The sequence below is a fragment of the Lutra lutra genome, chromosome 10 (genome assembly GCF_902655055.1).
Source record: "Lutra lutra chromosome 10, mLutLut1.2, whole genome shotgun sequence".
NCBI lineage: Eukaryota > Metazoa > Chordata > Mammalia > Carnivora > Mustelidae > Lutra > Lutra lutra.
The window spans coordinates 91654846-91776741 of NC_062287.1; the positions used below are offsets into that span (position 1 = coordinate 91654846).

The window sequence follows — 121896 nt, forward strand, 5'->3', positions numbered from 1 at the left end:
CCCCTCACGATTTGGGATCTCTTCTGATTTGGCTAAAGCATATTTTCCTGGGGTTGTTGCCACCCTTTTAGTATTTTACTTACTCCTTCATATACTCTTATTTGGACAAAATGACAAGGCGGAAAAATTCACCACAAAAAAAAGAACAAGAAGCAGTACCAAAGGCTATGGACCTAATCAATACAGACATTGGTAATATGTCAGATCTGGAGTTCAGAATGACGATTCTCAAGGTTCTAGCCGGGCTCGAAAAAGGCATGGAAGATATTAGAGAAACCCTCTCAGGAGATATAAAAGCCCTTTCTGGAGAAATAAAAGAACTAAAATCTAACCAAGTTGAAATCAAAAAAGCTATTAATGAGGTGCAATAAAAAATGAAGGCTCTCACTGCTAGGATAACTGAGGCAGAAGAAAGAATTAGCGATATAGAAGACCAAATGACAGAGATTAAAGAAGCTGAGCAAAAGAGGGACAAACAGCTACTGGACCACGAGGGGAGAACTCGAGAGAAAAGTGACACCATAAGACGAAACAACATTAGAATAATTGGGATTCCAGAAGAAGAGGAAACAGAGAGGGGAGCAGAAGGTATATTGAAGAGAGTTATTGGAGAGAATTTCCCCAATATGGCAAAGGGAACAAGCATCAAAATCCAAGAGATTCAGAGAACCCCCCTCAAAATCAATAAGAATAGGTCCACATCCCGTCACCTAATAGTAAAAGTGACAAGTCTTAGTGACAAAGAAAAGATCCTGAAAGCAGCCCGGGAAAAGAAGTCTGTAACGTACAATGGTAAAAATATTAGATTGGCAGCAGACTTATCCACAGAGACCTGGCAGGCCAGAAAGAACTGGCATGATATATTCAGAGAACTAAACGAGAAAAACATGCAGCCAAGAATACTATATCCAGCTAGGCTATCATTGAAAATAGGAGGAGAGATTAAAAGCTTCCAGGACAAACAAAAACTGAAAGAATTTGCAAACACCAAACCAGCTCTACAGGAAATATTGAAAGGGGTCCTCTAAGCAAAGAGAGACCCTAAAAGTAGTAGATCAGAAAGAAACAGAGACAATATACAGTAACAGTCACCTTACAGGCAATACAATGGCACTAAATTCATATCTCTCAATACTTACCCTGAATGTTAATGGGCTAAATGCCCCAATCAAAAGACACAGGATATCAGAATGGATAAAAAAACAAAACCCATCTATATGTTGCCTACAAGAAACTCATCTTAAACCCGAAGACACCTCCAGGTTTAAAGTGAGGGGGTGGAAAAGAATTTACCATGCTAATGGACATCAGAAGAAAGCAGGAGTGGCAATCCTTATATCAGATCAATTAGATTTTAAGCCAAAGACTATAATAAGAGATGAGGAAGGGCACTATATCATACTCAAAGGTTCTGTCCAACAAGAAGACCTAATGACTTTAAATATCTATGTCCCTAGCATGGGAGCAGGCAACTATATAAACCAATTAATAACAAAATCAAAGAAACACATCGACAATAATACAATAATAGTAGGGGACTTTAACACTCCCCTCACTGAAATGGACAGATCATCCAAACAAAATATCAACAAGGAAATAAAGGCCTTAAATGACACACTGGACCAGATGGACATCACAGATATATTCAGAACATTTCATCCCAAAGCAACAGAATACACGTTCTTCTCTAGTGCACATGGAACATTCTCCAGAATAGATCACATTCTTGGTCCTAAATCAGATCTCAACTGGTATCAAAAGATTGGGATCATTCCCTGCATATTTTCAGACCACAATGCTCTGAAGCTAGAACTCAATCACAAGAGGAAAGTTGGAAAGAACCCAAATACATGGAGGCTAAACAGCATCCTTCTAAAGAATGAATGGGTCAACCAGGAAATTAAAGAATTGAAAAAATGTATGGAAACAAATGATAATGAAAACACAACAGTTCAGAATCTGTGGGACACAACAAAGGCAGTCCTGAGAGGAAAATATATAGCAGTACAAGCCTTTCTCAAGAAACAAGAAAGGTCTCAGGTACACAACCTAACCCTAAACCTAAAAGAGCTCAAGAAAGAACAAGAAAGAAAGCCTAAACCCAGCAGGAGAAGAGAAATCATAAAGATCAGAGCAGAAATCGATGAAATAGAAATCAAAAAAACGATAGAACAAATCAACAAAACTAGGAGCTGGTTCTTTGAAAGAATTAACAAGATTGATAAAACCCTGGCCAAACTTATCAAAAAGAAAAGAGAAAGGACCCAAATAAATAAAATCATGACTGAAAGAGGAGAGATCACAACGAACACCAAAGAAATACAGACAATTATAAGAACATACTATGACCAACTCTACACCAACAAATTTGACAATCTGGAAGAAATGGATGCATTCCTAGAGACATATAAACTATCACAACTGAACCAGGAAGAAATAGAATGCCTAAACAGACCCATAACCAGTAAGGAGATTGAAACAGTCATCAAAAATCTCCAAAAAAACAAAAGCCCAGGGCCAGATGGCTTCCCGGGGGAATTCTACCAAACATTTAAAGAAGAACTAATTCCTATTCTCCTGAAACTGTTCCAAAACATAGAAATGGAGGAAAACTTCCAAACTCATTTTATGAGGCCAGCATCACCTTGATCCCAAAACCAGACAAGGATCCCATCAAAAAAGAGAACTACAGATGAATATCCTTGATGAACACAGATGCGAAAATTCTCACTAAAATACTAGCCAATAGGATTCAACAGTACATTAAAAGTATTATTCACCACGACCAAGTGGGATTTATTCCAGAGATATAAGGTTGGTTCAACATCCGCAAATCAATCAATGTGATACAACACATTAATAAAAGAAAGAACAATAACCATATGATACTCTCCATAGATGCTGAAAAAGCATTTGACAAAGTACAGCATCCCTTCCTGATCAAAACTCTTCAAAGTGTAGGGATAGATGGCACATACCCCAATATTATCAAAGCCACCTATGAAAAACCCACTGCAAATATCATTCTCAATGGAGAAAAACTGAAAGCTTTTCCGCTAAGGTCAGGAACACGACAGGGATGTCTGTTATCACCACTGCTATTCAACATAGTACTAGAAGTCCTAGCCTCAGCAATCAGACGACAAAAGGAAATTAAAGGCATCCAAATTGGCAAAGAAGAAGTCAAACTATCACTCTTCGCAGATGATATGATACTATATGTGGAAAACCCAAAAGACTCCACTCCAAAACTGCTAGAACTTGTACAGGAATTCAGTAAAGTGTCAGGATATAAAATCAATGCACAGAAATCAGTTGCATTTCTCTACACCAACAATAAGACAGAAGAAAGAGAAATTAAGGAGTCCATCCCATTTACAATTGCACCCGAAACTATAAGATACCTAGGAATAAACCTAACCAAAGAGACTAAGAATCTATACACAGAAAACTATAAAGTACTCATGAAAGAAATTGAGGAAGACACAAAGAAATGGAAAAATGGTCCATGCTCCTGGATTGGAAGAACAAATATTGTGAAAATGTTTATGCTACCTAAAGCAATCTACACATTTAATGCAATTCCTATCAAAATACCATCCATTTTTTTCAAAGAAATGGAACAAATAATCCTAAAATTTATATGGAACCAGAAAAGACCTCGAATAGCCAAAGGAATATTGAAAAAGAAAGCCAAAGTTGGTGGCATCACAATTCCGGACTTCAAGCTCTATTACAAAGCTGTCATCATCAAGACAGCATGGTACTGGCACAAAAACAGACACAGAGATCAATGGAACAGAATAGAGAGCCCAGAAATAGACCCTCAACTCTATGGTCAACTCATCTTGGACAAATCAGGAAAGAATGTCCAATGGAAAAAAGACAGCCTCTTCAATAAATGGTGTTGCGAAAATTGGACAGCCACATGCAGAAAAATGAAATTGGATCATTTCCTTACACCACACACGAAAATAGATTCAAAATGGATGAAGGATCTCAATGTGAGAAAGGAATCCATCAAAATCCTTGAGGAGAACACAGGCAGCAACCTCTTCGACCTCAGCCACAGCAACATCTTCCTAGGAACATCGCCAAAGGCAAGGGAAGCAAGGGCAAAAATGAACTATTGGGATTTTATCAAGATCAAAAGCTTTTGCACAGCAAAGGAAACGGTTAACTAAACCGAAAGACAACTGACGGAATGGGAGAAGATATTTGCAAATGACATATCAGATAATGGGCTAGTGTCCAAAATCTATAAAGAACTTAGCAAACTCAACACCCAAAGCACAAACAATCCAATCAAGAAATGAGCAGAAGACATGAACAGACATTTCTGCAAAGAAGACATCCAGATGGCCAACAGACACAGGAAAAAGTGCTCCATATCACTCGGCATGAGAGAAATACAAATCAAAACCACCATGAGATATCACCTCACACCAGTCAGAATGGCTAAAATTAACAAGTCAGGAAATGACAGATGCTGGCGAGGATGCAGAGAAAGGGGAACCCTCCTACACTGTTGGTGGGAATGCAAGCTGGTGCAACCACTCTGGAAAACAGCATGGAGGTTCCTGAAAATGTTGAAAATAGAACTACCCTATGACCCAGCAATTGCACTGCTGGGTATTTACCCTAAAGATACAAACGTAGTGATCCGAAGGGGCACATGCACCCGAATGTTTATAGCAACAATGTCTACAATAGCCACACTATGGAAAGAACCTAGATGTCCATCAACAGACGAGTGGATAAAGAAGAAGTGGTTTATATACACAATGGAATACTATGCAGCCATCAAAAGAAATGAAATCTTGCCATTTGCAATGACGTGGATGGAACTAGAGGGTATCATGCTTAGCGAAATAAGTCAATTGGAGAAACACAACTATCATATGATCTCCCTGATATGAGGGAGAGGAGATGCAACATGGGGGGTTAAGGGGGTAGGAGAAGAGTAAATGAAACAAGATGGGATTGGGAGGGAGACAAACCATAAGTGACTCTTAATCTCACAAAACAAACTGAGGGTTGATGGGGGGAGGGGTGTTGGGAGGGGGGGTAGTGTTATGGATATTGGGGAGGGTATGTGCTATGGTGAGTGCTGTGAAGTGTGTAAACCTGGCGATTCGCAGACCTGTACCCCTGGGGATAAAAATATATATTTATAAAAAATAAAATTAAAAAAAAAAAAAAAAACTGGGAACTCTGGAAGCCAGCTGGGTTCAGGGGATACTCATGCCCTCTCTGTGGACCACTGGGGATTAGAGAGAGGTTGTGCTACTTCCAAAATATCTTCTTCCTTTACTTTTTTTTTTTTAAATTTAAGTCTAATACTACGTACAATAAAGATCACCTTTTCTGGTTAAAAAAATAAAAAGACTAAACAATTCAAATATCTAGTTGCTTTGACTAGTTCAGTTATTGTCAATGTCAATAATTCTGTAGGAACAATGACCTAAAATGTCTACAGAATAGACAATGTGTGTCTTTTGTTTGTTTGTTTGTTTGTTTGTTTTATAATGATGAACCAAGCAACCTGTACTGGATAGATTGGCAAAGAAATTTAAGAACTGAAGGATTACAAAGAAGAAAGGAGAAGGACCTGGAGGTGGAAATGATGGTCATGAATGATTGTATTAGACCTAACCAAGCCTGCTGTCTGAGAAGAGGAGCTTGTGGTCAAAATAATGTCTTTGGGGGAATAGAATTTACAGATCAAAAACAATTTGAAGGTGGTTGACTGAAGCAAATTAAGTGAAAAGGTCCTTAGGAGTCAGGATATCAAGAAAACGGAGAGGCCAAATACTGAAGGGATTATCATCCATACAGACTTGACATCAATCAAAATTATATAAACTTTAGTCAAATAGAATCAGCAAATGCCAAGGTTCTTGATAAATTGCAAAGACTGAAATCTAGAAAACATGTGAACATAACTAGGTAAGTGGGTGGAGAGCTTAATTTTTCAAAATGGCCTGTATCTGAAGAAAGTAGATTTGTATGATTTGTTTTTAACAGGTCAGGATAGAGGACTCAAGGCCAGAAACAGTAACAGAAAACCATCTCGATATACTAGGAAGTAGGTGAGCTCTCGGCGGGGGAGGGGAAATGATTGAGGAAAATAAGTTTAAGATTCTTTAATGGATCCAATCCCATTTGCTTTTTATACCAACGAAGTCTACAACTTCACCTTCAGGTTTTTGCCAACATAGACATTGAATATGTAATCATTCCAACTGTGTCATGTTTTCATATGATTAGCTGTATTTATAATGTTTACAGTATTTGTAAGGCTTACTCTGATGAATTACATATATATTTTTTTATCACCCAGTTCAAATGTAACTTACTCTGACCTTCTTCTCCACTGTCCTCACTATCCATCCACCAGCAGATCAGATGGTTCTTGCCCATGTACTTCCATAGCTTTTAGGCATAGCTTCATTAACACACTTTCCCATTCTATAACAGATATTTTTAATGTGTTTACTCTCCCACTAGACAGTGAGCAACTTAAAGGCAAGTTTCATACTCTATTGATCTTTGTATTATTTCTAGCCCCAGCTTAGGGAATGATAGGGGGTAAATGGTAATAAATTGCTGAAATAAATTGAATTTTAAAAATATCTTATTCCCTAAGCAGCCACTTTCATCTACCATGTCAAAAACATTGAATCCTTTGTCCTCTAGCAATGGTGTATTCCATATGCCCAAGAGATTTAAAAGCATACAGCAGAGAGCTGAAATGAAAAGACTCATTACAGTACTGCTTTAGAGCTACTAGGTCATATTTTGCAACCATACTATGCCACCAATATAATTAGAAGATATTGAACTTTGATTAGTTAGAGAAGCCAGCCACCCTTTGTCATTGTTGAGTTTTTTTTTTTACTGTAATAGCCTCATGAGATAGACATCTCATTTCTGTGACAGACACAAGGGTCACCAGTGGTGTAATTTTATTTCCCTGTACTTGAATGCAGCCCAGAATAGTATTCAACATTTAATACATTCCTAACTTTCATTAGTAACTTCAGTCAAATACAAATTAATCCAGTTTCCCATTTTAAAATTAGAATCTCTTAGTGTTGGAAAGAGGGATACTTCATCACTACTTATATGATGTTTGCACACCTCCTCTGTAATCCTGTCACCTGTGTTCAGTCTTGTGGCCAAACATCTTGAATGAGGAAGAAGTCTCTGCATCCTATGACAACTCATTTCACATTTTTTTTACTTTAACTTGCCTATATAGGATGAAGAAAATACATTACCTAACAATTTTATGTCTATCAATTGTATTATATGACATAGTCCTTGTATTATATGACATAATCATTTTTATAATATTGGGAAACAATTATTATGTTGACCATGAGACTTTATACAGCTGGGTTATTTCTGCCCAGTTTTCTCACCTATTTCCTTGTTATATTATTTGTGTTCATGTCATTATCTTAACTTTCTCTCTGTTCAATGTGTTTATAATTCTTAAAAAGAGGGAGGCCCCCAGAACTGATTCTAATACCCCATTTTTATGTCTGTGTGAGGAAGGAAAACTGAAGCTTCACTCTTGTGCTGTAGATGCTTATACTTTCTTATGTACAAACTAACTGTTGTTGTTGTTGTTGTTTTTTCTGGTGGTGGGTGATGTTGCAACAAATTTTTAGAATTGACATCTCAGTTTGATATTAACAATACTAAGAGTAAATTGTAAAGGGGATACACTTAAGTAAATCCATTCCCATCACTACTATTGGACCACCATTGCCGGCATTTACAGAAAATGAAACCAAATTGCAGCAGTAGGTTACCTTACCACTATAATTTTTAATGCTTATTTAAATTATTGTCTATTATATCCATTTAATTAAATGTAGTTCACAAATGGTATGTTTCAGCAGCAGCACTTATTTCCTGCATCTAAGTACTCACCACAATGTACTGCAACTTCTGTGTGCGTGTCTCTCTCCCAAACTAGAGTTTATATGTTCCATGGCTAGAGCTCGTCTTATTTGGCTCTATTCCCATCACCTAGCATATTGTCATTTGTTGAATAGATGACGATTTTTTTATACAATCACTGATTTTTATACTACTGTATTCATGTAATATGAAATATAGATATGAAGGGCATAATTTCACTTAGTAACACATAGAAAAATGCTGCCAAGTGGAAAAAGGACTAAGCATTTTCTACAATTACACCAATAAAAGCTAGACCAATAAGGAAAATTATACAGAATATATTCTAATTTTATTATTATAACTTGGCAAAGGATTTTTAATAATTCTCAGCTACATAAAATTCCCAGATAATCTAGCCATGTTGTTGGTTGCATTTATACTTATAAAAATCTGCCATTACTTTTTTTTTTAAATAAAATCTGTCATTACTTTATTATCCCAAGTTACTCTCCCCTATTAGAGGCTAAAACAACCCAACATACATCTATGTAGTGGCACAAATGTTGAGGAACATTATGATAAATAGAGCCCATAATCGAGGCAATGATAGGTGGTTGTTTGAATTTCCTTTTTTCTTAAGAATAGCTAACACTTATTTAGCACTTATCTTATGCTAAGTACTATTCTAAATGCTTTTCTTGAATTATTTCAATTAATCCGTGTACTCATCCTATGAAATAGTTCAAAGTATAAGTCCATTTCACAGATGAGAAACTTAAAGCCAGGATTAAGACTCAGGGATTCTGACTCTAGAACTATTGATACATCCATCTCCCTATAAAGTATCATCTGAACATCTACTTTCAATAATTTATAAAACAGTTCTACCTATTGTTTTAATTTAGGATATTTATAATAAGCAAGTTGAACATTTTAAGAACTCATACAACCCAATAGCAAAACAAAATCTAATTTTAAATGGGCAAGAAAACTGAATAGATGTATTTCCAAAGAAATATGGTTACCAGGAACATGAAAATATGCTCAACATCACCAGTCATAAGGGGAATGCCGATCAAAACACAATGAGATATCACCTCGTCCCTGTAAGAATGGTGACGTGGTGAAGGGAAGGGAACCTTCATGTACTGTTAGTGGAAATTTAAATTGGGTGCAGCCACTATGGAAAATAATATGGAGGTTACTCCAAATACCAAAAATAGAACTATGATATGTTCCAATAATCCCACTTCTAGGTGTGTGTGTGTGTATATATATATATATATACATATATATATATGTATATATATATATATATATGAAAATAAATCAATATCTCATTTGTACTCCTATGTTCGTTACAGTATCATTTACAATTTTTAATAGCTAAGACATGGAAATAGCTTAAGTGCCCACTGAAGGATGAATGAATAAAGAAAAAACAGTATCTACATAGAAGATGGTGGAGAAGTAGCAGGCTGAGACTACATCAGGTAGTAGGAGATCAGCTAGATAGCTTATCAAACCATTGCAAACACCTGCAAATCCAACGGGAGACTGAAGAGAAGAAGAACAGCAATTCTAGAAACAGAAAATCGACCACTTTCTGAAAGGTAGGACTGGCAGAGAAGTGAATCCAAAGCGACGGGAAGATAGACTGCAGGCGGAGGGGCCAGCTCCCAGCAAACAGCGAAGCAATGGAGCACAAAATTAGGACTTTTAAAAGTCTGCTCCACTGAGGGATATCGCACCAGAGGCTAAACCAGGGTGAAGGCCACGGGGGCCAGCATGGCCCTAGGTACCGCAGGGTCACAGAAGGATCGGGGGTGTCTGAGTGTTGCAGAGATCGCAGGTATTAGAGCTGGGAAGCTGGCTACAGAGACAAAGCCAAGGAGTGAGCTCTCAGGTCAGGGTTACCTTGAACCTGTCGCAGGCTGGTTGATCTCAGAGCGCGGCCAGAGGCCAGGGAGATGGGAGTGATAGGGCTCTTTTCTCTGAGGGCGCACTGTGGAGTGGGGCCCCAAGCTCTCGGGTCCTCTGGGGTGGAGACTGGGAGGCCACCATTTTCATTCCTGTCCTCTGGAACTCTACAAAAAGTGTTCAGGGAACAAAAGCTCTAGAAAGCAAACCCAAGCAGATTATTTAGCCCAGCCCCTGGGAAGGGTGGTGCAATTCCGCCTTGGGCAAAGACACTTGAGAATCACTACAACAGGCCCCTCCCCCAGAGATCAACAAGAAATCCAGCCAAGATGAAGTTCACCTACCAAGGAGAGCAGCAGAATTCCAGTGGAGGAGAAAGAAAAGCACGGAACTCATGTCTTTCTCCTCATGATTCTTTAGTCTTGCAGTTAATTTAATTTTTTTAATTTAATTTTTTTTCTTCTGCTAAATTTTTTTTAACTTTTACCCTTTTCTTTTTTAATGTTTTTTAACTAGTTTATCTAATATATATATTTTTTTTTCTTTTCTATATTTTTTCTTTCTTTTCTTTTGTAAATTTTTTAAGTTTTTTTCTGAACTTCTTTTGATCCCCTTTCTCCCTCCCACGACTTGGGGTCTCTTCTGATTTGGTTAAGTGCATTTTCCTGGGGTCTTTGCCACCCTTTAAGTATTTTATTTGCTCCTTCATATACTCTTATTTGGACAAAATGACAAGGCAGAAAAACTCACCACAAAAAAAAAAAAAAAAGAACAAGAGGCAGTACCAAAGGCTAGGGACCTAATCAATAAAGACATTGGTAATATGTCAGATATAGAGTTCAGAATGACAATTCTCAAGGTTCTAGCCAGGCTCAAAAAAGGCATGGAAGATATAAGAGAAACCCTCTCCGGAGAGATAAAAGCCCTTTCTGGAGAAATAAAAGAACTAAAATCAAACCAAGTTGAAATCAAAAAAGCTATTCATGAGGTGCAATTAAAAATGGAGGCTCTTACTGCAAGGATAAATGAGGCAGAAGAAAGAATGAGTGATATAGAAGACCAAATGACAAAGAATAAAGAAGCTGAGCAAAAAGGGACAAACAGCTACTGGACCACAAAGGGAGAATTCAAGAGATAAGTGACACCATAAGATGACACAACATTAGATTAATTGGGATTCCAGAAAAAGAAGAAAGAGAGAGGGGAGCAGTAGGTATATTGGAGAGAATTATTGTAAAGAATTTCCCTAATATGGCAAAGGGAACAAGCATCAAAATCCAGGAGGTGTAGAGAACCCCCCTCAAAATCAACAGAATAGGTCCACACCCCATCACCTAATAGTAAAATTTACAAGTCTTAGCAACAAAGAGAAAATCCTGAAAGCAGCCTTGGAAAAGAAGTCTGTAACATACAAGGGTAAAAACATTAGATTCGTAGCAGACTTATCCACAGAGACCTGGCAGGCCAGAAAGAACTGGCATGATATATTCAGAGCACTAAACGAGAAAAACATGCAACCAAGAATGCTATATCCAGCTAAGCTATCATTGAAAATAGGAGGAGAGATTAAAAGCTTCCAGGACAAACAAAAACTGAAAGAATTTGCAAACACCAAACCAGCTCTACAGGAAATATTGAAAGGGGTCCTCTAAGCAAAGAGAGACCCTAAAAGTAGTAGATCAGAAAGAAACAGAGACAATATACAGTAACAGTCACCTTACAGGCAATACAATGGCACTAAATTCATATCTCTCAATACTTACCCTGAATGTTAATGGGCTAAATGCCCCAATCAAAAGACACAGGATATCAGAATGGATAAAAAAACAAAACCCATCTATATGTTGCCTACAAGAAACTCATCTTAAACCCGAAGACACCTCCAGGTTTAAAGTGAGGGGGTGGAAAAGAATTTACCATGCTAATGGACATCAGAAGAAAGCAGGAGTGGCAATCCTTATATCAGATCAATTAGATTTTAAGCCAAAGACTATAATAAGAGATGAGGAAGGACACTATATCATACTCAAAGGTTCTGTCCAACAAGAAGACCTAATGACTTTAAATATCTATGTCCCTAGCATGGGAGCAGGCAACTATATAAACCAATTAATAACAAAATCAAAGAAACACATCGACAATAATACAATAATAGTAGGGGACTTTAACACTCCCCTCACTGAAATGGACAGATCATCCAAACAAAATATCAACAAGGAAATAAAGGCCTTAAATGACACACTGGACCAGATGGACATCACAGATATATTCAGAACATTTCATCCCAAAGCAACAGAATACACGTTCTTCTCTAGTGCACATGGAACATTCTCCAGAATAGATCACATTCTTGGTCCTAAATCAGATCTCAACTGGTATCAAAAGATTGGGATCATTCCCTGCATATTTTCAGACCACAATGCTCTGAAGCTAGAACTCAATCACAAGAGGAAAGTTGGAAAGAACCCAAATACATGGAGGCTAAACAGCATCCTTCTAAAGAATGAATGGGTCAACCAGGAAATTAAAGAAGAATTGAACAAATTCATGGAAACAAATGATAACGAAAACACAACAGTTCAAAATCTGTGGGACAAAGCAAAGGCAATCCTGAGAGGAAAATATATAGCAGTACAAGCCTTTCTCAAGAAACAAGAAAGGTCTCAAATACACAACCTAACCCTACACCTAAAGTAACTGGAGAAAGAACAAGAAAGAAAGCCTAAACCCAGCAGGAGAAGAGAAATCATAAAGATCAGAGCAGAAATCAATGAAATAGAAACCAAAAAAACAATAGAACAAATCAATGAAACTAGGAGCTAGTTCTTTGAAAGAATTAATAAGATTGTTAAACCCCTGGCCAGACTTATCAAAAAGAAAAGAGAGAGGACCCACATAAATAAAATCATGAATGAAAGAGGAGAGATCACAACTAACACCAAAGAAATACAAACAATTATAAGAACATACTATGAGCAACTCTACACAAACAAATTTGACAATCTGGAAGAAATGGATGCATTCCTAGAGACATATAAACTATCACAACTGAACCAGGAAGAAATAGAAAACCTGAACAGACCCATAACCAGTAAGGAGATTGAAACAGTCATCAAAAATCTCCAAACAAACAAAAGCCCCGGGCCTGACAGCTTCTCAGGGGAATTCTGCCAAACATTTAAAGAAGAACTAATTTCTATTCTCCTGAAACTGTTCCAAAAAATAGAAATGGAAGGAAAACTTCCAAACTCATTTTATGAGGCCAGCATCACCTTGATCCCAAAACCAGACAAGGATCCCATCAAAAAAGAGAACTACAGACCAATATCCTTGATGAACACAGATGCAAAAATTCTCACCAAAATACTAGCCAATAGGATTCAACAGTACATTAAAAGTATTATTCACCATGACCAAGTGGGATTTATTCCAGGGCTGCAAGGTTGGTTCAACAGCTGCAAATCAATCAATGTGATACAACACATTAATAAAAGAAAGAACAAGAATCTTATTATAAATCTCTCAATAGTTGCTGAAAAAGCATTTGACAAAGTACAGCATCCCTTCCTGATCAAAACTCTTCAAAGTGTGGGGATAGAGGGCACATACCTCAATATTATCAAAGCCATCTTTGAAAAACCCACTGCAAATATCATTCTCAATGGAGAAAAACTGAAAGCTTTTCCTCTAAGGTCAGGAACACAGCAGGGATGTCCATTATCACCACGGCTATTCAACATAGTACTAGAAGTCCTAGCCTCAGCATGGCATCCAAATCAGCAAAGAAGAAGTCAAACTATCACTCTTCGCAGATGATATGATACTATATGTGGAAAACCCAAAAGACTCCACTCCAAAACTGCTAAAACTTGTACAGGAATTCAGTAAAGTGTCAGGATATAAAATCTATGCACAGAAATCAGTTGAATTTCTCTACACCAACAAGACAGAAGAATGAGAAATTAAGAAGTCAATCCCATTTACAATTGCACCCGAAACTATAAGATACCTAGGAATAAACCTAACCAAAGAGACTAAGAATCTATACACAGAAAACTATAAAGTACTCATGAAAGAAATTGAGGAAGACACAAAGAAATGGAAAAATGGTCCATGCTCCTGGATTGGAAGAACAAATATTGTGAAAATGTTTATGCTACCTAAAGCAATCTACACATTTAATGCAATTCCTATCAAAATACCATCCATTTTTTTCAAAGAAATGGAACAAATAATCCTAAAATTTATATGGAACCAGAAAAGACCTCGAATAGCCAAAGGAATATTGAAAAAGAAAGCCAAAGTTGGTGGCATCACAATTCCGGACTTCAAGCTCTATTACAAAGCTGTCATCATCAAGACAGCATGGTACTGGCACAAAAACAGACACAGAGATCAATGGAACAGAATAAAGAGCCCAGAAATAGACCCTCAACTCTATGGTCAACTCATCTTGGACAAATCAGGAAAGAATGTCCAATGGAAAAAAGACAGCCTCTTCAATAAATGGTGTTGGGAAAATTGGACAGCCACATGCAGAAAAATGAATTTGGACCATTTCCTTACAGCACACATGACAATAGACTCAAAATAGATGAAGGACCTCAATGTGAGAAAGGAATCCATCAAAATCCTTGAGGAGAACACAGGCAGCAACCTCTTCGACCTCAGCCACAGCAACATCTTCCTAGGAACATCACCAAAGGCAAGGGAAGCAAGGGCAAAAATGAACTATTGGGATTTTATCAAGATCAAAAGCTTTTGCACAGCAAAGGAAACGGTTAACAAAACTGAAAGACAACTGACAGAATGGGAGAAGATATTTGCAAATGACATATCAGATAATGGGCTAGTGTCCAAAATCTATAAAGAACTTAGCAAACTCAACACACAAAGCACAAACAATCCAATCAAGAAATGGGCAGAAGACATGAACAGACATTTCTGCAAAGAAGACATCCAGATGGCCAACAGACACATGAAAAAGTGCTCCATTTTACTCAGCATCAGGGAAATACAAATCAAAACCACAATGAGATATCACCTCACACCAGTCAGAATGGCTAAAATTAACAAGTCAGGAAATGACAGATGCTGGCGAGGATGTAGAAAAAGAGGAACCCTTTGGTGGGTTTTCAAGCTGTTGGTGGGAATTCAAGCTGGTGCAACCACTCTGGAAAACAGCATGGAGGTTCCTCAAAAAGTTGAAAATAGAACTACTCTATGACCCAGCAATTGCACTACTGGGTATTTACCCTAAAGATACAAACGTAGTGATCCAAAGGGGCACGTGCACCCGAATGTTTATAGCAGCAATGTCTTCAATAGCCAAACTATGGAGAGAACCTAGATGTCCATCAACAGATGAATGGATAAAGAATATGTGGTATATATATACAATGGAATACTATGCAGCCATCAAAAGAAATGAAATCTTGCCATTTGAGACAACGTGGATGGAACTAGAGGGTATCATGCTTAGCGAAATAAGTCAATTGGAGAAAGACAACTATCATATGATCTCCCTGATATGAGGAAATGAAGATGCAACATGGGGGGTTAGGGGGCTAGGAGAAGAATAAATGAAACAAGATGGTATCAGGAAGGAGACAAACCATAAGTGACTCTTAATCTCACAAAACAAACTGAGGGTTGATGGGGGAGGGAGGGAGGGAGAGGGGGGTGGGGTTATGGACATTGGGGAGGGTATGTGCTATGGTGAGTGCTGTGAAGTGTGTAAACCTGGCAATTCACAGACCTGTACCCCAGGGATAAAAATACATTATATGTTTATAAAAAAATAAAAAATAAAAAAATAAAGATAAAAAAAAGAAAATACAGTATCTACATAAACAATGGAATATTATTTGGCCAGAAAAAAATGAAATCATGTCTTTTGCTACAACATGATGGACCTTGAGGACATGTGCTAAGTAAAATAAATTATAGAAAGACAAATATTATTTGATTTTACTTATGTGGAATCAAGTACACACAAACACACACACACTCATAGATACAGGTAATAGATTGGTGACTGTCAAAGACAGAAGGATGCGAGGTGGGTGAAATGGGTGAAGGGCGTCAGAAGATAGAGACTTATACAGTTATAAAATAAGTAAGTCATTAGGATGTAATGTACAACATGATTACTATAGTTAATAATACTGTATGGCACATTTGAAAGTTACAAAGAGAGTAAGTCTTCAAAGTTCTCATCACAAGAAATAGTTCCATAACTGTGTATGGTGACATACGTTATGCAGACTTACTACACTTATCATTATGCAATATACACAAATATTGAGTTGTTATGTTATATACCTGAAATTATTTATGTCAAGTGTACCTCAACAAATAAGCAAACAAACAATGAATGCTCTCTAATTCCAAAGTAGGATTTCTTAATCTCGGCTCTATTAACATTTGGGGTGGAAAAATTTTTTTGTAGGATACTGTCCCATGTGTTATAGAATGTCTAACACCATCCCTGGCCTGTCCACTAGATGCCAAAATCATCCTCCCCCTACTTGTGAGAATGTCTCTAAGACATTGCCAAGTGTCCCTTAGGGGCAAAAATCACTGTCCAAAAGTAAAGAAAAATGATCTGACTTTAAAGTCTCCTTATTTTTATCATATTTTTCTTTATAAAAGGATTTCTCATGTGCTATATAGATAAGTAACATAATAAAGAAACAACCTTTGAAATGAGGGAGAGAACCTGATTAGAAGGAGTTGCTTCTTGTGGACACATTGATAGATCTCATTTCTCTTTTATTTTTCTTATGACACAAAATGATTTTTTAGGTCTGCCCCAACCCTGCATCCATGGCCCACATACTAGTCCCACTCTCCTCCTCTATCCTAAAATACCTGCACAATACTTCTATTTTTTTAAATCTAATCTGTCTCTATACTTTGATTGGTAGAGACGGATTACAATGGAAGCAACAAGATTGGTCAGAAACATCCTACTATCTTCAAACTTTCTCCAATACCTTCCCCAAACTTAGCTGCATGAAAATCAAATTTAAGTTCAAGAAGTAAATACCATGAAAAAAAAAAAAAAAAAAGAAGAAGCAAATGCCATCAGACTGTCATCAAATACCATCAGTACTGCGGCTGCTGCTGCTTTTATTCATGTTTTTAAATTAAGTTTTGGGTTGAATTTAATCATGTGTCTTATGTCATTTTTCATAAAATAGTAACTCCTTTCAGGGAAAATTAGGGCTATATTACTCCAAATACTACATTTAAAAAATATTCATCCCAGTTTATAATATATGTACATTTCCTACTCCATTTGTATGTTTTATAAGGTTAGTACTGAATTTTAACATAAAGATAGGACTTTATTGCTGATTGCACAATCATCTGAATACAAATTATAATTTTCAAGGACATTAATATTGAGGCATATCCTTTCTATCTTAACTCAAAGGGGACAGTAAGAAGGTCCTACAACATCTTCATCTGTGAGGTTACAGTCACTCTTTTCCTCCATCATTTCAAATTTGGCTAAATACATCTCCCACCCACCCCTCTATCTATGTTATTCTCAATTTGCAGCCAAATGCAAATGAGTACATCCAGTAAAGACTTAGGTCCTTTTCTTTCAACTAGAAACAGTGACCTCAGGAAGAGAACATGTGTATTCTCATCTTTCTGTCAGCTGTCTACCTCAACTGGACAAACAAGGCAAAAGTAATGTAGCCTGCTTTTCTCACAGAATGCAAGAAAGAACTAACTTTCCCAAAGTAAGTTGTAATTTGATGTTGAAGTGCAATTTAGATACATGTACATTATGTCTTATTTCATAGAATTCTAAGCATATCGAAAAAAATGAATCAATATACTTTTCACCTGACCAATATATAAGTCTTAATTTCTTTTTAAAGTTACATGTTAATTCTGAAAGCAGATAAATAAATGGAGACTACATCATTTTTAGTCTTTGGAAAGAATTATAATTTTATTCTAAATTGTCTTCTCCTAATATATATTAAAAAGAAATACAGCCAGGAGAAAACTCCATTAATTTAGTTTCCATCTAATGAATTAAAAAATATACTTTTATTGATTTTTACTAATAATTACATTTTTATGTCACTGGTAATGACATTTTTGTATTGAATGAGACCTCATAGATTTTCACATAGCCATGTTTGTTCTTTCTCTGAACACAGTAACTTCTTTGAAAGTAATGATCTTAACTAGTGTGTTGTGTTTTATCCCATAAATCAATATGCATATAACAATATTGAACATTGCAAGCCTATATGAATCACTATGAATAGATAGTCTTACTTAATATTCAAAAGATCCTCTGCATAGGTGCTGTTCTTTAACAGATATGAAAACAGAGGCTTTGAGGTTTTATGTAACTTTCCAAAGTTGGCCAACAAGTAAAAACTGGATTCAGGATTTGAATCCTAGCCTATCTGACTCCCAAGCTCAGATTCTAATGACTCCACTTTATCTGATACACATGTGAGGAAAACATTCTAACGCCTTACTGCTCAGATGTCTGTAGACCAGCAGCATCAACATCACCTGGAAACTTGTTAGACAAACAAAATCTCAGGCCCCACCCCTTATCAGAATCTGCATTTTAACAACATCCTAGGTAATTCCTATGCAGGTTAAAATTTTAGAAATATTCATCTAGTGGATACTGGTGGGTTGTCTTGTTAGCAAGCATTCCATCCATTTCCAGAATGTCACAGTTTTGGTTCAGAAAACCACATAGTTCCAGCAAAGGTAACTTCATACCTAGCTACACAATCTACATTAAACTAAACTATCAATCCCTTCATAGTGAGCCTCAAAGTTTTGCTGGGAATGTTGGCACAAAGATTTAATTGTTCAAGGCTGGGTAAAGGACAGATAAATGAGTTTAGATACAGAGGCTGGAGAGACAGAGGACAGATTATTCAGGAAACAATAAGCCATGATATGTATTTGAGAATTTCTCCTAAAATGAATCCATTTTTAACTCTGTGTGTGTGTGTGTGTGTGTGTGTGTGTGTGTGTGTGTGTTTTGGGGGGTAGAGAGGTAGAATGGGTTGGATTGACATAATTAGATTTTGAAGACTACTTTGGCTATATTAATTAATTAATTAAAAGAACAAAGCCTTAAGACAGAGGCCAGTCACAATCTGTTTCTGCAGGACACTCCAGAGAGGCTCATAGTTTAGTCCAGGGTGATGAACAGGGAGAAAACAATAAACAAATTCTAACAATATTTAGGAGGTAGAATCAAAAGCCTAAGAAGTTGATGGGCTATAAATAATAAGGAAGGTATTAGGAAAAGCTTCAAAATATTTGGTGTGAACAACTGGGGCGATAACCTTCACTCACTCAATCTGAACGAATATTAGAGTAGGAGCAAAGTAGGGACAGGATGAAAAGTTTGGTTTTGGATGAATTGGACTCTCAGCTGGACATACAGTTCAAATCTGTGTTCATTTCTTGCTATGACTTTTTGTTCTTCATCACTACATATCCAGACTACATATCAATTGTTTAAAAAAGTGAACAATGCGAAGTCTCCTCCATTCTGAATCACCCTTTCCTTGAAGTTAGTTTTTAATATTTTTGAAGTTTTACTGATATGCAATGTAACTAATTAGGAAATTTAGGCACTTTTTAACTCCCTATATTAACCACTATCTCAGTGTGTGTAAAATTTCTAAAGGGAAAATGTAACCTATAATCAGATCTCTTATAGAAGAAAAGAATCTTGTAAGATTGACTTCTCTCCTGCTCCATTAATTGTTAATTATCGCTAATGAGAAGGAAGTAGGATTTGGTTCACATCTGATCAGCCCATAAATTAAAATCATCTAGAATGCTGGTCATGTGAGCATTGTCAGCTCTCTTCAGTATGTGGCCCACATTTTTTTTTTTTTTTAATTTCAGCTCCTTTAAGATAAGCTTCCAAATGCCGAAGTACTCAAGATATAATCTACCAAGTTCTGGGTTCCAAACCCTGGAGCATCAGAATTTGCTATAGTAAAATTTGAAGATTTGGGGCACCTGGGTGGCTCCGTGGGTTGGGGCCTATGCCTTCGGCTCAGGTCATGATCTCGGGATCCTGGGATCGAGTCTCACCTCAGGCTCTCTGCTTAGCGGGGAGCCTGCTTCCCCTTCTCTCTGCCTGTCTCTCTGCCTGCTTGTGATCTCTGTCAAATAAATACATAAATTTAAAAAAAAATTTTTTTTTTAAATTTTCCTGTGATTGGGCTTTAGAAGGATTTTTCAGTCTCTGAAAACCCTTCTACTGAAGAATCACTTCCAATGACCTCACATATGCTTGAAAATCTCCACAGAAGCCCAGGAATCTCTAAATACATCCATGGCGAAGACAGCACTTAATTTCCCATTATTCAGATGCTTTCCAGAGGACATGATATATCCGTTTATTTATGTTTAGCTTGTGTTTGTTTTTAAATAGTCAGCAACCTCGAGGAGACAATAAGGTAACAAAACTGTTCTGACAAATAATTCACAAATAAACAGCACAGTAATTAAATTTGCTCCAAATGCTTTCACTCCTCAGCAGATGCAGTCATTATTTCTGTTGTTTTGGTGGGGTTTTGTTTTGTTTTGTTTTGTTGTTTTGTTTTTGTTTTTGTTTTTGTTTTTTTTAGGGGGAAAAAGTAATTATGTCGTTGCCATAAAAATACTAGCAAACAAAGAGGGCAAAATTTGTTTCTGAGAGAATAAGTATTGTTTAAAAACGCATTAAAGTATGCAACTCCCAAGCTGATTTTTTGCTGTAGTAACGGAAAGGCCCTCTGTAAACTACAGATGAAGAAATAGCATGTAAAAGGATATATATATATATATATATATATATATATATATATATATATAAAACCATTTGGGATTGGCAAAGAAAATATCATATACTACTCCCATCCAAATAATTAGGCCTTTCAAGAGACTGATTTTTAGTTGTTGGTTTTTTTTAAGATTTTATTTATTTATTTGACAGATAGAGATCACAAGTAGGCAGAGAGGCAGGCAGAGAGAGAGAGAGGAGGAGGCAGGTTCCCTGCTGAGCAGAGAGCCCGATGTGGGGCTCCGTGTGGGGCTCCATGTGGGGCTCGATCCTAGGACACTGGGACCATGACCTGAGCCGAAGGCAAAGGCTTTAACCCACTGAGCCACCCAGGCGTCCCTGTTGTTTTTTTTTTTAAAGATTTTATTTATTTGACAGAGATCACAAGCAGGCAGAGAGGCAGGCAGAGAGAAAGGAAGGGAAGCAGGCTCCCTGCTGAGCAGAGAGCCCAATGCAGGGCTCGATCCCAGGACCCTGAGATCATGACCTGAGCTGAAGGCAGAGGCTTAACCCACTGAGCCACCCATGTGCCCCATGATTTTTAGTTTTTATATACGAAAGGAATAAGAGAATGTTAGACTAACTCTGCATACATACTGAATGTTCTGTCTGAATGCTGATATTTTCTGTTCTGGAATATAAATACAATGGTTAATCTGTTTTCTGAATTGGCTGACTCCCCTAATTATAAAAGAGAGAAAGAGAGAGAGAAATGGCGGGGGGGGGGGGGGGGTTGGAATGAATGGACTACAAGAGGAAATATTTGCATTCCAGAAATATTCTGACATTTTTTTATCTTCTAACAGGTGAAAAGGGAGAAAAATCCTTTAATAAACTCAGCTTTTTCTAATTATTATGGAGCAAGGTATTGGTTTTTAAAAAGTTGTCCTAAGCTTAAGGTACATTTTCCATCTTCAAGTTTAAAGCAATATTATAAACTAATCTTATAAACTAAAAAGATACAAGCATTTTTTTAAAAAATCTATTTTGAGTATTCAGGCTAATTTCAAGTCTGAAGCTATGTTCAGCAGAGTATAAGTCTTCAGTTTGATTTTTTGCTCATTTAACTTAAATTAAATTAGGAAAAAAGAGGAAGAGGAAAATAGTATTTATGCATTCCTCCTTAGGCTAAGCTTTTAATATCTGTTATATAACCCTCATAACATTCTTGGGTTATGGTGTTATTATCTCAGTTTAAAAAATGAAAAAAAAAAAAAAAAAAACCAACCTAAGTCTCAACGATCATCTCTCTCTATGGTCACACAGCTCCTAGGGGTTAAAGTGTAGAGCTGGATTTGAATCTAGAAATGTCTCATTTAAAGTTCTACCCATTTATTATTTTTGGGGGGGGATGTTTAGGCTAAGTTGGGGTCAAAGAAATTCTCACCAGTTAAAATGTATAAGAGCATACATAAATGAAGGGCATGAAACAAGGCTAAAAGTGTTGCTATTCAACAGTAACACCCAGCAGAATAAACATTCTTCCCCTAAGCTTCCAAAAACATTTTTCACAGTGTGTTATTGAACACACCATGAATATCGAAGTTTCATTGTGGTTGACCAACAACAACTAATGTTATAATTTAATTCCACAGCTATTTAAGAAGTAGCCATTTTTCTCCCAGTCCTATATTGGGAATAGCAAGGAGACAAACAAACAAAATTCAAAGCACAGTTCCTGACCCAGAGAAGCCAGTACCTAGCTAGAAGGAAAAAGATGCACAAACATGCAGAATATAATCTGTATGTATAAACGTGCAGAAAAAGATGTACAAACATGCAGGTAGCTAACATATTAACCAGAACACTACAGTGTGTAAGACAATTTGAAGTAAGTATAAGAAATTACTGGGTATCTTCATTGGACAACTATGTATTTTTCACCACACACATTTCCTAGTTCTGTGATTCCAATAATTCATTGCCTTTGAGCTATTTGCAAGTTATAGATAACACTTTATAGATAATTCATGGCAATGCAAAATGATTCTTATTTATACACATGAAAATAAATTTTGTCTGGGAAAGGTTCAATTGACATCTCTCTGTCACTGTGTTAGAACCCAGTTTGCCCTCCCTCATTTGTGCATTCATTTTAATATTCTTGATTAATAAATGTGTCTGTTCTTGGCATTCTCTTTTGAACTAGTTGTAACATCTTATTAGATACCTCATTAATAATGAGTTAAGTTCAGTCTTTATTGCATGTTCATTTTATCTCTGTACGAGAGTCATGATTTTACTTTTTCTTGAAAATTATTCTTTAACAAATGTGTTATAAACACTATTGGTTGGTGTCAAGAGAATGCAAAACAACAAGTGATTTTCTCAGGTGTATGGAAGAAAAGTGATAATATATATCCTCCTGTAGGCTGAATGTCTAAAAACATATTATTAAGATGAAAGACACTCTTCTCTATAAACAAATACATCAGTAATCTACCCATATGATTAAGTCAGGTCATACGTATTCTAATGATCTCTGCACCTGTGTATCAGTGAGAAGAGAATCAATATGTCTTTCTAATAAGCTAGATTTGAAAGAAAACACACATACAAGGACTATAAAAATATAAACTGGATTACTTTAATCATCAAAATATTATCCTTTCCATATTTTCAAATGAAATAGAAAAAGGACACTATATCATTCCATCAACCTATTAGTATTAATAAAGCTTAGCTTCCCAGGGAGACTTTTCATTAATACTTTCAAATTTCTCTTTGATTTGAGGAATAACACAAATATTTTCTCATCATTACCTTCTTCCTCTCTTCCTCAGAAGTTGCAAAGTTGATTTTTTTTCTCATGAGCCTTTGAAGAGAGCAGCCCTATCTCCCTTGAACATCAGATACAAAATGACTTGGCAACACCAGAAGGTTTCAACAGACAAAAGAAAATTTTCTTCTTTTACTTATTTATTTAATAACTGTTTCCAATACCTGTAGCAGTGTTTCCATTACTTTTTTCCTGAACAAACAATATCTTTGATAGTAGATAAAATCCCAACAAATTGACTTATTTTTGTCTTATGGAATTTGCATGTCTATCAAATACTGAGTGGCTACTTATGAGAGCAAGGACATTCTTCAAACTTGAAGTCATGGCTTACCACCATGTAGGAATTCAAGTACGCCATTGGTGCCATCAAAAATTATCATATATTTTGGCAGATGTTTCTGGAAGGCCTAACTAAATGCAACAGAGCAGAAAATAACACATGGTAAAAGAGGTAAGGTAAAGCAAAAATGCAGTCTACGTGAATGGGGACCTCCAGAGTTTTGTAGAAAATGAGTCCCACCATGAAGAAGAGAACAACCATGGCACCTGCTGTGCATCATCACATCTTCGTTATTTTAACAAAAGAAGACCAGGAAGATAAGTTGCTTACTTTTGTAAACATGTGCAAAGAGTGCAACTGATTCCCATGATCTAAATGTTTCTTTTGTTGGACCAATCAGCCAGTTTATAAATTGAAATGAGCCCTTTTCAGACAAACTGGTAAAGTAGATATATAAAGATAGATATAAATACATTTATAACATTTTTTAAAAGATTTTATTTATTTGAGAGAGAAAGATAGAGCATGCACATATAAGCAGGGAGAGGGGCAAAGCTAGAGGAAGAGAATATCAAGCAGACTCTCCACTGAGTGTGAAGCCATGGGGCTCTATCTCATAACCCCAAGATCACAAACTGAGCCAAAATCAAGAGTGGAAGTGGCAGGCAGAGGGAGAAGCAGGCTCCCCGCTGAGCAAGGAGCTCAACCCAGGACTCTAACACTTAACCGACTGAGCCACCCAGACATCCCCCCATAACATATTTTCAGCTTAAGCTCTACTAGTTGGCAAACTATGCCTGGGTACAAGACACCAAAAGATGCAGACACGCTGCAAAATATTTAGATTATTCATCTGCTTTAATAATTTTTCTCAAAGAACAAATATTACCCATGTGAGAGGGTCCTGTTTAATGAATTTAACTCAGAAAAGTCATTTAGGTATTGCAAACTGTGTATCCCTAGAAAAAGAAAGTCTGTCTCTTAATTCCAGAATAGTACTTGATTTCCATTGCTTTAACAACCCTCATTAGAAATTGTGTTTAAGTCATTTACAAGTGAAGCAGTTTTCAGTCTTAAAACATCAGCCTTCATGAAATTTGAAGAACAAAGAAACTAATATTGTAGAATCAAATCATTTGCATCATCTCTGTCACTAAAAGTTTAAATATTTTAATTAGTTATTAAGAGTCCAGATATCTGATGAAACCGAGGTCTCTTTTCATCTCTAACACTTAATAGGCATATCAGTTCAGGAAGTTCCCTTAACTCACCAACCCCGTTAATTGCTTCATCTATGAAAGAGGGACAGTAGCAGTAAATTTCTATTTACTGAGCCCTGCCTTAGTCAAAATTCCAGGGTCACTTCTTAAGCCTTTTCTAATTTGCATATTTTTAAAAATAGAAACTGTTTATACAAATGACCCCTACAAAACACTTTATCTCTATGGTGCAGCCTCAGAAGTAAAAAGTAATATTCATTTTTTTGTGTCTAAGATAACACATGGAGAAATGATCTGCAGTAAGATGAGAATTGTCAGAGTTTGACACACAGTGGTCACTAAATGAATTGCTGTAAAATAAAAGAATAAACATAGAGAAAGACTCAGAACACAGAAAATAATGGGCAGAACGTCTCCATGAAGAATGCAGTGAAGCCACCATACCCAACGGCTGTCAGAGTCCCTCAGCGTAACCACAGACAGGGCTAAGGGGAGAAAAGCTGACACAAACTATCAGGTGGTCATGAAGAAGTCCCTGGTCAACTTAGTGATTAATCTGAAGTCACCCTCTATCAAGATTTTTTTGCTGCAAGGCCTGAACAGACCCTCAGAACTGTTGCCACAACCACAGGAAATAGTCTTTCCAAAGAGGCACTGCTAAGAAAGGGCAACTCCATTGACAATTTTGCAACCCCCCAAACTACCTGAAAGTCCCAAGTGCTACCCAAGGCAACCTCCCTCACTTTTTCTAATTCTATCTTCTCATATTCTCAGGAATACTACAGAAATAACAGTGATAATAAAATGGCTTTTTTTTTTTAAGAAAACTATCATCAGAAACTTCTATTTTGCATTCTGATACAAACTTTAGGATAAAACTTTTGTTAAAACACACACACACACACACACACACACACACACACAAATATAAATAAAAACCTTCAACTAATTAAAGCCCATATCCTATTGAGAAAATGCTTGTAATATATTTAACATAATGTCTGGCACCAAGTAAACAATGGGAACAGATAGCTATAATTTCATCTCCTCCCCAAACCAATTGGTGATACATTGAAGAAACAGTTATACTACTTCTTCAAAGCCAGTTGAAAAAATATTCAAGACAGTGTAGACATTCCCATTACAGTAACTTAGGCTCACACCGAATCAATGCAAATGTCATTAATTTGTGTTCTGTTGGCCTCTTCTGGCTGAATGGATTGTTGCAATGGTGTGAGGCAAAGCAATTCACTTTGGTACACATTCAAAAGTCATGGATTACTTAAACATACAGTCATTAAAACAGATCCTAAAGGGAAAAACACAGACACTTGACATTAACATTACTATTCCAGTGAAAGCAAATAAATTTGGCCATGAGCATTGATTCCATATATTTTAGAGGATCATTAAGAAAGGTTCTTGTACCATTTAATACCATGTGGCAAAAACATAATGGAAAATAACAAAAAATAAATTAAGAATGAAAAATGACTTCCATAAATTAGTGAGATATTCAACCTAGCAGACATAGATCATAATAATATGCCTCTCAGGGATAAGCAAATAGACTTCTCATGATAAATTTAATTATAAAGGTCAAATAAAGATATACATTTAAAAAATTAAAATAGAGGAGCAGAGAAGGTGGGAAACAAATCTGACTTTATCACTTGTTTTTATTTCCTTTACTATTTTTAGAAAAATTAAAGACTTTGGCATCAGACTTGAATTTGACACCCATCCTACTAATCACTATGTGACCTTACTCACAATCTCAGATTTTTGGTTGGGTCATTTGTAATCTTTAAACATGGATAACTGGGGCGCCTGGGTGGCTCAGTGGGTTAAGCCGCTGCCTTCGGCTCAGGTCATGATCTCAGGGTCCTGGGATCGAGTCCCGCATCGGGCTCTCTGCTCAGCAGGGAGCCTGCTTCCCTCTCTCTCTCTCTCTCTCTCTGCCTGCCTTTCTGTCTACTTGTGATCTCTCTCTGTCAAATAAATAAATAAAATCTTTAAAAAAAAATAAAATAAACATGGATAACTATGCCAAGATGATTTTTATTAAGGGATCACAAATTAATGACAGTAGGTTCCTGCTATATTATCAGCAAATTTTAGCTCTTGCCTCTTCCCTTCTCTGTTTGCCTCCTCCCCCAAGGATCACTGACCTTCTAAAACACTTATCTAATGTGTACAGAAATCCTATCCTTGGTTCCACTAAGGTGATAACTGAGACCAGAAACTATTACAATCCCAATTATAAAAGTGCTTTATTCAAATCTGGAAAAGAACAAAAAGAAAATAATGACAGAATCATATAAAATGTGCAAACATAAAAGTTTTTAAAGAAAAGCCTTTGTTTTGAAAAACACAAAGAAATGGCAGGAAGTTTTGAGGGTCTAAATATTCTCATTCTCTTGTAGCCATTGCTTTTCCCACTAGTACCATAGAACTTTATACTCATTGACTTCCCATATTCATGTGACCCTGCTCAAATAAAAAGGCTCCAGTAATCAATGGTCTTTTGACCTTGAAACATAATACTTGTCTCTTAGACTACAGAGGATAGTGCAAATATGTATGTTATTCTTTCTCTCAAAATCTCAACAAATTAAACCTTATTATTATCCAATTTATGATTCCCAGGTACAATATCTGGAACCCCAAACAATTTTCAAATTTTTTTCAAAATTTCAGAAAAATTTCAATATCTAGTAGGAGTAAGGTTGATGGTAAATTATCCAGCCAATTTGAAGATGATAATGATTTTTAAATATGATACTAATGAATATACATATACACACACACATTCCCTTGAAGATTTTTCCCCCAAGGAAAGATTATCCAGAGTTTCTTTCATTTAAATATTAAAAGTTTATATATATTTTGAAATCTATTACTTCAGTATACTAGCTCATGTTTTTGTAAAAACAAAATTTTGACAATTATTTTTAAGGGCACTCAACTAATTTTTTTTATTATATATTTCAAATGGTTCCAGTGGTCTTTATAAATTTAATAAATAAACAACCCTTCTAAACATGTTTTTTAAAGATTTTATTTATTTATTTGACAGACAAAGAACGCAAGTAGGCAGAGAGGCAGGCAGAGAGAGAGAGAGAGAAGCAGGCTCTGCACTGAGCAGAGAGCCCAATGCGGGGCTCGATCCCAGGACTCTGGGATCATGACCTGAGCCAAAGGCAGAGGCTGTAACCCACTGAGCCACCCAGGTGCCGCACAACCCTTCTAAATATTTCAACGTTCTATCAAACTTTCTGAAAACTTATGTAAATGTCATGAATCCAAAAAAGTAATTTAACAAATATGGTGTCAAGTTGTCTTAAAATGTTCTAATACTATATTCAAAAGCAGCATACTTTTCACTTAAAAATTGCAATTTTTAGTCAATTATGTTATTTTTAATGAGATATCAATCATATGATATTTAAATATCTTTGGTTCAGTCTTGAGGACCATAGAACTTGACAAAAGGATTCATTCTTGTAGCACCACAACACTTAACAATATCATAGTAACATCTGACTAAATTCAAGATCACTTTCACAGCTTCATTTAACTATGAGTTCACACAACCATGGTTATTCTATTGACTATAATAACAATAATAAATGTTAACATAGTGATAACTATGTGTTAAGAGACACTGCTCTAAGACCATTACTCTTCCAATCATTTCTGCAGATTTGGCATTTGGGGATTAATATTATGTTCTACTCATAGATGAAAACACTGAAATCAAGGTGTTTAATAATTTATACAACAGTATATAGCTAATAAGAGGTGAGAATGGGATAGGAAACCCACCTGTCTACCTTCTGAGTGTGCTCTTTACAGAATAAATGGATATGGGAACCAAGGCCAAGAATTATTAATGGTGTTTCTGTCATACATAATGGCCCCCTCACAAAATTATTGGTTTACCATTTCTGTGACTTTGGACCTGATGGGTTAATAGTCTTGGTCTTATTGTCTGCTTTTTTGTGTGTTTGAAACTTTGCTACATGCTTTAGCTAGATTGAACAAAATCTTTATGAGAATGTTGAAAGCCACCCCCTTCTCTTCCCACAAACACAAGGAAGTGGTCTTCCATATTCTCTAAAGAAAGAGAAAAATTGACTGCCATTGCCTTGATATGACTATAATCAGCAAAACAGGTAATGTGGAGGCTCATTGCACAATTCAAACTTTCAAATTTACAACCAAGTTAGAAATTTGGTGAAAGATATTTGAAACTTGAAAGGTTAAATTGTTATGACTAGCAAAAAGACTCAGATTAACAATCAATATTTTAAAAGATTAAAGTTATTAAACTTGGGTTTGTGCTCCCTAGAGAATGAAAAAAAACTCACTCTTTTCAAAGGGTCAGTAGAAAGCAGCGGAAATAAAGTGTCATTTGTAATTAAAATGAGGGATTTGGATGTTGTTTGAGGATAAAAATGCAGTACCCATCTCTTCAAAATAACTTAATTACAGAGATCATACAGGGGATTAACTGAGTTTTCAGGACATTCTTTCAGAGAACAAAATGACAAGAATGAAATATTGCAGATGTGCAGATAGTAAAAATGTCCATGGAAACAAATTATCCATTGATAATCCAATTACCTGTTGCTTGCAGATCTCCAATCTGTTAATTATCTCCATTTATTTTGAATCTGCTTTCAGCCACTGGGATTCATTATGGTCCATTCAAGTCTCTGCCATAATTCAACACTTTTTACTCTTTTTTTTTTTTAACATAAAGAAAATGGTCTATCATTTCTTCACAACTTTGATTTGTAGTGTTTTCCATTCCTTCAAATTGTTTTGGATTAGTATTATTTTTCTTTAATATGAAAACATGGTCAATCTGAGTCTCAAATGGAACATCAGGTACTGAATGTATTAAGATAGTATTGGCATTATTTATAGAATTCTGTAACTGTATATGGGACTTTATAGAACACATAAAAACATAACCATCTCTCATCATGTTAGTATCCATTCTCATTCTAGTTCATATCACCCTGCTATTTCTCTACATCAGTAAGGCATCATTAAATATTCATGACGTGACACTGAAATAGTGCAAATAAAATGGAAAGAACTGAGTTGATTTCTCTTTTTTATTCACTCACACGATCTTTGCCATGATTATATTGGCTGTCATTTTTGCTACTCTCTCTCCTAGTCTAGCCAAAAAAGGCACCATGGGAATCTTGAAAACATTATTGCAGTAAGCCTAAGAGATCTATATGGCCAAAATAAATAGTGCCATGCTACTAAATGGAAATGATGTTGAAAGGAATATACTGTTCTCTGTAAATGAAGACAAAACTACTACATAAACCTTTAGTTCTTTTTCCCCTCACCAGATATGTTTTTTGGTGTGTCACCATTTTGCAATATGAATGTCCATGTTTCCTAGTTCTAATCCTCAAAAGGCAGATCTGGGGAATCTAACTTAACTAACACATCCAAACCTGGCCCAGTTAGTCAGGGTTCTGCCAGGAGATGTAAAGTACGAGGGGTTCATCTGGTATAAATGTGACAGCAAAACTCGATCCTCCAATAGAAGGCATCAAGTGCTCCAATAGAGAAGCATATAAAAAAGATACATAGGCCAAACATCTCCTTATAGTACACTGCCTTGGGGATTTTGTGCTTTTGCACATGCTCTTTCCTCTGTCAGTGATGCTACTGTCATCATGCATGGCCAACCTTCTTCATTTGCTCTTCAAGGGTGAAACCAAATACCGTCTCTCCTGGGACTTCTTCCCTCCTCTCTAGTTTCTGTGTTCACTTGGCAGTTTGTTCCATAAACAACCATCACAACAGTAAGGTCACATTTGTTATGAAAATCCCAACTAAGAGACGGAGATATCCAGAATGGATCCATAAGCAAAAGCTAACTGTCTGCTATCTACAAGTGAGAAACTAGAAATATAGAATACACGGAAATGTGAATGTGAATGGGTGGAAAAAGATGTAACGTGAAAAAAGGAAGCGTATGAAGGCTGAGCTGGGTGAACTTAGGAAGTTTACCTCACTGAGTGTCTGTGAAAGTAGGATGATGATGGTAACAACCCATTAAATTTTTGTGATGCTTAAATGCATAAACATGTAAAATGCTTAGATCAGACACATAGTTCTAAAAATGTGGTTGGAGGGGTGCCTGGGTAGCTCAGTGGGTTAAAGCCTCTGCCTTCGGCTCAGGTCATGATCTCAGGGTCCTGGGAACAAGCCCCTAATCAGGCTCTCTGCTCAGTGGAGAGCCTGCTCCCTGCCCCCACCCCCGCCTGCCTCTCTACCTACTTGTGATCTCTCTCTCTGTCAAATAAATAAATAAAATCTTTTTAAAAAAATTAAAAAAAAATAAAATGTAGTTGGATATTTTATTTTTGGCTTAGAAAGGTTATAAATGTTATCAGAAACTCTTGTATAAGGAGCTGTGGAAACACAAAGATGATGTGATTTTTGCCTGTAGTTCACTGAAGGAATTCAAAGGAGAGGTCAGTGTACACAAAACTTGGGAGAACACTGGGAATGTAATTAGTAAACAAAAGCGGGAATAAAAATTCAGGGTGTGAGTAAAACATGTTGGAAAGTAGATGGTATGTTTGGGGAACAGTAAGTGGTTTGTATAGCTAGAAGATAAAAAATACAGTGAAGGGGAGAATGGAGATTAGATTGGAAATGTAGCATGATCTCCTTGGCCTCATTGGGGTTCAGACCACTCTAGTATTAAGAGATTGAGATCTATCTGGCAGATATAGGAGTCTTGTCTCCTAATTTCTTGCACTTTAGCTATGTGATCCCTGGAAAATGATTTAAACTCTCTGTGCTTCAGTTTCTTCCGTTGTTGCAATGATTAAATTAGATAATGTGAAACATCAGAATATCTGTGGAATAAGTATGAAGCCATCACTTAGAAAGTTTCTACGTGTAAAAGCTGGAGAAAATCATCTAGCCTCTCAGACTTTCAGGTTCTTATATGTAAAAAAGAAAATATTACTCCATACAAAAACAATATTTGTAAACTATAATGTGTTCTAAGTACCAACAAAATTAATGTACCATTTTTTGAATACCTATTAAAGTGCTATCTGCTGTACAAAATAAATCAAAATATACATATGTTCAAAAATGTATATGTTCCTTATTTTTTTCACCTATTCTTTACAACAAGGTAACATAAATTTTATTAATTCTATTTTTATTAAGAAAGAAATTGAGGCCCAACATTTAATAAATTTTCATAAGCTCACACAAGAAATTTAAACATCTTGGTTGTTTCAAATTCCATACTCTGCTCCATTTTATGTTTTCAGATGATTGTTATTATGAACATCACTCATTTTCTATTTATATTCTGATTTTTGATTCTGTTAATATGTCTAATACTGGGAGAAAAGAATCGACTGAGCAATGATATTATAAGTAATGTTCTTAATCTAGAAATAGTTCTTTATCTGTAATTTACTCATGTCTCTGTTTAAACAAAACTAGAAAGGACAAACATTTTTGAATGCTAAATTCAGTAAGATTTAGATATATTTACTTCCTAAGGAAAATGCTTCAAGAATGCATTGAGAAATTCTCAAAGTAATAAATAACCCCCATGAAAATAAATTAGCATATGATTAGAAGCAAAATGTCCATCTCTACCTCTGGAATATCTATCAGACTATGGCACCTGAGCTTTTTATAGCCCCTTGGCAAGAACTGAGACATGTAACATATTATGTAAAATCTCCCATTCTGGACAACCTTGAATATACTGTAGTGACATAAAGCTACCAAATTTGGTCCAAAAAAAAAGGGACAAACTCACTATTATCTCAGGAGAACCACTGACTCTAAAGATCACACTGAAAATAATTTCTCTAATTTTCATTCATAATTACATTACCAGACTTTTTTTCTCTCATGTGTATTTTCAAAAAAATCTTCAGAAATACCTTCACAGTCTAAGAAAAGTCTATTTTTCCTAGTAGGAGACCCAATTATCGTTAGTTATTAGAAGATGACCTGCCATGGTATGTACAGACTGATTAAAGTGTGTACACTGTAAATTCTTTCTTTGTTAAAGATTTACTTATTTATGTGAGAAAGAGAGAGAGAGAGAGAATGCGGGGGGGAATCTTTCAAGCAGACTCCCTACTGAAGCATGGAGGCCACCAATCCTTAATCCATGAGATCATGACCTAAGCCATGAGATCAGGACCTGAGCTGAAACCCAGAGTCAGATGCTTAACTTACTGGGTCACCCAGGTGCCCTGACAATGTAAATTTATATGGGTTGTCTCCCCTAGTATGGGATTACCAGTGTTTCCAGGCGGCAATCTCAAAGGGTGTTTCAAGCATCTTACATTTAACCTAGGTATCAAAAGGAGACAAGCATCCTGAGAAGCAGTATAAAGCAGAACCAAAAAAGACCCCCTGGCCCACTAGAGCCCACCTCCACTGCATCCCTACATCCAGAGCCTATGTCTCTCCAATGCCACTATGCCAAAGAGAAAGGCTAAAGGGGATGCTAAAGGAGATAAAGTCAAGGTGAAGGATGAATCACAGATAAGATCTCCTTCAAAGCCAGAGCACAAGACTAAAAAACCTCGCAAAGAAGAGAGAGAAGATACCCAAAGGGAAGAAGAGAAACACGGTGCTGACAAGGATGGAAATAACCCTGAAAAAAGTGGAGATGCCAAAACAGACTAGACACAGAAAACTGAAGGTGCTGAAGAAGCCACATGAAGTGAGTGCATTTTTTATAACTGTGTACTTCTTGTGACTGAACATTTTGAAATACTATTTTTATCAAGTTTTTGAAAATGCAGAATTTTGCTTTACTTTTTTTTTAAAGATTTTTTTTTATTTATTTGACAGACAGAGATCACAAGTAGGCAGAGAGGCAGGCAGAGAGAGAGGGGAAAGCAGGCTCCCCGCCGAGTGGAGAGCCCGATGTGGGGCTCGATCCCAGGACCCCAAGATCATGACCTGAAGGCAGAGACTTAACCAACTGAGCCACCCAGGTGCCCCTGCTTTACTTTTTTTTAAAGCTATGTTGTTAGCACACAGAACAATTCATTGTTATTTGGAGGGGAAGGGCATATGTCACTAATAGAATATCTCACAACTGAACTGATATGGGGGAAAACAGTTACCCCTTCTAGTTTTGAGAAAATTCCTCTTGATGTTGACAGGCATTAGCCACCTTGGAACAAACTCCTTGTGGTGTGGAAAAGGGAAAATTCATTTTTTTTTAATGTCTTCTTTTCCCTCTCTGTCTTCAGCATAGACTTGACTCCCTTTAACCCAGAGACTTGTTGGAACCTGACCCCCAAAATGGTTCCCAGTATGTCAAGCAAACTGCCTTTGAGACGGATGCCTTCTAAGACTCCCTTTTTAGCTTGTGGGTCTTCAGATTGCTAATGCTGCCATTTTCATTTCATTTCCTGAAAGTCAGAGTCAACTTATGAAAAGTTGTTGAACAATATTCTAAGCATGAAAGGTCAACCCTCACTCCAAAATTTCCGTATTCATAACACAACATGAAGACTTCACTAGGATTTATAGTGGCTTTCTAATTTTAGTAGTCCATTGAAGAATGGACTTTGGAAGTTTTACACTGTTAATGATTGTCTCCTGGTATCCTACCTGAACTACCATGGTTGTTTATGAAAAGTATCTTTAATAAATCCGGATACAGTTTGGCTAAGGAAAAAAGCAAAGAAAACAGAATCCTTGGATTAAAAAGTACTATCCTATTTTCCCTTGGTTTACCAAGAGTACAAAAAAGAAAACCAAGCATCTCTGTAGTTTTTCACCAGGGTATTTAAGAACATCTCTTTATGATATGTTGAAAAGCACAAGCTTTGGAAATAGTGTTTTATTACCTACTTGGTATTTGATATTTGAAGTCTCAGGTTCTTAACTGAACTTTATTTTCCTCTTTGTCAAGCTTTGTTGGAGCTGTGGAAATATTACATAAGTTAATTAAAGTAATACCTTTGAAACAAAACTTTTTACTTTTATCATGTATCCCAAACTTATATCAATATGAAGAATATGGTGAGTATACTCTTTCTACAGGATGGTCAGTTTAAAGGATAGGCTACCCCATAAGGTTATTTTCCCTTGACTAGTGTTGTTAGATGATTTACTCAGTCAGTTGTCAGATGGTACTTTATGCCAAACAAAATAAAATAAAAATACAGTTAATGATGTTATCATTTATAATATAACAAATTATTATTACTGATCTTCCTACATCCACCTCCATTTATTCATACTAGTAAGTCCTTTACCTCGAGAAATGGTGAGATTGGGGCACCTGGGTGGCTCAGTGGGTTAAGCCTCTGCCTTCAGCTCAGGTCATGATCTCAGGGTTCCGGGATCGAGTCCTGAATCGGGCTCTCTGCTCAGTAGGGAGCCTCCCTCCTCCTCTCTCTCTCTCTCTCTCTCTATGTACTTGTGATCTCTCTCTCTGTCAAATAAATAAATAAAATCTTTAAAAAAAAATGGTGAAAGGATGAATACCCAACTTTTGTATCAACATGGACAGGACTGGAAGAGATTATGCTGAGTGAAATAAGTCAAGCAGAGAGAGTCAATTATTAAATAGTTTCACTTATTTGTGGAGCATAAGAAATAACACGGAGGACATGGGGAGATGGAGAGGAAAAGGGAGTTGAGGGAAATTGGAGGGAGAGATGAACCATGAGAGACCATATATGGACTCTCAAAAACAATCTGAGGGTTTCGAAGGGGCAGAGGGTGGGAGGTTGGGGGAGCCTGGTGGTGGGTATTTATGGAGGGTACAAATTGCATGGAGCACTGGGTGTGGTGCATAAACAATGAATTCTGTTACACTGAAAAGAAATTAAATTTTTAAAAATATTTTTAAAAAGGTGAGATTATTTTCTAATAATTGGTTAATATGCAATATTCATTGCAGGGGAAACTAATTGATGTATTTTCCTGATTTTCTTTTGTTCTGTGATGAGGATAGAATAGGCAGTTTACTAATATTTTAGCTTAAATTGGATATCAAATCAAATACCAATTTATAACTGAACTTTAGCTGTAGCCAAAGTATACTGTAAATCCAGGTCATGAACTATAGAATAAGACATCACCAATTAACAAATGTGGGAACCATTCAATTTAGGTAAATTGAGGTAATCAGATGCAGAATAAATTTTGTCTTTTTCTTCTTCTTTTCCAAAAGAAGTAACTGTACCTACTTCACTTGCACTTGCTCTTTGACTAATGTGTCACTGTGTATCACATTGTCTTTGTCTCTGTAATTCATAATATGAAAATTCATTTATAGCACAAAAATAATGGGCACATTTTACCTCTAATTAAGATTACTCATCAGTTCACACCCACCAAGAATTCTACTGTGCTTTTATTTCATCACTGCTTACATTAATGTACCTCGTTTAATCACAGTAATGCCAGGAATTATTCCATCATAACCAGAGATGTACTAATTTATTCTTCTCAAAAAAGAGAAATTTTAACATTGAAAATCTTGAAATTTATATGTGCATATGTTTAATAATATACATGTATAAAATTTATATATGCATATATTTAACAATACACATGTATAATAGTTTTTGCTATCATGCAATCTAAGAAGAGTGTTTGAAAGTATGTTTGCCTTCACTCTGAGAGGAAATTCATTTCTGCTTCAATATTCTATCAATATGGGCATAACATAAAGCCTGTGGATTTTGACACAGCCAATTACAAAAAAATTCTCTATTAAAAATTTCCTCATCCTAATCTCCCTCACCCCCTTATAAAGTGAAGAAATAATTTGTAAGTACATAGGCTACAAGTCTTGGTTCAAGAATTAGTAAAAAATAAACACGAGATTTCTCAATCTCTTCAGAAGATCATTTCCTAAATGGGTATCTTCTGAATGTGTGCTTATCAACTAAAGTGCTTCATGATTCAGACTAAAATCCTATGGTAATATTTGGAGAAAGACCATTGGAAAGTGTTGCCTGCTTTTAATCCAATTTAATTCACAATTGGGCTTCATTAGTATCCTACAGTGCTGGCTCCAAGTTCTGCTGTTTGTGAATTAGAGAAAATCACAATGAGCTTTCAACCTAAGTAGTAGTTCAGAGATTCTCTACCAACTCCAGGAAAGGTTAGCATAGAACCCTATAAGTCTACCATTAGTCTAAACACTGAGTTTTTCTTGTTGGAGTGTTTGGTGTATCATAGTCAAGGAATGTTTTATGCAAAAGAGATTTTAAAGATTATCTTGTACCTTCAAGCATATTAAAATCAAAATTGGGAGAGTATATATGTCTATGTGTGTGCATTTGCAGTTGTGTGTGGGTAATTGGATGAGTCATGCATTTTCAAACAGAACAAAATTCTATATGACAAACATAAACATAAAACCTATGTGTGACCTAGAAGTTTATAATAGAAATAAGGAATTTGGAGAGAGAAACAAAGGGTAGATAGGGTTTGAGATTAACCTTGAGGGTTGTACAGAAGTTGGACGGGCGATGAGAGGTATGGAAGGCAGGGTTCTGAAGATAACCCCTTAGCTATCCATTCTCTGTTGAATCTAATACTAGTCAAGGTACTTGTTATGAAAAGATTTTGCAGATGTAATTGAAGTCCCTCAAAAATGACTTTAAGCTACTGGAGATTATCTGAGTGGGCCTGACCCAATCAAGTAAACCCTTTACATGCATGATTTTATTTTGCTGAGGGCAGAAGTCAGAAAGATGTACTCCTGCTGTCTTTAAGGAACAACACAAATAGTTATGTTGTGAACTTCTGAGGGACAACCTCTAGAAGCTCAGAGAAGCCCCCTGCTAGCAGCCAGCAAGAAAATAGCCATATACCTGCAGGGGAATTTCATCTTTCAATAACCAGTATTACTAGAAGAGGATCCAGACCCTCAGATGAGAATCTCAGCTCAGCCAACATCTTGATTCACCCTGTGAGATCTAAACAGAGGATCCAGATAGCTGTGCCCAGGCCCCTGACATGGAAAACATTAGATAATAAATGTATTATCTGAAGTTGCTGAGTTTGTAGTAATTTTTTGCTACATCAATAGAAGCTAACACAACAAGGATACATGGAAATAGTCAGGAGATGAGAGGACTCTAGTACACACACACACACGTGTATGTATATTTACATGTATATATTTTAGATGTGTGTGTGTGTATATGTGTGCATATATATATGTGTGTGTATACACACACACATATATACATTTGCCTGGAGTGAGGGGATAATAGTGGTAAAGAAGAGTAGTTCATTTCAGTGTACAATGATAGCTTACTGAATGTCAGACTGAAGTTTAGACTGTCCCCTGGAGAATCAATGTAATATGGCAGTCTCAAGATGAAAACGGTCTACTTTATGCCAAGTATAACATACTGGAGGGTATAAGAGTGTGAAATAGGAGGGCTCTATGAGTCAAGCAGGAAGACGAGGGAAGAGGATAAGAGCAAATGAGTGAGAAAAAAACAGCTGTTAGAACAAGAGAGTCAGAACAAGACCGGTCAGGAATTAGAACACCTAATCATTTGTAGGGAAAGAAATTGTGGAATGAAAAGCTACGGGAATAAAGAACAAACTAACCTGAAATATAGGGAAGAGAAAAGTAACAGATTCTTTGTGAAAATATTCAGGTACTCTCTGATAAAAAGGTACTAATAAGAAAAGAATTTGATATTAGAAAGTACCTGGCTGGCTCAGGTGGTAAAGCATGCAGCTCTGGATCTCGGGGTCATGAGTTCAAGTCCTGCATTGGATGTAGAGCTTACTTAAAAGCAAAAAACAAACAAAATACTTACTCTTTAACAGACATTGTTTAAAAATATGAAAAGGAAACACTAGGCAAACATGCAGATAAAGAGACTCACGTTTATAAGAAAGTGGAAAGAAAATGCAGTAACTCCAAGAGAAAGGAGGAACTTAGCAAAGTACTTTAAAAGATGGAGTTAAAGTGGTAGGTTTAAACAATCTGAAAAGCTTTTCAATCCATGGTTAGTATGCACTAGGATTTATGAGGTTATCTTCATGTATGGGTGAGTAGAGCCATTAAACTACTGGTAAAAATTAGAATTTCATGTCAACTGACATTTTCCTTAAAATTTATTGAAAATGTATCAGATTCTTGAATTGTCAAGGGAGGAGAAGAAAATTAATACATTTTCTTTGTTAGACTATGGATCATCCAATTAGTAATTTTTTTTATACAATGGAGAACTATCTGGAATACAAGTAAGCTTATTGAATCCATGATAATAATTGAACATAAAATATCAGAGTAGGTAAAAAGAAGTTTGCTTATATTTAAAGAGAAACCAGTCTTAAAAGTTCACAACTAAAGCAAGTTCTTATTTGAAGTTATGTGAGGACTACAACTTTTCACAAGCTCAATAGGAAAGAAAACAGATTCAGTATTAGGAGGTGTTCATAGAGACTGTTCTTATCACTTTCACATGACTGATTCTTATAAATTCCAAGTGAAATGTTATTTTTATCTTTTTCTTGTTTCAAGTTTTTTTGTTTGTTTCTTTTGGGTTTTGGGTTTTTTGTTTTGTTTTTGTTTTGTTTGTTTTTTAATTCCAGTGTGGTTAACATACAGTGTTTCTATTAGTTTCAGGTGTATAATATAGTGATTCAACACTTCCATATGTTACTCAGTTCTCATCACAGTATATGTACTGTTAATCTCATTCACCCATCTACCACACACCTCCCCTCTGGCAACCATCTGCTTGTTCTCTATAGTTAAGAGTCTATTTTTTGGTTTATCTCTTTTTTTACTGTGTTCATTTGTTCTGTTTCTTAAATTCCACATATGAGTAAAATAATACTGTATTTGTCTTTCTCTGATATTTCCCTTAACGTTATACTCTTTTGATCTATCCATGTTGTTGCAAATGACAAGATTTCATTCTTTTTTATGGCTGAGTAATATTTCATGGTGTGAGTGTGTGTGTGTGTGTGTGTGTGTGTACACATCACATCTTTATCCATTCAACCATTCATCTATCTACAGACACTTGGACTGTTTCCATAGTTTAACTTTTGTAAATAATGTTGCAATAAACATAGGGGTGCATATATTCCTTTGAATTAGTGTTTTCATATTCTTTGACAGAGGAGGAAGGATTATACAATGGGAAAAAGACAGTCTTTTCAACAAATGGTGTTGGGAAAACCGGACAGCTGCATACAAAAAAAAATGAAACTGGACCACTTTCTTACACAAAAATAAACTCAAAATAGATTAAGGACTTAATGTGAAAGCTTAAACCATGAAAATCCTAGAAGAGAGCACAGGCAGTAATCTCTGTTGTAGCAACATCTTTTTCGATATGTCTCACAAGGTTAGAGAAAAAAAAAAAAGGAAAAATAAACTATTGGGATTATACCAAAATAAAAAGCTTTGGCACAACAAAGTAAACCAACAAAACTAAAAGACAACCTACTGAACAGGAGAAGATATAAGCAATTGACATAGCCAAAAACGGGTTAGTATCCAAAATATATAAAGAACTTCTGTAACTCAATACCAAAATCAAATAATCCAATTTAAAAAATGGGTGGAAGGGGCGCCTGGGTGGCTCAGTGGATTAAAGCCTCTGCCTTCGGCTCAGGTCATGATCTTAGGGTCCTGGGATCGAGCCCCGCATTGGGCTCTCCACTCAGCGGGGAGCCTGCTTCCCTTCCTCTCTCTCTCTACCTGCCTCTCTGCCTACTTGTGATCTCTGTCAAATAAATAAAATCTTTAAAAAAAAAATGGGTATAAGACATGAACAGCTATTTCTCCAAAGAAGACATACAGATGGTCACAGACACATGAAAAGAGGTGTTATTTATCTAATTAAAAAAATAAATTTGGAGAACTTAATTAACAAGTCATTAAATCCACAATGCTGGAAACTGGGGCATCTGAGTGTATAATCTTATCATTTCTGACTCCAAATCTGAATCTGCTGTTCACTTTTTTTTTTAATCTTACTCCCTCTTGGCATCTGTCCATTGGCATTCTTTGAACTGGATTTTTTAACAAGTGTCATATACATAGTTTGATTTAAGGAAATAAATCTTTCTTCCTAGCTGTCCAAAAGTCTTAGAAAACACAACCAGTTCAAAGGAAAATAAACTGTAATCATTAAAATTGAGTAGTATCTCAGATGTATGGCACTACTATCAATGTATATCATATACTGGGAAACATAGTTGAAAATGCATACACACAGACTTTTGAGCTACAAAAATCTAGGTTGATATATTATCTTCACCATTTACTGACTGTATTACATTAGGCACAGTATTTAACCTTTCTGGGGTTGAGATTTAAATATACATTGAGAACTTATTAACTTAAATTCATAATTCACATCATATAGAAAGCTTACAATAATCACTGATTTATATCAATCTGAAATATTATTTAAAAACAAGAGATTGGATGAGATAACTTCAAGTTCTTTTCTAATGTTACAGTTGTCTTTCTCTTTTAAGTGTGCACTCAATGATTACTAGTAAATATATAGACTACAAGCCATGTTTAGAACAGTTCCATCATTTTCTTGTGTCCATTTGCAGTCAATCTCCACTCCCACACCAGCCCCAAGCAACTACTGATCTACTTTCAGGGAGTATAGATGTTTTTTCCCTGAACATTTCACATATTTGGAATTATAGAATATGTAGTCTTTTGGTCTGGCTTCTTTCATCTAGCATAATTTTTTTGAGATTAACTCATCTGATAGCATATATTTCCACTTTTTAATTGTTGAATAGTATTCCTTTGCATAGGTTTATCTATCCACCATTTAATGAATATTTGGTTTTATTTTTAATAATTTGGGGGCTATTTTGGATAACATTGCTATAAGCATTCACATGCAGGAATTTGCATGCACTAATTTCTCTTGGGTAGATTCCCAGGATTGGAATTATTGGCCATAGAGTAAATTTGTTTTAACTTTTAGAAAAACTGTCAAACTGATTTCCAAAGTGATTGCATCATTTTACATTCCCACCTGCAATGTATATGGGTTACACTTTGTCCACATCCTCACCAGCAATTGTTATTGTCTTTTTATTATAAACATTCCAGTGAATGTGAAGTGTTATTTCATTATGATTTTCACTGCATTCCTTAATTATTAATGTTGAGCATTGATTCATGTGCTTATTTGCCACTTACATGTTTGATGAAGTTTCTAGTCAATTCTTTGCTCATTTTTAATCGGGTTGTGTGTCTTCTTATTATTGAGTTGTAAGAATATTTTATATATTCAGGATTCAAGTCATTTATCAGAGAGATGGTATATATTTTACTCCAAGCTGTGACTTTTAAAAAAAAAATTATGATTATTTTTGAAGCATCAAAGTTTTTTTTTTTTTTAAGATTTTATTTATTTATTTGACAGAGATCACAAGTAGGCAGAGAGGCAGGCAGAGAGAGAGAGAGAGAGAGGAGGAACAGGCTCCCCGCTGAGCAGAGAGCCCGATGTGGGGCTCAATCCCAGGACTCTGGGATCATGACCCGAGCCAAAGGCAGAGGCCTTAACCCACTGAGCCACCCAGGCGCCCCAAGCATCAAAGTCTTTAATGTTGATGAAGTCCAAAAATTCATATTACAAAATTGGATTGATCATGTTTTGGGTATTATATGTAAGAACTCTGCCTAATTCAAGGTCCTCAAGATTTCCTCTTATATTTTATTCTACAAGTCTTAGAGTGATGATCCTTACATTTATATATGTAATCCATTTTGTGTTTATTTTTGTCAATAGTGTGGAGTAATTGTCTAAATTCATCCTTTTGTATAAGGATATCCAAACTCTCATTTATTGAAAAGTATGTATTGTTCCCACTAAAATGACTTCATTGTCAAAAATCAATTAACCTTAAGTATAAAAGTTTATTTTATGCTGTTAATTCTTCCTTTGCTTTATATGACTCTCCGTAGGTAAACACCGTGTTGTCTTGATTACCATATTGATTATTATACCTTTATTTTAAGTTCTGATATTGAGAAGTATGTTATCCAATTTTGTTCTTAATCAAAATTTTTTTGGCTATTCTCCTTTGCATTTCTATACAAATTTTAAGATCAGTTTGTTAATTTCTGCAAAAAAATCTGTTGGACATTTGTAGCAAATGTATTGAATATATACATTAATTTGAAGAGAATTACAGCCCCGATAATATTTAATATTCAAATCCATGAAACTGGAATGCTTCTCCATTTATTTAGATCTTTAATTTCTTTCAGGAATGTTTCATAGACACCAGTGCATTTTGTTGTTGTTCTTTTTATTGTAAAACATTTCATTTTTTTAATTCTATTGTGAATAGAATAACTTTCTTAATTTCATTTTTGTGTGTTCATTGCTAATATATAGACACATACTGATTTTTTTTAATCCAGTGACCTTACTGAACTTGTTTATAAGACATAAAATAGAGAACACATGTGTGCATGTGTGTATTCCTTAAGATTTTCTAGATAGAGGATCACAATGTCAGAAATTACAGACAGTTTTACTTCTTCCTTCAAATAGGAATGATTTTTTTTCTCTTATTACACTGGCAACACAATATTGAAAAATAATGTCAAGGAGCAGACCTCTCTGCTTTGTCCTGATTTTAGAAGAAAATCATTCGTCTTTCACTATACATTTATCATTTTGCTATTTATTGTCTATATGTCTCACGATTCTCTTTTCCTTTTTCTTTTTGTATATGCTTGTTAAATAGGTAGTTTGTTGTGTCATTTTCAAATGTAGTCATTTTATTTATTTTTGTGGCTGTTCTAAGGATTAAAATATGCCTCTTAATATGCCACAAGTCATCGGATGTGGGAGGTCATGGGGAAAGATAGTGAATTTTAACTATGTTAATGTCACAAAAATATGTTCATTCATTCATCAAGCTGCTGTTGTTAAATCTCACCCATTCATCTCATTTTGGTAAGTGGAATAAACTAGTTTTCCTATGAGTGCACCTCTGTAGGGGCATGAAATTAAAATCAAAAGATGAGCAATTTCATGGTAGCTTAATGTTTGTTATGAATATAGTAATGTCCTCTCCTTTGTTCTCAGTGGAAAACTATCTGTCCCTCCCAAAACTGTATTACCAAAAGGAGAAACTGCCTTCAAATATATTCAGAGTCTAGTATGGTCCCAGAGCTGCAGGAGATCCCCTTGAGAACCATGAAGAATCTAAACCCACCAATGTCTCTGACACTGGCATCAGCTACTCTTTTGATGTCCCATGAAGGATAAATGGCAAAAACATCTTTTAAGATCTTTCTAAATACCAGGCCCTGAGATGGTAGCTGTAAATATGGTGGCATATCCTTGAGGCCAACAAAATTGTTATTATTCTACTACTGATATAAATTAGACTCCTTTGGTGGAGTATTTACCATGACTTCAGCACAAAAATAAGAACTTGTTACTTCATTTAGACTTAATATTACCTTAGTTGTTAACTATTCCTCAATTAACAGGGCCCCACTCTGGCCCTCCTCCTAATCCACTCTTACAAGGAAAAGAGTCAATAGACTCAGAAAGAATATGCCTGCCATAATCCTGAGGCATCCTCTAATACTGGATGCTAAAGTGAGTAAGTAAGTAAGTAAATAAATAAATAAATAAAGTAATAAAGTAATAAGCCCAAAATGGAGTCCCTTGTGCTAAGCCCTGTATCCCCAAAATGAGACTTAATTATAGTCTTAGCTCTTACAGAAATGGAATCTATCTTTCAACCTGGCCAATGTTCTGGCTGCCAGAGATCATGGAAACCCTTACCCTCCTTCCAATCCCACTTTCAGAGTACCCAAGTGCACGTTTCTGAGGTCTATTTCCTCCAGGTACATTATAAGCTTGGCACCTGCACATTTAGGCCAGGGGGTGATCAAGGGATAGCTAGCTGTTCAGGGGTTACAGATGGAACCTGGATGGGTCTTTCATGGTGAGCCAGTGACCTGGGAATGGGCAGAAAAGAAAAAAAATGAGCTCTGGCCTAGAGACTACAGACCAGACACCAGTGCTCTATGTTCAAAACTTTGAGGAATTCAAGAATTTTTAATTTAATTTTATTTTATCTTTTTTAGAAGATTTTCTTTTTTTTAATATTTTATTTATTTATTCAACAGACAGAGATCACAAGCAGGCAGAGAGGCAGGCAGAGAGAGAGAGAGGAGGAAGCAGGCTTCCTGCTGAGCAGAGAGCCCGATGTGGGCCTCAATCCCAGGACCCTGGGATCATGACCTGAGCTGAAAGCAGAGGCCTTAACCCACTGAACCACCCAGGCATCCCAAGAATTTTAAATTTTAAATTGGACTTTCAGGTCATTATGAAAATATTAAGGCAAGAGTAAGATTTTTTATTTAACAGCATGTTAATTTGCCTCCTACCTTTTAAACATTTAGATATAGGGTGTGATGGACTACATACATATTGATCTTAGCCCTATAATAATCTGGCATGGGATGGGGTATTAATTTCACCTTTGTGCAAGTGAGAAAATCTGAGACTCAAAGGAGTTGAATATTTTGGCTAAGGTTACAAAGTCAGAAAGAGAAACTATATCTGTCTGTTTCCAAAGGCTATGAAAAAAACATTACATTGTGCTTCCCTTATATTGTAATATCACATTTCTAATATTTGTGGAAACTTCAGCATCACTGGTTTCAAAGACTGCAGTGTTTTGGTGACACCATCCTACAATGATGGAGTCCAAAGAATATAAAATACAAGCTTAAGGAGAGCAAAAAATGCTATCTTTTTTGCTTATTCTGTATTTTTAGAACTCACAAGTAGGTACCTACAAGCATATAGTAGGCATTCAAGAAACCTGTGTTGAGGAATGAATGAATTCAATAATGTTGGTGTTTACAGTCACACTGGTGTGACCTCAAATATAATGTATGACTGTAATCCCCCCCCCCACAGATAACAGCTCAAGAATAAAGGAGCAATATAATGATTAGAAAATACTCTAATGGGCTATCCATTCTAGGTGTGAGCAAAGGACTTGCTTTCCACAAGGTGATTTATTTTTAAAAAGAAAAGAAAAGAAAGAAGTATAAAATAATGCCACCCGTTAATATAGGCTTTCATCTGGGAAAGGAAGAGGAATGTATTTTCTTCAGATCTGTCAAAGCAACCTATAAAACAAAAGAAAACAAAGCAAAAACAAAAACAAAAAGCCAAATGTCAATCATCAATCATTCTGCAATTAAATAGCATCTTCTCATGACATACATCCTGGGTGATTCAGCAAATGGCAAAATTATTGCCTCAATTGATTATGAATTATTCAGGTAAATGGTTCATAAACTGAGATTAAAGAGATGAAAAGGAGCCAGGGCTACAACTTGCCAAAGGGATATGATCTGCTCTGGGAGGTGTACTGCAAAGGCAGGCTCTTCCTTCAGAGGACAAGTACCTGAAGACAGAAGCTATGAACCATGTCAGGAAAATAAATTTGAATCCTGAAAAAGATCAGCATGTCTACGGATAAAAACCTCCACTCACACAGGGGGGTGAGCCATTGGAAGGGTCAAACTGAGGGCTGGCTCTATGGTTGGTACAAAATGGCTAGTGATAAATGACACCTGAGCTTGGCTCATTCCAGTACTGGTGGGGCTGATTTAATACAAAAAGTTACATCGGTTGTGAAATGAGACTTCACCAGAAGCACAGCATTAATAATCCTTTGTTTTTATGCAGGAGGATTGTATTATCTTTACTATGGGTTTAAAAATCTCCTCTAGGATTTCTGTTCCTTAAGTGTCTCTTGCTAACAGGAGCTTGGTTAAATTGCTTATAAGAACAGAGGAGAGAGGTTATAAATTGCAGACTTCCCAATTCCCAGAGCTACTCAAGAATCTTGTACAGTTGAGGGACATTAATATCTCATACAACCCTACTGCAGTCTTGGGGAAAACACACACACACACAAACCCTTCCTTCCACCCCACCACATTTTCTGCAGTATTATTCTATCTCAAATAAAAACATTTCACCCCTCATTTTCTTTATGACCTTGGTCATAAAGGATAGGCAGGATAATCTTTTATCACTATCCGTTTTAGCTCTAACCTTTGATATTTCTGGGCTTTTCTGGGACAGTAAATACTTCTTAATGACTCAGGAGTCTTCATATTCCTGTTTCTCTTCTGATAAGGGGTCTCAACTCCCTACAGGCACCTGTGTATGTGTAATGGACCTGTGTAATGGGACAACCAAGAAAACAGATAAGACAGTGACATATAGTTCCTGACAGTTCAACTAGTTTTGAACAGAATTATTGAAAGGCTAATGACAGGCTATTGTCTGGGACAGTATGCAAATGCAAAGTAGTAGGAGGCATTCTTGAGATCAAATCTCCCCTGCCTTTGCCATGGGATGGAGTCTTCAAGTCTCTAAACTGAAAAATTTATACGACTTGAACATGGGACTTAAACTTCAGAGAACCAGATGCTCCATATTGATGGTATTTACCAAAGTAGCTGCTGGCCAGTAGTTGTCCCAGGGGGAGGTAATGGTTAATTAAAATAAACAAGCTGGCCAGTTTCTGTGACAAGAAATAAAGAACTTGGAATAACCCAGAAAAAAATATATCTGAAGGCCATCAGCAATGTATTTACCAATTTTTAAACTTCCCTTCAGGCTTTTTCATGTTGACATAATCTCTTATTCATTCAACAAATATTTATTGAATGTCAACTTCATGTCACTTAATGTGCTAGGCACTTTGGAATCACGGAGAGAATCTAATTCCTGACCTCAGACAACTAATAGTCTAAAGGGGAAAGACCTCACTTTAGCTTAATTACCTCCATAAAGGTCAAATTCTGAGATACTGGACTTCTTAAGACTTCAGCATATAAATTATGGGCAAACACAATTCAGCCCATAAAACCAGGTGATGGTGTTCTGGCCAATGGAATATAGAGAAAAGTCATATTAACCCCTATACCACTGGTTCATTAAAATCTACCGTATAGGAAATAAAGGCTCTTTCTCCTTCCTGCCATCTTGAGCAAAAATAAACACAGTAATCATGGAAGCCACAAGCTGAAGTAACTAAAAGCACAAGAGAAAAATACTGGGATTCTTGATCCACCCTTGGAAGGAGATTAGTCAATCTGCCAGGATCATACACCCTGGACATTACACAAGCAAGAAATTAAAAAAAAAAAAAAGCTATGTTTAAGCCATTGTACACATTGAATATGTTCAGCAACTAGCTTTGTAAAATAAAATTGTCTTGGGTTGAGAAGATACAACATACATATATACATACAGAAATGCTTAAAACTGAGTTACTTATCTTCAAAATAATACTCAAAATATACATTTTCTTCTTTTAACCCAATGGGCTTATTTACTTTGATTTTTAAGTCATATCAGGGTTATAATTTTAAGCAAATTCTCTGAAAAAGAGGCCAACAGGGTCCTCAAAGTATTGAGAAAAAGTGTCCACAAATCTCATCTTAGGGATCCCTCGATCACCAACTAAATTGCTCAGCTGTCCTAAGCTCAAACCATAGCTCTAGCTACACCACATCTTTTAAGATAAATCTGTAAAACTTGAGTTACAGAGAAATGTTGATGAAATGTCTCTAATATTATTTTATAGACCTAACATTTTTGAAGGCTTAACTGGAACCAAACTCTAAATGACTTTAAAATATGGAAGATTTCAAGTTGTTCCCCCCTAATTTAAACTGGAATTATAGTGGAATATTATATTGAGTCATTTAATATCTGCATCTATGTGAAGTTAAGTAGGTCTAGAAAATATAGTCTGAAGAAATATTTCACCAAATTTTCTGACACTGTGACTCATATGAGTTTTGAAATTTGAATTTTAATACCAAAATTTTGAGATTATAAAAGACAGGCACTATTGATGAGTCACAGGATATTAGGTCTAGGCTATTCCAATTCAATTCAAAGAGCTGGCTTCTAAGTTCTAAATATCTGTTGATGTGTATACTAAATTGAATAGACAAGGAGTCTGAATTATACACATTTAGGGAGATACAATAATAGTATGTATTTTTTGATGTGTCATACTTATCACTTGTCACCTGTATTAGTGGAAATAGGAAAAACATCAAGCTATAAATCAAGCTGTAGGATGTTGATGTCTGGGATAAAATTATAACTTGTACCTTAGGATAAAGGCACAGGAAGAGAACAATGTAATTGCTTGAAGAACTTTATTAATAACCCAAGGCTCAAATGATCAGAACAACTTTGTTATTGCAATGTTCTATGACAAAAGGCATCTGGCCATCTATTTGCCAATTTCCATTTTGCCCAACAGTTAACTGGGTTCTACTGCTGAGTTGTTTCATTTTAATGGAATGTGTAGGACATTGCCAAATCACAAAAATAACTAATTAAAGAAGTCAAACTGGATATTAACTCCTTATAGTATATAGTTTTAAAATATTTTCTCACATTCCATAGGTTTGCCTTTTTGATGATGACTGTTTCCTTTACTGTGCAGAAACTTTTTAGTGTGATGTACTCCCACTTGTTTGACTTTTGTTGCCTGTGTTTTTGATGTCAAGTCCCAAAAAATTATTGCAAAAACCAATGTCAACAAAATCTATGTTTTCTTCTAGGAGTTCTACAGTTTCATGATATACATTTAATCCATTTTGAGTTGGTTGTGTGTATGGCATAAGATAAAGACCAATTTCATTCTTTTGCACATGAATATCCAGTTTTCCCAACACCGTTTAGAGAGAAAACTATCCTTACCCTGTTGTGTACACTTGGCACTTTTGTCAAAGATTAGTTGACTCTATATGCTTGAATTTACTTCTGGGCTTTCTTCCATGGGTATATGTGACTGTTTTTATTCCAGTTCCATTCTATTTTGAAGATATAACTTTCTAAGGAACTCCTACAACTCAATAGCAAAATAATTATAATAATCCAATTAAAAATGGGATAAGGAAGACCTACAAATGGCCAAAAGGCACATGAAAAGATGTTCAGTGTCACTAGTCATTGGAGAAATGCAAATCAAAACCATAGTGAGATACCACTTTACAACCATACAGATAGCTATTATCAAAAAGTAAAAGATAATAAGTGTTGGTGAAGATGTGGAGAAAAATAACTTTTGTACACTAGATGGGAATATAAATTGGTACAGCCATTATGGAAAACAATATGAAAGTTCCCCCAAAAATTTAAAATAGAACTACCATATGACTCAGCATCCCATTTCTGAGTATATATCCAAAGGAAATAAAATCATTATTTAAAGAAATATCTATGCTCCTATGTTTACACAATAGCCAAGATTTGGAAACAACCCAATTTGTCCATTGACAAGTGAAATTTTATATGTATAAAATTATTATCCAACCTCAACAAAGAAGGAAATTCTGCCATTTGCAACAACATGGATTAACCTAGAGGACACTAGGCTAAGTGAAATAGATCAGACACAAGAAGACAGATAGTACATGATCTCACTTTATGTGGACTCAAAAAGAAGTCAGATAAGAAGAGAGAGCAGGATAATGGTTACCATGAGGTGGGGGTTAGAGAAAAAGAGATGTTGGTCAAAGATAAAAGTTTTCAATTATAAGATGAATACATTCTGTAGATCTAATATACAATATGGTGGGTATCATTAATAGTAAAGTATTGTGTACTTTAATTTCCAAGAGTAGATCTCGAGTGTTTTCACCACACACACACACACACAAAGTGGGACAGTAAATATGTGAAGGGGTAAATACGTTAATTACACTGATTGCAGTAATCATTTTACAATGTATACATATATCAAGACATTATATTGTAAAGCCTAAATATATACAGTTTGTATTGAATAATGCTGGGGGAAAAGTTAAACTGGGACCTCTTGGGGACTGTCAACTTTTTTTTCTGTTGATTTTCTTCTCATCTTTTAGAATAACTTTGTTTAATGAAATTCTGCATGTATTCTCCTCCCCTAGAGTTCATTTGTTTATTAATTTGATCAATAAATACTTATTGAGCCATCTACTATATATTTATCTAGTAAACTGTTTAGGATACAATTATTAGTAAACGAGGCAAAATCTCTACCTCTGTATAGGTCAGATTATAAAGGAGATAGATAATTAAACAGTAATAATGTAGCTTGTATTAGAGTACAAATTTAAACTTGACTGGTTTCAGATCTTTTGAGTTTGTGATGTTCTCCAGCATAAAATAGCAACTGCTTTAGTTTCCTTATGAGTCAATATGGTAGTAGTTATGATTATACATTGCTTAGAAATATGAGAAATGTGTTGCTAACTGTAAGACATTCACTTTGTCAATCATAATTTAGAATAATAGGCATCACAGGGTGTCAGAAAACCTAAATTCAAGCCAGATTTATAAGTTGCATTCTCTTTGGGGGAAAAAAAATGGATCTCATCTCTCTTTTATTATCTTTTAAATAGGGACTGCATTAGCAGACCCGTAAAATGGTGGCAGGAAAATAATTCTTTTGATAGGTAATTTTTTAAAAATCTCCCTCACCAGTATGCCTGGGTGCTTCAATTCATCAAGCTTCTGCCTTCGGCTCAGGTCATAATTTCAGGGTCGTGGGACTGAGCCCCACTTTGAGGTCTCTGCTATGCATCGAGTCTGCTTCTCCCTCTCCCTCTGTTTCCTCCCCCTTGCTCCTGCTTGTTCTCTCTCAAATATATAAATAAATAATTTTAAAAATATATTCCTCACTAAAGACATTAGGAAAGCCCTCAGATATTTTGGCACATGTCATAAACATGTTAGCTACTATATATATATATTCACTTATTTTTCTAGAATTATTGTGGTATTTCATAATGCTAACAACTAATTCAACTCTAAAGGCTACTTTTGTTTGTCGACTTACACAGGGTACGAAAAATAAAGAGATGACCAAAGTAAGGACAAAGGAATGGCTATACGCTTAGAGTATTCAATGGCAGTATTTGATTTTCCATTCCTAGACACCTTGGTGGTAAGCAGAGCTGCTTAAGTTGATATAATGTTCAATAATATAGTTATAATATATACTAGAAATTTCCACAGCACGATTTCCTTTGCATCATCTTTTGGATTTGAGGGGACATCAGACGTGGGAGCAAAATGAAGAAAATAGGGTTAAATAATTTTGTCCCCTTATAGTTGCTTTCTTTAAAAAATGAGAAAATTGTTCAAAATAATATTAGAGGGGGCACCTGGGTGGCTCAGTGGGTTAAAGCCTCTGCCTTCGGCTCAGGTCATGATCCCAGGGTCCTGGGATTGAGCCCGCATCGGGCTCTCTGCTCAGCAGGAAGCCTGCTTCCACCTCTCTTCTCTCTCTGCCTACTTGTGATCTCTGCCTGTCAAATAAATAAGAAATTTAAAAAATCTAAATAATCTAAATAATATTAGGGAAATTTAATAACCCTTATTTTATATACATTATGGTCTTTCCCTGCTGTTTTGCTTACTTCTAAATCATGCTAAAACAGGGCTCCTGGGTGGCTCAGTCAGATAAGTGTCAGACTCTTGATTTCAGCTCAGGTCATGATCTCAACGTTATGAGGTCCGGGCCCCACTTCAGACTCTAAGCTGCGCATGGAGATTGCTTATGCTCTCTCTCCCTCTCCTCCTACCCCTCCCCTCTCCTAAAAATCAATCAATCATGCTAAAAGGATATTTGAGAACGGATAACCAGTTGTTCAGTGATACATAGTTACAGCATGGCACAATTATGTATTAATCTTTTAACATGCCATGGCTCCATGCAAGGCACTATATAAGGAAGCATTTCACAAAGTTGGATGTTTCTAAAACTTAAGTTGTCTGAGAAACTAACTTAAATCAATTAATCTGAATATAGATAGTCATGGCCCATAGGTAGTATGATAGTTAAATTTCAATTATGTTAAAAAAAAAAAACTTTAACCATTTAGTCACCTGAGATAACAATGATTTTTCCTTGTTTCTTAGGGTCTAATAATTTATGAATACATTCACCATCCATTATGGTCATTTTAAATGTGTAGATTCCCCAATCCATTAAAATTGGTACTATAGTCTTAAATTCACCTTTATTTCAAGATGAAGTAGATCAGGCTGTAAATGCTACCTGAAAATTGTTTTATTTTCAAATAAAAATAGCTTGAAAATATTTTACAGGTATTTCAGCATTGCCATGAGATATGTGTTGAGATATTAATGCTTGTTCATAAATATCTTTGTGCTGAAATATACAGGGTTATGGCTAAGCTACTATAGGCATAAAACAAATCATTGACCATTTATTTATCCATTCAGTCTTCCTTTCTCAAATGAGTGATGGCCCTACATTTGGGCATCTTTTACAACTCTTACATTAAGCTCTTCCATGAGGAGAAAGCAATAAATTTGTACAAAACCCATCTGAGGTATTATTGTCTTCATAAAGACATTCATTTATGGGGCGCCTGGGTGGCTCAGTGGGTTAAACCGCTGCCTTCGGCTCAGGTCATGATCTCGGGGTCCTGGGATCGAGTCCCGAATCGGGCTCTCTGCTCAGCAGGGAGCCTGCTTCCCTCTCTCTCTCTCTCTCTCTCTGCCTGCCTCTCCATCTACTTGTGATCTCTCTCTGTCAAATAAATAAATAAAATCTTTAAAAAAAAAAAAACATTCATTTATGAGTCCCAAACTATAAGTGCCTTTCTCTACCCCCACTCTGAAGTTGCTTGGTGTCTTAAGTCATAAATATGTACAGAAATTCAGTGCCATAATTAATTAATTTACAGTCAAATAAGTACAAGTCAGTGAGCAATTTGGCAAAGTTAGACAACTGTTGCTTTGCAGTAGACATAGTCCCTTCTAATGTGGCGCATATTATAATAAAAATTGAATTAACATAAGTTAGTTTATTTGATACATAAATACTGAGAACCTACTATGTTTTTAGATGTGTAGACAACAGTGATAAGAAAGATAGACTCATATATAATTTTATCTTCATGCAGAAAGTGTGTGTGTATGTGTGTGTGTGTGTGTGTGAAGAACTAGGCATTATTCAAATATCACACATGCAAAGTAATTAAAATACTAGTTTTAATCACAGATAAATCTAATCTTGTTTGAGTCTTCCATTATACACTTTAATTTTTATATTCTCTCCTCTAAATATTTTATAAATGTCTTCCTTTTGAAATTTATTAGTCTTGCATGGTGTTGGTGAAAGGAAGGTCACGCAAAAATGAAGCAAGTCAAAGTCTCTGACCCCAGGGAACCTATAAGCACTTCTAAATGTCGGCTTCATTGCTCTGGCAACTTTGAAGAAATTTGCACCTAAAAGCATTGTTGGGAATAAACCAATAAATGACAGAGAATAAATTAAGTCTGAGTAGGGTAGCAGCACCAGTCAATGACAGAGAAGTAATAGGACCAGTTCCACTCCCCAGTGCCTGGTTAAAGAAACAATAGGTTTCCCATGACTGGGATTGATGACCTAAAATTTTAGGAAAATATAGCTAGTTTGTCTTCTCCTTTTCGTACAATTCACCCCTTTAAAAGATAAGACGTTTTAATATGAGATAGATGTGAAGAATTGAAATCCTTGTGAAAATGACTCCAGAATCAAGCTATTAAAAAAGCAATCACAGAAATAAAGACCTTGAATGATGTGCCCAAAGTGAACTTGGAGGAAGGTCTTTGACCAGAACCTAGCCTGAAGGTATGAAGATTCAGGAGAACCTGAGGAAAAGTTTTTCACAGCAAGGTCATTTTGAAGTTGCTTTTTAAGGTTACCAATTGAATCTGTTGAAGGAAAAAAAAAAAGGAGTAATAATACACATTTGTATCATGAAATGTTTTTGCTTTAAACAGTAGCTTTTTAAAATATTTTAGCAATGAAACACTTTCTTGAAACAACATCCAAGTCCAGTACGTGAACCAATAATTAATTAAATGTTTTGGTGGAAGCTGAGATAGAAGACCCAGCATGGGTCTTGGCATTGCCTGCCCTCCACCTTTTCCAGCTCTAGGGGTTCTCAAGTCACCTCTCTATAGTCTCTGTGTCTCCAAGAATACAGGTTTTGGAACCAGGAACAACTGGATTTGAATATCAATTCTTGTATATTATGTATGGAACCTAAATCAAATCAATGCAAAATTTTAAGCTTTAATTTAATCATCTGTTAAGAGTTAATGGCACAAATTTAGTGGGATAATAAAATGAAAAATATTTACAAAATACTAGGTATACAGTAAGTCTTCAATAAATGTGACTTCTTATTCTTTTTACTAATACAGTGTACACCGCATTTCACACTTTGTTATACTATCAGCAGTCATGGCAAGATATCAAATTTCCAAAGTTTCTTTTGTTTAATTTTGCTTTTAGGAAGTGTTGAATATATTTATTTGCATCTAAATCTACAAACTCAAATCCAAAATTAATGGACAGTTCTAAATGGATATGTACATATAGTTTTATTCAGATTATTGATTTTTTTGCAAGGTGATTAAGGAAAATTTGAAAAGCTAATTGATTAGATGACACTTACTAGCTCAAAAGATTTCTCTGCCTCTTTTTCTCCTTTATTCTTTTAATGTATATTTTTTAATGATAGAGAAAATTTCACATATATTCAGTATTTTCCTACTTTGAAGAAGACATTCTCTTAGTTGTTTGTGGCTTCTTTTGACCCCTTTTTAATTAGATAGATTATAAAAAGTGAAATTGCATATTTGCCCTTTTTACTATATAAAATTAACATAATTTAGATTTTACTAAAGTAGGATCAATTATGATTTCTTGTAACCTATACCCACATAACTTACAGATCTAAAATTGTATGTTTTACACCACGTTAGGAATATGTCTGGGATTATAGTGTTCATAATTGTCCCCCATATTTTTATTGTGGCAAAATATTCATAACATAAAATTTGCCATCATAGTCATTTTTAATTATACAATTCAGTGACATTAAATAAATTCATAATGTCATATAACCACACCACTATCCATCTTCATAACTCTTTCATTTTATAAAATTGAATTCAATACCCATTAAATAAAAACTCTCCACTTCTCCTACACTTAAGTCCCTGGTAACCACCATTCTACTTTCTGTCTCTAATTTAACCACTCTAAGTACATCATATAAGTGGTATCATACATGTGTTTTTTTGTGTATGGTTCATTTCACTTAGCATAATGTCCTCAAGGTCCATCAATGTTGTAGCATATTGAAGTATTCCCCTCCTCTTTAAGGCTGAATAATATTCCATTTAATGTATATACTCTGCTTCTTTTTTTTTTTTTAAGATTTTATTTATTTATTTATTTGACAGAGAGAGAGATCATAAGTAGGCAGAGAGGCAGGCAGAGAGAGAGAGGAGGAAGCAGGCTCCCTGCCAAGCAGAGAGCCCGATGTGGGGCTCGATTCCAGGACCCTGAGATCATGACCTGAGCCAAAAGCAGAGGCTTAACCCACTGAGCCACCCAGGTGCCCCTATACTCTGCTTCTTAATAGATATGTTCCCACATCTTTTGGCTGTTAATGTCACAAAGTTACATCTTTATACCTTCTGTGCCCAAAAACATGAACAAATACTGTTTTAAATTATGCAGAAAAACAACATGTAGCATTACAACCCAAAGTTACAATAACACTAGGTTTTAGGCTAATAATTTTTTAAATAGTCTCTTAAATCATGTAGAAAACAAAAAATGGAGTTACAAACTATTGTTGCAATAATATTAGATTTTATAGTTGTCCATGTATATACCCTTATTGAGATCTTTCATTCTTTATTGCTTCTAGTTACAGTCTAGTATCCTTTCCTTTCACCCTGCAGGACAGGTCTAAAGGTAACAAGTTCACACAGCTTTTGTTTATCTTTAAATGCCTTAATTTCTCCCTCATTTTTAAATAGCAGTTTTGCCAGATATAGGATTCTTGGTTAATATTTTTTTCAAAAGATTTTATTTGTTGGGGCATCTGGGTAGCTCAGTCATTAAGCGGCTGCCTTTGGCTCATGTCATGATCTTGGGCTCCTGGGATCAAACCCCGCATTGGGCTCCCTGCTCAGCGGGAAGCCTTCTTCTCCTTCTCCCACTCTCTCTGCTTGTGCTCCCTCTCTCTTTCTCTCTCTGCTAAATCAACAAATAAAATCTTCAAAACATTTTAAAAAATTAAAAATTAAAAGATTTTCTTTATTTATTTGAGAGAGAGAGTGAGACAGAGAGAGACAGAGCACAAGCAGCAGGGGCATAGAGGGAGACATAGACTCCCCACTGAGCAGGGAGCCCAATGGATCCGGAGCAGGACTCCAGGATCATGACCTGAGCTGAAGGCAGGCACTCAACAGACTGAGCCACACAGGCACCCTCTTGGCTAACTTTTTTTTTTTTTTCTTCTAGCACTTTGATATATTAAGCTACGGTCTTCTGGCCTCCAGTGTTTCTGAAAAGAAATCTGCTGATAATCTTGTGGAGGAGCATTTCTCAATTGGCTGCTTTCAAAATTCAAAAATTTTGATTACAATGTGTCTTGGTTTGGGTCTCTTTGATTTCAATTTAGTGTTTGTTGAACTTCTTGAATGTTTATGTTCAGCTTTTTCTCAAATTTGTAAGGTTTTCAGCCATTATGTCTTCAAATGATCCCTCTACCTCTTTTCCTCTCTCTTCTCTTTTTGGGAGTCCCACAGTGCATATGTTTGTCTCCTTGATGCTGTCCTACAGATCCTTTAGGTTCTGTTCAGTTTTCTTCAATATTTTTCTTTCTGTTCTTAGACTTGATAGTTTTCATTGTCCTATTTTTAAGTTTGTTCAAATAATTCTTCAGCCTGCTCAAATCTGCTTTAAAATCTCTCTAGGGTATGTTTAATTTTGGTTATTGTACTTTTCAGCTCCAGACCTTCCAGAGTTTCTAACTACTTATTAGAGTTTCCATTTTGCTCATCCATCATCTTCTTGACTTCCTTCATATCTTCCTTTAGTTCTTTGAGGATTAGGATAACCATTTAAAAATCTTTATCTAGTATCTCTGGCAGCAGGTTTATTTCAAAGAGTTTCTGTTGTTAATTTGTTTTTCTTCTCCTTTGAATGGGTCATATTTTCCTGTTTCTTTTTATGCCTTGTGATTTGTTGTTGTTGTTGTTCAGTATTGGACATTTGAATCTGATAACATGTTAAGTCTGGAAATCCGATTATTCCTTTTCCCCATTATCCTGTTGGTGGTGGTGATGATGATTTCATTTATTACTTTTGTGCTTTTAATTCTGTGAGCTATCTCTGTGTCCAGGATCAGCCTGATGTGTAAATCCAAGGTCATCTAATGTTTTATGAGTCTGAGCCTTTCCCTTGCTAGACATAGTCAATTTCTAATTTCTCCCAAATATACAGTTGCTTTTGAATGTCCTCATCTTTAATGTCTGGCTTCTAAAAGAGGAAAAATAGAAAAAGAAGGGTTGGGGGGGGCTGGCTCTTTACGTCTCCTGGCAGTCTCTTCAGACAGAGAGGAAGGAACTAATAACAAAGTGGGGAGGTGTAACAACAATGGTCACCTGCCTCTGTCTGTACTTCAGAGATCAGAAGACGCAATCAGCAACTACAGCACAGATCCTCTACGATTAGAGAACAGGTTCTTTTTCACTCACCCTGATTTCTGCAAGCTGCGTGCAGGTTGCTCCAGGAGCACATGCACAACCGCCTGCCAAAAGTCTGCTGGTGGAGGATGAATGGCTGCTAGTCTGCTGGGATGAAATTGATCAAAATTAAGTCTGCTTTACATCCAAGTCTTCCCCTGGAATTTTCAAGCCTTTGATAAATTGCAGAGTTCCAAAATAGTTATATCCGACAGATTCTGCCAGTGCACTTGTTTTCTAGGTGGGGAGACAAATTTCTGGTGCTTCTTATTCCTCCATCTTGTGTCCATAGTCTTCAGCCCAATTTGGCCATTGAAAGCTTTTTGTATAGTCCCCATGATGTTGAATAATTTTACTTTAAATAATTCTAGAGGGAAATTTACCTCTTTCTCTCTCAATTCTATTCTTATACATTTTATATATCTTTATTCTTATTATTCTCTTATTACTTTTATATGTCTCTTAACTCTACAACAGCAACCAATAAAACCACCTAAGTTTGAGACTATGATAGAATATTGATATTTAGTTAATAAAATCAAGCCCAGTGTTCTTGACTGATATTGCAGATCCACTGAGAGATCTTTACTGTCCAATTCTTCCTTTCCAATACACCTTGTTAGTTATCAATAGTACCTGCCATCAAAATCTTTAGGACATACATGTAAAACACTTCTCTTGAAAGGCCACCTTATTTAAAGGTGATACTTAACTTTGGATAAACTTGAAGGTGAATACAAATATTATCTGTCATATAATTAAAAGTTATCTTTTGAGTGGGTTTTCTGAGATGATTTGTACACATTTTAAGGGTGTCATTTTACATTTAAATCTTTGTGTTTTTTTTTACTTTATGTGATTATGTAGATTAGCATCCATTATTTCATTACTGCAAATATGATCTTGAATGAGTTAATAAAGCAATAACTTTGTATTATTGTCTACAACATGACTATGAGTTTCATTATTACCACTTTATAGATGATAATATTTCTTTAATCCTAAACACATTTAACAATGTTGTCATTGTAACCTCAGTCTTTTCTTTCTTTTGATCCTTACAGCTTTGTGGTAGCACATAATATGCTTTTGAGAGAAACTTGTTGAAATAAATTAAATCCTAGTACCAAAATAATTTATCTGAAAAAGTGATGCATCTCTGAATCCAAATTATTTTATTTTTACCACTGAAGAATTATGAATCCTGTACAATAAAGAACAGACTAAAACAAATTTGACAAAGATTGCTCTTTGAGCAATAAAAATGTATATTTTTAGGAATATATATCCTGCCTAAGAATAATAATGTATGTTTGTTGAGAATATATTACATACCTTACAAGGTACTATAAAGTTTCCTCATATATAACACAATTGCTATAAGACAGGTGTTATTCTTATCCACATTTTACAGATGAGAAAATTGAGATTGAGAAGTCAAATAACTTGTTCTACATCATGCAACCTGTAGATGGCAAAGCAGGGGCTCTAATTCACAGTAGTTAGTCTCCTTGTACTGTCCCCAGTGCTCTTACTTTGTATTTATCTCACTGTTGATATGATAAGCTTTTTCCTGAACCGTTTCAATGACTAAAAAGAACACAATAGAAGATTTTATAATTATTTTCTATTTTCTCACTTGTGCAATCTGCCATTTTCCTAGGTATGCTTTTTTGAAATTGAGAGGCATTGTGACTAACTATAGCAGCCCCTGCATTAGAGAGATAAAGGGTGATTTAGATAAGTAGCTAACAATTTGCATTTATCTTAAGAAAAATTATAGCAATGATCTTAATGCAGTTTCTATCACCTCATTGCTCAGAGACCCCTTGCTCAGATAGAGCCTTTGCTGTAAAAAGAGTCACAGACTATGAGTCACAGAAAAAGCAAACACAAAACCATGAGAATCTCTCCCTTTTGTTGCCATTACTTCATTTCTCATCTAAATTATTTGATCTCTTCTTGCTATAGCTAAGTGACTCACAAAAGCTTATGGGATTTACATGACCAATAAAAGTATTTCTACTGTTATATACAGGTGACAAAAATGTTCTCTAGCTGAAATGATCAAAGAGGGAATCATATTTTTATGTTGATAAAAGATGAAGCTATTTTCTTCAGCTAAACTGCACATTAATTTATGTCAACTGAGGAAAGGAAGAAACATCTCCTGATCTTTATCAAATTACTATGGAATTAAGCTTTAGACTTTTTTTGATTGACACATTAATGTGAAAGTAGAGTAAGTTCTGAACTTGATAATAAGAACTTGAGAATAGAGGAGTAAGAACTTGAGAACAGAATTTTAAGACATTTAATACTTAATAATAGATTGGAAAATAACAATATCAGACAGATTATGCTCATACAAAGAAATGAGAAATTAAATTTTTCAGCTGGACAATAAAGAAAAGCACAAGGACTTAAAATCCTGCTGCCAGTACCTGAAGTTTACTGACACAGTATATTATAGAAATATATGGTTATCCAGATATCCATGAAGAGAATTCAAAGAAATGTTTATGACCTTTTCATTTTAATTTAAATGCATTAAAATATTACAGTAATAATGGGACATAGACTGTTGGAGCTGATCATCTACGCTAAGAGAAAAAAGAAAACTTATGTTATAGATAATTAAAACTCAAAGGGAGAGCTAAAGTAACTTCTGCAAAGTTATACCATGAATTTGTTACAGAATTAGTTGTGATCCAATTCAACGTTTAGCTTTTGTGAAAAGATATCTCAAGAGAGACATTCTAATAATACATGAACTTAAGTTCTGGACCAAATCTTTCAGTCATTCTTATCACCTATTGTCACAAATTCATTGCCTTTTGTCACAATTTTCACATACATAGGAGAGATTCAAATTCTATAAATTACTCAAAGTAGGGGAAAAGGCTGCACTTCAGGGAAGTATATTGGACACATTGTAAAACATTAAGCAAGTTACATTTCAGTAGAGTCTAGCCTAGTAAGTCTCAAAGTGTAGACCCTGGAAAAGCAGCATCAGCATCACCAAAGAACTCGTTAGAAATATAGGTTATTAAAATTTAATCTAGAGTTTGTGAATCAGATACTCTGGGAATAATCACAGCATTTTGTATTATATAAAGTCCTCCAGCTGGTTTTGATGCAACAATGTTTGATAACCCCTGGCAAATAGGAGGAAAAACACCATACTGAAGAATAAAGATATAGATTGTAACTTTAGTCCTAGCATCCAGTAGATGTGCTACCATGGGTAATTAACTTCTCTAAGATTCATTTTCTTCATTTCTAAAATACATCATGTGAAGTTGGAATGAGATAAATTATAGAGAAATTATAGAGAAACATTTAGGAAAAACTGTCAAGCTCTAAACCAGTGGGTCTCAATTCTGGGTGAGAATTTAACCTCCAAAGAACATTTTGTAATGTTTAGATACATTCTTGAGAGTCACAACAGTGGAAGAGGTTGCTACTGACATCTGGTGGGTAGAAGACAAAGACGCCACCAAACATCCTACAATGAACAAGACAGCCCCCCATAATAAAGGTTCATCAGGTTCAAATGTGCTAAGATTCAGAAACCTTGTACTGAGCCAAAATAATATATAAAAATGATACTCTTATTATCTAATTTACCATCACTTCTACCTCTTTCTCTTTATTTTTCTCCAATTTGTAAATCATTAAATGGATACTAACACCACCAACATATATTTTAAAAAATCGTATCATACAAATAAAAAATGCAGGTAAAAAGTTTTTCTGGTTTTTTTTTGTTTTGTTTTGTTTTATCTCTGGAAGTTGTTGGTAGAACAGAAAAAAAAATGTTTCTTCTGGGGTACCTGGGTGTCTCATTTCTGTTAAACATCTGCATTGGCTCAGGTCATGAACCCAGGGTCCTGGAATCAAGTCCCACATGGAGCCCCACCTCAGGCTTCCTGCTCAGCTCCCTCTTCCTCTGCCACTCCCTCTGTCTCTCCCTCTGCCACCCACCCCCACCTGCGCTCTTTCGATCTCTCTCTGTCAAATAAATATTTTTTTAGATGTTTCTTCTATCACATGTTTAGAATGTACATTTTCATCATGTGGAAAAGAGATTAAAGTAATTTGAAGAACTTGTTTCAATTCAGTTCACTGAACTTTTTCATTTGGTTTCCTTCAAAATCTTGGGAAGCAGGCAGACCAATAAAAAGTTTTAGAATCAGAAAAGTTATAATTTTCTAAATAACCCAGAGTTCTAATAGCAAAATTCCTTTTTTCCTAATACATTTTACAAGTTTCAATCAAATGTTTTGGGAAGTTGACATGTTAGACATCATTTATTCCAACTCAGAGATTTCTTGTGGTGATAAGGCTCTGAATACTAATAATAGTTCTTATTTAGTGTTTACTATGAGGTAAGTGTGAAGAACTGTGAGGAAGCTAAGATTTTTTTCTGCTGGAAAGCTAACAAATTAGCCTGCCATAATTATGTAGATGCTGGCAGAAGGCTTAGGGTCATAAACAAAGTACTTTATTACCTACAAAGATAGCATTAGTCAGAGGATTAACATATTATTATACCCAATTCCCAAGTCCACATTCTCACAGGATGAGACAAAGAAGGCAGGGGAGAGCAGCCCATTGTGTGTATTGGACTACAGCAAAGGAATTCTGAATCTAGAGCACCTGAATCTTTTATAATGGGCAGTAAGCACACCTTTTCTTTGCTCCAGAGGAAGACATTACCTCTATCTGCCAAGGCAGTTATTATATAGACATTCTTAAAAAGATGTCAGGAACAAAGGGTAGCAATTATCTTGCTTCCAAATGTGAAGAATTATAAAAGGACCATAAAGAATTGTATTCTAAGAGTGGGCAGTTGAGATTCATCTGTATAGAGGGGTACAATTTGGGCTTAAGCTTGACTGAAATTCAAATTGTTTGGTCATGTCTGACAAACTGGGTGGGAGGGACCACCTTATCCAGTTCACCTGAGGAAATGAGGAATATCTAGCTTTTAAAAAAATACCTCTTTATTTTAAAATGACATATGAATCTGATCACAGTAAGGTATCACTCAGAACTGCCATTGGCCTACCTCTCAGGGACTCCTAAACTGCCAGCAAGACCTCTGGATTTAAAGATTGCTCTTTGGTGCACCTGGGTGGCTCAATCAAAACCTTTGATTTCAGGTCAGGTCACAATCTCAGGGTCATAGGATTGAGCCCTGCATTGGGCCCCATGCTGGGTGTGAAGCCTGCTTGAGATTCTCTCTCTCCCTCTCCCTTTTCCACTGCCCGCCCTATGCTCACTTGCTCTCTCTCTCTTTCTCTCTCTCTCTCTCTCTCTCAAATAAATATCTTTAAAGAATAAAATTAAATTAAATATTAGTCCTCAAGGCAGTTCTGCTTTTACTTCCTTCTAATAATATGGTCCATGGAAATGCAAAAGGGCTTTCTTACTACAACTTTGCTACACTCATGCCTTAGCTTTGACATTTAAGGAACTTCACATGTCGCCAATAACAGCAGCCAGAAGAATATGTAGGCCGTTACCAATGATGTGTCAGAGAGGAGTGGCACTACTCTTACTAAATGAATTTCCTGAAAAAATGTGCGTATTCACACCGGTCTTGTCAGCAATATCCATCTGAGGATCGAGGGCCTCAAACAATGCACTAATAGTAATAAGGGAGGCCAGCTGAGACACCAAGGCCTAGGAGACACAGTAGAAATTACCTCAAGTGGCACTTACTTAGAAAAAAATGAAACTGATCAAAAGAAAAAGAAATGGTTGGTGACCAAAGATAGAAAAGAGAGACTGAATTCTGTAATAGTTAAAATAGTAATAGACAATAGTATTTAGCAAGTGCTTATGTTCTTAGTATTGTATCTAAGCCTTGTAATAATTTGTTAATATAGGTTATAATAATCTAAGTTTACAAATATTTAGGGTAAATAACTCGTTAGTAGCTAATTTTACTAACACTATATTGAATACCTCGGGGGAAAAAAATCTTATTTTACCATCCACTCAACAACCAATGCCTTGGAAATCATTGCCCTTACTCTCTACTGAAATTCTTTGGTAAAGGGCAATGATCAATTTCATCTTCCAAGCCAAAGCCCTTTTCCTAATACTCAGTCACTGACTTTTCTCCAGTAGTTGATAGTAGTAAAGAGCCTTGGCTTCTTTAAACTTACCTTTACATCTGTCTCTTTCTCAAAGTTCCCAGATGACTGCATATTTAGGTTCTTTAAGCTTTGTATTCCTCCAATTGCCCATAAACTATAGGAACTCCTAGATTCTGATACTACCTTCCTGTGCTTTTCTGATGTGCCTCCCTTTGATTATCTCTGTTGCAAACAGAGATTCTAATGCAGTCCATTTTACATCTGATTCTGTAGGCACAGCACTTTCTTCTAGAGACCCAGAGAAACATTTTTAATCTATATCTGGATATTTCCTCACAAATGACAGGATGATATCTCCGTGTCAACATACCAAATAATGAGTCTATCACTTTTTCTATTTCCCAAACCTTTAAGCTAACATCTTTCTTCTCTTTTTTTCTCGTTTTTTAAAAAATTTTCTTATTTTTGATTAATGATACCATTAAGGAGAACTTTGATCTTCCTCTCTTAAAATTCCATCAGTGTTGGTCATTCTAAGTGATCTTTAAAAATGTATTTGACCATTAGTATTAAAGGTAACAGCTTTCCAAGAGAAAAGAAAAAAAAATAGGAAAAGAAGATGGAGATTTGATGTGGGAACAGTAAGTAACCTAATTAGGCTGAAACTGGGGGTCACTGTGTAGACCCACTGTAAACTAAAGCCCATACAATGAGTTGAGGAATATATTACAGTGGCTTTGAATGGCCTACTAAACAATCACACTTTATTCTGTATTCAAAAGGGGCTCCTCACACACATATACCAATTTGTTTGTAACTCATCTCACAGTATTTACCTCATTTTACCTGTATTTTTAGTGTTCTGATTTTTATCTTCTCTATTTTTTAAATATTCTTATAGCAGAATATTTGTATTGTATTCCCATTAACGTAGTACTCATAGCCCCAGCAAGGGCTTGAAACTTACTGTGGTCATGAAATATTTGCTCAGTTGGATGGACGCACACAGGGAGAGTAGAAACAATAAAGAGATGGAAATATTGGCTTGGAAGTTGGTCACCAACTGACAATTTGTTAAATATGAGTTTGGTTAGGTTGCACCCTACAGAGTAAAAATAAGATCAGACATTATATAATTGTTTGGTGATGTCCATCTACTTCAAGATCCACTTAAAACAAATTGAGGCTAAAACATTCCTTCTCTTCAATCATGCATAATTTTTGGATCTGGTCCAATGAGGATAATGGCCCAAATACAAAGGGCCACATACAAAATAGTTCTTATTAAATAATGCTATTTAATAGTCACAATCAAACTAAACTCATTATTTTCCTGCTCCTGAGTCTGCCCTGTATGGTCTGACATACGAAATGGGAATGTTTTCATTAATGAAGTGTATGATATACCAATGTGACCCAAACCAGGCTCTACAATTCAAACCAGAAGCACACAGTGTATGGAAAGATACATGGTCCTCCTGGGAAAGCATTAGATACATGGTCCTCCTGGGAAAGCATTAGCATCATGACCTCATAAGAGTTAATGGACAAGAAGAATGACTTCAGTGGTCTGTGTAGAAAAACCTGCTGTTTCCTCTCAACACTTGCAAACCCCAATGAAACTTTAGTGATTAATAGTGATTGGATCTGATAATGATTAGGCAAAGCATCTGCCATGGGCAGCTCATGGGCACTCACATGACCTTCTGTGTGTTAATTAAAGACATCAATGATCCAAATAGCATGGTCTGCAGTATATAACCCCACGATATGCAAAAGACACTGCCCTGCTTAGAGAGCCATAAAGAAACAAATCGAGACAGGTTTTCTCTTCAAATCAAAATGTAAATGTAATTTAAATTTAAAATGACTGTTAGGTTAATTGTACCTATGCTGACGTTGGGCTTATAAATAGGCACAAGTGGGGCACCTGGGTGGCTCAGTGGGTTAAGCCGCTGCCTTCGGCTCAGGTCATGATCTCAGGGTCCTGGGATCGAGTCCCACATCGGGCTCTCTGCTCAGCAGGGAGCCTGCTTCCCTTCCTCTCTCTCTGCCTGCCTCTCTGCCTACTTGTGATCTCTGTCTGTCAAATAAATAAATAAAATCTTTTAATAAATAAATAGGCACAAGTGTATATTTAATGGGGTAAGCCATTCAACCTGTGTACAAACTATTGGGGCATAAATACAAATATATATATATATATATATATATATATATTGCTTATTTGGGGGCTCTCCCAAAGATTAGTCAAGCTTCCAAATGCAAATAAGAACATATACAAGGTATTAAAAATTCTGAAGAAATTTTGACTCCTCCAAAACTTAACTAGTAGTCTACTCCTGACCAGAAACCTTACTGATAACATAAAATCAACTAACATATATTTTGTATGCTTTATGTATTATCTACTGTATTCTTATGATAAAGTAAGCTTTCTTTGAGAAAAGAAAATGTTATTAAAGTCATAAAGAAGAGAAAATACATTTAAGGTACTATACTGTATTTATCAAAGTAATCTGCATATAAATGGACCCACACAGTTCAAACCCATGTTGTTCACGGGTGAGCTGTATTATCATTATTGCTGTGACATTTTTGTGAATAAAATCTCTGAGTTTGAATTTAGTCCTTAGAGTATGTAAATTCTAAGATCCAATCTTAAATAATAACTTTCTAAAAGTATTGTAAGAAAGTGGGGTCAGAACAGCATTCGTAAAAGATAGCAGAATGCAGCTAAGGCTAGGGAAGAAACCATCTTCTGCATCTACCTGGAAGTCAATGTTTCTTCATCAAAAGACTTTGGATAACACAGTGCTGCTCTGGGATCTTGAGGAGTCTGGAAGCTCTGTGGCAACCTGCTCTGTACCAGATTAGCCGTCGTAAATGGCTACTGTGATAATGAACAGAAGCTGCAGAGAAACCTGAGAAGAATCCATGCCAAATGAGATTCAGCTGCAGAAGTAATTTACCTGCTCATAATCAAGGTAACAGCAGTGAAATTCACAGGAGGGTAGGAGGCAGGGAAGTAGAAGAGATACATATATCAGCTTCCTGAAATAACTGGGAAGGTATGGTCACAAGAGCCACTAATGGCAAGAAACCACAAAACATGGGTCATGTTAATTTTGTTTTGTTTTGAAGTGCATGAATGAGAGAAATAGGGGGGAAAGAGCATACAGAGATATGTCTTTAGTTATGTAAGAAATATGGTTATTCACTACCTATATTTTTGGAAAAATGAAGGACCATAAATTCTCTGATGATCAGCTTCTTAGTGATTTTTCTGAGTTGAGAAATTATATGTTTATTTACCATCCAATAATACATTAATATCCAACCACTAATTCATCTCTACAAACATGGATAGAGATGGGGAGCAGAATGTAACCCTAAAACATGCCACTTTGGCATGTGAATTATTTCAAACTGAAAACAATCAAGAGCTGGTTACCTTCCCCTTAACTGCCTTAAAGAATTTAAATAGAGGGTTTGTACCAGGAAAGAACTAATACCAAAGATACCTTTTTATTATAAAGACTTATCTGCATGACATGACAAAGATTTGTTTACCAAACATTTGTTCTTCTCATCTTCCTGTGAATTATTTTCCTCCCCTGTGAAGCCCCAGACCCCTACCACTTCTCAGGATGGCACTTAAGACTCAATTTCCTAACTGTCTTTGGGTTTCATGTCTTTGGGTTTCCCATATCTAAGAAGAAAAATAAATTTTTTCTCCTGTTAATTTGTCTAATATCAATATAATTATTATACCAGCCAAAGAACCTAGGACAGAAGAAGGAGAAAGTTTTCTCCACCTGTACTTACTCTGACAGGAATTGTAAAACAAAGAAGACGAAGACATTGCCCCTTGTTTTTAACAAGCTCATGGTCTAGTCAGGTGTACCTAGTTCTTTAATAGGCCTTATCAAACATGTTTAATGGACTACGTTTTAGACTATGCTAAAAAAAAAGTACATAATACTTTGAAAATTCATCATAATGATGAAGGAAAATGAAAATTAATGATGTTTTCCAAAGTGTTTATGTACACTTTTTTTTCATTTATATATTAAAAAAGTTACCCATTTCCAGCTGGAAATAAGAACATATACATGTATGTCTGCTAATCTAGATTCCTGTCTTGAATTATATATATATATATATATATATATATATATATATATATATATATCACATTTGCAAGTCTGAAAATGTGTATATTTTGTTTAAATAATCCATTTTTATGATATACAGTTATGCTCTTCAAAAGGAAGTATTTTCTGAAGACAGACCTTAGGTAATCATAGATTAAATAAAATTAATCTAGCTTGAAAATGTTACTATAAACATGGAAAATTCAGATCTATTGGGTCAGTTTTGGCTTGTTGATAAATGATAACTTCAAATGAACAAATCCTTATCAGAGATCTGTAGCATAGCATTGTTTTATCTCTCCGATAGTTTCTTCCCATTCTGCTAGGGCAGAGCCCTGCAATGCTATTGCCTTGTTCCTTCATATAGGAGGTGACAATCAAAACAACCCATCCCTCTGTTCCCATGCATTTTCCAGTGGTAAAAATATGACCAATCCACATCAATCAGGGGTCTTCCTTAGGTCCTTTTTCTATAATGGAAACTAGCAAAAAAAAGAGTGTTCTCTTTCTGTTCATGAGGCTATATCGTATAAAAGCCAGAAACAGCATGTGACCATGGTCTTGGATGTGTGGAGACAGCTGATCCAAGAGAATAAAGCTGAAGCAAAAAGAAGTGGCCATAAAAGACAAAGAAAAAAAATAGGCCAGATCCAGTGCAAAAACAACAGGCCTGATGATATCAATATTCCTGCATCCAGTCAATAATGAAACCAGTTTCATCCCCATCTCTTTTTGAAGTTTGTTTCATGTACCTTTTTCACTTAAAGCTAATTGAACCAGTTTTCTATTACCTGGTTCAAAATGAGTCCAAATACGTTATTAAAGATATTATAAATTTACAGAATCTGCTCAACAATCTTTGTTCAGAAAAAGACTGTTTCCATTGACTTCCCTAAGCCTGTGGTAGAATACAGCTGCTCTAACTTTCCAATTGTTCAAACCCTTAAATATCAATTATATAAAAAATCTAAGACAAGTAGTGTTCGTGGAATATGAGACAAAAAATAAATGAAACTTAGAATATTTTATTTGAGGCTATTGTATTAAATAGATATATGAGGTAATAGGATTTTTTAAGAAAGTTAAATGCATTATTTTTGATATTAAATATCAACTTTTTTTTTTTTACTTTGACTTCAAATTTTACCTAAACCACTATGGGAACAATTTCAAAATCCCATGAATTTCTACTGACTAAGTAATTATAGCGACTTCTTTTTATACAGTAATGTCTATTTCAAAGTGCTTTAAAATATAATTTGTTTAACTTCTCCAAAAATCTGAGAAGCATATATCATTTTTTAAAGATATTATTTATTTATTTGACAGAGATCAGAAGTAGGCACAGAGGCGGGGGGTGGTGGGGGGAGCAGGATCCCTGCTGAGCAGAGAGCCCGATGCAGGGCTCAATCCCAGGACCCCAGGATCATGACCTGAGCTGAAGGCAGAGGCTTTAACCCACTGAGCCACCCAGGTGCCCCAGCATATATCATTTTTAATCAGAGTGAGAACAGCCTTGTCCAAAGACAAAATACTGGTAAATGGTTTCACAAAAAGGGTATATATTTCCAAGTCCAGTGTTCAACAACAACGATCTCAAAGCATGGAGTTGTGGTTACTTACATAGATGTTAATCAGCTAGGAAAACTGAAATAACTGCAATGATAATTATAAAAGCCTTGAATGATAATGTATTTACATTGAGATTTAGATCACCTGCCATTCATACCACCTATACTATGCAAGTACCATTTGAAACCAGAGCTGAAGATCAGCTACTAAAGGTACTTCAAGTCAATGTTTGTTGAACAGAGCTGCATTAAAGGAAGCCAGATTTGTTCATATATATCTACTTAATTATTTTATAAGTGACACAGTACCTGTACATAAACATTCCAAGCAATTTTGATATGATGGAAAAATTACAATCTCAGCTGAACTACTTAATAACTATACAATCAAGGTAAATTGTAACATGTATTATAAGAACAATTGCACTGGACACTTGCTAAAAATATCAAGAAAGACTTTATTCCAGAGGATTGTAATAGAGGTCAAGATTATTATAATGGGGGACAGAGATTGAATTCAAATTAGCAGAAGAAAAGGCTGAAGAAGGATTTTTTAAAAGTTGGGGTGAGCTAATGGAAAAGTCCAGGAAAATATTAGGGGAGATTTGTGAATGGGACTAGTCCATTGTACTTGCCAAATCATCCCTTATCCAAGTTAGATTACTATCTTTTCAAAGACCAGAAGACAGGGGATCTACATTTATTGATGATTATGTATCAAAGGGTTGGCTGCCAGGTCCTTGAGAAAGACATTCCTGGGTTGTAAAGAATATATCACATATTCATTGGAAAATTAAATGAAAAATACAAAATTTCTTAATAAATAGAAGTATCAATGTGAAACTAATAAAGCTTATATCCTATAACAATCAAAATTACTGCAATATAGAAGTAGGATATAAATCAACAAAATTACGTCTTTTCTCCCACATTTCCAACCCTTTGGTCATCTTCAGATTTCTGAAGTTTTATTTTATTTCTAGTAACAATATATGATAGAAGAAATAAAATATATATTTTGGAATTAGTTGGAACTGAGTTTGAATTTAATTTTTGCATTTACTGGTAACTTTACATAAGTGGATTAAATTTTTTGAGCTTTTCTTTTTCATATGTGGTATGTGGCAGGATAAAAATATTTGGGGGGCACCTGGGTGGCTCAGTGGGTTAAAACCTCTGCCTTTGGCTCAGGTCATGACTCCCAGAGTTCTGGGATCGAGCCCCATATCGGGCTCTTTGCTCGGTAGGGAGCCTGCTTCCCTCTGTCTCTCTGCCTACTTGTGATCTGTCTGTCAAATAAATAAATAAAATCTTTAAAAAAATATTTGGAATAAAATATATACCAGATATGAAACAACAAGCATATAATAGGCAATGTACTTCCACATATACCCATGGTTTTATAAATGGTGTTCTTCCTGAAATTCCTTTCCCTGCCCTATTTGTCTGGCTGTCTTCCTGATCTTTAAATTTACAAGGTCAGCATTTTTTTTTTTTTTAGATTTTATTTATTTATTTGACAGAGAGAGATCACAAGTAGACGGAGAGGCAGGCAGAGAGAGAGAGAGAGGGAAGCAGGCTTCCTGCTGAGCAGAAAGCCCGATGTGGGACTCGATCCCAGGACCCTGAGATCATGACCTGAGCCGAAGGCAGCGGCTCAACCCACTGAGCCACCCAGGCACCCCAAGGTCAGCATTTTTTTTTTAATTTTATTTTATTTATTTATTTGACAGAGAGACAGGCAGAGAGAGAGGGAAGCAGGCTCCCTGCTGAGCAGAGACCCTGATGCGGGGCTCGATCCCAGGACTCTGGGATCATGACCTGAGCTGAAGGCAGAGGATTAACCCACTGAGCCACCCAGGTGCCCCAGCAATTTTTTTCTCATCAAAGCCATCCCCTTCTTACCTTTCATCCTGTGTTGGTTTATATGTCCCTGTATATACTTCTATCCTGGCACAGCATTATATAATAGACTAATAACTCTGACAAACAATGAACAAATTTTTAGTAAATGTGCTGCTGAAGTGAGCACAACAATGAACAAGTTTTTAAAGAATTATTGTTTAAGTGTTTCCAGTCCAAAATTATTTCATGGACAATTTAGTTTTTCAAATAATTAAGAATAAATAATTCACATGACATGTAAAAATGATGAAGAGTTTTTCAATTCATGTAATGACCCTGGCATAATTCTAAAACCTAAGTAAGAAAAATAATAGCAGAAAATAAAAGAAAATTTCACATGTCCACCCTCCTTATAAGTAGATATAAAGTATCTCAAATAAAATTCTAACCTATAACTGAAATAAATAATAACATATGAGACTCAAAAAAGGGTTATTTCATAAATAAATCTGATGGGGAAATATTTTATATAATTCATCACATAAATATGTTAAAGTAGAATAAAAGACATACAAACTTTATAAAAATGTTTAAAAAGCATTTGATGAGATGTAGTGTTGTTATTACTATTATTATTAAAAGCTCTAAACTTGGAATAATGGACACTTAATATGTTGTTTATCTGAATATGTCATTTATCTAGCTGAAAATCAAGATTAATTGTAATATTTTATAGGGGGTATATGAGAAAAGAACAAAATCAGTTACCCACCATCATTGCCGTTATAGGGCTACACTAATTTTCCATTGTCAAGTAACAAATTACCACAAATTTGGTTGCTTAAAATGACTTTCCTTTATTAGTTCACAGCTCAGTAGATCAGAAGAGTCGGGGGGCTTGGATAGCTTCTCTGATTGGCATCTTACAAAAGTAAAATCAAGGTGATTGGAGTCTTACCTGGCAGTTCTGAGGAAGGATTTACTCCTAAATGCATCCAGATTATTGGCTGCATTCAGTTCCTTAAATTTGGAGGTCTGAGGTCTTCAGCTCTTTGTTGGATGCCGACGGGGGGATGTTCTCATCCCCTAGATGCTGCTCTCTGGTTCTACAAGTTGAAAAGAAAGGATAAATTTGAGGGAGGATATTTTTAATATAAATAAGTTTTATACAAAACAAACTAGCAAATACCCAGCAGAAAGGTATTCACAAGTTATAAGCTATTTTGTTAAACTATAAAACAGAAAGAACAATGACACTCATAAAAATAAAAAAAGAAAAAGAAACACGACGTAACTTATTTTCATACCAATAAAAACCAACTTAAAAGAACAAATTGGGCTGTATGTTTCAGATGTCTTAAAATTATGCCTAACATTTATTCCAGGAATTTTATCTATTTGCACTTATTCTAAGGAAATGATTAAATATCATGCAAAAATTTATAGTAACAATCAGCCTAGCATTTTCTTTTATAATAACAAACTTTGGTGGTGTAAAAATGTCCAACACTTCAAGGATGTGAAGGATGTTAAATAAATTCACTACACCTCTGTGAGAATACCATTAAAACTGGTGACATGGAGGCATATTATTCAATAAACAAAGAATAGATTTAAAAAGCAAGCAACCAAGAATTTTAGATAGTATATCCCCACTTGGAGAAAAAAATTATATATATATTACATATATACATATACATTATACATATGTGTTTTATATATATATATATATATATATATATATATATATATATAGTAATTTTGTTTGTGCCATAAGATAATTAGTAATATTTATATTATTTGGTTTATTTTCTAAATCAACAATATAGTAGAACTGTAGTTCTCTCCACTAGACTAGGAGCATTTTAGTTAAAGATTTAATTATTTATTTGAGATAGAGAGAACATGAGTGGAGTGAGGAGAGAGGGAGAGGAAGAGAGAATCCTCAAGCAGTCTCCCTGCTGGGCAGGGAACTCAACACAGGGCTCCATCCCAGGTCCCTAAGACCATTACCTGAGCCTAAATCAAGAGTCAGATGCTTAACCAACTGAGTCACCAGGTACCCCTAGAGTAGGAGTATTTTAAAGGAAGGATTTGAGTCTCATTCAAAAACTTCCTTCAGGGTCTAGTTCTGAAGGAGGTGTTCAGTGAATGTATGCTATATAATTGATCACACTATCAAGCACTTCTTAATTACTCCTTTGCAGTGAGAAAAATGAATTCTGTAAGATTTCTGAATATTCTGTCATTAAATATCTAGCCATTTTGTTGGAAAACAGCTCATCTCCTCAAGTATGAAAAGGGACACTTTCAGACTACATCAAAGTAAAATTGTATAATATACTTCTCTGTATCATGCTAGGTAGAAATAAAATAAAACAAATATGTGTCAACATTTGTTACTTGTCAGTGTTCTAATAACAGTGTTTGACCTAAATACTATGAAACCCAAATTACATTAGTACACAAATTGATTAGATGCAGTGGAAAGATTTTTGGGTTTTTTATATTTTGAAAGGAGCTGGAACGGCACCACTTTTTTTCCCCTTCAATTTTCAAGCAACACTAAATAAGTGTTTTGGAATGAACCATATTCACCTTGTTACTCATTTAGCTTATTTTGTTTGAAAACATTTACATAGTGAAAAGCTGTTAATGGCATACTGATAACCCTGGTGCTATGAGTAAAGAGATTGCTGCTTTGTGCTAAATGTACACTTTACCCTTTTACTTCTTCTAAATACCTCTATTGCTAATGATGATTTTCCTCCTGAAATTCATATTTCCTAAGTAATCTGCAAATGTAGGAGAGTCATGGTGGGACAATCTCTATTAAAATGAGCTGTCTTCCCCAATCAGCAAATGAAGAGAATTTCATTCAAGGGAAAACTTTGTATTATTAAAGGAAATTGAACTAGAAGTTTTTATTGCCTGATGGGGTATTGTCTTAAAGGTGATCTAAAGGACAGTTTATTCATCTAATGATCTGCTTTTTTTTAAAATACATGGACATTAAATTGGCCATTTTTAAATGGACTTTGCAGTGAAAAACACAAGGGGAGACTAAATGTAAATGTTACTTAAAATTAACATGTCAAACTAATGTGGATATATATTCTGGTTTTAATATGTACCAAAACAGGCACCTGGGTGGCTCAGTTGGTTAAGCGACTGCCTTTGGCTCAGATCATGATCCCAGGGTCCTGGGACTGAGGCCCGCATCAGGCTCCCTGCTCAGCAGGAGGCCTGCTTCTTCCTCTCCCTCTGCTGCTACTCCTACTGTTTGTGCTCTCTCTCTCTGTCAAATAAATAAATAAAAACTTTTAAAAAAATATGCAGCAAAACTTGGACAAACTGATTTAAATTTGGGGTTTTTTTTTACTGCATTTTACTCTAATATACAAATTAAATAGTGATGAAATTTATGAGAGTGCTATTTATGAATGCCTCAGGAACTGATGGTTGTGGTGTATTGGCTATAGAAACCCTCTTTCTTAGGGTGCCTGGGTGGCTCAGTCCTTAAGTGTCTCCCTTCAACTCAGGTCATGATCCCAGGGTCCTGAGATCAAGCCCTGCATCAGGCTCCATTCTCAGCAAGAAGCCTGCTTCTCCTTCTCCCACTCCCCCTGCATTTGTTCCTTCTCTCACTGTGTCTCTCTCTTAAAAAAAAGAAACACTCTTCCCTGACATCCATTGAGATGTACATCATCTGCTCTGAGCCTTGCTATGGGCTGGTATCTATTCCTAAATTATAGTCCCACCCTTATCTCTGGTTACTATGTCTATCACAGGGCTCTGGCCGGAAAGGATGTACTTTTATTCTTGTTTCCCAAATATATTTGAGGTTCCTTGTGAGTTTTATTTGTTTGTTTTTGTTTTTGTTTTGTTTTGTTTTTTAGGATTTTATTTATTTATTTGGGAAAGAATGAGAGAGAGCGAGCATGGGGAGGGGGCTAGGGTCAGAAGGAGAAGCAGACTCCCTGTTCAGCAGGGAGCCCAGTGCAGGACTTGATCCGGGGACTTTGCGACCTTGACCTGAGCTAAAGGCAGACATTTAACTGACTGAACCACCAATGTACCCTATTTGAGGTTCTTTTAACTATTCTTTTCTTTCTCTGATTTAAAAGTTAAGTGAGGAATAGGCTCAAGTTCCCTTTTCAGGTATTCATGGCAATGACCAAATTCAAGCATTTAGGTGGGAAGTCTACCCTAGGCTCAGTGAGAATAAATGTTTTCTCACGGTATCTATAAAACACTAGTAGTTCCTGATGGGTTATCAAATAATCTACATGTCATTTTGTGTGCATGTGTATATAAATAATACATAAATTTTTAACATATTTAATATTATAATATATAACTATAAAATATTATCTTTTAATATATAAAATAAATTTTATGTATATACTATATGTGTGTGTGTGTATATATACTGTGTGTGTGTATATATATATATATATATATATGTATGTATAATTTTCCAAGTATTTCACAAATTAGAAATATAAGACAGTTAAATGATTTTTCACCCAGAGAGCCCATTACAGTTTTCATGGTCATTCAACTTTTTTTTTTTAACTCTCTTAATCATTTTTAAGAGTGCAGTTCAGTAGTGTTAACTATATTCACATTGCTGTATAAGAGATTTCTAGAACTTTTTTCATCTTGCAAAATGGAAATTCTATACTCATTGAATAATAAACCTCCCTTTCCCCTTCCCTCCAAATCCTGGCAACAATAATTCTACTTTCTGTTTCCAGAATTTGACGACTCTAAATATCCCATATAAGTTAGATCATATATTATTTGTTTTTTTGTTTTGTTTTGTTTTGTTTTTACTTCACCCAGCATAATATCTTCAAGTTTCATACATGTAGTCTGTGGTAAAATTTCTTTCTTTTGTGAGCCTGAGTAATATTACATACAGATATAGATAGATATATAGATGATAGATATGAGAGAGAGATGTATTCCATATTCTCTTTATCCACTACCTGTCAATAGATATTTGAGGTGCTTCCATCTCTTAGCTATTGTGACTAATCCTAGAGTTTAAGCGGGCATGAGATTGGCGGCCCCAGAGTGTTCTGTGCTGAGGTAGGAGGTGCCCAAGCAAGCTCTCTGAAGACAAAGTGGTATGGACCTGGAGTGTCCCAAAGTGCTTTGGAACTATGTCACCTTGTCACAACAGCTGGAACTACAGTGAGCACTGGCCAGGGATGTCCTGGTATGCATCATAAGGGAACTGCCTTGGTAGGATGGTTGGGGCTGATATGGCGTAGGCATCTGGGATTTGTTGAGATAGTAGGCCAGCTATAACACCTGGACCCTGCTCCAGTCTGCACTATCAAGGTGCAGGGGAAGTGTAAACCATGGTACTCACCAACCCCTCCTCCCAGAGAGAGAGTTCCAGCCACCTATCTAACACCCCACTCCACCCTTGCCCTACTGCTATTTCATGGAAGTCTAAGGAAGGATCTTTCATATTTTAGTTCCCTTTTAAACCATAGCTTTTTTTTTTTTCCTTGTGCCCCAGAGCAGATAAATCTGCTCCTAGTCTCTCGGTCTTGTCCTTTCCCACTGCCCTTCACAGCTGTGGAGTGTTTCCTTCCTTATGGTATCTTCCATCTCTCTTGCATTCTCTATGTGGCCTCTCTATTATTTGCTGTGCAGAAGCTTTTCAGTCAGACCTCAGTTCTTCAGAAGGAATTTCTCTATAAATGTATAGGTTTGGTGTTTGTGGAGGAGTTAAGTTCAAAGTCTTCTTATGTTGCTATCTTGGACCAGAACCCCGCAATCATTTAGCTTTTAAGTGTTGTTAATCTACATTGGCAATATTAGAATTATTGGGGTCCTAGAAGAAGAAAAGAGAGGGGGACAGAAAGTATATTTGAGCAAATCAGAACTGAGAACTTCCCTAATCTGAGAAAGAAAACAGGCATTTAAGTCCAGGAAGCACAGAGAACCTCCTCAAAATCAGTAAAAATAGATCAACACCCAGACATATAATAGAGAAGCTTGCAAACATCAGAGATAAAAAGAAAATCCTGAAAGCAGCCTGAAACAAAATGTCCTCAACACACAAGGGTAGGAACCTTAGACTGGCAGCAGACCTATCCGCAGAGACCTGGCAGTTCAGAAAGGACTGGCATGATATATTCAGAGTACTAAATGAGTAAAACAGGCAGCCAAGAATACTTTTTTGAGTAAGGCTGTGCTTCAGAATGGAAGGAGAGGTAAAGAGCTTCCAGGACAAACAGAAACTAAAAGAATTTGTGATCACTAAACCAGCCCTGCAAAAAATATTAAAGGGGATCCTGTAAGCAAAGAGAGAGCCCAAAAGTAACATAGACTAGAAAGAAACAGAGTATACAAAAACAGGGAATACAATGGCACTAAATTATTATCTTTCAATATTACTCTGAATATAAATGGACTAAGTACTCCAATCCAAAGACAGAGGGTTTCAGATTGGATAAAAGAGCAAAATGATTCTCCAGACAGCAACTAAAGTAATCATCTTAGAATAATTTCAGCAACAAATTGATCATGTCAATTCCCCAGAAAAAAACAAACAACAGGAAAAATCTTCATTGGCTCTCTAATTCAAATATAATAACATTTTAAAAATATTTAATACCTTCAAAACTTTATAGGATATGCACTTTGGCTACTTTATCATGTGAATCTGATGCCAATCATGCTCTGTACCTCAACTGAACTGTTCTTTTTTTCCCTAATTCCTCAAACATAGCTGGCTTATTCCAAGTTCAGTATGTGTTCTCTCTGCCTATTACTTTCTTTGTCACATCATATTCCAGTTGACAAAAGAAAAACATTTTCTGAGCCCCAATCTAAGGCACTTAACCCCATTATACCCATGCATAGTTTTCTGTATTTTTGCTTCATGATAATTACAATTACACATTTATTTCTATAATATATATTTTTAAATACTTGTCTCTCCACTCTATTTTTAACTCTACAAGGAAAAGAATCATGTCTGTTTTATGTGACACTTTATCTTTATTTTTTTAAATATTATTATTAAGTTTATTTTATTTTAATTCTAGTATAGTTCCCATACAGTGTTATACTAGTTTCAGGTGTACAATATACTGATTCAGCACTTCTATACATCATTGCTCAGTGCTCCTCATAAGTGTACTCTTAATCCCCTTCACCTATTTCACCCATCCCTCCACCAAACTCCCCGCTGATGTGCTTTATTTTAAATGAGCCTTTTATCTTTAGCACCTAAGAAGGTACTCAATAAATTTTGTTGAATGAAGAAATAAACTTGTAAAAACCTCTATTTTTCAATCTCAGCATTTAATTGGCTGAGGGAGCCAAGAATAGTCCATTGGACCACTCTTCACTCAAATTCTCTGTTTTCTTTTAATTTAATATCTATGCTATTAAATTAGAGACAACTCAAGTCTTACTTTTTACCACTGATTAGTCTGACTTGGATTAAACAAATATCCTATATGCGCCCCACTAGAAGTTTTCACTGCCTCCTCTTTTCCTATTTTTTTTTCTAAAAGCACTGTTGTTTTCAGGCACTGCTCTGAATTTGATGCAGAGGCAGATTTATTCTGTTATTCTAGTGAACATTAAAAAAATTAAAGAATCTCACTCAAAATTTTGATAACATTTAATTCTAATATATTACCAAGTTATATATTAAAAAGTAACATATATATTAATACATATTCAATTAATTATTTCCTTAATAAGTAACCTATATGACACTATCTAGAAATCAGAGGAGTATCAAATAAAAAATCAATATCCCTGCTTTCAAGAAATTGAGAGGCCTGTGGGGATGGATTTATGTATATTTAATGGAACCTTGATAAATATGTGAGACATTGTATTTTGTGTTGTGGGATAGAGTCATGTGGTTTCAGAGGTGTTTCCAATTGTCAGATGGTAGATCTTTTTTTTTTTTTTAATGGATACACATATATGTTCCTAAAATATTGTGGAGGAAGGCCATTTACAATAAAGTGCCAAATTTTATGGTAAGGACAGATAAGTATAAAAGCAGATAAAATGCTGCAAGTGTACACAAGACCAAAAACACAAAGCTGACAGCAAAGAATTCAATTAACATTAAAAGCTCACTACATTTGTTCTTAACAAGATCATACTTGTCTTGGCAATCTCAGAACATAGGTGAGTTAATGGAATAAAGAGAAAATCCTATTAATCACCTTATTTTCCAACACTTATTTAACTGAAAAGTTATTGTCAAAAGGAATTTATTTTTGCTTTAAGTAGCTAGCTCCATGAAGAATCAAGTTTTGGTCCCTGGTTCATCAGTCTTGAACAACTTGTGAACCAACTAAGATACCCTGTGCACATTATTACAAAATAATGTTATTTCCTAAACTCACATTGCAAACTCTCAACTTCCTCTACGAAATCATTTCTACTTTTCTTAAAGACAGCTAACTGCTAAATATCTTATAGATGCATCTATATAAAACTAACAGCAGGTAATTTATTTGACTTTCTATATTAAGGAGAAACCCTAATTGTCTTTTGTGAAGTTGAAAAAGGTGTTCAGAAAACAGCTAGTCTACACAAGCAACCTACCCACTCTGTTGCTTGGCACTAAGAGGACACCCAGGATTCCACCATGACTTGCAGCTAAACACACCGAATGCTGTATATTTCTATTTCTTAAATATGCTCTAAGGACAGTAGCACTGATTTAAAAGTATAGTGTACCAAGTGTTCTAAAGTTACATAAGCACTGTGGTCAAATTTCATGCGGAAATATGACATTTCTAAGGTTTAAAATTTAAATGTAGTAGTTTCACCTTTTAAAATCACTAAGGGTAATAATAAAAACAAAAACTAGGGAGGAGGAGTCCAGATGGCGAAGTAGCAGGCTGAAACTACTTCAGGTAGCGGGAGATCAGCTAGATAGCTTATCTAAAGATTGCAAACACCTACAAATCCAACGGGAGATCAAAGAGAAGAAGAACAGCAACTCTAGAAACAGAAAATCAACCACTTTCTGAAAAGTAGGACTGGCGGAGAAGTGAATCCAAAGCGACGGGAAGATAGACCTCGAGGGGAGGGGCCGGGTCCCGGCAAGCGGTGGAGCAACGGAGCACAAAATCGGGACTTTTAAAAGTCTGTTCCACTGAGGGACATCGCTCCAGAGGCTTAACCAGGGTGAAGCCCACGCAGGGTCAATGTGGCCTCAGGTCCCGCAGGGTCACAGAAGGATCGGGGGGGTCTGAGTGTCGCAGAGCTTACCGGTATTAGAACGGGGAAGCCAGCTACAGAGACAGAGCCGAGGAGTGAGCTCTAAGCTCCGGGTTACCTTGAACCGGTCGCAGGCTCGGTCAGCTCGGAGCGCGGCCGGACGCCAGGGTGACGGGAGTAATTGGGCGCTGTTCTCTGAGGGCGCACTGAGGAGTGGGGCCCCGGGCTCTCGGCTCCTCGAGGCCAGACACCGGGAGGCCGCAATCTTCATTCCCGCCCTCCAGAACTCTACGGAAAGCACTCAGGGAACAAAAGTTCCCGAAAGCAAATCCAAGCTGATGACTCAGCCCAGCCCCAGGTAAGGGCGGTGCAACTCCGCCTGGGGCAAAGACGCTTGAGAATCACTACAACAGGCCCCTCCCCCAGAAGATGAACAAGAAACCCAGCCAGGACCAAGTTCACCTACCAAGGAGTGCAGTTTCAATACCAAGGAGAGCAGCGGATTTCCAGAGGAGGAGAAAGCAAAGCACAGAACTCATGGGTTTCTCTCCATGATTCTTTAGCCTTGCAGTTAATTTATTTTCTTTTCTTTTTCAATTATTTTTTCTTCTTCTGCTAATTTTTTTTAACTTTTACCCTTTTCTTTTTTAACATTTTTTAACTAGTTTATCTAATATATATATATTTTTTTCCTTTTTATATTTTTTCTTTATTGCTTTTCTTTTTTTAATTGTTTCTTTTTTTTTTCTTCTTTTTTTTTCTTTTTTTTTCTTTCTGAACCTCTTTTTATCCCCTTTCTCGCCCCTCACGATTTGGGATCTCTTCTGATTTGGCTAAAGCATATTTTCCTGGGGTTGTTGCCACCATTTTAGTATTTTACTTGTTCCTTCATATACTCTTATCTGGACAAAATGACAAGGTGGAAAAATTCACCACAAAAAAAAAAAAAAAAAAAACAAGAGGCAGTACCAAAGGCTAGGGACCTAATCAATACAGACATTGGTAATATGTCAGATCCAGAGTTCAGAATGATGATTCTCAAGGTTCTAGCCGGGCTCAAAAAAGGCATGGAAGATATTAGAGAAACCCTCTCAGGAGATATAAAAGCCCTTTCTGGTGAAATAAAAGAACTAAAATCTAACCAAGTTGAAATCAAAAAAAGCTATTAATGAGGTGCAATCAAAAATGGAGGCTCTCACTGCTAGGATAAATGAGGCAGAAGAAAGAATTAGCAATATAAAAGACCAAATGATAGAGAATAAAGAAGCTGAGCAAAAGAGGGACAAACAGCTACTGGACCACGAGGGGAGAATTCGAGAGATGAGTGACACCATAAGACGAAACAACATTAGAATAATTGGGATTCCAGAAGAAGAGGAAACAGAGAGGGGAGCAGAAGGTATATTGGAGAGAATTATTGGAGAGAATTTCCCCAATATGGCAAAGGGAACAAGCATCAAAATCCAGGAGGTTCAGAGAACCCCCCTCAAAATCAATAAGAATAGGGCCACACCCCGTCACCTAATAGTAAAATTTACAAGTCTTAGTGACAAAGAGAAGATCCTGAAAGCAGCCCGGGAAAAGAAGTCTGTAACGTACAATGGTAAAAATATTGGATTGGCAGCAGACTTATCCACAGAGACCTGGCAGGCCAGAAAGAGCTGGCATAATATATTCAGAGTACTAAACGAGAAAAACATGCAGCCAAGAATACTATATCCAGCTAGGCTATCATTGAAAATAGAAGGAGAGATTAAAAGCTTCCAGGACAAACAAAAACTGAAAGAATTTGCAAACACCAAACCAGCTCTACAGGAAATATTGAAAGGGGTCCTCTAAGCAAAGAGAGACCCTAGTGTAGTAGATCAGAAAGAAACAGAGACAATATACAATAACAGTCACCTTACAGGCAATACAATGGCACTAAATTCATATCTCTCAATAGTTACCCTGAATGTTAATGGCCTAAATGCCCCAATCAAAAGACACAGGATATCAGAATGGATAAAAAAACAAAACCCATCTATATGTTGCCTACAAGAAACTCATCTTAAACCCGAAGACACCTCCAGGTTTAAAGTGAGGGGGTGGAAAAGAATTTACCATGCTAATGGACATCAGAAGAAAGCAGGAGTGGCAATCCTTATATCAGATCAATTAGATTTTAAGCCAAAGACTATAATAAGAGATGAGGAAGGGCACTATATCATACTCAAAGGTTCTGTCCAACAAGAAGACCTAATGATTTTAAATATCTATGTCCCTAGCATGGGAGCAGGCAACTATATAAACCAATTAATAACAAAATCAAAGAAACACATCGACAATAATACAATAATAGTAGGGGACTTTAACACTCCCCTCACTGAAATGGACAGATCATCCAAACAAAATATCAACAAGGAAATAAAGGCCTTAAATGACACACTGGACCAGATGGACATCACAGATATATTCAGAACATTTCATCCCAAAGCAACAGAATACACATTCTTCTCTAGTGCACATGGAACATTCTCCAGAATAGATCATATCCTGGGTCATAAATCAGGTCTCAACCAGTATCAAAAGATTGGGATCATTCCCTGCATATTTTCAGACCACAATGCTCTGAAGCTAGAACTCAATCACAAGAGGAAATTTGGAAAGAACCCAAATACATGGAGGCTAAACAGCATCCTTCTAAAGAATGAATGGGTCAACCAGGAAATTAAAGAAGAATTGAAAAAATTCATGGAAACAAATGATAATGAAAACACAACGGTTCAAAATCAGTGGGACACAACAAAGGCAGTCCTGAGAGGAAAATATATAGCGGTACAAGCCTTTCTCAAGAAACAAGAAAGGTCTCAGGTACACAACCTAACCCTACACCTAAAAGAGTTGAAGAAAGAACAAGAAAGAAACCCTAAACCCAGCAGGAGAAGAGAAATCATAAAGATCAGAGCAGAAATCAATGAAATAGAAACCAAAAAAACAATAGAACAAATCAACGAAACTAGGAGCTGGTTCTTTGAAAGAATTAATAAGATCGATAAACCCCTGGTCAGACTTATCAAAAAGAAAAGAGAAAGGACCCAAATAAATAAAATCATGAATGAAAGAGGAGAGATCACAACTAACACCAAAGACATACAGACAATTATAAGAACATATTTGAGCAACTCTACGCCAACAAATTTGACAATCTGGAAGAAATGGATGCCTTCCTAGAGACATATAAACTACCACAACTGAACCAGGAAGAAATAGAAAGCCTGAACAGACCCATAACCAGTAAGGAGATTGAAAGAGTCATCAAAAATCTCCAAACAAACAAAAGCCCAGGGCCAGATGGCTTCCGGGGGGAATTCTACCAAGCATTTAAAGAAGAACTAATTCCTATTCTCCTGAAACTGTTCCAAAAAATAGAAATGGAAGGAAAACTTCCACACTCATTTTATGAGGCCAGCATCACCTTGATCCCAAAATCAGACAAGGATCGCATCAAAAAAGACAACTACAGACCAATATCCTTAATGAACACAGATGCAAAAATTCTCGCCAAAATACTAGCCAATAGGATTCAACAGTACATTAAAAGGATTATTCACCACGACCAAGTGGGATTTATTCCAGGGCTGCAAGGCTGGTTCAACATCCGCAAATCAATCAATGTGATACAACGCATTAATAAAAGAAAGAACAAGAACCATATGATACTCTCCATAGATGCTGAAAAAGCATTTGACAAAGTACAGCATCCCTTCCTGATCAAAACTCTTCAAAGTGTAGGGATAGACGGCACATACCTCAATATTATCAACGCCATCTATGAAAAACCCACCGCAAATATCATTCTCAATGAAGAAAAACTGAAAGCTTTTCCGCTAAGGTCAGGAACACGGCAGGGATGTCCGTTATCACCACTGCTATTCAACATAGTACTAGAAGTCCTAGCCTCAGCAATCAGACAACAAAAGGAAATTAAAGGCATCCAAATTGGCAAAGAAGTCAAACTATCACTCTTTGCAGATGATATGATACGATATGTGGAAAACCCAAAAGACTCCACTCCAAAATGCTAGAACTTGTCCAGGAATTCAGTAAAGTGTCAGGATATAAAATCAATGAACAGAAATCAGTTGCATTTCTCTACACTAACAACAAGACAGAAGAATGAGAAATTAAGGAGTCCATCCCACTTACAATTGCACCCCAAACTATAAGATACCTAGGAATAAACCTAACTAAAGAGACTAAGAATATATACACAGAAAACTATAAAGTACTCATGAAAGAAATTGAGGAAGACACAAAGAAATGGAAAAATGGTCCATGCTCCTGGATTGGAAGAATAAATATTGTGAAAATGTCTATGCTACCTAAAGCAATCTACACATTTAATGCAATTCCTATCAAAGTACCATCCATTTTTTTCAAAGAAATGGAACAAATAATCCTAAAATTTATATGGAACCAGAAAAGACCTCGAATAGCCAGAGGAATATTGAAAAAGAAAGCCAAAGTTGGTGGCATCACAATTCTGGACTTCAAGCTCTATTACAAAGCTGTCATCATCAAGACAGCATGGTACTGGCACAAAAACAGACACATAGATCAATGGAACAGAATAGAGAGCCCAGAAATATACCCTCAACTTTATGGTCAACTAATCTTCGACAAAGCAGGAAAGAATGTCCAATGGAAAAAAGACAGCCTCTTCAATAAATGGTGTTGGCAAAATTGGACAGCCACATGCAGAAAAAATGAAATTGGATCATTTCCTTACACCACACACGAAAATAGACTCAAAATGGATGAAGGATCTCAATGTGAGAAAGGAATCCATCAAAATCCTCGAGGGGAACACAGGCAACAACCTCTTCGACCTCAGCCACAGCAACATCTTCCTAGGAACATCACCAAAGGCAAGGGATGCAAGAGCAAAAATGAACTATTGGGATTTTATCAAGATCAAAAGCTTTTGCACAGCAAAGGAAACAGTTAACAAAACCAAAAGACAACTGACAGAATGGGAGAAGATATTTGAAAATGACATATCAGATAAAGGGCTAGTGTCCAAAATCTATAAAGAACTTAGCAAACTCAACACCCAAAGAATAAATAATCCAATCAAGAAATGGGCAGAGGACATGAACAGACATTTCTGCAAAGGAGACATCGAGATGGCCAACAGACACATGAAAAAGTGCTCCACATCACTCGGCATCAGGGAAATACAAATCAAAACCACCATGAGATATCACCTCACACCAGTCAGAATGGCTAAAATTAACAAGTCAGGAAATGACAGATGCTGGCCAGGATGCGGAGAAAGGGGAACCCTCCTACACTGTTGGTGGGAATGCAAGCTGGTGCAACCACTCTGGAAAACAGCATGGAGGTTCCTCAAAAGGTTGAAAATAGAACTACCCTATGACCCAGCAATTGCACTACTGGGTATTTACCCTAAAGATACAAACGTAGTGATCTGAAGGGGCACGTGCACCCGAACGTTTATAGCAGCAATGTCTACAATAGCCAAACTATGGAAAGAACCTAGATGTCCATCAACAGATGAATGGATAAAGAAGAAGTCGTATATATACACAATGGAATACTATGCAGCCATCAAAAGAAATGAAATCTTGCCATTTGCGACGACGTGGATGGAACTAGAGGGTATCATGCTTAGCGAAAAAAGTCAATCAGAGAAAGACAACTATCATATGATCTCCCTGATATGAGGGAGAGGAGATGCAACATGGGGGGTTAAGGGGGTAGGAGAAGAGTAAATGAAACAAGATGGGATTGGGAGGGAGACAAACCATAAGTGACTCTTAATCTCACAAAACAAACTGAGGGTTGATGGGGGAAGGGGGGTGGGGGGGGTGGGATTATGGACATTGGGGAGGGTATGTGCTATGGTGAGTGCTGTGAAGTGTGTAAACCTGGCGATTCACAGACCTGTACCCCTGGGGATAAAAATATATTATATGTTTATAAAAAATAAAATTAAAAAAAAACTATTTTGTACTTAATGGAAGTTATAACATCTTAAGAGTTGCATGAGATAGAAGGTAGTTGTTCAGAATTTTTCAATAAGAAATTTAATTGTTAACATTTTATATTGTTGTTGTTATTGTTGTTATTATTGTTGTTGTTGTTATTATTATTATTATTATTGTTATCATTTAATGCCAGTTAGGAGGCCAGGATTATTTGGCACCAGGTATTCCTTTAAAGAAATTATTTACTTGCCTTTCACAAAGCTGGAACAGTGACAATTGTTTAGAATTCAATCTATAGACTAGTTTCACACAAGGGAAGATCTAAATCTTCTTTTTATTTGTAACCTCATAAAGCTGATGCACCTCTTTTGAGGTAATTAAGCTCAAATCACAAAAGGATTTGGCCACGGGGCTCAAGGGAACTGGTAATAAGATATTCAGCCTTTTATCTCCATGCAGTTGGTATGAGAGTGTCTTGGGCTGATAATGGATAAAAGCAGCAAGTGTATGCCAACGGATTCAGAGCTCCTGCCAGCCAAGTTCATGATTCCTTCTCTGTTTTCATGTTTCACTTGTGAACTGTCTTCTAATTTATCATTTGAAGGGCAGAATCATGCTATTAAATGCTTCTCTAGTTTAAACATTTGATGATCTTTAAAGTTTATGTTTATCCTCACTATCAACCTTTAGAGTAGTCAGATGTTATGATCCCCAATGGCTTCACAGACCAATGACACATTCAAGGACACATAAATAATTGTTGACTGAATCAGTACTTGACTTAAAAAATGAGCAAAGATGCAGTTTTAAGCCACCCTGATATGGTCAGTTGTAGTGTGAGAGGTTTCCTGGCAAAAATTCCAATGCTAAACTTTATTTTCCCAATTGGAAGATTATAAAGAAAAGGAACAGGCTGCAAGTAGAAAGGGAACTACTCCCTAATGCCTCTGTACAGCAAGCATTTAGTAAAATTTCTTAATAAAATTTCCTTTTATTCTTTCAATCCCTGAAAAAGACATTATTAATTTCAGTTTACAAACTGTTGAGCTTCAGGTGATGTACTCTGCTGCTTGCTAATAAGATGGTTTTTCTCCTAGCATTTTGTTTGTTTCATAATTTTCAAAATGCAAGATTAGATACTTACAAAATTAACTGAAAGGTGTATTACAATTATAGAAAAAAAAGTACTTTATGTCTAAAACACAAAGAGGAGCAAGAATATTTTCTTCTCACCAAAGCTATACCTCTTTTGCATTTTAACATATCAAAATGTTAAGTCTCTACTAATTTTTTCTTGTTATTCAGGCTTATTATGAAAAACTACTCAAATAATATGGAGGTAGATAAAGAATATAAAATTGCATCCATATTTATATAAGAGATAAACCAATTTTAGTGTTCTGATGGGTATCCTAGACCTTTTAAAAATATTAGTGTATCATATGTGTTAATTTATAAGAGATTTTTCAACAAATTTAACAGTTAAAAACACCTTTCTCTTAATATACACAGACATCTTTCATGGCTGTATTACAATCCTTGGTATGCAGTGTCGATTTATTAAACTGATCTCTTAAAAAAAATAAACTGATCTCATACTAGTGGACTTTTTTGTTCATTTCTTGTTATTATAATTAATGTTATAGTAAACATTCCTGCGTATTTACTGTAGATTTTCTTAAGGTAACCTGTTAAAATTGGAATTTCTGGGTCAAAACATATGAACATCACACATACAGAAATATTCATTTATCCGTCCATCCATCTATCCATCCATCCATCCCTCATTCATTTAGCAATGCTGAGTATGTTGTGTGTGCCAGGCATAGTTTTAGATGCTTAGGTTTTATCAGTGAATCAAACAAACTAAAATATACCTAGTATCTTGAAATAAACATTATATTGAGGGGAGAAAGAACATTTGAAAAAAAAATGTCAAGTTAAGGCATTTTATATTAATGTTCAACAGTGGTATGTTCAAGGCAAAAATCACCTAGAGTTGGGAGTTTAGGAGTTGAAGACTATAATTTTCAACAGGGTGGCTAGGGTAGAGCTCATTGAGAAACTGTCCTTGAATAAAGAATTGTAAATTTTTATTAATTTACACTCCCAGTAATAAAGTACGAGACTGCCTATATTCCTAAATATTTATTAACATATAGTGTTATCATTTGAATCTTATATACAAAAATGATACCTCACCATTTTTAGACGTAACTTGCTTAAATTGAGAGAATGTTGAAGATCTTTTTATACACTTAAAGATCCATTCATATTTTTTCACTTGAGAATTTGTTATCTGTTATCTTTTAGCTCATTTTTCTACTGGTTTATTTACCTTTTTTTGCCTGCTAATATTTAAGCATTATTTATGTAGTAAGGATCTTAACTCCTTTTTTTCATATATGTTAACATTTCTCCAGGGTATTTGTTTTGTCTAGTTATCTGATTATAATTGTGCCTGAAAACTCAGAAATGACTTCCCTTTCTCATTCAAATGCATATCTTATTGTGTGAAAGAGGATAAAATACCACCTCACTCTGAAGCCTGTTCTGATTACTCCCACCCTACTATAGCACTACTCAAGATCTATAGTATACAAGGTAATATATTGTTTTCTAATTTGCTTATATATATTTTTGTTCTTCAACCAAATGGCCAGCTATATGTTCCCAAATTCCCTTGAAGTGATCAAACAATAAAGAGTCAAAAGTTCTGGAAAATAAAACAATACAAATAAACAAACAAAATCAGAGCTTAAAACACAAATGAAAAAACAGCCAGCCCTGTGCTGTAGCAGTTCATTTTGACATAACCTAGATGTCATCACCAGCCTGATATGAAATAATGCTGTGTGGTTCTTAGAGATGCCCAACTGTAAATTGATCATCTACCTCAAAGGCCTTACAACTAAAGTTCCTCACACTTCCCTCTCCTAAGGTTTCAGGATAGCACGGAGTCTATACCATCTTGGCAAGGTCGGGCAAACCCAGTCCTAAGCCTTTGACCTTCCCAATCTTAAACCTCCCTCATAAATGAATCTGATGATGAAACCAAACTCATCTTCATAATGAAATCTCAATCTAAAGTAGGAAGGCTGGGCCTGAGAACTAAACATTTATTCCAAGTTGCTCAGGGAACGGAGGTTAACATCACTCGGATGACTGGAGGTCTGTGTGCAACTTGTCCAGGTTGTTTTGCTAAAGACAGAAGATTTCAGAACTAGATGGGAATTTGTGTTTCTAATGACTCATTGTCATTCTAAAAGGAGTCAAGATAAGCCCAGTGAGCAATATGGCATTGTACTAAGTTTAAGAAGCTAAATTAGCATGGCATGCAACTTTCCATAATCAAGAGAGTACAATGGCAACAATTTACTAAAATACCTTTGCCATAAAATTAATCTTCTTTATAAAATTTAGTTGGATAGAGGGAGATCAATATAACAAGGTATTAAATTACTTGGACGTGTTCTATTCATTCACTCCTTTCAGTTGCATTCAATCATTTGCCCTATCTCTTCTCTAACTTATAGGTGACTGATGCTCTTGAGACCATGTACTTCCCAAGTGGGGGTTATTTAAGATGTCAAGTTGTGCCTCATTATTTCGTAGACTGCTGATTCATGATTTCCTTCTGTCATGCCTGGATACTTAACCCACCTCATCTAAAACTTTAGTAAGCAGAGGAGCCTTAAATATAATCATGGCTTTCTTTCTCTTTGCCGTGTTGTGGCACCCTAGAGCCTAGGTTTCCTACTTCTGTTTTTCTACCTAGGTATTTATTCACACCTTTAAAAAAATTATTGAGCTCCTCCCTATGAATCAAGTATCATGTAAGGAATTAAGGATACAGAATTGGTTCATAGAAGGTCATTGCCTCAGAGATTTTACCATCTTGTGAAGGAGATGGGCATGTAAGCCCTTGTTTAGAGTACACCATGGAAAGATGATCTATGATGGAGTCATATAAGGAGTACTTTGAGAGCACAGGACATGGTAGGGGACAGTGGGATAAATAGAGGAAGTGAAGCTGAAAAAAAGTACAGAACCCTAATAATGTGTTTGGAACATGAGCTAAATCATGTCCTATCCTCCTTATTCTCAATTACACTTTCTCGTTTACTTACAGACTTCAAATTTTCTTGACAGTTATTATTTTGGGGGCCCTTTTCTGGATATTACCTTACTATACATGTCCTGCTTTTGGTAATCCTCCTGTCTTACTGCTCTTCATTAATGGCGAGGATATCACTTTCCGTGACTGTTTTTTCTTCTTTGTTCACTGGTTTGCCAATATATAGACCTAACCCACATTTAGCACAAACCTGACTTAATTTTAATTCCCCAGTGCTAGAATGGCAGATATATTTAAAATATATATCCTGACAAAAATGAGCTTGAGCTCTACTACCTCTCTCTCTGTTTTAAACACAGCTGGCATTCTATTAATAAATGTTAGGCATTATTTTAGTTACTTTCCTGAGCATAGACATTGACACATCTTGTGTTCACATTTGGTGCTGAAGTAGTCTGCATTCTCATAATGCAAAAATTCAGGAGAAAAAAAAAGTCTAATTTTTTTGCTACATTCTTATTTTAATACATGACTGCATTTTTTAACACTTAAAACCTATTTGCTAGTCTACCATGAATAATTTTTAAAATGAAAGTATCAGAACATTACCTAAATCCAGAATCACCACCCAAGTCATATTAAATTGAAATTTCACCAAAAGTTGGCTAATGTGTGTGTGTGTGTTAATATTCGCATCACCCTCTTACACTAATGACATTATGTTATAAAACCAAAACAATAAATTAATGATGAGCCATATCCTTCAGATTAAAGATAGATAAAAGTTCCTTATTTCCAAGCACTATATTTATTTTTAAGGTGATATCTGATATAGGTTTTACACAACAAGAAATTTGAAACACACCTGTAGTAGCCTCCATAGACTAAACTTTGTTTAGTTGCTCCAAGTGAGTACTTATATCCGAGGACTTGAGTTGGAATTTTAGAGAATAGGTTACATTTTTCACCTAAAATATTAATATATACAATCTCCTTTGCTGGTGAGAGAGTAATAAATTTGATACCATCTGGTTCCATAATAATGCTAACCAAGAAAACACAAAACTTTAGTGTGGTACAATAAGAAATGTTTATTTTTGTTTGCCATCTGTGGGTTATCTGGGCAGTTCTGAAAATAATCTGGCTCTTTGATGCAACTGCAAGTCAAAGAAGCAGTTCCGCTAAGCTGGGCTGGACTCCCTTACATATAAATTTGATATTGGCTGGCTCTAGGCTGGTCTTCAATGAATTCAGGGGAAAACTGAGTCTATCTGGCCTCTCATTCTCCATCAGGCAAGCTCAAGCTTATTGTCATGGTGGAGACAAGATTTTACGGGAGGACAGAGGCAAGCAGGGCTGCTTGAAGACTAATTTCAGAACAAATACATTATCATTTCTTCCACATTCTATTGGCCTTAGCAAGTCACAAAATAAACTATTTCAGTAAATGGGATAGTAGAGCCTACTTCTTGATGGGAGGAGGTTCAGAATCACATTGCAAGGAAATTGTGGAGAATTGGGACCTTTTTCAAAAAGAAAAACTACCATAAACATTGACGTTTACTTCTGATGAAAACAAATTAAAAAAAAATAAATGATTATGTGAGACTAATTAAACAAAAATGGGCTTAATTTTTTTATTGTTTATAATTACTGATAAATTGACGTATTTTCTCTGAATATAATCAAATAGATGATATAAAACAAAATATTTTATGTGAAAATGTCATCTCACAATTGTTCCTGTTATTTAATAAAAGACAAATGATCAAGTGATCAATAATATAAAACTGATTAATCTCATTGATGGCATCCACTCTAGAATATCATGCAGTTTTAAAAATAGGTATTAGGTTTATAGAGCAACATAGAAAACAAGGGGAGAAAAGTAAAAAGTAACATTCACAATCAATTAAATATAGAATATCATATGATAATACAGAAAATATATCATAGTTCCCTATAATAATTATTAAAGTGCACTTAATAATAAATAACTCAACCTTTTTTTACTATCTTACCAAAACTCTGTTTGTACCTTATTTTCTTTTTAAGCATTTATATTTATTTTTATATAAAAATGATAAAATATGGAATTCCTAATGACTTACTATTAAGAATACATAGCAGAATATATAATTTTTATGAATATAATTAACAAAAAAACAAACCTATGCATGGAAAAAAACTTATGTATAATAATTATGCAAAAACATTTAATTTTTATGTATTCAAATGATCTGTTTTGATTTTTTTCCATAAATATGTAAAGTAATTGCTCCTTAATCACATGCTGCCTTTACATAAAATTCCAGCATATGTATATTTCTATGATACCCACACAAGGAAAAGAATTTAAGGGCACAAACTTGGAAACCATATTGTGCTGTGAAAATGTTTTGAAATTAGGAAAGTTGACATAAGGATAGGATCCAAGAAAAGCTACTGGCATTTGATCACTGGAAATTATGGAAAAAAGGAAGTAATGATGAATTAGGTCTGACAGTGGTGCCAAGGGAAAGGAAGGCTATACCAACCATATGTAAGAATCTCCAGATGTTTGGATCAGGGTGATTTACCAGACAACTATAACTTCTCAAGATTATCTAATTCCTCTGCCTGGTTCATATTCAACCAACCACATAGCTGAGGTAGACTTGTTTACAAAAAAGGTTTCCCTGTTTCCCTGAGTGACTGGACTATCAAATAAATGTTTGATGGTTTGTTTCTGCTTTGGTAATCCTTAAAGTGATAACATTGGTATTAAGTTATAAATTTTTCTCTGGTGAGTTTTAATATACACAGATACTATGGTTATTCATTGTGAATTTTTAAATTGTCATGTTTTCCTGAAGCCTCAACATTCACAAGATGACTGTAAGCAACTGACCCAGGTTATCAGGTATACCAGTGCAATAAGGCTGGTGCCTGCCACAAGCTCCTCTTCTTGCCCTCCCCTGACTGTGACCTACTGACATTCAAATGCATCAGTAAAATTCCTCAAGTCTTCTGCTTGAGTACTCCACCTCAACTTCCAGTGAAGGCACTTGCCCCCAAGGCTCTCTCTCTCTCCCTCTCCTCTACACCTGCTAGGATAATCCTACCCATTGAAGCTCCCCCCACATATCCCTCTGAGTGGTGTGCTGTGCTGCCCTCTCCTGGGACCTGAGGGTGTCATCTATCTCATTTTCATTTACCTCTTTATGGTGTTATTCCATGTCTACCCTGGATTGACCATCAAAACCCCCTAATTTAGGGCTGCCTGGGTAACTCAGTCAGTTAAGAACCCAGCTCTTGATTTCAGCTCAGGACATGATCTCAGGGTTGTGCAATCAAGCCCTGCATTGGCTCTGCACTCAATAGAAAGTTTGCTTGAGATTCTCTCTCTCCCCTCTGTCTACCCCTACCCTGTTCTCTCCCCCCACCTCAGATAAACAAATAAATCTTTAGGGGAAAAAGAAACACCTACTTTAAAATAATGTATTTCTACAACAGAAATAAAGGCTGCAGAATCTGGCTGTTAGGCTTCCAGTCCTGTGAAACAGAATACTTAGATCAGTAACAACAGTTTTGGGGTGTAACAGAACATCTTTAACACCATTTCACAAGCAGAGGTCAGAGTCATATGGTTATCACTGGAAATGATATTGGTAGATTCATAAAAATAAATGAATCTGTGATGTCTAAGTGTGCATGGCTAGCTTTAAGCGTTATCACTGTGATGGATAATTTTATGTATTAACTTGGCTAGGTAGACCATGGTACCCAAATGCGTGGTCAAACACCATTCTATGCTAGGTGTCAAATACCAGAGGTCATTGTGAAGGTATATTTTGATGAGATTATTATTTTAATAAATAGACTCATTCAGATTATCCTCCATAATGCGAATAGACCTTATCCAATCAGTTGAAAGCCTTAAGAGAAAAAAAAAAAATGAGGTCCCTCAAGGAGGAGAGGGGCAATTTTGCATCCAGACTATCTTCAGACACAGTCTATAACATCAGCTATTTCCTGGGTCTCCAGAGTTCAGACTTGCCAGCCCCCAAAATTTTAGGGGCCAATGGCTTAAAATCTTTCTCAGCCTCTCTCTTTCTCCTTCTCTGTCTCTCCCTGTCTCCCTCTCTCTAGATACATGATAGGTAGGTAGGTAGATAGATCAACAGATACATAGATAGATATAGACTTTCTCTCTCTCTCTCTCTCTCTCTCTCTCTCACACACACACACACACACACACACACACACACACACACACACCCTTACTTGTTCTGTTTCTCTGGAAAACTTAAAACATCATTTTCTGTTCTGATATATTTTGAGCTATTTAACAATCTATTTCTTATGGTAGCCACAATATTGGAGGCTATCATATCAATCCATCTCTGTGGAAACTCAGGGGGACCATATTATCTTCTAGCCTCCTTTGCAGTTCTGTTGAACCTATGTGACCGAATACTGTCCAGTGGAATGTCAGCAGAAGCAAGGTAAGCCTCTTTCAGGCTTAGTCCTTAAGATCATCTTACAGAATCTCCAACCCACTCTTCCTCTTACAAAACAACCCTGAAAGCCATGTATCCCAGATGACAGAAAAACAAATAAGAAAAGCTCTCTGGTCACATGAGACTCATTTAGGCAAGAAATGAGCTTTTATTATATGCAGTAATTGAGGTATGGGGGTTTATTTCTTGCTGTAGCATAGCATAGTATTGTTATTTATGCCATGCATGAGGTGAGCTGCTTTCAGCAGTGTGTACTAGCAAAACCAGAATCTGATTAGTCTCAACAATAAGGAAATACATTATCTCACATAATAGGAAGAGCATTAGTTGGATATGTTTCATGATTGGTTGAATACATCAATGATGTTACTTACCAAAGGCTATCTTTTAAAAAAATATCTCTATTCTATGTTCCTTAGTCTTTCAGACTTGCCTTCATGCTGGTTCCCCTCATATTCATATGGCTGTGGTAGATAGACTTCACAACCAGGTCCACTACTTCCCCAGAATTCCTCAGCAGTCTTTCCTCATATCCCATCGGACAGAGCTGAGTTACACACACTTACACCCTGAACCATCAATGCCAAGAGAATTAGGAACATGATCAAGAGGATTAGGAACATTATTTTAAGTAAATGAAGATTTCCCTTCCTGGATTAAAGTTAAGGTATATGTCTCCAGAATCATGTGAAAAAGAAGTGCTCATCGGAAGCAAATCAAAGCTCTGTCAATAGCATGAACCAAATTTCAAGGTCACTGGGACACTAAGATTTGATATTATGCTATGGACCTATGAAGGGGTCCTTACCTAAGCTATCTAAGATTCAAGCTACAAAGAGGTCACTACCTAAGCTGAAAAACCCTGGCCAAACCCATCACCATTCCTTCAGGGAGAAGGATATATAAATAGTGCCAGATTTACATTAATACATTAGAGGAGACAGGGCAGAACCTGTATGTCCTAAGACTTGAACCATACCCTAACTCTTAAAAAGTTTGCTTTTTCTACTATCAGAAGTTGTCAGTGATTCCTCCAGTAGTAAATAGTGGGGACAAAGCTAGTTCTTTCATGAAATTCTCATAAGGAAAAATAAAAAATAATAGGGTGATCTGTAAAATGCCTGACTGGGACTTCAATATCAAAATCCATCAATTTCAGCATCAAACAAGAAAAAAATACATTTCATAATACATGACTATATCCCTTTACCACCCAAGAGAATAGCAAAAATGAGGGAGGGGGGAAATTTGGAGAAAGAGATGGAAAAGTCATAGAAAAATAAAGGAACAACATTATGACAAAATGTCATTATGCTTCATAAAATTAATTAAGTCTTCTATTGCATGTCATCCAAGAGCCACATAATCTGTGCTCAAAAAGATAAACCCAATTTATAAAAATTAACCTAAAGGAAATCCAGCTTTTTTGTATATGCTTCTCAGAAGCATACATAAAATAATGCAACACATCAAGATTAGATAGTCATTGTAATTTTATTGTATTGATTAAACATTAAAACAGCAATAAAACATAACCTATTCAGTTGTTGAGTATGTTCAAAATAGCACTTTATAGAAGTGCAGAGAATGTTAGTGCCCATGGTCTTGACTTTACCTGGGTGACATTCTATGAAGGTGTGAAGTAGTAAATGTTTGCAGGGGGAGTTGGGATTTCCAGTTTTAAAAATCTCTCAATTAGGGGCGCCTGGGTGGCTCAGTGGGTTAAGCCACTGCCTTCGGCTCAGGTCATGATCTCAGGGTTATGGAGCCCCGCATCGGGCTCTCTGCTCAGCAGGGAGCCTGCTTCCTCCTCTCTCTCTGCCTGCCTCTCTGCCTGCTTGTGATCTCTCTCTCTATCAAATAAATAAATAAAATCTTTAAAAAAAAAATCTCTCAATTATTACCTTTGTGACCTTGGGTGATTCACTTAAACTTTCTTGGGTTCTGTTTATTTACCTAGAAAGTAACAGCAATGAATATATTGCTATAAACCTCCAAGAGTTGTGTTATTTAAATAAATATCACCACAAGGTTAGACAAAAGAGCTGATATGAATTATCACTGACATACTATACTGATCAAACATTTATAGTCTTAAAATAACTGCTTGTTCATTAAAATATTATACACCTTACTCAGCATTTGGCAGATCTAAAGACTTACTCCCTTATTACAATTCAGTTGCTAGTCATGGAGGACCAACTCTTGTACTCAAGTTAGTTAAGAAAAGGCTAATGTCATAGCTTCCATCCTTCCCCCTGCTTCATTGAGGTATGACTGACAAATAGAGATTACATATATTTAAGGTGTATGACATGTTTTGAAATACATGTACATTGTGAAACGATCACCACAATCAAACTAATAATACCCATCTCTTCACATATTTAACTTTTTTTGGTAAGAACACTTAAAATCTACTTTTTAGCAAATTTTGAATATATGACACAATATTAACTATAGTTACTGAGCTATACATTATTTCTCTTATCTGTCCTGCATCACTGAAACTTTGTACCCTTTGACCAACATCTCTCCTTGACCCCAGTCCCTGGCAACCACCATTCTACTTTCTGCATCTATAAATTTATGTCTTTTATACATGTATTATAATAAAAATTAGATAAATGTGTGGGCTCTCTGTTCTGTTCCATTGGTCTACATGTCTGTTTTTATGATAGAACCACACTGTCACTTTGCAGTATATCTTAAAGTCAGGCAGTGTGATGGTTTCAGCTTTGTTCTTGTTTAAGATAACTTTGACTATTCTGGATCTTCCGTGTTTCCACATGAATTTTGATTTTTTTTTTCTATTTCCATGAAAAATGCCACTGGAATTTTGATAGGGATTATTACACTGACTCTGTCACTCACTTTGGTATTGTGGACATTTTAACAATATTAATTATACTGATCCATCAATATAGAGTATCTTTCTATTTATTTGTGTCTTCTTCTACCTTTCATCGTTATTTTCTAGTTTTCAGTGTATAAACCTTTCACCTACCTCATTAAATTTGATTCTAAGTATTCCACTCTTTTTCATGCTTATATCAGTAGGATTGTTGTGTTAATTTCATTTTTGGATGGTTCATTATTATTATCTAAAAATGCAACTAATTTTGTATGTTGGTTTTCTGTCCTGCAAATTTATTGAATTTATTATTTCTAACATTTGGGGGGGGGTTGGAGGCGTCTATAAGGTTTTCTATATAAAGTCATGTCATCTGTAGACAGAGAAAACTTTACTTCTTCCTTTATGATTTGGATGCCTTCTATTTCTTTCTTCTTCCCTAACTGACTAGGATTTCCAGTGGTATAATGAGTAGAAATGGTGAGAGTAGGCATCCTTGTCTTGTTCTTGATCTTAAAGGAAAAGCTTGCAACTATTCACCATTGATTATGATGATGTTAGTCGTGGGCTTGTGATATATAATCTATATTACATTGAGGTACATGCTGTCTCTATCTAATTTGTTGGGTGTTTTTAATCATGAAAGGATGCTTTATTTTGTCAATTGTTTTCTCTGCATCTGTTGGATGATTATATTATTTTCATCCTTCATTCTATTAATATGGTATATCACATTTAATAATTTGCCTATGCTGAACCATCCTTGCATCCCAGAGATAAATCCCACTGAACGTGGTGTATAATCCTTTTAATATGCTGCTGAATTGAATTGTCCATAGCAGTTTCTTATGATCCTTTTTATTTCCATGTTCTCAGACATAAAAATCATAATGTCTCCTCTTTTCTTTACAATTTTATTGAATCTTTTCTTAATATCTAAAAGTTTGTTAATTTTCTTCTTAAAAAACAAGTAAATTTTGCCAATCCTTTTTATTTGTTTTTCTCATCTCCATTTTATTGATTTCTGCTCTAAATTTTATTATTTTCTTCCTTTTACCAATTTGGGGCTTAGTTTCTTTTTCTAGTTCCTTGAGGTGTAAAATCAGGTTATTTCAGATAATACTTTTTTTTTTCTTAATTTAGGCATTTATCACTTTTAAGGTTGTTTTTCTGTGTCCTGAAAGTTCTGGTGTGTTGTGTCTCCCCATTATTTTTTGTCTCAAGGTGGTTTTCTATATCTCTTTTGATTTATTCTTCAAGCTACAGGGTATTCATATTCATGTTGTTTGATATCTCTACATGTTTGTGAATTTTCCAATTCTCTTCCTGTTATTGGTTTCTAGTTTGATACAACTGTATTCTTGAATGGATTTCAACTTGATACTTGATATGATTTCAGCCTCAATTTGTTAAGACTTGCTTCTATGTAAAAATCACTTTTATAATAGAGCTCCTTTCATTAAAATATATTCCAATCAAATCTTGCAAAGGAAAGCTCACTTAGTCCCAAGTCAACAATATAAAAGCATGGATAAAGAACGGGTTCTCTGCTGGGATGGAGTTCAGGGCATTTAGAAGGGTGAACGAAAGGTGAGCTAGGCTCCAGGAGTGCCATTGTGCTGTCTGCACCAAAACTTCCACATACTGCCCACCACCCCCAGGTTTGAAATGGTCATCTGGTAGATTGTATGCTGTCCACACTCGTTCTCTCAGAAACAACCACATGGCCTTCACATTGTTCTTTTCCTCCAGCATGAAGTGGTGATAAATCCCTACAGGAAGAGTTATCATGTCTCCTTTTTCCATGAAAATGTGGATCCACTTTTCATCTTTATTTCCCACATCAGAGTAGCCACTGCTGTCCAAGATGGGGCAGATTTCATCATCCAGGCGCTCCTCACAGAACATCTTAATCTTTTCTTCGTGATTTGGTTATCTTTGCATACAGTTATTATGTCTGTTCAGGAGTAGGTCTCTCCCTTCAGGTTTTACTAATTCTGAATCATTCTCATATTTGTCAGCAATCAACATCTAGTAAAGTACCCCTACGTGGTGCAGCTGCTCCAGGCTTGTTTGGTGTGATGCGGCCACCTGGGGTCATGGATAGACTAATCTTCATACCTGCTCTGCACCATGGCCCAGCTGGGGCACCAGGAGCACCTGCCTGTTTGAATGTCCTGCCTGCTTGCCTGGCCCACTGACCCCACACCAGTACCTGTAGGAGGTGGTGGGGGAAGAGCACCTCTTATATACTTTTGGTGATGACTTATTTTGCCTTTTCCAAAGTAGGTGATGACCTACTTTGTCTCTTTATGACAGTTTTGATTTAAAATCTGTTTTGTATGATATAAATGTGGCCATTTCTGTTCTCTCTTGGTTTCCATCTTCATGGAATATACTTTTTCCATTCATTCACTTTCAGCCTATCTGTGTCCTTAAAGCTATAATGAATTTTCTATAGATAGTATATTGTTGGGGCTTGTTTTTCATCCCTTTAGCCTTTCTATATTTTTGACTAGCAAATTTAATTCTTTTACATTTGTGATAAAGTGAAAGTTTCTCTAGGAGTACTCATCACATACTAGGAAACCCCAATAAGGCTATCACTGGATTTCTTAGTAGAAATTTTACAGGCCTGGAGAGAGTAGGAAAATATATCCAGTATGCTGAAAGAAAGGGGAAAAAAAGAAAACTATACCTGGCAAAGCTGTCCTTCAAAAATGAAGAGAAAAAGATTTTCCCAGATAAACATATCCACAGGAAGTTTATCACCATGAGACCTATCTTATAAGAAAAGCTAAAGGGGGTTCCTCAAATTAAAATGAAAGACACTAATTAGCAATATGAAAACATAAAAAAGTATAAAACTCACCATTAAGGTAAGTATACAGCCAAATTCTGAATACTCCAACACTCTAAATAATTATAAATAATGTTTAACTCTACTTATGGCCGAGAACATTCTGAAGTCCTATTTCATTCATTATATATTAAACTCATCACCACATTCCTCCACCAAAGATATTTATATGCTGCTTATCTGGGATTTTCAAGATCAGAGACAGCAGTTGTTTTATTCACTCCTGACATAAATAGTGCCATATCTGACACATAAAACTAGACCTTAGCTAAAAAAAAAAAAAAAAAGAATAGTTATGGGTGCTATTTAACAGTCTATGTCAGTTCCACTCAGAGTGTGGCCCTAGGCCAACAGCATTGACATTACTAGAATTTATTTTAAAATTAAGTTCACGAGTCCTACATAGACTCATAAAATCAGAATACACATAGTTTGGGACAATGCATATCTGTTTTAACAACCTCCAGGTGATTTGTACAGTAGTTAAAGTTTGAGAATCCCTGGTCTAGGTAAAATCTTTAAGAGGCAAGAATATATTTACAACCTCTATTTTGAAAGTATAATGCCATTTAAAGGCAGACATTATTATAGTCAAATACATGGACAGATACAGTGGATAGTTAGCACATGTCACATAAAGATAAACTCCTCTGGATTTAGAGTCTATATCTCTTAATTTACTTTCATATTTTACAAAATTAAGTGACCACTTTTGACACAGTGGTGATATTAATGAGTGTGCACTGGGTATACCACAATAAATTAGAAACTTAGCTTATATCTGAAAAAGATAGAATCCTTGCATTATCATAGTGAATTATGACACATAATACATGTACCATAAAAATTCAAATAAAATCACCATCTTGACAAGAAAAAATAACTCAGTAGTCAAGGAGTCAAGGAGTATGATGACAGCTTAGGAGTATTGCTAATATTGAGAAAGACCTTTCGGAAGAAAGCATACTCTGAATTCTTAGAGTATGGGCGCTTTATTACAAAGAAAAATAAGCACTCACTGCACATAACCAACAGATAGTAAAAATTCAAGGAAAAATAAAAGCCACACATTTGGGAAGTCGTAAGGCAGAAACATTGACTAGAAGGGAAAATAGAGATTGAGGCACAGAGGAATGTGAGAATAACAATTAAAAAAATAGGCTAGAGATAGAGAACAGATGGAGATATAGCCAGAGGTAGAAAAAAAAAGAGCAAAAGGATCTTGGAGGCAGTTAGCAGAGGATATGTAAACTCCTAAAAATGAAGATGCTTGCTTGTATGGGGGCTTCAGAATTGCTTAGACACTCAATGAGCTGTATGTGAACACATTCACATGCCTCCTACCCACCCATTCTCCCACTTGTAGCTACAGACAAAAAGGAGAAGGAAGAGAACAGTGTTTGGAACTCTATTCTAAAGGCATTTTTGTCCTGGTGTGTAGGAAGTATTGAAAATAATAAGGCTGTTTTTAAGATGCCATTCGTTGGCTTTCAATGGGAGAAGTATCACATTCACTATAAGATAACAATCTCCTCAGGAGAATTCAAAATCCTACCCAGGAGAGACATTATTGGAATTATCATCAAGTACCATGTTATTTTAAGAATTGCCTTTTCTTCCCAAATTTCAGAAGGAATAGCAAGTTTTCAGAGTTTTATTATTTTCATAAACATCACTACAAAACAGGTCATTGTTATTATTTTTTTTTAATTAGAGTAATTCTTAGAATAGCATCAAACCAAGCTAAAGCTACCTGAGGAGAGAGAAACTAGTCAGTTTTCAACTGCTATAACCACACTCTGTTGACTGACATCTTTACATGGACACATTTATGTGCATGTGAAGTTTAGAAAAAGCAGCTCACAGGCTGCACCAATTTTTAGTGCCAATCCACCAAGTAGCTACAATCATTGCTATTTTAATAACTGTATTCATTTCAAAGAAACCCGGGTAATGCAGCTTTCTGCAAAAGCCTTGAAACTGACTAAGCCCTTAGGGTATCAGCATTTCTCAAGGAAAGAGGTTCACAGTTTACCATGCTATTTATAAGCATATTGAAAGAGAAAGATTAAAAACAGCATTGTAAGTGTCTCCCTACATTTTATGCCTGCCAACTCTTTACTCATATTATAAAAAAGAAAAAAAAAAAGAGTGTAAACTCAGAGGACATTATCTACTCATACCTTGATTAAACTAAGGCAGAAAAATCCAAAAGTTTCTGCGCTGCTCTGGAGAAATGCTGCGGAGAGTATCTGATGAAGCCAGTCATTCTGCAAAAGCCCTCACATTTGTGGAGCCTGTCATATGTTAAACTAGCTGACTACCTCCATGAAGTCTTCAGAGATCAATCCAGTTCTATACTGATTTCTTCCCTGCTCATAAACACCAGGTTATAGTCTCAAGTAGCATATATAAATCTTGATGTGGGTTGACGCTCGCCACCTAGACCATATAGTCTTGAAGAAGCTTTCCTTACGGCCCACCCAGGATGCAGTGTAGTATTTTATGCACAGAAGATGCTAAATATTTCAGTTTAAGACTGAGTCATCATGCTTAATGTATTTACCAAAGATTCCATATCTGTCACACAAGAATATTTGACTCAGCCAATATTGTAACCACATGTAATTTGTTTAGGAGCTGAGTACTTTTATAGTGGTTGCCAAGGATAATAAATCTAAGCAGAATTCAAAACTCATATTGTGTATTCATTATAAACTTTTCTAAAGTGAGAAAAAGTCCAAGCTTTTTATACCCAACATTTCCAGAGATAATTTTATTTTTTTATTTTTTTATTTTTTTAAAGATTTTATTCATTTATTTGACAGACAGAGATCACAAGTAGGCAGAGAGGCAGGCAGAGAGAGAGGAGGAAGCAGGCTCCCTGATGAGCAGAGAGCCTGATGTGGGGTTCGATCCCCAGGCGCCACCCAGACGCCCCAGAGAGAATTTTAGAGGGAAATTTTTTCAAGTTCGGGGAGGAATGAGAAAAACAAGACATTTATGAAACTGACATTCGTGGGGCGCCTGGGTGGCTGAGTGGGTTAAAGCCTCTGCCTTCGGCTCAGGTCATGATCTGGGATCTTAGGATCGAGACCCACATCAGGCTCTCTGCTCCGCAGGCAGCCTGCTTCCTCCTCTCTCTCTGCCTGCCTCTCTGCCTACTTGTGATCTCTGTCAAATGAATAAATTAAATCTTAAAAAAAAAAAAACCTGCCATTCATTATGCTATCCTTCATTAAGATTAAATGGGTCATGGGTGCATTGATGATGATTACCAAGCCCAAAATCCAGAAGTAATCTGTTGAGGCAATATTTGTAATTGGGATTATTGAAAAATCTGGAATAGTAGCCAAAGACATAAACTCTTTATACCTTACTCATTTAGGCTTAGAGGAGGTGACTCTTTAGAATCCAAGATTTCAACCTCGCCAAAGAGAGTTTGGAAGAAAAAAAAAATCTACTCTTCTGAAGAGGGAATCTACCTTCCATCTTCAAGCTATAACTTGCAGCAAAATTACTGTGAACGTACTTGGCCAGTTGTATAGAAAATTTCAGTGTCTATGTTTTGGAGGATCCAGATTTTCTTGGGAAAATTCTAGAACTCCATTCAACAGCTGCTAATCTGTAGCACCCTGTGGTTCTTAAAAGGCATGAAGCACCTTATTGGTGACCACTTCTGAAAACAATGTCACACTCTGCATCCAGGTGCCAAGTGAAAATTCCTCCAGTGTGTAATGGTTTGAACACACTTCTTCCCAAATGTTTGGCATGTTTCTCAAAAGATTAAGTTTATCTCTCCAACATTCCCAAATAACTGCCTTCCTGCATATCCAAGATAATCACAAATTTAATTTTTCAGGCAGGGGAAAGATGATACAGTATTAAGGATTGGAAAAAGATCAAGACTGGGCACCAATCTGCTTGGTTTCTAATCTCATCTGTGAAATAATCTTGAGAATAAATATCTTTAGCTCTTTGGTAGTCAGCTAAATAATTTCCATAATCTCACCCAGTCTTTATTCTGTAACATGAGGAGCTTGGAAATTATTCTTTTTTGACCATTATATGATAGCAATATATTGTCAATAAATATCTAAAATATTCTCCATTTCTTTCATCTGTACAATGTGCTGGTTTTTTCCAGACAGATATAAAACTAAGGAACTTACAGATCCTGTATTAATTAGGGTTCCTCTGGTCAAAATTAATAAAATATGAATTGAATTCATTTAAAAACAATAAAATGGATTTTTTAAAAAGATTTTATTTATTTATTTGACAAAGATCACAAGTAGGCAGAGAGGCAGGCAGAGAAGGAGAGAGGGGAGGAAGCAGGCTCCCTGCTGAGCAGAGAGCCCAATGTGGGGCTCGATCCCAGGACCCCGGGATCATGACCTGAGCCGAAGGCAGAGGCTTTAACCCACTCAGCCACCGAGGAGCCCCAAAACAGATTTTTTGTAAGTATTAAATAAAATCTGGAATATCATATAGGCCCATCCTGGCACACTCACTTAATTATTGATTAAAAAAGTAACTAAAATCTTTACCAAAGCCTCTCAAACAAATTCAAAGAGATGAATTTTGTAACTCACAATATTTCTTTAAATTCCCCTCTTCTCTAATTCTCAACAACTCCCATATACTGTCGCCAGCCTCCTGCCCCTCTTTTAACCCCCACTGAGTCCACTCCTAATCAAACAGTAAGCCCCCTACCACCATGCAGATCATCCCCATTTCTCCCCTCCTACCCTTTTCAAAATTCTATAGTCATGACTATTTTTAATCCCCGCCTTCCAAAGTAAAGCTCAGCTCTCCTTTTCCTAATGTCAGGTCTCTCTACCAATCCACTCAGAATCAGTAATAAAGTCAGGGTACTTAAGTGGAAAACTTGGACTCAACTTTAGAAAGTGAAGAAAAAGAGGGGAAAGGAGAGGGCCTATCTCAATGAGGATATTAAAAAGGGGAAAATTTGAAAAGTTTTATAATTTTACATATTCTTTTATTTTCTACATTTTAACATTCATGGGAAGAGGGACAGCGGACCCTGACCAATCTGTATGAAGCATATAACTGGGTCTCTAGAATACACTAGAAATTGTAGTAGGGATATTTTCAAGGGTATCTTTTTTCAATCTCTGCTATTTCTCTTGGTACGTGTTTGTGTCTCTTGATTTAGAAACTGTTTTTCACTGCATTTTTGTCTTTATATGGGGAAAGCCCATTCCCAGTGAGCTTTCCATTTAATGTTACGTATTCAGCTACCCAGAGAGTAAATAATCTCTTTGTCACTGGAGGGGAATCTGATTCAGTTTATACCTCATTTTCCATTCAACATCTAATTTAAAATGGCCAAGGTGATTGGTTAATATTATTCCAAATACATCTCAATATGGATACAAGTAGGATTTCTTAAAATGCAGTGGAGGGTTTGGTCTGCAAAGACAGTGCAGGTGTCCTCAATTATAGGGCAATCATAAATTCCATGTCTGAGTGTAAAATTTCTGATTATTTAGATCATCCCTCTCCTCTTCAGGGTCATTATTTTAGTTGTATTTCACGTATCTCAGTTTCAGTGATGTATCCCTTATTGGAGAGAGAGGGAGATATCTTAAAAATACGTCTCTAGAGATAAAATATTTTGCTCATTACTCATTGTGTATCTTTGCACAATATTGTCACATGTACCAGGTTTCCTAATGAAACTTACTGATTTTTATTTTTACCCAGAACCTTGCTTTCAGAATAGTAAGATATTAAAAAAATTTCAATATATTCATTGTATAGATAATGCAATGGAGAACCCTATCCAAGACCACACAGCTTGTAATAAGAAAACACAGCAATTTTATCTCCCCCTTACTTTTCATTTGATTTCACCTGTGGGCTCAAGCAATGTCAGTTAAACCTGTTCTGTGCTTTGGAGGAAGAGTCAACTAGATTCGGCTAGGTTACAGTATCTAATTTTCAGAAGAAAGATGAAAGCAAACCAGTAGTTTTGTAATTTAATACAAGTTAATAAGCTAGCTAAATTCATTATTAAGCTAGGTACAAAGTTATATGACCCAGGAAATTCATAAAACTCTGGATTTTCTTTGTATCTTAATACCTATAGTAATCGTGAATTCTTCCATGGCTTTAGTTGTACCTAAGAGGTTTAAAAATGACCTTCAATCAAATTTCTACATTCCAGGCATAGAGAAAGCATTCATTTAGGATGTAAAACTGGATTTGAACTTCCTTTTGTCAGATTCACCTAGACTTTGCATTCAACTCTTTTCACATCAATAAGAAAGGAGAAAGGAGGAGGAAAATGATGGTGCTATCTAACTTGATGATAATAAGTTTGGGAAGGAAGATGGGCAAAGATGGAGTCCAAAGAGTTAATGACATGGACTAGAGAGACCCGCAAAACCATGGGATAGAAGCAAGCAAACTGCAAAAATTTTCTTGGTGATCAAGTTATGTAAAGCCTAGATTTCCAGACTTCCACAGGGCAGCAACAAAAGAGCTGGATTACAGAAAGATCCAGATCCAAGAAGTCTCCAGTCAAGCCAAATTCACACAGATAAGTACATATTAGAACATGGGATTAGGTGGGATGGGGTTGAGGCTAGGGGAACTAAGAGGCAAGCCAAGAGTATTTATGGATGAGTTGGCGAAAGACAACCAAATTTGGAGGATTTTGTCTTTGTAATAGTTAATTTTATGTGTCAACTTTACTTGGTTAAGGGAAGCCCAGATAGCTGGTAAACTTTATTTCTGGGAGTGTCAGTGAGAGAGCTTTTAGAAGAGACTAGCATTTAAATCAGTAAAGAAGCTCCATTCTCACCAATGTGGGCAGGCATCGCCCCATCTGTTAAGAGCCCTAAACAGAACTAAAAGGTAGAGGAAGGATACATTCTGTCTCTGTGTCTTCTTGAGCTGGAGCCTCCAATTTTGCGTGTGTGTGTGTGTGTGCGCCTAATGCTTTTGTTGAATGGGGGCACCCCATGTTTGCCTTCCCTTGGACACTGGAGCTCCTAGTTCTTAACCCTCCAGCTTTGGACTGAAATATGCCAGCAGCTGTCCTCATTCACCAGCTTGCAGATAGCATCTTGTAAAGGGCTGTGGTGAGTCTTGAGTGGGCTTCATATGAAACACCACAGTGATTTATGATGCACCACTTAGAATAACTATAGTTTTCAATTGTTGGCTCATGATGATAGGGTTGTAATGAATATATACATTTAAATATATGATAGTCTTTTAAAAGTTGTTTTGGGATATACATTCTGTGGTCCTGGAATCTTAACAAAATGCTGCTCTTCTTTTATTTAGCCCATCAAGTTTCAAATTAGTCTGGAAAGTCTCTCCCATTCTGTTTCTTCTAAATGTCTCTTTGGGATTTGACTTTCTCTTTAAAATAGACATGGTATGGATACACTGAGGCTTGCTGTGACACAGACAACACAAAAAAACTCTGGATTTTCCTGCTCTGAGATTCTTTCTTTTAAGGCCAAAGATCTCTGCTTCTCTCCACATTGCCAACTCACATTCAATGCTCACTTTCATCCTCACTTCCTCATGATCAGCCTGGATATTAGAAAGAAAGTCCACTGACACAGGATTCCTGGTGAGCAGTAAACACAAAATTAACTTTCTTAAAATTTCAAGATTCGTGTCTATGAAAAGAAGAACTGAAAAGAGAAAAAGTAAAAGTCCCTAAGCAGGCCCTGTTCTTCTTTTAGATCTATTTAAAATGTTATTTATATCTTTAAAAATACCACATATATAAGATATATAGCTTATAAGCTATAAAAATGAGCAAATAAGATTTCCAACTCTCTTATCTATAAAATGGAGATGATATTAACTTACTTTAAGGGTGATCTTGAAAAGGGAAATAATTACTAAGTGTTGTCTATAAGTGCATGCCATTATTATTGCAGATGCTCAGCTCCACCGGGGGTCAGTCTTGTTTATTTATTTGTTTGTTGATTCATTTATTTAGAGAGCATGAGCAGTGGGGGAGGGGCAGAGGGATAGGGAGAGAGAATCTTAAACAGGGTCTACACTCAGCATGAAGCAAGGCACAGTGCTTGATCCCATGGCCCTGAGATCCTGACCTGAGCTGAAATCAAGTGTCGAACAGTTTACTAACTGAGCTCATCTGTGTGGGTGGATATTTATTTATTTATGTATTTATGTATATATTTACTTATTTTTAGTTAAAGATTTTATTTTTTGTCAGAGAAAGAGAGAGAGCATGCACACAAGCAAAGGCAGTGGCAGGCAGAGGGAGAAGTAGGCTCCCTCTTGAGCACGGAGCCTGATGAGGGACCTAATCCCAGGACCCTGGAATCAGGACCTGAGCTGAAGAAGGCAAAGGCTTAAGCGACTGACCCATCCATACAACCCAACTGTGTGAATATTTAAACAAGAGACTACCCAATACTCAATGTAGTTGAGATGATCGCAGCAACTACTCAAATCTTAAATTTGGAAAAATGTAAATTCAGGAGGCTTAGCCCAGACTTACTGACTCAAAACTTCTGGAGATGAATCTAAATATATATTTTTTAAGTTCCTCAGTGAATTCTGATAGATGGCCAACTTTGGGTTTTAATGAGTAAAATTGCTAAAATTGTTGATATTAATACAATTTTAAGAGCCAATTTTTACTATGTGTTTATGGTTTGCTTGGCACTTCGCTATGTGCAATATATGCTGCGTTCTCATAACTCTCATAGAAAGAAATAGCTTAATTGCATTTGGCAGATTAGAAAACAGGCACAGAAGGGAGGCAACTCCCCTAAGTTGACAGAGTGGGGGTGATGACAAAGCTCGGACTGAAATCCAGGTCTTCCCAACTCCAAGACTAGTCCAGTAATCTTAATCAGTGCACTCTACTATCTGTTCTAAAACACTGTGATACCCTCTTTTCATTTCTTCCCTGTGGAGTTCCATAGTTCCAAAACAACTAAAACAAAGTAGAACACGTTCTACTTTGATTATGTTTTGAGCAATAGGAATGAATGTGCTCCAAACTGCAAATCTGTGTGAAATTATGGATAAATTTCCCTTAATTTCTTTCTGTTTCATTTATAGTGTCAACACATTGGTAGCTTTTAGAATTATCTATGTATTTGAGAGCTAATTAGAAAACTTTAAAAAACGATGAAACAGTCACAAAGCCTTTGTAACGTCTTTTTCTTTTTAAACATAAACAACAGCAAGGGTCCCTTTCCTTTTAGAAAACTACTCATCACCAAAAGAATCTGATGCTTCCAGGCACCATTTTTTTTCCCCTTTATTTCCTGGCTTCCATTTTAACTATGTTGCTATTTTCTAGATATGAGCAGGGATCTGTTGCTGACATAAACTTAGAATCCTATTTGAGGGAATAGTTAGAGTTACCAAGAGGATTGATTAGCCATGCATTGGATTCTGATCAGTTCTCTGTACAAAAGACCCCAACACAGAGTGGCTTATAGAGCACAAAAGTTATTTTTATTTTATATAGCTTATTACAGGGGCTATTACAGAGGGTAAAGCAAGCATCTAGCTTCTTCTATCCTTTGGTCTTTGCCTTCTTTGACATGGGTAGGTACAGAAACCATCATTTAAAAATACCCCTTATCCAGACTTGCAGTAAAGCCATATGAAAAGAAAAAGGAAAGGAGAAAGGAGAGAAGTTTGCCTTTTTCTTTTAAGACCATGACCCAAGAGCTAATCACATCTCTTTTGCTCATATGCCGCTGGACAGAACCTAGTCACATGACCATACTTATGTGCTCAGGAGACTGTACGGTATGGGCCTGGATGTATAGCCATGTGCTCAGGTAGGATTTATATTACCATACAAGAAAAAAAAAATAGACATGGAGGGGGAGGCAATGTAGGCTCTGCCATTACCCCCTTTGTTTCAGAGGTAAACATTTATAAGTGTTCAGAAGAGATATGGTTCCATTTTTTCCATCTTGATCCTATTTCTTGACCTATTTCACCTAATCCCTGGCTAGAATTTAATAAAGAAAGCCTATTTAAGTCAAAGCTTAGAATAGAAGTTCTACAGCACTGGTAAACATTTCTCTTTTTTTGACTGTGCCATCTCTACAGATGCTAATGAGGTCTTAATGGATGAAAGTCTTAAAATAAATACTAGGATCTTTTTTGTAAGGAAAATCGTCTTTCTGTTGATGTAGTACAGTTTCAGTGCCATCTACCAAATTAAACAAATGTCTTCTACTACTGAAAGCAGCATAAAAACATTGAAAGGACATTCAGTATTTCACAAATGTGAGGAAACTTGGTTCTTAATCTTGACTCTACAAGTGACTAGCTGAATGAATGGCCTTTGGTAAGACACTTTGTGATATTAATGTCATAGGCAAAATAATGGCCCTCCAAAGATATCTGGGCCCGTGGGGAACCTGGGTGGCTCAGTGGGTTAAAGCCTCTGCCTTCAGCTCTGGTCATGATCTCAGGGTCCTGGGATGGAGCCCTGCATCAGGCTCTCTACTCAGCGGGGAGCCTGCTTCCCTCTCTCTCTCTGCCTGCCTCTGCCTATTTGTGATCTCTGTCTGTCAAATGAATAAACAAAATCTTAAAAAAAAAGATATCTGGGTCCTAATCCCTAGAACCTGTGAATATATTAGGTTATATGGCAAAGGGGAATTAAGTCTGCAGTGGAATGAAAGCTGTTAATGATCTAACCTTGAGATAGTGAATTATAGTGTATAATTCGGATTGATCCAATAGAACTACAAGAGTGTAGTTTTAAATCACTAAGTTTGTGGTAATTTGTTTTGGTGGTAATAGGAAACAAATACCTTTATTTATATTATATTTAGATTCAAGGGTTTTAATACATGATTCAAAGCATCTCTTTGACTCTCTCAAGTAGGTATTGAAGGAAACCCAGGTTTTGAATGAAACCGGATCAAGTAACTTTCTCAAAATCAGGCAGGAATTGATGAAGAAGGTACTCAAATAGTATTCAAAAGTCTACGGTGTCCTATTTAAGACATAGTCTTTGTATAATACTTTGTTCCACTATGCATTTGTTTTATGTACTTTTCTAAATGTGTTATATTTCACAATAAACAAAACATAAAAACAAAAACAAAAAGATATAGTCTTTGTATTCAGGGACCTTAGAGGGGTTCTGGTTGATTAATTTTATGGTGTTTTGAAGAGCCTAGAATAGGAGTTGGCAAACTTTTCTATAAATACCCACACGGGAAATGTTTCAGGCTTTGTAGGCCAAATGTTCTCTGGGCATACTCTACTCTGCCATTGTAGCATGAAAGCAGCCACAGACAATACTGTAACAAATGAGTATGGCTACATTCCAATAAAACTTTATTTACAAAAACAGGGAGTGGATGAGAATTAGCCCATAGGTATGGTTTACTAACTACAGCTCTAGAACAGAAGAGCTTAAATACAAGGAATTCTCCTATTAAATGGTTTAGCTTAATGGAAACTATTCCCTGTGTATAGCTAAAGACTGTTAATGTAAGGTATAATTCATAATGAATTGGACTTCATACTGGTACTTTTCATGGCTATTCCCTTCTTGATATTCTATCCCTTCCCCAAATCCCATATCTACACAGCTAACTTCTCTTTTCTTTTCAGTCATTATCAAATCTGATGTCCATGAGAACTACTCTGATCAACCCGTTTTAAATGATAACTTTTTGGCCATAACGGCATGATAGCTCCTCTTTACCTTGTTCTACATCCCCCCCAAAAGTATTTGTTACCTTCTGATATATAATGTATTTATGCATTTTACCTAGGGTTAAGTGCCTGTCTTTCCCTAATAAAAATGATCTTTGCCTTGTTTGGCTTGCCGTCATATCGCAAGTACCTTAATATAGTCCATAACACACTCTCTACAGATATTTGTTGACTAAATATTGTTCATGGTGTCTTATTTATTTCCTGTTAGGTCAGATTTGTAAAGCATTACTTTCTTTACACTTGACATGTATACATGACCAGAAGACTTCACTTAATATTAAATGTCATTTTCTGTTGGGATAGCACATTTTTACTGCCTTGTTAAACAACATAATTCCTTCTAACCTACTGAATCTCCCCCCATTCAAATGAATTTGAGGTTTTCTATTTCTGTCTCTAAATTCACCTTCCAATGCAATTCCAAATATTTGTTGCTTCCCCTGTCCCTAGAGAATCTCACATCAGTGATCGCAAAGCACTTGGAAAATATTTCAGAAGCAAGTGGCTATTTAAATGCAAGCTCCAGGGGCGCCTGGGTGGCTCAGTGGGTTAAAGCCTCTGCCTTTGGCTCAGGTCATGATCTCAGGGTCCTGGGATCGAGCCCCGCATCGGGCTCTCTGCTCAGCGAGGAGCCTGCTTTCTCCTCTCTCTCTCTGCCTGCCTCTCTGCCTACTTGTGATCTCTGTCTGTCAAATAAATCAATAAAATCTTTAAAAAAAATAAATAAATAAAATAAATGCAAGCTCCAATATGATAATGAAGGAGAGGAGAGACATTGCAAGACACAAATGAAAGATAGAGCATGCTTGTGTTTATCCTAGAGCTGTATTGGGATTCTTATAATGATTAATGATGCAATAATATAATAAGAACTCAGTGGCCATGAGGCAGTGGCATTTGCAAATAAAGAATGAGATCGGAAAGTAATCAGCAGCAACTTCGAACTTAGTTAAGGTTCCAAGTTATGCACCATTTTTTATATCATGTTAGTTCATTTCCTTTCATATTACTACCCTAAATCATTTTGCTCTAAGGAAGAAAGAACAGCTGAGTTGAGTATGAAGATTAATGGGCAGTATATCTATCTTTGTTTGGTAGGATGAGCACCTAAAGTTTAGAAAGCAAATCAGAACTTCTAGGTTTGCAAATTGGACTGGAAAACTGCCCAAGAACAGGTTTTCTGCTAGACATACTCTCCAACCCTGGTCATACTGGAAATGTAATACTGGTCCTTATTAAACCAAATACAACCTCTGAAAAGACCACAAATACATGACTGAAAATCACAGCACATTGAAAGAAAGTCTCCAGTACAGTTTAATCAACTTGAAGTCCTGATCATTTGAATGGGGCTATTTATTAATTCGAAGTATGCTTCTTTGGACTTTTGCATCTCTCTTTCTTGACTTCAGCTCATTTTCAGAAACCCAGACCTGCATTTCTATCTGACTGCTTGACTTCTCCAACTGGGTGTCTTGCCCAAAGGCCACTGACACCATAAACCCATCATGTTCAAAACAGAATTTGCACCTTTCCTTTAAAATGCCGGCTAATAGCACCAGTCAGAGAGATCTGATTCCTCCTTCTGACTTCTATTATCTAATCCCCTAAGAAAATCACATAGATTCTATATTCCCAGTGTCCTTCATATTTTGTTCATTCTCACGTACATTACCCGTTATAATACAGGCCTTTATAACATTTCTACTTTGTCATTGTAATAGCCTTCTCACTGGTCTACTGCCTTCTCTGTCTCCAAGGCAACATTCTGCCACCAGATTAATCTTCCTAAATTATAGTTCTGACAATAACCTGCTCCAATACTTACCAGCTCTTCAATACCTACCAGATTAAGAATGGTTTTTTCTGTCTTTGCGTTCAAGTCTTCCTAGCTATTATTGAACTACCTTGCCAAAAGCCTCTCCGAGGTGCTGCCAAACACGGAGACCAAACTGTGGCCAATATCCCCTTAACTTTCCAAATTCAGTGCCTTTGCTCACAATACATTCCTTAGCTGAAATGTCCTCCCTTAACTCTTCTGCCTGTGAGAACCTTACCTACCCATTAATCTCACATGTGAATCTCTTTAACACATTCCTGTTTTCCTGAAAATGTTGGGTCTTACCTCTGTTGAATATATGTATATATATACATATATGTGTATGTTTATATATAACATACAGGTTTTATATATTATTATATATAATATATATATATTTATATATATTATATAATATATTTTTATATATTATATAATATATTTTTATATATAATATATATTTATATATTATATATATATTCCTTTGTTAGTAGTTTCCTATATCCTCACCTCTCCCCTAGTTAGGTCAAAAAGGACTGTGTTTCCTCCCTATTTGTATCCTTCCTGACATTCTGCACTTATTATATGCATGTTGCAATAAGGAAGTTGAAACCAGAAATATGCACAAGGATATGACTAAAGATTTCTAAAAGGCAGTTAGTGGTTTCCAGTCATTTTAAATTTCAATTTCTGCAACTGTTTTTTACCTTCCCTGGAAAATTCTGAATTTTATATAATATAAATATATTACATACATTTATGTAATTATATGTATATTTATGTATATGTAATTACATATATGTAATTATGTATATTTATATATATATATAAATAGATATATTTTCCCCCCACAAGGGAGAATGTGTACTGAAATTCACTTAACCAAATTCAGTTAATCTTTATGAGAACTTTACATAGCAAGATCTAGCTGTAGACAGCTATTAAGTGTGAAGGAGCAATGAGCATATATGTTTTGGTGAGATATCTGAAACTACCGTAATGGTTTATGAAAACACCTGTTAGTTACAAGGTTGATATATGACAGGTATTACTAATACTGTGATTTATCACCTAAATTCATAGATAATAAATAATACGTTTGTTGCAGACATTATAGCCAAAACATATTAAGGAAATACTAAGTTTCCATTAGAAGGTAATGGAGATAATGATAAAAACTTGCCACCCAAATTCATGGACTCTTTGCCCTCCTTGGGAGACGCTGCAATTTTAGATTCTTTCAGCTAGAAGCACAGTCTTCTCAATCTTCTAACACTGAAAATGTATCTCTGCTATAGCATTTATATGCAATAACACCATCTGATAGCAAATTTTATATATTTTTAAGAATCTCAGCAATTTTTGTTTTTGCAATTTCCCCTGACATTACCTGAATCATTTTAAAATGTCTCAAGGCAATAGATTTAACCCAACATCTAAAATCTACAAATAGTGACTCTTCCCCAGAGGGGAAAAATCCATAATACTGCTTTAACATCTCCAAAGACCCTATTTAGAATAAGGTCACCTTCTGAGGTTCTCGGTGGACCCAAGTTTTAGGGTACACTTTTCAACTCACTACAGGTAGCAGAACAGTAATTTTCCCATGGGTTACTTTGTCTTAAAGTAGACACCAATAGAAGCTTGGGAAGACAGTCTCTAATGTAAAATTAAGGATAACGATAGCTGGTGTTATTCTGAGTGGGCCCTAAATCTGATGACTAGTATCCTAGTTATAAGAGGAAAGGCCAGGGATGCCTGGAGGGCTCAGTCAGTTAAAGCATCTGTTTGAACTCAAGTCATGATCCCAGAGTCCTGAGATCAAGTCTGGAATTGAATAAGCCTCTTTGTTCAATGGGGAGCCTGCTTCTCCTTCTTCCTGCTGCTCCCCAAGCTTGTGCACACATACGCTCTCTCTCTCTCTCTCTCTCTCTCTGACAAATTAAAAAAAAAAAAATCTTTAAGAGGAAAGGGCATACAAAGACACAAAGAGAGAAGAAGGTCTTGTGAAGATGGAGGTGGAGATTGGTGTGTTGCAGCTAAAAACCAAGAGACACCAAGTATTGCCAGAAAAAATCAGAGGCAATGAAAAATCAAGGATTCTTCTCTAGAAGCATTCTTCCTATGCTCCTGAAAGGGAGCATGGTACTGCTGATACTTTGATTTTGGACTACTAGCCTCCAGAAAAATTGGAGAATAAGTTCCTCTTGCTTTAAACCACAGTTTCACTCAGCATAATCTCTTCCAGTCCTGTCCATGTCGCTATAAAAGTTAGAGATCATGCTAAGTGAAATAAGTCAAGCAGAGAGAGTCAATTATCATATGGTTTCACTTACTTGTGGAGCATAAGGAATAACACGGAGGACATGGAGAAGGAAAGGAGAAGGGAGTTGGGGGAAATCTGAGGGGGAGACAAACCATGAGAGACTGTGGACTCTGAGAAACAAACTGAGGGTTTTAGAGGGAAGGGGGATGGGGGGATGTGTGAGCCTGGTAGTGGGTATTAAGAAGGACACGTATTGCATGGAGCACTGGGTGTGGTGCATAAATAATGAATGCTGGAACACTGAAAAGAAATAAAATAAAATAAAATGAAAAAAAATAAAGCACACAGTTTGTGGTGGTTTGCTACAACAGCCCTAGGAAATGAGTATATTACCTAGTGCTTCACAGAAATTACATATTCAAGGGTCATGGAAGATCATCTTTAATTCTTTTATGATGTTTTTAAGGAAAGGCAAAATAGCCTTTGCATTTAATACAAATTAATAGCATTAATTTGTATTAAATGCAAATGTTTCACACCAAACCTATATATATATATATATATAGTATATTATATATATAATATACCTTATTATTAAATTATATTGTTATATAAATTGTATATTATTTACATATAATATATGATTTATTATATAATTACATATATAATTCACTACCTAATATATATATAATTACATATAACTATATATACTATATATACTTAAATGTACAGCACCATGAATGAAAACTTAGATGTGCCATCAAATAGAACTGGGCTTGAATTCTAGTTTTACTTATTTGCTTGTTATCTGAATCCTTGGGTAAAAGCTTAAATATCTTTAAGCCTCAGCTTTTCAATAACAAAACTAACATAAAACAATTGCTACCTCACAAGGTTCTTGTGGGAATTAAAAGAAACAATGCATGTAAAATGCCTCTCAGTTACTGCTACATAATAGGTATTCCACAATGTCACCTGACATTAATGTTATTTTCATTTTAATAATATAATTATTACTATGTATCGTTATCATCTTCTGGGAAAGGGATTAATTTCTCCCTGGCAAAGTCCCTGCTGTCTCACAAAATTAGAACTTCTATCAGTACTTTCCTTCCTTTTGTTGGGGAGAGAAACTACCTCTCACAGGTTGAAAGTTGATTTTATGTTCCTGATAAGACCGCAAAGGTCTTTGGTATACAGCATGATACATTAACAATCACCTACTCCAATAACCCCAAACCTCAGAGGTTTAAGCCACCAATATTATCTTTTCACTCATCCTTTTTTCCCACAAGATCAGCTGTTACTTCTGTTCCATGCCTCCCTCATTCAGAAGTCTAGGGATGACCCAGCAGTTACCATCTCTGTAAGAAGTTGGTAAGAAGTCTTCCCTTAAGAAATGACCTATAAAGGAGGAGAGAGATGGAGGAGTGGAGACCTCAATTTCATCTGGTCCCAGGAATTTGATAGTTATCAAACCATTCTGAACACCTACAAACTAAACAGGAGATCGAAGAAAAGAATAGTAGCAATTCCACGAGCAGAAAAGCAACCACTTACTAGAAGGTGGGACTTGTGGAGAAGTGAATCCAAAGTGACGAGAAGATAGACTTCAGGGGAATGGGCCAGCTCCCGGCAAGTGAGAGAGCAGCAGAGCAATAAAATCAGAACTTCTAGAAGTCTGCTCCACTGAGGGGCATCATTCCAGAGGCTAAGCGAGGAGTGGAGCTCTTGCAGGCACAGTGTGGTTTCAGGTCCCTCAGGGTCACAGAAAGATGGGGGGTGTCTGAGTGTGGCAGAGCTCACAGGTATCTGAGCAGGGAAGCCAGCTACAGAGACAGAGCCGAGGAATGCCCTCGGCTTGGGGTTACCTTGTAATGGGGTTACACGAATCATGGCGTTACCAAGATCTGAGGCACAGCAGGAACTCTGCTCATTGAGTAGGGACCTCACATGTGGCAGATCCAAGGATACCCCCTTCTTCCTCCTCCACTGCAGGAATCTGCTGGGTTTGGAGACTCCAAACAAGGCCTTGTGCCAGAGATAGAAGCGCTTGGTCACAGGCAGAATGAGCACAGAGTGCAGCCGGAGACCAGGGTGACAGGAGGGACGGACTGCTTTTCTCCGAGGGCGCACTGAGAAGTGGGGCCCCGAGCTCTCCGTCTCCTCCTGACAGGAGATTGGGAGGCCACCATTTTCATTCCCGTCCTCCAGAGCTCTACGGAAAGCGTTCAGAGAAAAAAAGCTCCCAAGAGCGAACGGAGCAGATTACTTAGCCCGGCCTTGGCAAGGGTGGTGTAATTCTGCCTCGGGCAAAGACACTTGAGAATCACAGTAACAGGCCCCTCCTGCAGAAGATCAACAAGAACATCCAGCCAAGACCAAGTTTACGGATCAGTGAGAACTGCGGAATTCCCTAGCTAGGGGAAAGCAGCACATAGAGTTCATGGCTCTTTTCCCATAATTCTTTAGTCTTTCAAAGTTGGTGTTTTTTTTTTAATTTTATTTTTTTCTTATCCTATTTTTTTTTTCATTTTTCCTCTTCCTATTTTAACCTTTTTAAACTATTTTATCTTATCAATACCTTTTCAAGAATATTTTTTAATTTTCATTTTTATAATCATATTCTATCCCTTCATTGTAGTTAACTTTATTTTTTGTATACATATAAGTTTTCCTTTCTTTAAAATTTTGGGTTACAGTTTATTCTAATAGACCAAAATATACCCTAAATCTAGCATATGCATTTGTTTTAGTCTCCAGCCTGATCACATTCCCTCCTTCTTTTTTTAACCAATGTCTTATCAATCCCTTTTTTTTTTTAAGATTTTATTTATTTATTTGACAAAGAGAGATCACACATAGGCAGAGAGGCAGGCAGAGAGAGAGGAGGAAGCAGGCTGCCTGCTGAGCAGAGATCCCAATGTGGGGCTTGATCCCAGGACCTTGGGATCATGACCTGAGCTGAAAGCAGAGGCTTTAAACCACTGGGCCACCCAGGAACCCCTATCAATCCCTTTTTTAAAATCTTTTTTAATTTTCATCTTTACAGTCATATTCCATCCCTTCATGTTTACCCTTATTTTTATATACATATGTTTTTCTTTCTTTAAAATTTCAGGAGGCAGTTTCTTCTAACAAGCCAAAATACACCCAAAATCAAGTGTGTGTCTCTGTTCTATTCACCAGCCTAATCATTTTTTTTTCCTTTCTTCTCCCCCTGGTTTTGGGTATCTTCTGATTTGGTTAGTTTATATTTTTCTGGGGTAGCTGTTACCCTTTTAGCATTTTGTTCTCTCATTCATCTATTCTTCTCTAGACAAAATGACAAGGCAAAAACCTTACCTCAAAAAAAGAAAAGAGGTAGTACCAACTGCTGGGGACCTAATCAATACAGACATTCATAGGATGTCAGACTAGAGTTCAGAATAACTATTATAAAGATGCTAGCTGGGCTTGAAAGAACCATAGAAGATACTAAAGAACCCCTTTCTGGAAAAACAAAATCCCTTTCTAGAGAAATAAAAGAATTAAAATTCAACCAAGTTGAAATAAAAAAAAAACTGTTAATGAGTTATAATAAAAAATGGAGGCTCTTACTGCTAGGATAAATGAGGCAGAAGAGAGAATTAGTGATATAGAAGACCATATGATGGAGAATAAAGAAGCTGAAAAAAAGAGAGACAAAAACTACTGGACCACAAGGGGAGAATTTGAGAGATAAGTGATACCATAAGATGAAACAATATTAGAATAATTGGGATTCCAGAAGAAGAAGAAAGGTAGGGGGGGCATAGAAGGTATATTGGAGCAAATTATAGCAGAGAATTTCTCTAATTTGGCAAAGGGAATAAGCGTTAAATTCCATGAGGCAAAGGGAACCCCCTCAAAATCAATAAAAATAGGTCAACACCCTGTCATCTAATAGTAAAACTTACAAATCTTGGAGACAAAGAGAAAATGCTGAAAGCAGCTTGGGACAAGAAGTCTGTAACATACAATGGTAGAATGATTGGAAGCAGACCAATCCACAAAGACCTGGCAGGCCAGAAAGGACTGGCATGATATATTCAGAGCACTAAATGAGAAAAATATGCAGCCAAGAATGCTAGCTAGTCTGTCATTGAAAATAGAAGGAGAAATAAAAAGCTTTCAGGACAAATGAAAACTAAAAGAATCTGCAAACACTAAACCAGCCCTATAGGAAATATGGAAAGGGGTCCTCTAAGCAAGGATAGAGC

At 36.0% G+C, this 121896-nt stretch overlaps 1 protein-coding gene and 1 long non-coding RNA gene across 2 annotated transcripts; one reads left to right on the forward strand and one right to left on the reverse strand.

Moving 5' to 3' along the window:
* Window positions 1-19973: 19973 nt before the first annotated feature.
* LOC125079046 (uncharacterized) lies at window positions 19974-119365 on the reverse strand. Its single transcript, XR_007121031.1, has 4 exons — window positions 119216-119365; window positions 73284-73431; window positions 34869-34940; window positions 19974-20021 (listed from the first exon to the last, which is right to left on the reverse strand). It is a non-coding gene; the product is annotated as an uncharacterized LOC125079046 (long non-coding RNA).
* On the forward strand, window positions 33477-33686 carry LOC125079045 (non-histone chromosomal protein HMG-17-like). Its single transcript, XM_047692389.1, has one exon. It carries the CDS (start codon window positions 33477-33479, stop codon window positions 33684-33686), a length of 210 nt encoding a protein of 69 aa, XP_047548345.1.
* Window positions 119366-121896: the final 2531 nt, after the last annotated feature.

Bases quoted from the DNA above. Each gene is read 5' to 3' on its own strand.
- LOC125079045 (XM_047692389.1), top strand. From the start codon at position 33,477: ATGCCAAAGAGAAAGGCTAAAGGGGATGCTAAAGGAGATAAAGTCAAG.